Here is a 123631-nt window from a genome sequence, read left to right on the forward strand (position 1 = left end):
TTTTTGTCTCTCACCATGACCCACTCTTTCTCACACTCTCTCTCAACGTCTCCCTACCTTCTTCGCCAACCCCTTCCATGTCCGTGTCTCCTTTCCCGCAGCTCCACTTCTTGCCTCTACTTTTTCTTTTGTCTTCTGTATTTTTATATAGAGTAATATTTACTCTAGGTATTTAGAACTTTCTATGTCTTTTACTAATGTAGATTTTTACGAACACATATTTATTCCTATATCACATACACTCATATCTATTTTTCAATATATTGTTGTGTTGTTGAGAATGTATTCAAATGATGAACGTCCTATAAAATATTGGTTGTTTTGGGCTTTTCCATCACTTGTTCAAGGGAACATTACTCAAAATATTATTCGGCAACTTTGCCTTCTGTCTCTGTTTTCCAGGCTAAGCCTGATAGTTACTTATGTCAGACACTCCTAATGCTGGTAAATAAGCGGTTATTTATCAAAATAATAGTTGTATCATTATCTTAGAGTGACTATTTGATTAGTACATTGGTATTCAAGATTCAATAGTAAATACCAAAAGCAGCCACATGACTTTGTATTTGTTACAAAAAGATAAAGTAAGAACATTGTGTAACATTTCTATGAATGCCAATTTGAACGGTTTCATATGTTTCAAGAGCTACACTTTTAGAACGGACATCCCTCAGAAAATACTTTAAATGTCTATGTGTAATCTTAATGGGATTAGTCAAGAATATGTAAGAGGCTAGCTATGGTTAGGGTCTTTAAAGGCTGGTGTGTTGGACGTCCACAAAGAACTACAGAGTTCTTCTAGGTTTACCACAGAGAAAACCACAGACAAAGGACGGTGCATGAAACAAACTATTGTTTGAAATGGAAGGGAAATGTGGATTGATGGGGAACATCCCAAATGTTCTTTGACCACACCAGATGGACATGCAGAGTAAACTTTAAGTCAAAGTGACTTTGGGTGCCACCCTTTACCATTTCTCCGCATTACTGCTTGCTTATTATTTAGCAGTATTTGTTCTAGAATGCTCATTGCCAGAATTGGGGCATGGAATCCATAAAATGGCTGTTGTGTACCATAAAACCTCACTACACAAATCAAAGTTACAGTATTACATGATGGTTTTGCTATAAAGCAAATTTATCACCACTCAGATTTATTCCAGGTGAAAGTTTGGATCTCCGGACCCATAACTATTGTTTATAATTTCAAGAACATCTGTGTTTTCCACGTGGAATTCAAAAACAACAGACATGTCGCCTCTGCCATAACTCACGTCCAGCTGCTTGTATCTGATGGCCACAGCTGCTAATTAGGTCCATTCTAATAAATATTTGTCAACATTTATTGCACCAATCCTCAATATCTATATATTTTGAGGTTGGGTCTTTCTGTGTTCTTAATGTAATCTGGCTCATAAATTCTTAGTAGGTTCATCCCATGATGGCCTTTAATAGTCATAGATCTATGCAGAAACACAACCTCAGCTACATCTTGCTCTTTTCAGAATATGTTTACTAAATGTAAAAACGGGGATGTTTCGCCTTCAAAATGGATTAGCTGGCCCTGAAGTATGAATAGCTAAATTGGAGAGATATTGAATATGATGTCATCAATTAATTATTTAATAATATCAGTTGTTACGTTTGGGTAAATGAAACCTGGTATTCATCATGGATCATCAAGCTAATTGGCTGCTCAAACCGGAGACCTCGGTTAGAGTAACTTTTAAAAAAATAAATCACATTCCCTTATAAAAGTATGTTTTCCATGTTAAATGCAATGTAACATGTATACAGTATTAACACAGTATTAATACAGTTTAACAGCGTAATTTGTCCAAAACTTGAGCACCTACAAGTGATGCAGCCAAGGGTTAAGGACCTTGTAGAATTGCAGTCTCAGATATCCACTGACACAAATCTGTTCCAAGGATAATGAGACATATTCTGGGCTGCATTTAAAACATTAATTTTGTTTTGGGATTTGGAGAGAAATTCAGACAGATTGTAAATGAGAGTAAAAGATTCTACTAAATATACTAAATATAGTCATGTAGGGAAAAAACAGTATGCAATGTGCTTGGAAGTTGTATTGCTAAAATTCTTCATTACTCACTAATAAAACTCTTGCATAAATAAAGAAATATCAAGAACAAAAATATTCTGGTGGATTAAAAAAAAATAAACAGAACCCAAATAAAATGCTTGGTGCCTTGTGGGAATTGACAAATGGGCAAAAGACGATGTGACGGGCGAAAGCTAGAATAATAAAAATAGTTCCAAGGAACTTTTTTTGTGTGGTGAGGCCAAAATAAAAGGGGGGCAGGAGGTGATTTGGAGACCTAGGACCACTACCTAAAACCTCAATGTATATATATTTTTTTCTACTTTCACAAGAATTCTCAGGGTGTCTACACCAACAAGGGCTTTAGGCAACATTTACACAAAGACTGGATCCTCCCTGTGACTAGGTAGTGTGCGGTAACCGATGTGTCTGGTTAAAGTCCTTTAGGATGCTTAATTACTGGGATACTGGGTTACACCCCTCAGTTTGAGACATGTAGTTTGTTATATGCTGAATTTGAATATGTGAGCTGGGTCAACATGTAAGTGGAAAAGGCCAACAAAATAAATATACAATAACTAGGTTTTATAACATGTTTTAGCCCAGTCTTAAATGTTCTGCATTCATTTTCACTTAACTTTTTTAACTTCTCTGAGTTTCCAGGTAGTTATTAATCACGTTTCTGTATTCCTCTTTAGTAGAGATGAATGATACAGTAGTAACAATACGGTTAGGTCACAATTTAATTGCATTGAACTGTTTCTTATTTCCAAGTGTTTTATCCAGGTTACTGACAGATGCCTTTATCATTATTTAGAATCTTGCATATCTTCAGGAAGAATTGTGCCAAAAAACCCTTCACTTTATTGGATTCTGCCATGAGTTTTCAATATGTCAAAACCTTTATTGATACATAGGTCTATGATTAAGCCTGTATGGGCGAAACGTGTAAGACGAGGACTCTGTGCTTTGCTTTTATGGTATTTCAAGAGGATCAATAAAGTTTTTGGTTTTATATGCACGCTTGGATACACTTGTGTTATTTCCCTCCGGAGTGCACTGCAGATATCTGCTCACGTGGCCTTTGGCACACGTGGCACTCTGCCTCCTGAAATGCCTTATACCTCCCTATATGCCTTTTAACCCCCTAAATGCCAGAGTGGCATATAGGGGTATAAGGCATTTCTGGAGGCAGAGTGGCACAAAAGGGGCTCAAAAGGCATATCATGGGGCACAGTGGCATATAGAGGGTTAAAAGGCATATCATGGGGCACAGTGGCAGATAGGGGGTATAAGGCATTTCTGGGGCAGAGTGGCAAGCCTGGGGGCAGATGTGCATAACTGGGGGGGGCAGGTTGGCAAATAAAAGGAAATAAAAACAATAAAATATTTTTCTCAATCATGGCTTTTATTAAAAAAAAATAGTTTACATAGTTTACTTCAATTAACATTTACTGGTAAAACTTTTTTCCTATAGGGTCGTCTTATATTCAGGCTTTTTCTTTTTTTCCTAAATTAATATTCAGATTTTGGGGGGGTCGTCTTATAATACGGTATATATATATATCTATATATATATATATATCTATCTATATATATATCTATATATATATATATATATATATATATATATATATATATAGATATATATATAGATAGATATAGATATATATATAGATATATATATAGATATAGATATATATATATATATATATATATATATATATATATATATATGATAATTTCCATGCACAAAAACGTAGCTCATTAGTAAAGATCAAGAACCAAGCCTAGAATAAGTTAGATAACAGTGCTTGTTACTCACGCTCTTTCAATATTTCTCCTGAACTTCGACATGTGACAGGTCTAAGAATATTATTTTAGGGATAATACAGATGTATGTCAAATTTTCATTATAATGAATATTTTTAGGTTTTATTTATTTAACTATACTTAAGTGATCTCAAGAAATGTTATTTATACTGAATCCATGCCAAATAGTATACACAGACCACTCAGTCCATTATAAAATAACATCCACAGAACCTCACTATTTCCTGAAAATGTGATTAGTGATTTTTTGACACATATTAAAACCACACACAGTCATTTCATGTATTTATTCTTGGCTAATTATGTATCATTATTACCACTGCAAATGAGATGGTACCTTTATAAGGCTCATTAATTAAGCCATACTTATTACATGTATAATAAGTGTTATCTGTAACATGTGCTAACACACAAACACACTGACGCTCAGCAGTTCTGTAATCACATATCTGTAATGGGTCTTCAAGTACAACATCTTTCCTTCTTATCTCCAAAAATACATTTTCTGGTATGATTCTATGATGGCAGGAAAGTAATTCCGCCAGATGTTTTTATGCCACATATGATACTCGAATGAGAAGAGTTTAGCTGGATATAGGTAGAGGTAGCTTTTATCAGATTGAATATTCACATGGGGTTTACACATTTTGTTGGCTCTCTCTGATGATCATTTTGACTAAAAACTATTCGATCTTCAAGAATACATTTTAATTATAGTTTCAAAGTATGGTTATGGGGTCCAAAGTCCCAAAGACCCCAAAAATATGTAAATGTAGATTCGTCTAGGCTGTTCTATTAATTATAGTTTGCATCTGTACAATGGTTATCATTACTTTATTGAATTTCCAGGAATTGTTAGCTCATATGGCTGAAAGAATTTTCTGTTCATTTGGAATTTGATGGATGGACTGTGCATTTTCTTGACGTCAGCATGATGGTTTTAGCAGTTGACTTGACTTTTAACCTAGACAAAAAAACCTGAATGATTTCTTTCTGGGTGCAGACTTATTTTTGTATATTTATGTTTGGTGCTCCAGCACCTACCTCCACGGCCACCGTCTTTTCGGTTAAGTACTGCTTAGTAGGACGGGTAGCACAAGTTACAGAACACAATGGTTTTAGCAAGGCACAGTCCTCTTACGTGTAAATGGGATAGTTGAGGAGATCAGGGGTCCCATGGAGCAGCAGCAGACTCCCTGTTACTCCACTAAAATACTGACTTCCCCAACTGACACCTTAATTCTTAGAAGGACTGCGGTAAGGTAGCATATCCTTTTTATAATTTAGTTCTTGATTTATCTGATATGTGACATCCTATCCTGATACTCAGCAGTAAGGATGTTATACAGAGCGAGGGTGGCCGATGCCACTGAATTTAAGGCCAAAGACTGATTAAGGTCTGGGTCTTTACAAGGAAAATGGACAGACTAGATGGGCCAAATGGTTCTTATCTGCTGTCAAATTCCATCTTGCTATGTTTCTGTAAGAACATGAAGCATTCAGGCTTTCAGTTGATCAGACACATGGATGTCTGTTTTATTTGAGGTGACAGTATTTTAGGTTACAGATTTTTTTTTTATTACGATGATTATATATGAATTGGCATCCAGAAAGTCCACATACCATTAGAAATGCACATTTTAGGTAAAAGAATGTTTTGATTTTCCTTAGGGTCACACCAAGTTGACAACTCAGTTCCAGAAAGTATTAGTTGAAGGACATCATTTAAGTGTAAACCGTGTGGAATTAACATCAGTGGGAAAGCTAAGCCTACAGAGTAAAGAGTGATAGCCGAAAATTGGGTGACCTGGTACTTTAGGTTTTATAAAACCAGCCTTGATAGATTAGGTCAAATAACACAGTATGCTATAAGATATAAAGCGAATGGCAGTTGTTTAATAACCGTAGAATAAGGGTAAGTAACTGCAGTCATGATTTTCGTAAACATTATAAAAGATTATTGATTGTGTTGCGTGAATGATATAAGGAAAATATGGCACGTGTACTGGATAGAAACGTCTAAAGCTGTTAACATAATACAGCAAGCACAAATATGTATGATTTATCATAAGACTGTCAGGATAGAGGGGATGAGAACTTTCCTCATTTGGAAAACGTATAAAGAGTCTGGAAAGCCTCAGATCAGGATATACAAGAACAGTATAGGGCTGTAGGGAGGAGAGCAGTAAGATGAATGAGTTGCCTTGCTAGGAATGTTAACTTGGTTTGTCTTCTAGTTCATTTACAGCAATGTGTTTTTATTTCCAAAATATCCATCTTCATATATATATATATATATATATTTGTATTTATTAATATTTGTATTTTTGCTGCATTTTTAATGAATGTATGCACAACAACATTCACAAGGTCTGGCTGGGAGAAGTAAATATGAATTGGCATCAATAGAAACACTGCATTTGGCTGTTAACACTTATTAACCCTTTAAAGAATTTAATTTTGAAATGGAATTGGGTTTTGCTTAACATGCTTCATTAGCCTTAGACTAAATTTAACTTTAATCACAGCAAGATATTTTCAATGACAAGCAGATAACATTGTTCATTAGCTTAAAGACACAAAGTTATGACTACCTTGAGAGGAAACATTAAAATATAATAAAATTGTTAGCATATTTCACAAAGCTGTTGAGTGATACACGAATGCATGCTTTTATACTCACATCATAGTTGATGTACACCCAATAAATGGTTATATATGACTATTCTGATACTCTTTGAAAGGCTACCATTCTGAGTCTGCATTTGCTTAATCAAGGAGAGCAAATGCCAATAGTAGCTTAAAAACAATCCAGCTACAATGTTAGACCTGACAAAGCCAAGGAAATAACTTCTTTGATCACATGTGAAAGTTGTTTAAGGAACACTCTCTTACAAGTTATACATTCTTTCCTCAATCTGTTCACAGCGGACAAGACATTAAATTAAATACAGAGAACTCATTAATAACATAAAGCAGCAACACTTTTATTCAAAAGATGAAATAATAGCAGCACCAAATGTATTGCAACTATTTATTTTATTATTTGAATATAATATCATTTTTCATTTTTTTAACAGCTGGTTCTCATAATTCTTTTTGTTTTACTTAGTAATGTGGTAGGGCCTATGGGGAGTATATGGCCCTAGGCTAGTTGAGTAGAAACTTGTAATTGTGATAGAGTTGGGCAATTTATTGTTGAATTGTTGTTTTTCTATCAGGTTCACCAAGACTAGAGTAGTCACAATTCAAGATGGCTTAAACTGCTTCTCTAGTCTGTGTCCTTTTGTTAATTCCTAGAAGCTCATATGTCTACAAAAGTGGTTGGCTACTGGCTTGCTGCATACCTTTTATATTATTAATTCCCCAACTGCTCCCTCTTCAATCATCCAAATTATATGGAGGCTGGCAACCTTTACCCAAAGAGATAATACAAATATATTTCCAAGTACACACATTTGCATCACAACTCCACAATTTTCAATGTTTGCTCTTCACTTCTGTGTAGGTTGTACATACAAAATCTGAAAGCCCAGGTAGCACTTGCACCTACATATGAAATTACAGGAAATAAACAAAATTCAGTAGTCCATCAGCACAAGGACCAGCTGCTTTCTCACTCCTTTCCAAGCCGTATCTAAGCATAAACTTGAATGAATTGGTCAGATGACAACTGGATCCAACATGTACTCCTTTCAGAATGTAGCATATAACCTCCTTGGCACACAAGGAATTTACATCATCATTAACATCATTATCACCATTACATCCAGCATGTCAGCACACAAGAATTCACATTCAAAGGGTTCTAGTGAATTCCCTTGTTTGACCATCTGTTGTTGACCCTAGATACTGTATATAAAACATCAATTAGTTGTTCTTCCTTGTTACTGGGCACGTTTCAAGATAACAGATTCCAGCATAGCCTATGTGTTTCCTGATTTTATATGACCTTGCCATGACTTATTATCTACAGATGTATTGCTATAGCTATAGGTACTGAAGCGCCAGTGATGCTCCAAAATAATAGTAATGTTATTTTATCATTATGTCCAAGAAAATATGGTGGGAATACATTACTATGATTTTGACTTCCCAGTTTCTAGGAATTCTGTTAGGGAAAGAATGATAGATCATGTGGATTCTATAAGACCACATTTTTTATAGACAATGAGAAATGTAAAACCAAAGCTTAATGAATATAGAATAGTTTGGTGGAGGAAAGCAGGGATCCAGGCATTATAATTTCAGCATTTTGTTTTTCTATATGGACAGAAGGAAAACAAGGGTCACAAATCACGAATCATGTAAACACGTAGGTAAATAGTAATAGAAACTGCATTGCATCTCAGTCCTAATAGAATACAGTCCGACATGCCAATTTTATGCACCCTTCCTTTAATTTGCTATTTCAGTTTTAGAATTTATCACAGAAACCAGGTTACTGTTTACATCTGTTTTAATTTAAGTTGAAGTCTGAAAACTTTCTGGCACTTCTCCTATAAACAAAAGTCATTTTTACTGTTGGACTAAAATCAGACAATGTATTGACTATATTGCATGAAACAGAATCAATGCGAGTTTGGCTAATCGCACGTCGTTTGCCATTTCTTAACAGAATTCTTTTGAGAGATCTCTAAATGAAAAACGTTATTGAGGAACACAGTGTCCCATAAACAGAATTTAGTTTTTATTTGCCTAGTTAGGGGATATGGGGGCCAGGACAAAACATAAAACTCTTGAAGAAGTTTCTTAAAGCTAAAAAAAAAAAAATCTTAAAATGTAGCTAGAATACCAAAGTAGATGGAAATGAAGATGATCACTTGCATGTATGGGTATAAAAACCAACAAATGAAATAAACGGCTAGCAATTAGCCAGAGAGAAATGTCTCCCCCCCCCCAAAAGGAATAACGTCATGAGATACCATGGTAGTTTAGGTCACAGAGAGCTGAAAACTTTTTAATTAGTTCGGGAGAACAAACTTTGTTAGATTATATTATATGTCTGTCTAAGCATCACCTGCAGAGGGTGCTGAATTTATTTAAATACAGAAACATCTGGTTCACCAAACTGAAGTTGTAAGTGCTATGTGCCACATCATATCAAATATGGAAAAACCTAAATTAGAAAATATTAAACCATAGAATAAACAGAATAATCAAGTCACAGTATTTAAGGACATTATACAGATGAACACTAGTAGCTAGTTTTGTGGTTATGTGTTGCTGTTTTGAAGCAAATTTCTCTAGTATGTTCTAAAACTACCTATATAAAAACTTGTACTGGATATCATACCCGTGACCCGCTATAATGGTCATCCTTGGTGTGTGTTGGACATATCTGGTATTGAGACTTATCTCTATCCTGCACTATAGAGGACTTCCCAATGGCCACCAGAACTACGTCAAGGCATGTGGTGACAGGGTGCTGAGGAGATAGGGGTACTGAGCGGTTGCTACAAAAGATTTCAGTGACTGGGCAGCGTCCCTCTCACCCTGCTCTCTCTCTCTCTCCTCCGCTCCCTGCCGCCATGACATTAGGGCATGAGCTAGCAATGTATAGAGGAAGGCCTACTCCCCAGTAGACTTGAAGGGGGGTAAGATCTGGGCAGAGACCATGTTAAATTTGATCAAAGAGTGGACATGGTCAAACAGCACTGCATCCTAAATATAGACTTGGAGGGCTGGTACTTAGCTATAATTTCCAGAACCTTCTGGTATGGGCTGGAATATGAGAAGAAATCTCCCTCGACAGTTTTTAAAGAGCCCAACAATGTATGTTGTTTCTTCTGACTTTAACCAATTACATATGTTTTTTCTTGTAGATATTTAGCTTGTTCTAGGACAGTTATAAATATTGTCACAACACATACAACGATAAACACCATTAAGCACCTAGGAATTTGATGTAATAACATTAAAAGTGTATAAATATACCTGAGTTATAGTTATACTCAGCTAAGAGAAATTACATTCATAAATTATGTGCTTCATAATTACTAATATAATTCTCATTTCCTGTTTGTGCATTATTGGTTAATCCATCTACTTGCCTTAATTAACAAAACTAATAATGCAGGTGACTGTGAAAATACTGAAAAAAGAATAAGGATGCTTATATGTATTTAAATTAATACAATAAGGTTTTTTGTAAACATGCAGATGAAAAATACAATATAATTTACACATTATTTTATAGAACTATGATGGTAATTATTTATTACCAAATTGCATTCATAGTTAGGCTTTAAGGTAAATACAATGTAACTAGGGTCAAACTGGTGATGAGGGGGGAGCCCTAGCACTTTAAGGCCAAGGGCTGCCTGATAACGTTCATGCAGCCAGCATCTGGATATGCGTGGCTGCATGCTACGTTTTAATGGTTCCAGCAACAATTATGAACATGGCAGTCCCACTGATTCAGCTCTTTGGTAAGCAATATAGCCATTAAAAATATGATAGGACTCCTTAAACTTGGGGTACTTCGACGTAGTGGTCGGCAAACTAATATATGGCTATAGTGTATAGCGTGACAGAATCTTATTTTGTTTAACATTACACAGTTTGTCACTTTTTTAGAAACAAAACGTTACATTTTACTGTATTAATTATAACTACAATTATGGAAACAAGCGTTTTGTACATCTGTCAGTATGCATACTCTGGTAAATTGTTTTTTAGTTAACTCAAAATATTAAAATCTCCATCATTGTAACTAAAGTGCCAGTCATTGTGAAATGTGTGATCAAATGTCATCTCCCTGATGTTTATTATTGTCATTCCTCAACCAATTTCCTGTTGTAGTTGGGGGAGGGGCTTTGTAGCTGGTGCTAGGTTTATGACAACCTATGTAAACCTATCCAATCCTACAAACATTTTAGTAAGCAAGGTATTGATATTACACCCCAGACATAAGGGATGCCTTAAAATTTGGGTGTAAACATGGGTGACAACTATCTATGCATTCACAAACTTTAAATAGAAAATTTTAAACCCAACCGACTTTTTTGAATTTGATAGAGAAATATTTAAAATCCAACTGGGACAAAACGCAGATGTCAAATATCTAAAGCAAAAAAATAGAGGAAATCTGATGGAATTAAGAGTTTATGCCCAAATGAACAAAATATATTGAATGAAAGGTTACCAAAGTTGAAGAGAACATCTGGAGTTGCTTTCAATCATTTAACATTCAATTCTCTTCATATGGCCATAAATAACAATGACATATTGAATTTCAATCACACAGACAATGTTTCCATTGGCGTTGTCTGTTATGTAGTGTAATGCTGATTACAAGAACAAAAATATTCCTTTGTCAGGATTATCTAGTAAAGTGGATTAAACATTTGTATTTAGACAAAAATTGAAGAATTGTCCTCAATATGTGAAACTATGAAGAGGACAATGTTAATTGTGCCTTTCTGGAATGTAACAGGTAGGAGTACTTTAATTTACTCTTAGAAATATAAGACCAAATATAGTCTTACTATATTATCTACCATGGTAAAAGTCATTAAATAACTACATGAAATGTCTACATCTTTAAGTGCACTTTACCAACCTGTAGTAAACCTACCATAGCTCGGTACAAAACATATTTCAAGGGCAATCACTTTCATCTGTATATACATTGTTATCCAACGTATTCATGCTAGTATATTCATCCAAGGACAACTATGAGTATGACTTTTACTGTGATCATCTCAACTGTGATGTTCTCAATGACAATACACTGCGCCGTGACTAAATGTTAATTCAGAACAGATACATCTGATGTCTAATGACCATGGTGCCAAATATCACATCAAATATATGTGACCATGTATCATGGGGTTTACAAACTTATTGTTGATTTTGTTCTAATGCACAGCATTTGAAAAGCTCAATGCAATGAAGAGATAGACCATCTAAAAGTATTTTAAGTAAAGCATGCATTTGCAATATACTCTTTGGAGTATGATTTGAAATATGACTCTCCATTTCTTGGTATGGTACTGTATTTCTTTGCATGACGTTGTTGTTATGAGGCATATATGAGAATTGAATATTGTTACTAGAAGTTATCTTATTAACTCCACCTTGAAAAAGGAAAACCTTTACAAAAAACATGTTTTTGGACAGATGAGGTCTCCTCCCCATTTGACTTATGGAGAAATAGTATTTGAAGTATTCTTATAAGAAATGTATTACTGCAATATTAAGGAATACGGTCCTTTTCAACACAGTAATGAGCAGAAAAAAAATAAAATCATTAACAGAAAATAAAAAAACATACTTTTTTTTTTACACACATGGTGCTCATTGCAGTATAATTACCATATGGGTATCATTATAAAAATAAATTATTTTTGATTATCTTTAAATCATGCTTTAGTGTTGTTTTTTTCCTTTTTAGGTAAGATATCCAGAATTTCAAAACTGGAAAAACCTTATCTATTTCATTTTTGGCTTGTAGGATATTCCAACATGTGAGTAATGCATTTAAGAAACCACACTGAGATGTAATTTCCTCAGTTTGCTTTCAATGTTTTAAAACCATTTTCTACTATGAAATAAACTCCGGTTGTCAATAGCAATCAAGAAACCTAATTATATCCCTAGGTGCTGTTAACACTTTGATTAAGTGTCTTTCCTAAACTCGGGTCCCCCAGTTCCATGTACTTTACTGACACTTGACACAAACATTGCAGGTTTAAATTGTCCATTTGGGACAACACGCTTGACATTGTTAAAAAGATCATTAACTTTAAGTCTACTCATATATTTGTAAAATCACACCAATGTACAGATAACATTAAGTGAACCGAAAACGTATAACATTTTAAACAGATGGTTAACATCTGCATTGCATTAAACCAAAGGATAAATCATTTATTCTGCAAACAAATACAGTAAAGGGATTAAAAACATAATTTACATTTGTGATTATTATTAGTACACATTAATAAAACACCATTTTAATATATAAGACAATATCAAGGACTGAATCGGTTTTTTACAGCGGGAAAAACACAGGAATGGTTCTTATCTGGCCGTAAAAAAATATTTGGGATGTTGCACGCTCAGAATCAGATGGAGTTTTCAAAAATATTTCTTACTGCCGTTTTGCTGTTGACAACCAGGATTTGTTTTTCTGTCACATCTAATCTATCAGTTTTCTTTTTCTGTTTAATGAAATTTCAAACTACCGATCCCTGTTTTTTTTATTATAATACTTTAAGTTAAATCTTTTTTTCCTAATAAAACAAATAAATGTATGTTTTTTCTTCTTCATTTTTTTTAATGTAATTTACTTTTCAAACATGATTTCTTGTGTTTTAATGAATTCAATTAATTGAAATGAAAGGACCATTTAAATAAATTTGCAAACTTTCTTTGAAAGCAGATTTTTTAAATTTTGGTTGAACGTATTTTTTTAATCATATGGAGAAAAGGTGATACAAATCTAATATGCATTATTCTGATGTATAGCTAAATGTCAGTTGAATTAACTTTTAATTTGTAACTGGCTTACTGCAGAATAACTGGGCTATGTTAAAATAAGTTCAGATACAGTACATTACCAAGTAAAATTTAACACAGAATAAAGCATTTTGAGAAATACAGGATATTTTTCTAGTTGAAATTTCAAAAAAGATGAAAATTATTTTATGCCTGTTTAAAACTAGTGCATTCTTGTTATCTTAAAAAATAATCACAGCAATACTAAAATACTACTATGTGCATTTTAAAGAAAAAGGGTCAGTTATAAGTATAAAAGCACACTTACGCAATTATAATTGTTGAAATGAAGTATGGGAAAAAAAGGTTCTAGTCTTTTTTCATTAGAAATTAATCTTATTTTTAAACCTGTTTTTTTTTTTTTTTTTTTTTACATTTCCCAAAATTTTGTTACATTTGTAACTATATGCCACGAGAGATGATGAATAGATTGTTATATATATATTTGAGTTTTTTTATCATTATTATATTTGTTGTTTTAGAGGTAATGAGAACATTTTAATTGTCCCCGAGTAATTTCTTCATGCCTTTTTCTAACACAACATTTCTCTAAAGGGATATTCTGGGATAATGTAACTATTTTAGAGAATACCTTGTGGCCAGTAGTTATGTCCAGACTAGTTTTCGCCACATTCAAGGTAGAGTGCTATGCTTGGATCTTTTCATACTACATTAATTTTCCCTCTAATTTTGCCAGATTGTCAAACCCGTAAGTGGTATAAACAAAGATGCTGTTCCACTTGGAAAACATTAATTTCACTCTCTAATATGCCAAGAAAATAAGCCTTAGCAGATCTCTCGTTTAGATTATGTTTAGTCAGTTAACAATAGCACAGAGTTTTGAGAAGCCTATAGCAACAACCCACAGTTGCCTGTTTTTGTGTCACATGATAATTAAGTGTTCTCGACAAAAGTTCATATGATTAAATGATTTCTGTATTTAAATCATATTGGGTGTTCAACACTACTAGAAAGGATTTTTCTAATGCTACAGATAGTATTACAGAGTACAGAGTAGGTATAGCACCATTTTAAGAGATTAAGCCTACTATACAAAAATAATATACAGGGACCTTTTATCTTGTTTAGTGGAGTTATGTATACAGAAGGATTGTAAAAGTCAGAAGAAACATTCCACTGTTTAAATTAATGATTAGATATTTTGTACCCAGTTTTATAAGGGTTGTTCATAAAGAAAATTTACTCTTCTGACCTCAAATCATGGAAGGGAAAAGATGCAGGCATGTTAGGGTTTCAAAGTTTCAACATAAAAGCTTTCCTCAATTTAATAAAAAAAATTCAAACGTTTGATGTTGGGTCAATGTGATCAGATAAGATACAATGATGTATCACCTTTCATATTTCATTTTCACAGCGTGAAATCAAGATAAAAATCAAGACTCTCAGTTTACTTGAGTAAAGGGATGAATACCAGATTTACTTACAGCCATAATCACATTCTAACAAACTTTCAATTGGCTGTGGAGCAAGTTAGGTGTAAGAGCATAAAAATACACCACAAGATGCTACATATATTGCTTTATATAGCGCCATCATATTCTGCAGCTCTGGGCGATGGGTAAATAGGATATAAGAACTGGTGCATCAAAGAACAGTTTGGATGGAAACTAAAGGTGAGGAAGACTCTGCACAAATGAGCTTCCAAGCTAGAATTTAGTATTAAGATACAGCCACAAAAAAACTGTTACATTACACGTGTCTTTGTTTAAGTCACCAAATGCCACAAGGGTCTGCGAAGACCAATTTTTAAGCTGTATATACAAATGAAATGAATATTTATTAGGGGATTAGAATGTGCGAACTGAAAGAGATATTTAAAGACCAAACTGAAGTAAACTTTTGAGAATGTACCAGAAATAATGTAGTATTTCCAAGGGAGTTCTCAGAATGAAGCAAGCTGAAATATCAAAATTAAAAACATCTGTGCTTGATTATTACACTGAAACTAATACACATTAGACTTGTAAAACCAAAACTATTAAACCAACAGTAGTTTGTTTTATTACAATTTAGGTGTTTCTGAACCTAGGATTAATGTAAATGTGTCCACAGATATATGTCAGGAAGTAACAAAAAAAATAATAAAGTCCACAGCAGTCCATGTGAAAGTAAAGTTTTTAAAAATTTTGTATCAACTTGCCAAATAAGCATCTAATTCGCCTGGAAGAATCTGTTTGCACATTAACTTTGAGATTAAAAATATAAAGCCGTTTACAAGAACATCAGAATATGCGATGAAATGTTTATCAAATAGTCACATATGAAAAAAAGTAAAATACGAAATGGTTTAATAAAACATTTCATAGTCACACCTGAGAAATGGGATCTGATTACCAGGTGTCCAGGACGGTGTGGTCAGCTTCTTGACAAAGATGATCTTTTTACACTAGACAAGGGAGTTTTCAGCATTATTCCTATGGGGTTCATTCACTAAGGTTTGTAGAGGAGTTGCCGATTAAACTCTTTGAATTCAGTATGCATTATAAGGGGCAATCCTTGGCTAATTGACCTGTTAGGTTGAGCTGTCTCTGAATAATGTACGGTTTCATCATTAAACCAACTTTCAAGATTTAAGTATGCTTTATATAGAGCTATATATATTTATATAGTTGGCATTTCGTAATGTAAAGTGAAATTAGTAATTTTTTACGCTACCTATATATTTTTTTATCAGGAAAAGTTTTCTTTAAAAAATATATTTTCAAACCTAAAAAGTAGGTGAAAATGAAAAAAAAAACATTCTTCAGTTTACTCTTACAGATTATTAACAAGCTCAAGTATATTGATTTGCAGACACCTGATATGCCTGAAATTGTCATCCCTAATTGGCATTTACAAGCAAATACTACAGGGTTCTTATCAATTTCCCCCCCAAAATTTTTTTGGGTATGTTAGGACTAGAGACTTAATAGTACTCACACTGTTTAAAATCCACAAGTGTATATATTTAAAAATAAATAAATAAAAAGCAGGCAACCTAGGCTATTTGACAAAGGTAATTCTACCACACTGGCTTCCTGCCTTCTATAAGGAGCAGGAGATGGACAGCTCCAGAGGGCTACTACTAATGCTGGGGTGAGAATATGTCCTGCATTATCTTGGAACGTTGGATAAAGGTAATTATTATTATTGTTTACTGATTTATATCGCACCATCATATTTTGCAGTGCATTTCATAACATATATTGTATGATGTAAGGTATATTTGTGTGCATGTGTTACTGTACAGTGTTAATTTCAGGAGTGAGTGGTGTGAAGGAGAGGAGGAACATAGTGTGTGTATGTATGTGTAAGTGTATAGTGTTACAACCATAAGTTCATCCTTGATTTTCAGTTAGATTTCTATTTTTAGTATTACTGTGTATATGATGCACAAATCCATTACATACCCCATGCATATGAAGGCTTAAAAAAGGCGATTATATTCTTTCATATGTCTTATGTGTTTTTGTAAAATAACTATTTTTAAAAGTTGCCTTACTTAAATCAAGTGTTTCTGCACCAAGCGCTCACGGAGATAGAGCTTACAATCTTTGCAGGAGCTACATGTCAGGGGATCACGCTTAGTTACATATCATCAAAACACGGAACTCTCCAAGCTCTGCTTCTCATGTGAAATTAATCCACAATTATCCATACAGTGTTTTTGTCATCTTTAATCCGTCAAACTCTGACAAAGACCCAAGAAACAAATTTGCTCTCTGGAATCTTTAGTTGTTATTTTCATTATGTACCGTATTTCAGTATAGTATTCTAGATTATTTCCAGAGGGGGGAAACTATTTGAAATAGATCCTTGTTTCTTGGGTCAATCCCTAACAATGGTCACAAAAATACCAGTGAAATATAAAGAATTTTATAGAATTATCTGTCTTTGTAACATACATGTGAGATCTGGACTGGACTTCGCCATCTGGCACACAGGACAAACGGTCAGTGGGATGGATGCTTAGAGCGGAGGAGACAAATCTATACTGCTGCTCGAATTGGTCCGTCAGTCTGTGGCATACAAGCATAGCGTGTGCTGTTTCATGCTACGCAAATAAAGACTAAATGGAACCTTTTAAGCAACTTCTATGGCAGCAACCAACCAGTTCTGGGTTTTGTGTCACATGACAAGTGTTCTGGGCAAAATATTTAAATGAAACATTAATTTTAATCATGTATTATTTCTGGAAACTATCTGATTTTTAACTGTATCATGAATTACATTGTATTTAATTACAAAATATTACTTTTTATGTAACAAAGTACAGTAGGTGGAAGACCAACATTTACCAGCTCACCTGCGCACCCAGATAAAGTAGGTTGATTTATTAGTATGTAAATGCTTTCTAAAAACACAAGAAATGAATGCATAAACCATTCAACTTACAAATCAAACATTTATTGTCATTTAACAGAAAAGGTTATCAATGTATAACTTAATATATGCCTTTAGCTAAAGAAATGTAAACATTTAAATTTCATCTGTTATTGAAAAAAGTGTCTGTGTCTTCATATCAGTGCTAACATATGAACTGTTACCAACAGCAGGTAAGACTTCAGGGTCCTTACTACCAATGCAGTCAAACTGCCAAATTCATAGTCACATACACTATGATAAAATGCAGTATATACCACGGCTAAGAGTCTGCTTGCATATAGCTAGAAGAAAAAGAAAGAGAAAAGCGGAAAGAGAAAAGCAGAAAGTTAAGAACAGAGGGAAAGACAAAAAAGAGAGGGCTGATTTTGGCATTCAGTTTGATGTTCCAGTGCATGGCACCTGATATAAAGCCTCCGTATGCCTCAGCTGTGTTAGGAGAAAATGCATCCATCCAAGAACCCAGGTGCATGTATGCGATAAGTTAGGTTATGTGTTAAATAATAATGCGATGTTAAATAGTTACTGATAGATCATTTCAAATGTAGCGTTTCCTCGGTAGCTAACAGAGTTTACAGCATATTCCATATCACACTAATTTACTTAAAAGAGAAAAAAATATCAAGTTCATCACTTTAATAAGTGTTATTCCAGTTCATAACAAATGTCAGCTATACAGAAACTCAGTTGTCCATGCACACCATTACCTGTGCCGGGCAATGGGATTATGGCTACTGCCGTATGAACAATTTTAAAAGTTTAGTTTTCAAATTTTAATAGATGATTAGAATTATGCTCATAGACAACTGTATGCATTATTTGATCGAACAATTGATTCTTAATCTTCATGAAACTTATTTTTCATGTATGATTTCTTACATGCATCTATTATCCAGGAAAAATATTTTACTGATATATAAATTATTTAATAATGGCACTAAAAATCCAATACCTTTTTAAAGTATTTTTTTTTAAGTGTTTCATATCCATGAATGTACCTTATGAAAATGATTTTCATATAAAAGTGCCTGTATATTATATATTATCTAAAATGTATTTTTTCATTTTTATGTGCATTGTCACAAATATCAAGTATATAATATTAAAAAAAAGTAATAATTATATATTTTTAGAATCCCAGTGCATTGGTACTTGTTTGAAAAGCAAACAATTCTTCACTTAGCTAGTTCAACATAATTTGCTGGAAAAATACCCACGTTCCTTCTTAGCTTCCCCTCCCACCAATCATCTTTAGAGTCGGTTTTTGTTAATACTGTAATTTTGTCGCCAACTTGGAAAGACAGGTCACCTGGCTGCTGTCCCTCGAAAGGATAGACAGCAATTGCAATCAGGTATTCACTTCTTGAATTGCCTGGGGAAAAAAAAAGACAACAATTCTGTTATATAAAAGGTTCCTGCAACAAAACTGTCTTAGCTGCTTCTGCTGGAGAGAACTGTTTATATTATTCATTATATTTAAATGATATTATTATTAATTATATTAAAATGTATATTACATTATTTTATATTATTTTAGCCCTCTTCTATTATTAGTCACTACTCTTATACAGTGGCAGAGAATAGTTTGTCTATATCCATAGAATCGGCTTTGTTTTGTAATGTCAACAACAGTGAAATGACAAAGGTTGATAGAAAAAAAGGTCATAATCTAAAACTAGAGGGACAGAGGTTTAAATGTAATGTAAGGAAGTTCTACTTTACAGAGAAAGTAGTAGATAAATGGAGCAGCTTTCCATCAGAAGTGGTAGAGGCTAATACAGCGAGGGAATTTAAATATGTATGAGGTAGGCATTAAGCTATTAAGGTCTGGCAGATTAGATGAGCGAAGTGGTTCTTATCTGCTGTCAAATTCTATGTTTCTATGTACTGCTACATTTCAATTTGTTTAATTTATGGTCAAGAATGTTTTTCATCCTATTGGAAATTTGCAAAACAATACCAGATTTAACAGAAGAGTGTCATTTCACATACCAGTAAACCCAAACCCCAAGGATACGACACATTCTCTTTTTCAACGTTAACATTACAATATTTTTTTTTTCATCAGCTCTACACTGAATATGTAGGGGTCTCATGATCTCATCACGCCTCTACCAGTACTCAACCGAACTTAATAAAGCAAAATAAACAGCAAAAAATGATTATACAAGGAAATAATGTTGGAAACAATTTCAGACAAGCAGCCTGGACAGTACTAATTTTTGTCAGGAGTCAGATCATATTACATAAAAGATTTGCGGCCAAAAATGCATATTTTGATTGATGTGTATTCTTATGTTTACAGTCATAATTAGTTATCCAAATGCCAGCAGCCCAAGATAAGCTGGAATCAACGTATTGGATAAACATGTACTCTAAACGCCTGCTTTCCTAAACTAAGCAACTACTTTTACATAGTTCCAACATCAACAGTGACATAAAAATACATGGCGAACTACAGAAGCATATAGCATATTTTTCATTAGTCGGAGAGAAAGAGTGAACCAGTGTATGCGAGCACCAACAACAAAACTAAAAAAGTCTATTAAAAACAAACGTCTATTAATGTTTTTTTTAACGTCCTTCCAAAAAAAAGCGTAGAACAAAAACAAAAAAACACTTTGTTGCCTACAAGCCAAAAATAATTTTCAAAAATTAAAATAGTCTGTGTGTGTAAAGAGATTTTTTTTGTCCCTCTAAAGCATTAACCCCTAAAGGAGCAAGGCTGTTTTAAATAGGGCTGCAACTAACGATTATTTTAATAATCGATTAGTTGGCCGATTATTTTTTCGATTAATCGATTAATCGGATAAAAAAATGTAAATTTTTCATTTATTTAAAATAATTTACTAAACAAATGATGTTAAATACAAACAGCAGAATAAAAAAAACTTTGATAATACATTTCTTGTCTTTATTTCCCAACCAGCCCCCCAATATATGCACATTTGAGCCCAGGCTTGCTACGCTGCCTCCCAGACATGCCATGCTGCCCCCCACATATGCCACGCTGCCTACCACAGCACTCCACGCTGCCTCCCACATATACCACACCACGCTGCCTCCCACATATACCACACCACGCTGCCTCCCACATCTGCCACTCCACGCTGCCTCCCACATCTGCCACTCCACGCTGCCTCCCACATATGCCACACCACGCTGCCTCCCACATCTGCCACTCCACTCTACCCCCCACATGCCACTGTGCCTGATACGCCTTATATCCCCTGATACCCCACTCCATCCTCCCCAGACATGCCACCCTGCCCTCCCCACATATGCCACGCCATGCTGCCTCCCACATCTGCCACTCCACAATGCCTCCCACATATGCCACGCTGCCTCCCACATCTGCCACTCCACGCTGCCTCCCACATCTGCCACTCCACTCTACCCCCCACATGCCACTGTGCCTGATACGCCTTATATCTCCTGATACCCCACTCCATCTTCCCCAGACATGCCACCCTGCCTCCCAGACATGCCACTTCTCTACCCCCAGATATGCCACTCTACCCCCAGATATGCCTTATACACCCTGATACACCACTCCGTCCTCCCCAGACATGCCACACTGCCCTCCCCACATATGCCTTATATACTGTATATGCCTTATACCCCCAGATATGTCACTTCACTGCCCCCAGGATTTAGATTCCCCTAAATTAACCCTAAACTCCCTATTAACCATAACTGCCCCTAGATTAACCCTTAACACCCCCTTAACCACAGCATCCCCTAAATTAACCCTAAAGACCCCATCAACCACAGCATCCCCTAAATTAACCCTAAACACACCATTAACCACAACTGCCTCAAATTAACCCCAAACACCCCATTAACCATAGCTGCTCCTAAATTAACCCTAAACACCCTATTAACATAACTGCCCCTAAATTAACCCTAAACACCCAATTAACCATAACTGCCCCTAAATTAACCCTAAACACCCCACTAACCATAACTGCCCCTAAATTAACCCCCACCTCCCCTAACTTTCAGTAGCCCAAATATATATATATATTACATACATATATACATATATATATATATATATATACACACACACATTATATATATATATATATATATATATATATATATATATATATATATATATTTATATATATATATATAGACATATACTTACAGTTAGATGAGTGTCACAGCCATGTGGTTCTGGCCTGGAGAAGGAAGGGGCGGGGCCAGTTGTCACAGTGATTACAGGGAGGGGGAGTAAGTAGGAGCTGCTGCTGTGAGACAGTGAGTCAGACTAAACGGATTATATAATGAGGGGGATTTTTCAGAGCGTTTGCTCTGAAAAAACCCTAATTTTATAATCGATAATAATCGATTCAACTAATCGATAATGAAATTCGTTGCCAACGAATTTCATTATCGATTATTATCGATTTTATCGATTAGTTGCAGCCCTAGTTTTAAATAGCTTGAAGAATATTAAAGTACTTACAGTAAGCCTGGTATATCTGCATGTGACACTAAACTGTCCTTTAAGGGATACAGAATCAACTCAATTGCTTTTGGCAAAAAAAGGTACTCACATTAATTTGTAAAATGTATATATCGGCCAAATAAAACACGTCAATATGGGCTTGCCTAAAACATTTTGTAAAGCGCAAACTTTCCAATGCACCTTAAAAACTCTATAGGGAGAAATACAGACATGGACACAAGGTACGTCAACTTTTTACATTCTTGCCCTTTGCTACATTGATTTTCTCACTTGTATATTGACAGTTTGCAAAGCATTACCTATAGAATTAAATAATAATATAAACTCATTACAAAACAGCTTATGTACTTTTGCCATTGGGGTAATATTTGGAATAACTCAAGTGTGTTATTTTAATCTTCTTGCTGCTAATTATGTGGTCTTCACTTGCTTCATCTCTGTTAAAAGCACTTGATCACTTGATCATTATGCGGCTTTGCTGAATTCCACTGAAGTAAAAGGACCAATGGGGCTCTCACACACAATGCATCGCTAGGATTATACTTTTTGCACAGTCAGTGCATCGTTAGCACTAGATAATAATATATATATATATATATATATATATATATATATATATATATATATAGATATATATATATATAATTTTCTGCATACCATTGAATACCATCAAATAGCTGAGTTGATGACATTGGGAAATCTCACCAATAGCTAGACCGTGCTGGACAGAATTTAGGTAGGCAGGCTCCAAAACACAGGGTATCTCATTTTAAAGAAGAAGAAATGTTAGGAGAATGGACTAAGTCGGAAATTTGTAATTTGATGAGAGAGTGGTAGATTACAAGAAAATCCTTCCGGAAGTGATTGCTAGTGATTGATACAGTACAGGAATTGAAACATGCATGGGGTGGGTATAAGGCCATCATGAGTACTGGATAAGACCAAGGGCCAAATAAGGTTTGGGGTTATTTTGTAGGAGTTTGATGGCAGACTAGATAGACTTGTTCTTTTCTACTGCCAAATTCGATGTTTTTACACATTGTGAGAAGAAAAAAGTTAATGTGTCTCACAACAGTTATCTCTGCGTTGGCTGATATATGATTTGGCTGGTGTTTTCTTGGCTGAGATACTTCTAGTTATTCTTACTTTCATTGCTGAGTGGATTATGAGATCAAATACTTTGAAATTTCCCTTATCACATTTACTTTTTAAGCTCGCTCACAAGTGGGGCCCACATAAGCCTATTATTGTTGTGGGGAACTTTGTCTTAAAGTCCTATAAGGCTAGACGGCAAGCTCACAGGCAAGGTCTTCATCTCTTGTTGTATCTGTATGTGAAAAAGTATAGTTATGCATTTGTAAACAATCCATTAAATTCTACAGCACTGAGTAATATGTTAACTCTTAATAAAGGATAGTAATGATAATTATGCTTATGATGGTAACTGTATTAATATTATGTTTCAGTTAAAACAATTATAGTTGTTCTTAGAAAATCAGTCTCTTTGATAGGCTATTCCTTAAGAAACCATGAACATAATGGAAGCTTGATATAATATACACGTATACACTTAAATGTTTCAGATCACCAAATTAATTTTAATATCAGACAAAGATAACACCAAAACGCAAAATGCAGTTTTTCAATGATGATTTCATGTATAGGAGGAAAAAAGCTATCCAACCCTCCCTGGCCCTATATTAAAAAGTAATGTCCCCTTTAGTTACGAAATCAAACAAATTTAAGTGATAACTGGGTTTAATTTCCCTAGACTACTACCAGTCTTGTTGAATCTCAACATCAGATAGTAACGTGGGCTATTTGGTCTCAAAAAAAGCAGCACAACGCTATGACCGAAAGAAATTCAAGAACAGATGAGAAACAAAGTCGTTGACATCTTTAAAACTTGGAACAATGCTAAACCTTTCCAACATTGGCCGGCCTACCAAAATTCATCCAAAAGCACACTGAGGACTCATCCAGGAGGTCACAAAAGAACCCAGATAAACATGTAAAGAATTGCAGGCCTCACTTGCCTCAGTTAAGGTCAGTGTTCACAATCCTACAATAAGAGACTGTGCAAAAATGTGTCCATGGGAGTGTTGCAAGGTGAAAACCACTGCTGACCACAAAGGCTTATCACATTTGCCAAAAACATCTGGATGAAACCCAAGACTTTTGGGATAATATCCTGTGGACTGATGAGTCAAATGTATAATGTTTTGGAAGACATGGGTCCTGTTACATCTGGCATAAAGCTAACACAGCAAACACTGGTGGTGGCTTGATGGTCCTGGGCTTCTTTGCTGATTCAAGACTTAGGTGACTTGGAACCACAAATTCTGCTCTCTACCAGAAAGTTCTGAAGGAGAATGTCCTGCCATCAGTTTGTGACCTAAAGCTTAAGTGCAGTTGAGTTATGCAATAGGACAAGGATCTAGACACACAAATCCACCTCTGAATGGCTCAAAAGAAACAAAATTAAGGTTTTGGAGGGGCCTAGTCGCAGTCCTGACGTATCTGATTCAGATGCTGTGGTATGACCTTAAAAAGGGCAGTCCATGCTTGAAAACCCCCCAATGTGGCCAAATTGTCCTCCACAGCAATGTAAAGGACTAATTGCCAGTTATCGCAAACTTTTGTTTGCAGTTGTTGTCACCAAGGATGGCACAACAAGTAATTAGATTTATGAGGTCAATTACTTTTTCACATGGGTGATATAGGTTTTGATTAACTCTTTTCCTTCAATAAATGTATGATTGGATGGCCTGAAACATTTAAATATGACAAAGAAGCAAAGAAACCCGGGCTTAAGTGTTCATTTTTTTTTTTGCAGGGCTCTGTCAAGTGATTATTAACACAATTAATATGATAAAATAAAGCAGCCTTTTCTGTTAAAATAAGGTCAAAACCCACATTTTGCCAATAGTTTTACAAATATCGAGGAACGGCCAATTGACATTTTAAAAATTTGACTTTGTTAGTATAATAACAATGGAGTGAACTGTCACTTTTTTCATAAGCAAATCATTTTTGTGAAATTATTGATAAAGTGTAAAGTGCTCCCATGTGTTGTTATTTCATGTAAAAGCAATTACATTTTATACAGTCAAACAAATATAATTCCGGTAAAGGTTGAAAAGGTTAAAACATTAACTGCCATTTTTTCTATGCTTATATTTTCTCAAAAGTCCAGAGAGTGCCAGTTCTGTTTTGAGATACATACATATCCGTATATAGATATATTGAGAGAAACACACACACAAAAACACATAAACAGTCACATATACACACCCTTTCACAATAGAAAATGATAACCCTATCGGCTCACACAAGATGGTGCTAAAGTGCCACACTATTTGAATGCATCAATGGCCAGGTCGATAATATCTTTCGATATTGATCTTCGAAAGTTCAGCACCTGCACTCTGTTTTCATTGATGACAACTCTGAATTGTCTGTACTGTCATTTTTATTAATAATAAATGTTGGGAAAGCTTTTTTTATGAACACATCAGTTCTGCATTATCTGTATTATCCTCAGCGCAGAATATAATATTACAGCAAGGCTCGTCTTAATGCTGTGTATATTAAAGTATAATGCCAAAAAAAAAAGCTACAGATGCAACAATGTACTAGAAATAAATGGTAACTGCCTTTAGATGGGGCCCAAACTTCCCCTAGCAAAATGTTTAAATTGGACCTGTCACCAAATCTAAACTTTACCAGTGAACAAAGCATACGATGCTGCCCATGTTGTGTTAACATATTTACACATACAACCTAGCAATGTTAAATATAATACATAATGAAAGGTTTGCATTAACTGTCCGTCCTGCTGGGATATGGTATCTCAGCACGATATTCACGCTCCCTCCCCAATCCTGATTGGCTGCTCATTCAACAGATTTTTAAATCATTGTAATGTATTTTATAGCTGGCGTGACGGCATAAAAAAAGATAATTATGCCATGCATTCTATCCATTTTCAATCACTTTTTTACTAATTTATTTTTTAGATATGCTTTATACACATTCCAAACCTTCTTGAATTTGTTTGTTGTATCTGCCTGTATTTCTTCCGGTGGAAGTATATCCCAGATTTCTATTACCCTTTCTGTAAAGTAAAGTTTCTCACATTACCCTCTAATGTTAAGTCATGATGGAAATATTCACAGAATATGCAGTCTTCCAATAGCTGTTCTCATGTATTATCACAGTATTTTTAGATGTAAATCCCAATGCTATTGGCTTTTCAGCAGACTTAGACCTAGACGAGGGACTATGTTCTTATTTGACATTAAACAAATAAATACATCTAAAGCTGAGAAATCCTGGTGAATGAAATGCATTGGAATAGCATTAAAGTCTTGTCAAGGCTACAGTTTCTAGTTCCAAAATGTATCTGAACCTTGAAACCCCCAGTAAAAGAAGTTTCAGCAATTAAACAGGTTATAAAACAGTGAGCAGAAATTAAGAGACCCAGAGATCATAGGGAATGCTGGGTGGAAAGGAGATGTCCTCAAATAGACACAACACTTGGGATAGCACCACGGAGCAGAGGAGTGGAGATTATAGTTATCTGCGTACTGTCTCTCTGGGGTGCCTGGTGAAGCAACAGGATGCAATAAGTATTTCATGTGATAAAAAACATATTCCACTTTACATGCATCAGACTCAATGATAAGGCACGCAGCAGCTGCTGTTACACAGTCTTTTTCTTGAGTATTTACTACTGATGGAAGGATTCACATCCACACTGAAAACATTAACGCAGGCATTTGGCACATAAGCAACTTGCTGTATATGTTACATTTATATTGTGTATGACTTCTTAAACATAACAGAGTTTTAATCATTCCTATTTTATTTTTTGGTTAGTTTTAAATGATTCAATCTGGTTTATTAGTTTCCTTAATTTCTTGGCTTTAAAGTAATAAATCAACATCCCAAAGCAATGGAAACCTTCACGGATTGCTTTTAAACAAAAAACAACCACAACACGCAGATGAACAGTAACAAGAATGTTAAAAGTTGTCACCTGACAGCATGGCAGATCAACTCAATCGTCATTAATGATAGAAGAAATTTAGATGCTATGTATCAATTCTAAGTATATCTAGGAACTCTCTGGGTTCCGAGTCTATGGATCAGCTTCTGTTTTTATTCCGACAGGGGGAGGAGCTTGGCCATGCCCACTCCCGCCCACTTCCCTTCCACTCCACACCCATTATGGTTTTTTTTAGGCTAGCCCTGCCCTTACACAAAGACTCTCTTCCCCAAGTGGGAGAGCTCCAGGTAGCCTACCGTGGGACGTTCCCAAGCATTAAAAACTGCTGTGCCTTCAGTGATCAGGCATCCGAACCAATCTAGACAGATATTGGTGACATTACACATAACTTCAACAGGGTATTTATCATGGCTATTTCCAAGGGGCCAGGCAGCTCGAAAATAGTGCGGTCACCAAGACCATTTCAGCAATAGTAAAAGATTCTTCAACAGGGATTTTCCCCATAAATAAAACTTATTTTTATCCTCCAAAGTCAAAAGAAGTGGTTTTTAGATGTACTGCATTACAATGAGGTGCCTATGAAAAGCGTTCAATTGTTTTTTGTGAATGCAGATGTTTATACTGTGTAAAATAATTCCTGAACAGAAAAGTGACTCATTCCTCGGAAACTGGATTTTATTCTAAGTCTTTAATATAAAACAAAAGGAGAAGATGTCTTTATGGCTCAGAATGCGGAGAGCCATTATTTCCTCAAGTTGAACCGTTGTATTTAAAATATCAAACCATCCTTTTGTAGATTTCTATTTTAATGTAATCATTACCGGTAGTTATCTTTTACAATTATGAATAGAAACCAAGGGGGGAAAAAGGATCTCACAAGACACTGTATTCTCATTATTTTGAGAAATTTCTAAGATATATATTGTACATATGCATTAATAATAATCAAAAACATGACAATATCTTACAACAAGAAACTGAGAAAACAGAACAAAAATAACTAATGTCTGGATCCTTTTTTCATTCTGGATTCTAGATTACTCTTTTGTGCAGGGACCCTTAATGTGATACACTAAGGGCCCCTTTCTTCAGTTTGTGTCTTGGTATGCCCTATTAACTGTGTAAGGCTCAAGTTTCAGCACTATATACGGTGATATATATATGGTGATATATATACATTATACTACTACATTTTACTACTGATGTCCCCTTTACCTTTCCCCCTCTCTCCAGTCTCTTTGTTTAATGTTCATTAATATTAACAAAAACAATACCCATATTACCCAAATATGTATATTGAACAAGTCACAAGCACTGATAGGGCAGTAGGATAGTATCAATTTAAGAAAAGAATGTAAGTGTTGGTAACCCACTACATGATTATGGGACAGGCACTTGACTACTCCCTATGACCCTATGGAAGTTCTGGTACAGCTTTTCCAATGCAAGTCTTGAAATGTTATCAGGAATGAAGACATAAATGGAAATATAAGGCACTACATGTCTGTAAAAACACAAATTGGTTTCTTGAATTACAAGAAGATTGGTGTGCTCAGTAGAGCAAATATTACTTAACACATAAACAAGATGAATCTACGTCCTCTGATTTACAGAAACCATATATTGAACATTAACCTAATACATTTTCTTACATTTTTTTAAAAAAAAGATAAAATTCTGTTATACAATATTCTGGGAACATAGTAGTTTAGTTATACATATAAAAAGATCACTTCAGGTTATTTTGACTAGAATCATACAGACATACCCAGTGACATGATGAGGAATTACAATCTTATCTTGCTTGTAAACATTGTAATCATATCAGGTCCTCACACATTTTAAAAAAAATATATGATTGATGGACACCTTATTAAGCAGTAAAACAAGTTTTTAGTTCTCAGTGAACTAATTGTAGACAAAGTATTCATACTTCACATTAAACACATATGGATTGTGCTAGAATAAACTTGTATTGCTTAATTTTGCTGAAAGTATCTAGAAATGGGAACAATGCTAATTTCTTGATAGCAGCACAAATTTTAAGAAGTATAATATAAGCTAACCATGTTTGTTACTGGTTTTTAGTCCACTTTTGTATGCACGCTTAATATGCAGAAAACAGAACAAAATAATGACAAGTAAATTGTTTTTAAGTTGTACATCTGCTGTGTTATCATACTTTTTATTTTTTGTTTAACAAATTCTAAAGAAAGATGTCACACGGAAGTCTTCAGAGGATTTTTGTCCAAATACAAGTAGAGATTGTTTCCGCTACAACACCTGCTTGGAACGCAGGGGAGCTTACACTCAAGAGACAACTTGAACTCCAAGCTGGGAGAAAATCCAAATGAAAGGAGGGAGCAAAACACGGATTAATTGCATAATAATTTGGGTAGCAAAATGCTAAATAGTTAACAATGCATGGTTGTCATTGTTTAGTTAGTGGTCACAGTAATATTTCCATGATCCTTTACAAAGTAAATTGCAGGGAGGTATTATAGAAAGGATGTAACTGGACAGCCCTGCTATTCTTTTTAGATTAAGAAATTTAGATAAAGATCATACATCTAATTGGATAAACAAATTACCGTATTGGCTCGGATATAGGCCGCCCCCGTATATAGGCCGCACCCTAAATGTTTGGTGCTTTTTTAAAGAAAACTTTTTTTTCTTTAAAAAAGCTCCAAAAAAACATGCTGCCACTCTGTCCCCCCCCCCCGAGATATGCTGCCACTGCCCCCCCAAGATATGCTGCCACTGCTTTTGCTGCCACTGTCCCCCCCCCGAGATATGCTGCCACTCTGCCCCCCCCCCCCGACTTACCAGAGCAGACTCCCGGGTGTCTTGCGGGGTCGGCGGGGGACATCTACGCAATACGCGTATAAAACTTGTATAGTTGTATACGCGTATTGCGTAGATGTCCCCCGCCGGCCCCGCAAGACACCCGGGAGTCTGCTCTGGTAAGTCTTGGGGGCAGAGGTAAAACGCATCATGCGGACGGTCACCGGCAAGGGAGATTCCCGGCAAGGGAGATTGTTAAAGCACATCGTGCAGACGTGCCGGCAGCGGAGGCTGTTTACCCGCATCGCTGCAGCCGGTGACCGTCCGCACGATGCGCTTAGACAATCTCCCGTGCCGGCACACCCCCCCGTGGAAAGTGCCGGCAGGGGAGGCTGTCTGAGCGTATCAGAGAGTAGGATGCAGGTCCCCTGCACCGCTGCGGGGGATCTGTATCCTAACCTCGCTGCCTGCCCGGCGCCCGGGACTAGACCCCGAATATAGGCCGCACCCCCACTTTAAAGACTTAAAGTGGGGGAAAAAAGTGCGGCCTATATTCGAGCCAATACGGTATATAACATTGCAAGAGTTTGAGACTAGCACTCTTCTTCGGGTATATTATATTCCCTAAATTATTCCAACCATACAGTTGAAAAGAACACAAATGTTTGTATATACTATCATATTCTACTTTTGCTTTTGTATTAATGTTCATTAATAATATCCCTCCCCCCCACACTGTAAGCCATCTTCAGCTAACAACTGCATTTTAATTCAAAATGCTCTCAAACAAGTATAGTGGCATTAAAGGGGTTTCCCTCGCTAAAGATAAAGATAATCCAGAATAGCCTTTTAGAGTTGTATTTTGGTTCAGGAACAGGAAACAGACTGTCTATTCTATATATAAAACAAGGTTAATCCAGCTCAGTGCTAGATTTATTTTAACACAAATGTGACAATGTGTATAATAATGAAAAAAAGAGAGTTTCTATATATATGCTCAGGCTACTATTTTTACAAACACAATTTAAAGAGGTGATTTTCAGTACCATCATTAGGGACACTTTTGTAGATATAGTGGGGATACTGAATTTAGTATATATGTAAATTAACCTGTTCAACAGTACAGAAAGATAACCCTTTAACGAGTACCAGGTAGCCTGCCCTGGGCAAACATAAAACTGCATACAGCGTATACCATAGTTATAATGTCAAGAATATACTAGACATATAACATAAACATTCTAATTAACCACTGAAACCCGAACAAATTAACAAAGGCTGTATCTGAGGGGCAACCCTATGGGGACTAAAAAATGCAGACTGAGATAGAGCCAGAAAAAAAAGTTAACAAAAATAAAACTTCACTTTTATTAATTTACTGATAAAACTGAATAATATATGAGGGAAAAGGGCAAACAAGAAAAAAAATCAAGTTAAACAAAAGTAATAAGTGTTCAAGCTAAGGATCAGAATATGAGGTTTACCAAAGTCTCCTGAGCTACGTTGAAGGCTTCACATTTCACTTGGCAGAAGGTGATTCCTCCATACCCTGCAGGAAAGTTAATAGGTAGCTTGAGGGCTTGTTGGTCTTTTTCACACCCTCTTCATGCGCTTCCCTGGGGAAATTAATTGGCCCATGCTAATGGACAGATCCTGGACTCATAGTGAATATAAAACTGTAGCAAGGAAAGAGAGCACTAGAAAAAGCGTCCAAAAACGTATGAGTCTTCAACAGACAACCCAGTGAGTCCAAAAGGAACAGGAGGATGGACAAGGGAAACCACTAAGTTACTCACAGATTCTCACTGTTTACATAGGTGATGCACATATAACATTGTTTCCTTTTTACCACCCACAATGTGGAAAAAAGATCTTTAAGGTTCAGAATGCAGTGCCAGCAATTAACGTTTTTAATTGCTCCACCCAAGAAATGTACACCGCTGTGCCTTTCCTGTGGATTATGTCCTGCACTAGTGTAGCAGCAAATGGTTCTCTCTTTGGAAATTAAATGTTTCTGGTAGTTTATTTTGATCTTGTTACATTAATGTGTCAATTTCATCCTCCGTCTCTATATCCATTGTTCCCCAAAATCAAATTCCTCATTCTCAGCTGAGTCAGTTGGAAAATATTGACACATTAGACATCTGTAAAGGATCACAATCGGCCCACGTTATTGAAACATTAGTTGCTGATATATTAGCTAGTCATCTAGCCCACTAATCTATAGAGAATTGTACATTGCATAGTGGCTTATGCAAAATCACACAACTTGTTATGCACTGTGAAATGCACCATCTGAAATATGCATAGAAATTAGAATGTACTTGTTATATAAAATCCCATACACTAAGCTCAATTGGTTCCAGGGGAAAGAACATCTATATATGTCTGATGCTCAAGGGGTACATTAACAAGTAGGTAACAGTACAGGTGGAAGGGAAGTTTCTGAACACAATATGGCTTGTGGCAGAAACAAAGGTATCATAAATATAATTGAACAACTTTCTAATATTACCAAAAATAGTGGGACAGACATACATTTTAATGTTTGTCCTTAAAGGAAAAGTTTCACATTCCCCTATAGATAAACAAGTCAAGTTTTATACGAGGTAGCTTTTTCTTTGGATAGCATTGTAAATATTTTACTTATGTAGTCTCCAGAAGAAACAGTAATTAATAGAAGTATTGTGCAGAACTCTTCACTGTTGATTGTTCATGCATCACCTTTCTCTGATTATTACAGTTAATACTAATTTGTATCATTTGGTTCATTCCTGGACCCAGCCATTATAAAAGAATAAGAAGCCAGTAAAGAGCACTGCATGTAACAGTGCTAGTATGGAAAGACAAAAAAGAAGAACCCTGAATTCAAAACATGTCTCTAAGTGCTTTGTGCTACCTTTCAGTGGACCAGCATTCATAGGGTAAGAGGGACCTCTATCATCTTGAAAGCTCACGTTGCTGTACATCTTACACTATGAACGTTGGTCCAAATAAAAAGTATCACACATTTTTTGTGCTGTCTTCTCGGGAACCAATACAGCAACGGCCAGTTTTATGAAGCCAAAACCTGTAAAGATTCTAATCTAGGATTTATATTTTTCAGCATAAATATGCAAATATGGTGATTCTTCGTCCACTGTTGCAGGGGCTCTCATGTTTGCACATGCCCGAAACATGAATGTGTTCTAGAACTGTGAATGAAATAAACTTATTTTCTGCCAGCTGTGGATGATGCTTCTAATGAAGGAACATTTGTTATAAATGCATATTAAGGTTAAGGGTGTTGACACTGGAAAGCTTGTTTGACACTTTATTTTGTGTGACTGCAAATACTAACTTCTAGAAGGAACATGTAAAATTGTTATCAAAGTATGTCTTATTGAAAAATATCTCTAGAGTGTGTTTGCCTCGCTCTGCTCACTCAGAACTGGAAAAGCTTGAACACATATTAGATGTACAGGATAATCGCACTACAGGAATCCCTCATAAGCACCAAACCGGAAAATTATTGGTGTAGATTAACTGTCTATGATGTAACAGAAATACAGGAAAGACTGAAACGGATTATCATATTTGGTACATGTATATAAAATAAAATAAAAAAAAACAAACAGAAGCTTAGGTATAGAAACATCAGTCCGGAATTAAATCGTAAAAATATTTTAAGGGGATTCCTCTTAATGTCGACTAAATGTGTTGCTGGAGATTATAATGTCTGTACTTACATTATCTTTCTGTTTAGGATATCCCTTCAATAAAAAGCAGACATCAGCCTGAGAGGTGTGCTGCATGTGCAGTTTTTTAACAGCATCAAAATACAACACATCAAAATTATAGCAAAATTAACATGTATTTAAAGCAATAAAACCCTATAAGAACTATGGCAATAGCTGACAGTGTAAAATGGGGGTACATTTCTTAAATGTGAACTATACTTTTCTTGGTATACCTTTCCCTGCATGCCACCAGCCCTGACACTCTGGATGTATGACCTAGCTTGTTCCTGACCTTCCGAATTGTGCCTGCTCTAATCTCCCTGTATCTGAGGGCAAAAGCAAAGAAACAGGTCAACCAGCAATTGCCCCCCAGCCCACCCTGAATCTAAATTAAACAGCTGCGCAGCCGCCCACTGGAGGTGCACCAGGGCCATCCTTAATGTGGGGTGTCGATGTGGCAGAGCCTGTCCTGGTGTGTGTGTCTGGGTGTCGGTATGGTAGAGCCTGTCCTGGTGTGTGTGTTTGGGTGTCGGTGTGGCAGAGCCTGTCCTGGTGTGTGTGTTTGGTGTGTCGGTGTTGCAGAACCTGTCTTGTGTGTGTGTCTGGTGTGTCGGTGTTGCAGAGACCGTCCTGGTGTGTATTAGTTAATCTGTTTCCTGGCACTTTACTTACTGTAGAAATAAATAGAACTATGTAATTTTTATTTATCCAGAAATAAAACGCCCTCCTGAATTTGTAGTCACTTTAGAGGTCAAAACTTTCTAGGCCCAGAAATCAGTGAGAGGAAAAGTAAAGGTTTTGTGTTATTTACTCTATTTCTGTCTGCATACTTTATTAAAAAGGATTAGTGGTACTAAATTGTGGTTTCAGGCGTCTCGTGCATGATGATTTTATTTTTATTTTTTAAGTGTACTAATGTACTTCCTATCACATCACATTACATCAATATGCGTTAGAAAATTAGGAAAAGATGGGCATGGATGGCGGGCTGATTCCGTGGCGCAACCAGCCAGTTGATTAGACTTGCCCCCCAGGCTTAGGCTGCCAGCCCTCCCCTGTCAACAAGCAGTCAGTCCAAATCAAACAAGGGATAATCTAGGAATGCAAACAATGCCAGGGGCCAGTCAGAGCCATAGATCAATAAGGTCCATGCAAACAATCCAGGGGAATAATTTGAGAGCAAGGAGCAAAAGAAAGGCAGGTCAAACCAGCAGCAGCACAGGACACCTGAGTACTTTTTTGGTCTGTTGATGAGGTTTATATACTTGTGCCTGACACGCATTTATTTTCCTAATTGGTCACAGATAGGATGCAGTCACGCCAGGGTGATCAGTGTCAAGAGAGGACATATTTCAGCAACCACACCACCTCCTGGTGGAGACATGGGTAGGTGTGGTGTTCTTGTAAGTACAAGGTTACTGGATCAAAACCCGTCCCTGACATAGGGCTTATTGACTATTTTGCTCACATCATTTGATATTTTTTACTGCTTCTTAACAGTGATGTCCATGTTTAATTTTATTGTCTCAAATAAGTCTCTAAACCCAATCAAATGCCATGAAATAATGTATTACCTTCATTTCTGTATGCAGCCGGATGTGGACGTGGCCTGATTTGTTTTGAAGAATTTTGCACGCCCTTATGCATAAAAAAACATAACATTAACTTACAGATACACACACTTACTTACAAGATAGATATTTACAAGACAGGCAGACATTTGTAATTATTTTGTGTTATGTTGGGAGACTGGGGACAATATTAATTCTTGGCAGAAGAAGCACCAAAGTCTTTACATTGATTTCAATGGAAGCACTTTCCTGCCACTGATTGGCTGCTTATATTGTCAACCACTGACAGGGATACTGCCATTGATTTTATTGGAAGTACTCTACTGCCACTGATTGACAGCTTAAGCAGCCAATCAGCGGCAAGAAGTTTCAGGTCATGGAGCAAGAAAGATAATTTTGTAACATGATTGCAAAATCTGTGTTTTATTTGTTTCCCCCCCCCATTTTCAAAGACAATATATTAAGTACTCACATAGTGTTAGGGTTACTCACAGAGTACTTTAATATGCATTCTTCTTTGGTAGGGGTGTTAGATAGAAAGTGATCTTAATCAGCAAATTATTTCCAATTTTTTTTTGTAAAAAAAAGGAAAAAAATCAGAGCCTGCAGTACAATATTTATTCTAGCTGTTTGTTCTGGAGCTGCTCATGATACTAGGCGTCATCGAGATTTTTCCCATACGGACATCAAAGAAACTTTTCATTATCAAAGCTGTCCCCTCATAATCTTTAGATATAAGGTCAATAAATTCACTGTTTTGTAAGTGGGTGGCAGTATGTTCAAAACCATGTTAAAGTAGAAAATAAATTAATGAAATACACAACATAAAAACCACAGTCAAACATAAGTAAAATGTAATCTATATGTATTCAAGAAAGAAAAAATAAATCACATTAACTCAAACATGAATGCAGATATGCTTAAGAATTAGAATAGATGTGAATAGTTTTCTCATATGTTCAACAATATGCCTATTAATACATGAATAAATAATGTGTCTATCAACATCATTTAACTACTAATACTTTTTACTACTAATGCTTTTCACAGTCCTTTTACATGAATATCCTTTAATGGAGGGAATATATTTTAATACTACAAAAAGAAACTGATGTGCTTAATGGGAACACATCTTTGGGGTTATGTCGCTATCTATTAACACATTGGGGGAAGCAATTCTTTGCATCCCTAACTGCAGCAGTTTCTTCCTAGCCTTAAAAGTGTGGTGTTCAATGACAGCTCAAATAACACAAAAGTATATTATTCTAATGTGATATACGAGTATGTATGAGTGAGTTCTGTGGTTGAATATAATTTTTTTAGATGCCTAAATTAGTGTCAAAAATGTCATCGAACTATGTCATATTTTGCCCCATCTTTTCTTAGATAGCATTTCCTGCTGTTAGCTAAAAATCTTCGGTGACACAAAAAGGACAAATTCACTAAGTGCCAAGATAGACCAAAAAATACAACTGAGCTAAAAATGTAATCTTTAGGCATTCAATACAATTTTTAAAGGGTCCTGACAATTACCACCCAAGAAATGTCTGATTGAAGCGCATGGGAAGTTTCTCTCTCCTCTGCGGCGAGTCTCCCTGTTCGGTCTCGGTGCCGGCTTGTAATGCTGAGCGCCGGAAGATAACGTAATTTCCAGCGCTCAGCATTACAAGCCGGCACCGAGACCGAACAGGGAGACTCGCCGCAGGAGTGCTGAAAGGTAAGTACAAGGGTAGATAATAGGGAGGGAGGGAGAGGAAGGGTAGATAATGGGGGGGGCGGCAGGGACGGTGGGAGAGGAAGGGTAGATAATGGGGGGGGCATTTTAAACTTCGCCCCAGGCGGCATTTTGTCTTGGGCCGGCCCTGTGCCTGAATCATGAAAAAAATCAGTTTGGGGATATAGTATAGTATATGTTACAGTTGAACTGCTATAGGTTAGCAGTTTCATGTTAGGTAAGCTCCAGAGTTCAGTTTCCATTGACTGATCAACTTGGGAAGGCACAAGATTGCTGCAGGTAATTTACTTGAGCAGTTTATTCCTTAGAGACACATTTGCATTGTTTTCTTTACTTGTCCTTAACTTCATAAAACATACCTTCCTTTGCTCTCTGGCAACTTTTCTCATGTTAATCTTCTGTCCCTCATTCTCATATTGTTCTGTGAAAGAACCAAGGATTTCATAAAGCTCATCCGCTTGGGTAGGAGGGAAAACGTCACCAAACAAAATGTCATATGCGCGAATGTCCTCTTGACAATAAAACCTACGAGAACATACATACCAACTTACTTATTAAAATAAACATTATTACATTACTACATATTATTACATGGGATGGGATTTGGTCTAGAATCTACCGAGTCCCAGTTATGCAGGGTGGTGATTTGGCAGACTTTGGACAAGTGAGGAATTTATAGCTCCACTGAGAGGGGTTCTGGAAACCTTTGAAATACAACTTTAACCGTTGGCGGCGAAGAGGGTTAACATTCTCACACTCATGTGCAGAGAGTGTCTCTCTTGTTTTCTCTTATTTCTCTATTCGTTCACCTCACTTTTCTGTAATATCTGTTTCCCCTTCTCTCTCTCCTGTCCTTTCTCTTCTTTCGTCTTCTTCTCTTCTTTCTTTCTTGTCTCTCCTCTATTTTCGCTGTCACAGGTAAAGCCACACCCATGACCACACCTCTGGTCCTGAACCAGCCACACCCCCAAACACAAGCAGGAAACAGCTTACAAAAGGCAGCGTCACCACCTACAGTGCGTATGTAGGAAGGCCATTAAGGAAAGCCTTCAGTGGAGACGGATAGCATGTGGCGAAATTCATTGAAATCCATGCGAGATAGACTCCAGCATATGTGTTTATATCAAATATTAAAAGTGAGGTGGGCTTCTCACAGTACAAAGAACAAGTTTTTTTTTTTGTTTTTTTTTTTTTATTATCTTCGATATCCATAAAATCTATGAATACTCTGGATACAGTATATTATATAATGTCCCTTTGGTGCAAAGAACAACAATGTTTATACATTGTATGTATATTTTTTTCAGAAATACATAGCTTTCTTCATAAGAATTAAACACATTGTGAAATCGCAGCTAAGACAATTTGGCAATAAAATATTTTATTTTATCCTTTAATTGGCATACCATGTCATACTTCTGAACTCAACCTAAACCATTGTTCTCATGTTTCATTTAGCAAGGTGCCAAATTTGAAACGAGCTAAAACTTGGTGGAGCTCAGCTGTATTATTACTCAGAAGCACCTCTGACATTCCTTACATGCTCCTGTTGTGATGTCTCTTCAAGCTTAGTTGGACGTCATTTTCACCAAAATCTATATTTTGTAACTGAGCTTACTAAATAAACCCACCTTATGTATGTACACACTTTACGCAGCCATCTTAACTTCCTGTTCTTAGTATCTGCAAAATAATTCCTCCCCATTCATTAATTTCTCCATAATTGTTAGGTTGCTGATTGTTGTTTATTGGCCTGGAAGGCTGTATAAGAGTTGGGTGATGACAAGTAAAGATATTATCAGGGTAAAGAAACTGGTTAGATGTATCCTGAATGAAAAAAACTAAACAAGCTCTTAAAATTTAAATGAATTTAGATATGATAAAAGTTGCAATAGTTATCTTTAACTTACTTCCGATTAGTTTCTTTTCGTTCAATTAGACATGATCCTTCCAAAGATATTCCTGCAAACAGTCCACGAGACTTACAATAAGTGTATACTGCAGCCGAACTTCGGATTGCAACATCACCTTCCAAATTCCTATTCAGAAAAGCAAAACAGAAAAAAATATAGGAAATAGTAAAGCAAAAAAAAAGTGTACTTGGAGCCGGTAAAATACACCTAAAAACATACTTATACAGGCATTTACTCCGAACAGTGGTTTCAAGAAGACATAAAAATATGACCATTAAGTAATGTGTGCAGAAAAAAAAGTATATTATGATGTTACATCAAAAAGCCCTATTAACTGAAAAAGTTAATCTTTACAACCCAAGCACAGAGAGGTAGAGGTTAAAAATACAATATTAGTGCTCCATTTTTATCATACATTGAAAATATAGGTTGATTTAATCAGTCTTAAAATGTGTTAATATTTTCCTGTAAGCTCACATTACACTCAGGTATAACGGGTATAGGAATGCACACTTGATTTATTTGTAATCCAGCTTCTTCAATACCTTCCTGACTGCTCTGTCCAAAAAAAAAATAAAAATAAAAATCACCAGTTATGAGCTACTAAACTCTGTAAACTCAGGTAAGAGGTCTACAGAGATGGTCACTGCTTCCAAACATTCAGTCAGCCCTTCTCAAATAGTAATACTTTCCTGATAATCATCCACTTAAAGGTGACCTGCCACATTCCAACGTATCCCCAAAGCTATGCTTTATAGCTAATCGATCTGTTATTTTCTCCTGTGCTGTAAGGAACAGGTCCCATAATGTGGCTCTATCACAAATTAAACTGGTGCTTGCTTTGCCCTAATTTATTTTTGATAACCTACTGTAACGTTACATAAGAACTGCACCTTTGTAAACTCCTGTATCTTGAAGCTCATGTCTGGTCTGTTAAAACAATGCAGATACTGAGATTGTAAGCTCCTTTAGGCATGAACCTCCTTTCCTAATGTAACCCACATCTGTGTGAACACTACAGTAAATGAGGATAGTAGTAACCTTAATTCTCTATCTAAAATGGGATCAAGGAGTGATGGGTCGTAATTAACATGTTGCATATGGGTATAAAAATTGGCTTTGCGCATAAACTGGAACAGAATCTTTAAGTGGATGATTATCCGCCACGTTATTACTTCTATTTTATAAGGTCCTACTGTTGCAATGAACAGGCAAGTCATTTGTAAACCCGGATAAAACATCTCCATAGAAAGCAGAAATAATATGTAGACCCATCTGAACTTTCTTCAGAACGTCCATATCATTCTGGAGATTGGGTCTTGAGAGCTGTACATAATACTCTAGGTCCGACCAGAGATCTATGAAGTGGAATAACCAACTAATGCCTCTACCTATAGAAGCAGCACCCTGCTTGTTTTTCCAAAGCTTTGTTGCATTGCCTGCTTACCTTTAAGTCATCAGAACTAATTATTCCCAAGCCCGTTTCTACTGTTACTAACAAAACAGTGCCCCAATGCTATGTTTTGCCTTTGTATTTTTAGATCCCCAAATGCATTATTTTTTCAACATTAAACTGTACCAGACACACTAATTTATTTCCATTTGGCTTATTCCACCAGGAATCCCTACCCTGCTGTTGACCTTTGTAAAAGACATACCTCACCTTTGAGACCTTTTCTAATATCTCTCATAAAAAAGTATAGGTCCCAGTACTGACCTCTGAGGCACCCCACTAGTAACAAGTCAGTCCTTTTGAATATACATCATTAACTCAACCATTGCCTTATCCATTCAATATCGGATAGTTTTATATGAGGGGTAGTGTCAAATGCCTTACTGAAACCTGGATAGTCTATATCTGCATTTCCTACCTGGTCTATTTTGTTTCTTAGTCAAAAAAGAAATTAAGTTAGTTTGATAAGATCCTGATCTAGCAAAACATTTAACAATTATTCCGCATGGTTTCCATTATTTTCCAAAACTACTGACGTAAGACTGGTTTGCAGTTGGCAATCTTCCCTGCTACGTTTTTTTTTTAAAGTAGTGTTATAAATGCCAACTTCCAGTCTTCTGGAAATACTCAAGTCACTGGTTGAATAAGTCTGCCAATGACTTGCCAGAACTCTTAAGCTCCTTTAATAACATTGGGTGTATCCAATTGGGTCCCATTGATTTATCTGTATTTACTTTGGAGAGTTCAAGTAGACTGTCTCCCTCTGTAAACACACGTTTTACATGTCTTACTATTTTTTCTTCCTGCATCTACCTCTGTGAAATTATTTCAGCAGTCATCTAGATCTTTATCCTCATTTAGATAACTCCCTTAACTTATCTTAATTAGGTGGCCAAGACATGTTTCTTTGAACCGCTGGACCAAAACACTTTACATTTTCCCCTATTCTAGAACTCTATAGTGGGCAGCCACACAATCTTGGACCCTAGGTCACATGGTCTGTGGCCTCTAGGTTTTTACCACAGTAGCTTCACACCACGACCCTTGTCTTAAATTGTTCAACAGAAGTCTCTAGCTCTGCAATTGCATTCCCTATCTTCAATGTAACCCCTAATGACAAGACTACTTCACTGTTTTAGCACCCAGACACATTATATATTAGGGTTTTTTTTCCTTCAGGACAAGCAGGGCTTTTTTATAGATACTATTATTTTTTATCATATTATCCAATTAACTATAAAAAAAATATTTAAAACATGGTGCTTTTTTAAATTACTTTTTCTAACTTATATTTGAAAAGATATTACTCATCTGCAAAATCTATGGAAAAGCCTGTTAAATAGATTCTAATATTTAGAAATATTTAGAAAGTTTGTATGTTTTTTGTTTCAAATCTGGTCATCCTGGGCCCATGTCCTATTTGGGACATCTTTGAAGTCCGTCAAATAAATTTACCCCACCAAACTGTATATATTTGCACACACTTATTCTACCACCAGCCTTTGTCATTGTTGTGGTGTGAATTTACAGCTGCTAGTATGTGTCGCTTCAAAACAACACCTCAATATGTGTTCAGCAACATCTTGTAATTAAAGTGAGACTGCTTGTTTCGGGGCTAAAAGGCCACATACCAGAGGTGTGCATTTTTTTCTTTTGGAATCTTGACATCTGGTCAGCCTCTTCCATATCCAATTTGGGACATCTCTGACCATATATTTTTGAAAACTAGACACTCATTGATATTGCAAATGCTAGCATTTTAACGCTTTTCCATACTGCTATTTTTGGGAAGATACAGTACCAGTTTCAGGACTTGCTCAATAATTTTATTTATTTTACATACTTTGGACTTTTTTTACCATTTTGTTGGAACTGATGGTGACATCACTAGAAAATTATTTTTAAATGTTACTACAGTTGTATATTTTATTACACTTAGGAAGCGATGCTTTAAATCCAGAGAACCTTTGTAGGTGGTGACTTAATAGTGCCCATCATTTGTCATCAAATTTGTCATCATTTGTCATCAAAGTAAAAAAAGTTCAAAAGTCTTTAATATGTGAACGTCGTCCGCTAAACACTTCAATGCCACCTCACTCAAGCCATACAAAAACTTAGGCCTTGATCCTTCTACAGATTTGCTGAAGACAAGTCACTTGGTTGCACAGTGCGCCCCCTATCTTGCAACACTTTCTATTTTCAATCAACTACTGGTTTTTAACCGTTGCTAAGAACACATCCAAATTTTGCACACATTACCATTGCAAAATGCCAAAATTGCCAGATGCAAGATAATTGCACTATCCGCATGTACACAAAAATATACACATGACTATACCATCATATAACTCTATGTGCCACAAAGTAAGTTGAGGGTCAAAAAATTCAACCCACAACCACAAAACTCAACCAATCTCTACAGCTCTCTGGTGTGCACTAGTACCCAAAATGGCGGCACCCTGTGGAAAAAAAGTTCTTCTCTGAAAGTGATCATGCCAATGACTCGAAACTTGGTGTCACATTGTCTTGTTAGGCCAACTAAAGTTTGTTCAATACAAGTTGATCTGATTTTTCGTTTGGCTGCCATATTGGATTCATTAAAACCACCATACTATATTTTTCAGCATTCTCTATATGCACCAAAACTCTTCAAATCTGTACTAGTGCTACAACTCTGCATTAGGCCCCTACTTCTGTAGTCTCAAGCTTCATGACCTCACCTAAACTTTTTCACTGCCACAACAAAACTCTAGATATTCAGTAGGGCTCTGTGTGTCTCCAATATCTGCAGCTTGGCCACCTGCATTGTTGCTCGCAGCCCAGGGTCCTTGCGTTAATATGAACAATGTTTTTTCACTGAATTATACAGACATTATGTATATATGTATAGACATTATGCAGGGCCAACCCTGGCACGTTCTTCATACTACAAACTAGACTTGGGCGCCGGCCAACTCTTCGTGTTCGTCTTCGTGGGGGGAAAAAATTGTTGTGTTCCACGAACATTCGCCCGTTCCTGTGGCAGGGGCCTCCTCTGCCATCAACCAATGAAGTGCACCTGTACTTCATTGGTTGATGGCAGACGAGCCCCCTGCTGGCGACCAATAAAGTCGCTCGTACAGACTTTTAAAATCCTGGTGCCGCAACTTGCCCCGGAGAGACTACTGGTCTCCCTGCTCCAAGAGTTAAAGGTCCGTACGAACGACCAATAGAGTTGCTTGTACGGATCTTTAACTCTTGGAGCAAGGAGACCATGGTCTCCCCAGGCCAAGTTCCCTATCAGGAGTTAAAGGGCCGTGCGAGTGAGTCTATTGGTCGCCTGCAGGGACCTCCTCTTGCATCAACCAATTGGTTGATGCCAAAGGAGGCCCCTGCAGGCAATCAATAGAGTCATTTGCACAGCCCTTTAGCTCCTGACAAGGGGAACTCGGCCTGTCTCCCTGCTCCAAGAGCTAAAGGTCTTTAACTCCTGACGGCAAACCTACGGATTTCCGCTTTACGCAGCATCGCGTAGATAAGGTAGGTTAGATGGGGAAGGGGCTAGGGAGATTAGTAAACGAAGATGAACATGAAGATTCTTCGTGTTGTATGTCTTTGTCTTCGTATATGTTTTGCCGCAGCCATGTTCCGTATTCGTGTTCATGTTCGCCCAAATACGAATGCACAAGTCTACTACAAACATTTAGATCTAATTGCTATATTGGATAAAGCATATTTGTTTTACTGCATTACATAATCTACTCACCTTCCTAGGGGCCCAATTGCCACCGTAAAATTCCCTCCAAGTGTAAGGTTACCGCCTTTTGCAAAGGCTTCAACAGCTCTTTTATGATTCAGTATAATAACCAGATCAGAGACCTATAAATAAAGAAAAAAATTTGCATTAATAATTTAACTTGTTTTCCATACACTATTTTAGATGTTACCGTTAGCACATAAAGGACATACGTATACTTACCAAGCAGCACAAGATGATAAAGCTTTGAGTTTGCCTCTGACTATTTATTCACTTAAATAAGCCAAGAGCTGACAGTTGCATTTGACTTTTAATAGTCTTAATCATTTGGCATAGGCCCTTTCAGAACCCAATTCAGAGTAATTAAAGAGAAACTTTGACTACCAAGTCCTGGAGGAAAGATGAGCTCGTGGGAGCTCATGTGAGTTGAACTGCCATTGATTTCAATTGACGCACTGCTGGGTAATTTTTAAGTAGATAAAAGTTGATGTCCAGTGTTACTTGATTTTTTTTAATTTTATACTATTTTTTCTCTGACCTAATTTATTCAGTTATTTTATCGATGCATTTGTATATTTTTATAGTCATTTTTCTACAAAAGGTAAGTGCAATTTACTATTAAAAATGTGTTATGTGAAGGGTCTCAGATATAGTTATACACTTAGGGTTGTATCAGTAGACTCACACACAGTAAAAAAAAAACCAGTCAGATTCCTCTAAATCCAGCTTTCTTTAGGGATGATTAAGTAAATGGAGATACTATTACATGTCTTGAATTAATTAGTATCCGTGAAGTCGGAACACCTAACTAAACATGCAGACCCACCACTTTTTTGTGTTATTTTTGGATAAGCAATGAGGTTCCCAACGAAGTATCAGGACAAAGCCTCAACAATTGGGAGATAGATATGCGGGATATAAAGAATGCTCACAATTGCATGTTTTAAAACATTTTAACGTATATACATAACATAGTCCACATAGGAACCAATGTTATGTTTAATATAGACATGCTGCTACAAAAGGAATTCAATCAATCCAAATTATTTCTACTTTAGCCACCACAAAGGGACACAGAGTAATACCAACGCACTGGAGGTGTGGGTATCAGAAGTCAATTTACAAAATTAATTTTAAATTATTTTTTCATTTATTTTGTGTCATTGCATTTAATAAGTCACAAAAATATGTTACTCAGTATTCTGAAATCAGGCTGCACAACGTGTTGTCGAAACAGGGCAACAAATTTGTTGCATCACTTATTTAAAAATCACTTTTTGCTTAGATGAATTTAAAATATAACTACGGTAGATAATTAGTGGTATAATAATTGTGCCATAAATCCTTACCAATTTAGACCCAAAGGAGGACCATAGCAGTACACTGTGGATCCTCACCCTATATCTGCAAATAGCTTAGGCACAATACCTATTGGTATCTGAATCTGTCCCTATTCTTGTCCAAGGCCCTTACTGTTAATATTTCTATGGTCATGTAAAATAGCGCAAGCAGAGTTGACCAAGGCCAAAAATCTTGGGACGGCAAGTAAAATACACATGGGTAGTAGAGCATCAAAGTTTTATCAATACTCTGAGCCTGGTCACAGCAATTCTATTACGCCAGGGACTTAAACAGGAAACCGGTGAAGGAGTGTTTTTAAGGAAACAATTAAGGATAAAAATTAGCATGTGACCCAAGTCTGTAAATTTCCACATTCCACAAACAAGATGGCAGCCAAAATAGGTAGGCAAATAAAATAAAGAGGAGCTGATGTCATCATGCTTAGAAAGCACATGCCTTACAATTAATTATACACTATCGCATTGACACATTTAAAGAGACAGTGAATTCTTTGACTTAAGTTCAAATTAAAGTACATTAATTTAGTCCCATCTGTCAAATTGTTCAGTCAGTTATCATAAATTTGACAACTCCAAGATTTCAACATTGATTTCAAAATAGTTTTTTTCTTTCTTGGTCCTCTTTAATGAAAAAAAAAGCCAAGAAGTCCTATTACATTATTCTTCAGAAACCCGGCAGGAGATGCATTCAGCCAAACACATCGACTGGCACATTATATGTTTAACCGGCAGAAGCCCTAGTTCTGGCTCAGCGAATGCGGTGCTTGAGCATCTATGAATAAAAATGGGAGCACTTTCCTGCCCCTGATTGATCAAGCAGCCAATCAGTGGCAATAATCCTCATACCAAGGTAGGTAGCTTTATCTTTTTTTAATTATTATTTTTTCATTTTCAACAATGCATATGAAAGTACTTACATATACTTTGATATGCACTGTTTGTTGGCTCCCTGGTCACCGGAGTGTCCCTTTAAATACCTTACAAAGTACACCAATATGCATTCTTCATTGGCAGGGCTGTATGGGACTACTTTTTATTTTTTTCTTCTCAGTTTTGTTCATAAATTAATATTAAATACATTAGTTTAGTAATATAGATGCAAATCCAATATGCAAAAAAATACAGAAAAATGATGCAATAGAATGGAACTGTTGATACTGCTTATATGGCTATTTACATATTTCTATTAAAGTAATGTTCTGATATTAAAATAATTTGTATATTTTTAATTTGCTAAAACAGCTCTCAATCGACCTACTCCGTAATCTGCCACAGCCTTATCTGGCACACTAGAACATTTATGTAATAGAAGAATATCGCTGCAGGGAGACACTATGCATATTTTATTACAGTAAATACAACCAAGTTGTTTTTCTGCAAGTTTTCCGTCTAAACATTCCCTCTATAATATTTTCGAATTTAATGTTCTCATCCTGTGCCAGTATATACACTTCTGTCATGCCTCGTGTTTTGAATTATTATTTAATTGGATGTTATATTAATTATATTTTTGGGATATTATCATTGACATATTTTGACAGGGTGCTTGTGTGGGCTCAGTTTTAAAGTGAACAAAGGTTGTAAAATCAGCCTAACCCCATTATTTTAGACACATTCCACTGCCATTTTATTACAACTGATATGGGCTGTGCTCCAAAGAAGTATATATATATCATGTTAGAGACTTCATAGGTAATCATCAAGCCATCAATTTCTTTGACGTTTCCATGGGGCTATAATAAAAACATGCTGATTGCGTAAAATTTCCATTATAATAAGAGACAAACATATTTCATGAGAATGGGGCCTCTATTGAAATGCTCTTCTCCATTAGAAATTACAATATAATCAATGCCCTTATATCAATTAAATAAACTGTTCGACTTAAGTTTAATAGTAGTAGATGCCCACCCCCTAGCAGAATAAAACACTGCCTGTACCTGTCCAGCTTGATGGTATCTAGGTTGCTTTTACGAGGCCATCTCGCTTAAAGTCTCCCCCCCTTTAAAACCTCGAAGACTATTAGATAAACTATTCTTTTAAGGCTTATACTGTATCTATATAACACCTTAATGAAGACCTAATTTTGTCAGGGATCACTGTGAAAACATTTATTTCTGTTGATCATCGTATAATATGTTGACACACACCGATGTCTGCTGACCATAAAACTTCCATAATTTGTTTCGGAAAAAGCGGTCAGCATTAGTCTCATCATTCCCAGCAAAACTGCCCTTAGAGAAATCTGTCCTCAGCAATATTCTTGCCTGGTAGAACAGAGTTTTGCGGGGAACCTTAAACAGCTATATTAACAGATTAAACAGTTTAAATAAAACAAAAATGCATGGAGTCACTTGTGGATCCATCCATCAAACAACTTATTGTCAGAAAAAACAAGGGAATGATGTCGAGTTTCTGGAATATTTTATTTTAGGTTCCATGATTACCTTCAAATTAATAAACTGTAACTTATGAGGAGGAAGAAGAAAACCAATCATCATGTTTTCAAACTTCAACTTAATCTTCCTGTAATAGAGCTGGCGAACGAGAATCTGCAAAATCTAACCTCTTGGACATTCTGTTTAAAAAAGTACGTAACCCTCAAAGAGAAAGAAAGCTTATCATAAGTGAATTAATCCGATGCAACTTCAACAATGCCGACACTTTGAAGTGAAAGGAGTGATTATTTAAAGCAACCACCTAACAGTGACCTATTGGCTTTTTGGAAAGAAAAGAGCATTTGATCTTTCCCATTTCTGTGAAAATTTAAATGGATTTCTTGGTAAATCCGGGCTCAAATACTTCATCAGGAAGAGGAAAATTCTGTTAGGTTAATACCTAATTCCAAACCATAACGTTGAAACACTGACATGGGCAAAGAAGAATAAAGATACGCTCTTTTAAACCACTGTCTTGAACATCGGATTAATTCAAAGAAAAACATTTTAGTTTTCTTATTTTTACTTGGTAATTTTATTCCTTGGATTTCTTTTTGGGATATAATGCAAAATGGTCAACAAACTAATAATCCTTTAGGTGCAACACACGCACAATTATCTGATTGTTAGTTATTTATTTTTAGTAAGGACATCTCCAACAATTTTCTCTTTTAGTCATTTATGCCCTAACCCAAAATAAGCAAATTTGTGGGCCTATGGGCTTGATTCATAGATTCCTTAAAAACTTAAGTAGTTTTAAAGCAGGCGAATAAAGAATAGTTTTGGATTCAGAGACCTAAATCAGATGCACACTTTGCTATAAATGTATCTATGTAAAAGATATGAGGAGGTCCAGATCTACATGCGCCAAAGTGTGGATGATTAATTAGCATGTTACCTGAATGTGTGCCGTGGGCATTGAGTCACTGATTACTTTGTTACAATTTATTATCTCTTTTTTTTTTTACGGCAAAGGTGCAGGAATTCTTACGTACTTGTGCAGTATGTGCATTTTACCGTATTTGCTCGATTATAAGACAAGGTTTTTTTCAGAGTAAATGCTCTGAAAAATACCCCTCGTCTTATAATCGAGGTCGTCTTCTAATCAGACCTCAAAATGTCCGCTGGGGCCATGCTGCTTACCGGGCTTTGGTCGCGAGCAGCAGGAGAACAGGAAGCTAGGAGAGTGTCACATAACTCTGCCTCCCCCCTCCTTCCTCTGGGGACGGGGCCAGAGAAGTTGCTCGCACAGCCGGGCCCCTACAGAAGTCTTCGAGTGAGAGATCTGCAGTTCAGGTAAGGGGGTGGGGAAGGGTTTTTGAGCAAGTATGTGTGATTAATGGAATGAATGAGTATTTAAATGTTTGTGAATGAGTGTGTGTTAGTATGGATGTGTAAGGGGGGTGGTGGTGGTAGCATGGCATAGGGAGGCTGTACTCAGACTCCTATCATCCCCAGGTTCCAGCATGTACTGGCTGCCACTCTGGCATATAGGGGATTAAAAGGCACATCATGGGGCAGAGTGGCAAATAGGGGGTATAAGGCATTTCTGGGGGCAGAGTGGCAGCCCTGGGGGCAGATGTGCATAACTGGGGGGGCAGGTTGGCAAATAAAAGGAAATAAAAAATATATATTTTTCTCAATCATAGCTTTTATTAAATATGAAAATATTGTTTACATGAATTAATATTTACTAGTAAAACTTTTTTTCCTATAGGGTAGTCTTATATTCAGGCTTTTTGTTTTTTTCCTAAATTAATATTTAGATTTTGGGGGGTCGTCTTATAATCGAGCAAATACGGTATTTTGTTGTATTAAGTTTCATAAAAAATAGTTAATAACGTGTGTAGCAAAACACGCGCTGTTACATATCTGATGTGCAGTTCTGGAAGAAACTATTTCTGCATGATTAAGTTTGTGATTGTTCACTTTTTTGTTGACTGACTGGCATTTTGTATGCTTTAAATCATTTTTTTTTTTTTTTTACATTTTTCTTGTGTTGGGTCATCTTTAAACCTCCTTTCCTGATCAGCTGATTTGATCCATGGATTGATTTGATTGCCGCCCCACCGATTTAATTGATTTTGATTTAGGACCTTTAAAGCGTTAACCAAGTGATGTTTTTGAAGTCACAGTGTGTTTAACCTTTACATGAGATCATTTGCCAAAATATGACACTAAACCATTATATTTATCTCACTTCACTAAAAATATTAAAACATGTTGTAGCATAGATGTCAGCCTTTTTATCCTGAGGCATATTAGCAACATACCTTTTTCACAGTTCAAGTCTGCACCAGCTTATAAGATAGGCAGTGCCCATCAATGTAGAACATGACTTTAATGGTGGATATGTTTTAACAGCCACACTGCTATGCCACATTTATATAAAAAAAAGTACTAAATCATAAGTTCTTTAGCACACATATATCAAGCACTGTACAAAAAACGTGCCATCTAAAACAAATGAATGTGTGCTAAAGCTGTCATTGTCTTGCATGCATGCATACTGAATATATGAAGGTTGTCAGTTTCACTTGCACTGCACTTATAAGCCCTAATAAACTAAATTGAAACATGTATATAGGTGACATACAAATAAAAAAATGGCATACCTTGTGTCCTTATAGGCAAGTCTTACACACGTTCATATTGGCATAAGTGTATTTCCTTAGCTTAAAGTCACAATAACACCTTAACTAAGATATTGGGTTGTCCTGGATGCTTATCAGAATTTCTGTAATGTTTATATGAAGTCACACATACGTAGCTGGAAACGATGACCCTAGGATTTTCCCCCAATTGAAATACGTTACGCAATTTAAAGAAGCAAATTAGAATTTTTCATTTTGAAAGGTATACTGGTCGGTGTGCTTAGAAAGCTCACATGGCTTTATTCATTTAAGTGGTACTTTGCAGGTTAAGTGCAGTTTAATCTAAACAAACTTTAGTATTCGTTATGAAAGGCCAAACTCTGGTAGGAGTCTTCTGTAAGACAGCATAGTTAACAGAGTTTTCTAGAATGTTACCCCACCAATTGAACCATGAATTATGTAGGGTCATCTTAGTCCCTCTGACAGAAGAAACCTGCTAGGGTTGGCCTTTCAATAATAGTGAATAGACCCCACAGTATAAATGACATCTATTAGTAGGGTGGGGCCATAGGCATTTATTAATGCAGAGGACAGATACTTAGCTTCTCAAATCCAAAGACACCACCTGAAATCTAATGACAATAAGGCCTATTTACTAAAGAGGACATTGACATGACAACCCACAAGAGGGTTGTAGTTTCAACTCTTTGACTTCACCATACATAAAAAGAGCCAACCCAAGTGAGCTACTACTGCAGAAAGACATTGGCAGGCCGCATATAATTCCTCTCGCTAATTGAGATGCATTATGTAGAACTGGCTCAGTCGCTCTTGCTGTAGACACCTTTAAGTGTTGGCAATTCTTAATGGATAGTAAAGCGAGGTAGTTGAAACTACAACTCTCCCATACACGCTCTTCATAACTATCTATTCATTTTGTGAATAGATCTCAGTGGTCTGTTAATGGGTTATGAGGAAAATAAGTTTATGAATATCTGGCAGAAAATTTAACTAATAGCAACCACCATTATAACATATTTATTTCAACTGTACAAAGATGCAACCTGTACAGGTACAAAACACTTGTATCAATACTAGGTTAGTAGTCCTTTCTTGCTATTAAAAGAACAAAAAAGACACGTTTGGATGGCCCTCAAAATCAGGATAATCAGACTTGGTGAAGAAGAGTCCCACGTTACTATTAAAAGCAGTAATATAGGAAATTGAACAGAATGATAGAAAGGAGAGCAGCAAGTGAGGAAAGAACATAATTTATGGTGATGCTCATAAAACACATCCGGAAAGATAACAGAAAATTGCTGTTACGCTAAATAAGGTGGCAAGCGACAAATCTATTATTTTAAGCAACATTTCAAAATAGAAATGTTTTCTGTAGCAGTGGGTCATTCAGAAAGCAGAATGCGTTGATCTAGACAACTGGAACAGATGTTCTTAACACGTTACTCAGCTGGACAGCTGTCTAATGTTCCTCGAAAAAGATTTCCTCTAATCAGTCCCACTCGGCGTTTCATTACGCCATCACAGACTTGTGAGACAGGTATCAGAAAATCAGCTAGCATCATTACAGAGAGATTTGCATTGGGAGAAGCACATTTGTGTCTTGCATGTATACTCGTGTATTACAGGAGAGAGCCTGGCTATATGTAAATTTGAATTACATTCAAGAAACGGTTTAACATTTTCATAGTAACGTCAGAAATTTCACTTTCTTTGAAAGTTTGCGAATGTTGTTCTTATTAGCGTAAAATCGGAATGAGATAAGAATTGTCTTCAAAGTTCTTACACGGCCGCAGATATTTGTGCTCATCTATAAAAGCTACATTGTAGGTGCCCGGGATCAATACGCAGGGCCAAATTACTATTACACAACATCAAATTATATGTCTGTCTACATCAAAAGCCAGTAAAGTGCATAAGCCAACACATTCAAGTTACACAAGAACACAGCTTTTAATAGAGCAATTAGAAATAATTAAAGTTAAATGTATATTTTATTGGTAAAACAATGCGTCATAATAATCGACGGTTTTTCATTTGATTTGTTTAACCCCAGAACTGCCCTAAAAGACAATTTTTTACCGAGTAAAATGTAAAGAGGGTCCGCTGCAAGGAATAATATCGCCAACTTTTGAATTCATATAAACATGGTTAATCTTACAAATGTTAAATGCAGCTACGCTCTCTTTGTGGTATTGAGAATTATAAGCACAGCAATATCCCCATGCCAAATAATAATAATAATAATAATACTTTTTTCCTGTACAAGATTGCTAAAACATATCACCCCTGCTTGTATCTTTAAATCTACTTGTCAGCTTGGATCCTTCTAGGTTAGGGGTATCAGGCCCTCACCTGTTTTATCAACATTCATGTCAGATTGCCGTCATCACGCTTGCCTCCAGTTTGGTTTCCAATCTAAGCTTACGATCCCAACAGCATGCTTATATGGCAAGGTATTATGTGGTTGATAATTAAAATGAAGTGTACATACACACACTGTTAATTGCCATTTATAATGCCATTGTCACTTGTCAAACTAGTAAGATTCCTGAGTTCTGGGTATAATTTATTTGATTCTCCAGTTTTAGTGACTCCCCATAAATATGCAAACCCAGCTAGCTCAATCCGTAGAGCATGACACTCTTAATCTCACGGGTCGAACTCCATATTGGGGACACAGATAGTTTTTATGTCCACATAAAAATCACCTTGCACCATTTGTCGCAAATGGGGCGATATAATACAAATATATATTATTAGGAAATACCAAACAATATCAACACATGTGGTTTGGAAGAAAGGAAACAGGAGGGAGATGTGATATAAACATTTAAATACATAAAGGAGTATAAAAAAAAAACTACAGGAGAGACTTTTATTTTAAAGAAGGAGAAATGAAAAAAGAACTAGAAGTTTTAAAAGCTTTTACTTGACTGAGATGGTGGTAGATAAATGGAAAATCATTGCAACAGAAGTGGCTGATACACTAATCTAAATACGCACGGGATAGACATAAAGCAAAGTCTTTACATCAGGAAAATGAGTAGACTAGATGGGCCGAATAGCTCTGATCTGTCGTCTGTACCGACCTTTGACTGTCCTTAATTCGATTCGGTCCTTACTTACTTGGCAGCTTAGTACAACAGAGGAAAGCTGGAAGCCAAATAACTAAACTCCTCATTGACTGGAAACCAGAGACAATGGTAGGGAAAGACACCTGCCTCATTGCTTCCAGTCCACCTCAGCGTATGAATCAGTTGTAGCGCGTGGAGACATTTTCACAGCATTTGAAGGTAACAGTTATCAGCAATACTAATCAAATGTTACTGCACCCACACAGGCAAAATAATAAGCCATATCACTGTAATTGTTATTGCTCTTAGCAAGCACATTGAAAAATAATTATTTTGCGACATCTACACTAAGAACACCTTCCCCCCACAACACTTACTTCAATTCCGACTTCAAATCCACCACCTAGGCCGGCTATACCAATGGCAGAAGGAGCAGACCATTCTAAAAGGGAAAAAGAGAGTATACATGTCTCAAACTTATAATAAGATATTGCTGCATTTTCTCAACCTCAATATCAGATTCATATATCATGTATATATATATATATATATATATATATATATATATATATATATATACACACACACACACACACACACGCACACACACAGGTATATGATATATGGGGTTTTCAAGCTATTAAATGCGTATTCTAACAATCTCTTATTCACAAAGGATCTATAATTTGCCATAGAATATCATTACCACTAAGGTTGTTTGTCTATACAACCTTACTATTATTCTTTATTTCTAAAGCGCCGACAGATTCTGCAGCGCTGTACAAGGTGAAAAGGTTACAGATAATGACAGGTACAATACAACAATTGACATACAGGTACGAGAGGAATGAGAACTCTTATTTCAAATGTGTGCATTGTGGAAGGTAATATGGAGAAAAAAATGTTGCTAGCCATCAATTTATTTAACCTTTAGTTAAGTTGCCTGCAGTATGGACACGGTTTACAACTGACATTTGCCAACAACATATGCAAGTGATGTGCTAGCAATGACAGATTCTGCATTGCTTTGATCTGTGGGCGATGCTGATGTTTCACTTCGCACAGCATAAAAAATTGCATAGGCATTCAGGGTCCCCATCATGCAGTGATCACATACATACACGCTAATCCTTTATAGCACCAGCCATTTGTATATGAGAGTGATACACAGTTAATAAAATGCTCGGAGGTTTAACACACAGTAGACATGTAGAGTGTAGACAGTAGACATGTAGACAGTAGACATGTGCTTCCGCACCAGTAGATTTTATAACGATTTCTATGCTGGGAAACCCTTTTCTAGATGCATTAAATTGTATGCTGAATAGTTTCAAATGTAGTTTGGTTCATCAATTGTCTAGAAGACACAACAGCAACTGATCAAACAATCTGCATGTGAAAAGAGATTCTAATTTGACTGGATAATGTAGTGAAAAGGTGTGAATGACCTGCTCCAAGAGCATCACATATGGTATAAATGAATAATAGTACACATTAAATGCTTCAAAACATATTTACATTGTGTGTTCAAAGCTCTCCAGAAGCTTCAGAAGTCCAACTGGACTTCGAATTAAATGGAGATGCAACTATCCTGCCCTGACTTCAGAACGCCTGCGAGTGAAGCTGTGGATTGCTGAAAATAATGTGTATGGACATCATTTTTGGCATCAGCAAATAAAGTGTTCTGATCTCCAGGAGGCTTCTTGGTCAACATAATTGGATTGTGGGTAGGTGAGTAATCACGTGAAACATTTCAGTAAGCAAACATTTAATAATTATGGGAGTTCCAGCTCCAGAGTTCCAGTAAGTTCGCATTACTAGCACAAGGGCCAAGCTAAATTCCCAGACACCCCCTGTAAAGAGGAATTTATATTAAAGTTTTAAAAAAAGGAGTAGTGAATCTGATGAACACAAAACTTACGTCCAGTAGGGAGTCGAGCAAGAACTATACCACTTCCTCCTCGGGCAGTTACTAAAAAGCCAGCTTTTATCACAGATAAAACCGCAAGACCTTGTGCTTTTGCTATAACATGAGCTGTAGGAGGAAAAAACAAAGAAACATTACACTTTTGAGGATTAAAACATTTGTTTGTATTAAGGGTATCCACAGATATAGTTTTGTTTGCTTGATTTTTTGTTTAGGACAAGTAGGGTTTTCTTTTGGAATCCTATTTATGCAGCACGCAATGTTTACTAGGAAGAAACGGGCAAAAATGAGAACACATTGCTCATAGATTTACTCAGTACATACAGCTGAACCAAAAAGTGAAGATAATATAGAGACAGACATAGAAGCTCTGCCTCAGAATGCCATGGTTGTGGGTATCCTTGGTTCAAAATATATTTACCCCCCATAAGTCTATATTGATCCTTTCTGGTGAAGCTCTCTTGGCTACCTATAGCATTGTCGTTGTGCGAGGACTGTCCCTGTACTTGAGCTATACATACCCCATGAACATGTTGTATATCAACACATAAATTCATTTCGAAAAATTCAGAGAAAGATTTAAAAAAAAAAAAAAGATAGGTTGTAATTGTTTGGTTCATACTTCCCCAATAAAGAAAGTGCTTTCCCCGTATAAAACACATATCATTAGCTAAAGAAAGTTAATGTTTTTGAGTCATAGCGCTCAAGCTATTTCCAGTAAAACATTACACGGAAGCTTGTATGAGTTTCATAGAATGATCCCTAGAGACAAGAGTGATTTGGAAAACAGACAAGATACTTCTCATACAATTACAAATCTTCTACAATAAACCATATCTAAAATGTCAAGTAGTCCCAAACAAACAAAAACCTGATCATTATACAGATGATCAAATAGTTAAATTGAGCCGTTAGGAAAACAGGAACACCACAATATATTAACACATAATCTAATGGATATTTTGTGGCTCTGTCTCAAAACGTGCATTATCTGGTATAAAAAAAAAAGGTCCCCATACGTACCAGGAATAATTTTATCCGGTCCAGTGCGAGAACTTATTTCTGTAAATTCCCTCAAAATGTTTGCTGCTTTTTTAGCTTCGGATTTCAAGTTTGAAGGAATTGGATTATTCACTGTAAATAAATACAAGGTATAACACTTAATAAAAAGCGACAAATTCATCCATGTCATTTATTTTTGAATATACCGTATTTGCTCGATTATAAGACGAGGTTTTTTTCAGAGCAAATGCTCTGAAAAATACCCCTCGTCTTATAATCGGGGTCGTCTTCTAATCAGACCTCAAATAGAGGTCTGATTAGGAGACTAAGATCCAGATCCCCCGCACCGCTGCAGGGGACCTGGATCCTCCTGTCGTCGCCCCCCCCCCCCCCCACACACACTTACCGGTGCTTCCGGAGGTGAAGTTGGCAGCGGGGGTTTGTATGCGTCCGTCGCAAATACCTTCCCCGACTGTCAGAGATCAGAGTTCCAGAGTTCCTGATCTCTGACAGCCGGGGAAGGTATTTGCGACGGACGCATACAAACCCCCGCTGCCAACTCCACCTCCTTCCGGCTGCCGCGGAATGAGACGTCAACCCGCTGCCCCGGCAATACAGCAGGAAATTGGAAGCACCGGTAAGTGTGTGTGTGTGTGTGTGTAGGGCATTTCTGGAATGCCTTACACCCCTATATGCCACTCTGGCACTTAGGGGGTTAAAAGGCATATTATGGGGCAGAGTGGCATATAGGGAGGTATAAGGCATTTCAGGAGGCAGAGTGGCGTTAAGGGGGCATTTAATAGAGCACTCTGCCTCCTGAAATGCCTTATACCTCCCTATATGCCACTCTGCCCCATAATATGCCTTTTAACCCCCTAAGTGCCAGAGTGGCATATAGGGGTGTAAGGCATTTCTGGAGGCAGAGTGCTCTATATAATGCCTTTTAACTCCCTTAATGCCACTCTGCCTCCTGGAATGCCTTATACCTCCCTATATGCCACTCTGCCCCATAATATGCATTTTAACCCCCTAAATGCCAGAATGGGATATAGGGGTATAAGGCATTTCTGGAGGCAGAGTGGCACATAGGGGGTCAAAAGGCATACCATGGGGCACAGTGGCATATAGAGGGTTAAAAGGCATATCATGGGCCACAGTGCCATATTGGTGTGGCAAGCCTGGGGGCAGATGTGCGTAACTGGGGGACAGGTTGGAAAATACAAGAAATAAAAACCAAAAAAAAATATTTTTCTCAATCATAGCTTTTATTAAAAAAAATAGTTTACACGAATTAACATTTACTGGTAAAACTTTTTTCCTTTGGGGTCGTCTTATATTCAGGCTTTTTCTTTTTTTCCTAAGTTAATATTCAGATTATGATCAGGGTCGTCTTATAATCGAGCAAATACGGTACACTGACTTTTACTACTAATGGTGCTGTAGTAAGCTAGATTTAATATATACACGTTACAGTACAAAATCTTTAGGTGTAGCACAGAAGGCTGGAGCGGTCACAAAGGTAGTACTGCCATACTAGGCTTTCTCCATCAATCTCTCTTAATTAACACTTTCAATTATTAAAGGTTTGGACCACTACATGCAGGGCTGGTGCAAGGATTTTTGCCACCCCTGGCTCCACCCCCACAAGCCCCCCCCAACTGGCTGAACCGCCCTAGGCGGGCGCCTACTTTGCCTACAGGTGGCGCCGGCCCGGACTACATGATAAGTACATTTATACTATGTATATGTATATAGGTTCAATTGAATTTGTCTTTAAAGTTATTTGCAGAACCTAAAATCTATTCATGAACTTTAATGCTAAATATACCTTCAACAAGTGATTTATCATGTTGGGTGAAAGAACAGAGGCACATCCAGAGGTTACCTCTGGATAATCTTGTATAGAATGGAAAATATTTTGAGTCACGCATAATCTGGGATCGTTTCTTGTTTATTTCTAAGTGATCTGTGTAGGCTCTCTATCACATACTGCTAGGAAAGGCTGTTTAGGCGCTGAGGGGCCCTGCACTGCAGCGAGTTACAGTGCTAAAGCTGAGATTTCTTCACTTTCCTCCTATCTCTGTTAACGGGTTTGCAGACAGTCAGAGTATTACTGGTGCAGATTTAACTGAATTAAGGAAAGTGATGAAACTGATTTGTTTCAGTGTTTTACTTGCAGCAGCTGTCTGTAATTGTCCCCATTCTTATTATGCAAGGGACAGCAGTACTGTTAGGGCTTCTGATTCCCCCCTTTTGGAGGCATTAGATACAGTGGTGTGAAAAATAAAGTACACCCTCTTTGAATAGTATAGTTTTATCTATAAAAATATAATATTATGTGTTCCTTAGCAGGTCTAAAATTAATCAAATTTCCTTGATTAATTGACCATCAGCAAGTGTGACCGCCTCTATAAAAGCCAAACTTTTAGCATGCTGCCGGTCTGGAACATTCAGGTGTGCCAAGGAGGGACAATAGCAATTATTTTAGAGAAGTCATTGTTGCTGCCAATCAATCTAAGAAGGGTTATAAGGCCATCTCCACACCATTCCAAGCCAACATAAAGAACACTCCAGTGACCTGTCTGTTAACAGAAATGTAGAAATAACAAGAAGTCATCCTCTGAGACTGAAAGAGCAAAGATTTATTCACAAAGGAAGGGATTATTTACAGTAGGGGCAATAAAGGTATAGAATTCACTACCAAGAGAGGTGGTACTATCAAATAAAATGGATGCCTTTGAAAATGATATGGGTGCTTTTAGAAAAGCAGAACATGCAAGGCTGTAAACGATGGAATAAAATACATTTATATTCTAAAGCTTCTTGATCCAAGGAGAAATCTGATTGCCTTTTGAATTTACATAGTTACATAGTTATATAGGCTGAAAAAAGACATGCGTCCATCAAGTTCAGCCTTTCCTATATCTGTTAATTTGTTGCTGTTGATCCAAAAGAAGGCAAAAAAACCCCGGCTTCGCTCTTTCCAATTTTGCACTAACCAGGGAAAAAAATTCCTTCTTGACCCCAAAACGGCAGTCAGATTCCTCCTTGGATCAATAAGCTGTTTCCCCATAATTAAAGATTATATCCCGAATATTATGTTTTTCCAAGTATCCATCCAGTTGCAGTTTAAACGTCTGTGCAGACTCAGATAAAACTACCTCTGCAGGCAGAGAATTCCACATCCTTATTGTCCTTACTGTAAAAAACCCTTTCCTCTGCTTTAGTCTAAATCTCCTTTCTTCCAGTCTAAACGCATGACCACGTGTCCTATGCATAGTCCTGTTTATGAACAGATTTCCACACAATGGTAGTAGGATTTCCCTAGGTGGCAAAATTATAAGAAATAGATGAATTGTTTTTTTTTTTCTTTCGGATCAAAAGCAGGAAGGCTACATAGACGAGTTTAACTTGATGGATTTAGGTCTTTTTTCAACCTTAATTACTATGTTACGGTTTATATTGTTAGTTTTGAGTCCTTTTGTAAGTTCCTTTTCCTTTGGTGTACAAATAAAATTCTTTAATTTCTTCATTTTGGCAGCATACTCCAAAATCTTCCATCGACCTGTTATATTTTTACACATTATTCTTGTGCTATATTGTAATAAAATAGTAATGTTTTATAGGCAATTTTAACTTAATGTATTTTTAAATTTACATTAGATTTTGAGAATGTCTTCCAGGCAAAGTTAAACACAACATATATTATGCTTCATTGGTCAGTGTAAAGGCCTTTAAAAGTAACATGCCCTGCTCACTTATATGTGTGGCACAGATATCTCAAAAAACTCCTATGGAGTGAAGAGTACATGTTTTTAAAGTCTCTTTACAAATCATTGGACGTTAATAAATTTCACTCATTGTTTCTGTAGGTAACATCACTAGTTCTTATAAACGGGCAAATTGCAAAATGCTGTCTTTAGAATACGACCATTATTGTATTTTAAAAGATTTAGTATTGTAATACTAAATTTTCCTAACAAAAAAAAAATTAAGCATCTATATACACATGAAAAGATGGCACCCATTGTTTTATTATGGCTTTGTTGTTTGGTAAATCAAAGCATACTCACTACTCCAGGAGTTTAACATTGCAAATCTGTGATATCACTATGCATTATAAAAACACCCAAGTTACTGGACTCATCCTTCACTGTCCCTTGTAAGTCTTCTTATACAGATAAATACTGTGTTTCAGTGAAAATGTGGTATATGTTAAAAAAAAAGATGTCCCCGTTTCTACAAAACCAATTTTGACACTCTATATTTACATCATTTAGCCCGATATGTCCAATTCAAAGTTAAATAACTGTCCATGAAGAGTATACCTGGATCTCTGGAGCTATACTGTACTGCCGACAAATGTATGGTTGGTCTGTCACTTCAAACTTCAAATATGATATATTAAGTGTATGTAATTGTTTATTAAGTATTCAGTTGGTGCTCAGGAAAGATGAAATAATTTCTGTCAAGAGGATTTACAGAAATGATGGATTTCAAATGCAGTGATTAGTGACAGCTCTGCTGGGAACAGGTCTCATTTCCATTGTTGGTTGTTGATGAAAAGAGAAGGTATTGAGACTGTGTGAGTCAGCAAAGGAGGCTATCAGAGAAAAATTGACAAACTGTTTAATTTGTAAGTTTATAAGGCAAGTGCGTCAAACACAATGTAATTTGCATTATGACTAACAAAAAGGATCCCCATCGCTGGATTTTAGCCAAACTACACACTCACGATATTGCTTTCATTTCAACCAACAATTGCAATATGTCCTGTACAATAACTATTAAAACCAAATTAAAAGTTTTTATGTAAAGGGTATGCTTTGAAAATGAATGGAAGAAATGGGAAAAAAGTCATTATAACTATTGAAAGTATAAAAACAGAATCACAAAGTAACTCAAGATACATTTGATAAAGATAGTCAAAGCAATTATTGCCAGCAGCAAAAATGCAAAATGTCATAAGGGGGAGTAAGACTTTGTGAATTCATGATGTTGGAAGTAGATGGGGTATAATATAGATGTTACTAGGCATGACATTATAACACAATCATGCAATATAGGGGAGAAGTTATGCAACATCAAAGCTCTGTCTGCAGTTATCATTTCTTATGTTAGACTGATTTGGGGGCTCCCTTCATATTTAATATTTGAGTACAATATGTAATGTATTGCTTTTAATATGTGTGCAAATTGGCCTAATATAGTGGGGTTTTTTTATTTAACATATGAAGACCTACTTAGCTAGCCGTGTACTAGCTGGGTCAACAAATTTGGTTTGGATCTACGACTCAGCCAAAAGATTTAAGAGACAAATGTTTTTATTTTCATACAAGAATGTGTATTGTTTATTGGGGCAATACAACATAAAACTTTTGTTCAGTGCTGCACAACTTTGTACTGTACTGAAGTTAACCCCTTCATGACAAGGGGTGTTTTACACCATACAGACAAGCTTGTATCTTTAATCATTATTCTTACACACACACACACACACACTAACACCATACAGTAGCAGAAAAACACATGCTAATGTATTATGCTCACAAAACACTAACACCTTACAATAACACACACACACACTAACATTATACACACATGCTAACATCATACACTAATACACACAATACACGCTGACATATACACGCATGCTAATTCCATACTGTAACAACAAAACCATACACTCCAATGCTACTCTTATACACAAGCACACACTATCCAACAACATACAAACACCATTATATATATATATATATATATATATATATATATATACATACATATACACACACACTCTACTAAAACCATGCACACATACACACTCAATCTGGCACTACAACACAGTAGAAAAAAAGATGTAGAGATAAAAAATAGGATCATACGTGTGCAATCTGGGTGCTAAGCCATTCCTATTTGTGTAATCTGGGTGCTGAGCCAGTCCTATTTGTGCAGTCTGGGTGCAAGGGCTGGTCTTTGGGTTGTTTGAACTGTGACCTATGCCTCCAATTTAGGCTTTACGTGTATTATTTCATGCTGAGTTTGTTTGTTATTCTTTCGTTAATCTATATCTGCAAATGCAGGGTTTGTATGTCTTATTCAGTCTAGCTGTACCTTCAATGCTGTGTTTGCATGCTTTTATTTAATCTACCTGAACTGCAGGGAGAGGAAAAAGACGTGTAGAACAGCGAAGGGTGGGGACATTGTTTTGCCAATTTTTGCTTATACATTATTCGCACTAAATGTTAGGCTATAAAGATGTGATCAATAGAAGCCCTATCTTTAATACATATAAAAATATGATTTGCGTGGGTGTAACCATCATAAAGGGAAAAGATCTCCAGTCAGCTTATGCAATACATTTTATGGACAAAGGTATTAGGACACCTGACCATTACACCAACAGGGACTTTTACGACATTGTATTCTAAATACATAGACATTAATATGTTGTTGGTGCCCCCTTTGCAGCCATTCCTCTGGGGGAGCCTATAGCGCGTCCCTGTAGGAATTCTTGCCTGTTCATACAAAAAAAACCATTTTCTAAGGTCAAGTACTGATGTTGGACAAGGTGGCATGGGTCACAATCTCCATTCTTCTTCATCCCAAAGGTATTTATCGACCTTGCTTTGTGCACAGTCATGCTGGAGTAGAAAAGGGCCATCAACAAACTGTTCCCATGAAGTCGATAGCATTCAATTGTCGAAAATGTCTTGGCATGCAGAAGCATTAAGATCTTTCTTCACTGGAAGCAAGGGGCCTAGCTCAACCCCTGAAAAAACAATCTCATACCATTATCCCTCTTCCACCAAACTTTACAGTTGGTACAATGCAGTCAAGCAGGTAAAGGCCTCCTGCACTCTGCCAGACCTAGAGTTGCCCATCAGACTTCCAAACAGGGAAGCATGATTCAGCACTCCATAGAACACATTTCCACTGCTCCAGGGTCCATTGGTGGTGTTTTACACCACTTGATCTGAAGCTTGGCACTGTACTTAGTTACATGAGGCTTGCATGCAACTACTCAGACCATAAAAACCCATTCCAGTTTTGGGGCCGATTTTAATGCCAGTGGAAGTTTGGAACTCTTCAACTTGGCGACTTTTACACACTACGTGCCTCGGCACTCTGTGACCCCACATGGCTTCCACTTAGTGGCTGAGTTGTTGCTGTTCCTAAGCACTTCAACGTTCCAATAATACCACTTGCAGTTGACCGTGGAATATCTTGCAGGTATGAAAATTCACAACCTGACTTATTGCAAAGGGGGCAAAATATCACAGCATCATCCTTGAATTCACTGAGCTCTTCAGAACAACCCATTTTTCCACATGGCTTTTAAATGCAGACTGCATGCCTAGGCATTTATTTTATAGACATATGGGAACGGGTCCGAATTAAATAATTAAGAGCTCAAGAAAGCCGTGAAAGTGTTGTGGTCAGAAGAGACCAAAATCGAGCTATTTGGCATCAACTTGACTCGCTGTGTTTAGAGGAGAAATGCTGATTCCAAGAACACCATCCCCACCGTCAAACATGGAGGTGGAAACATTATGCCTTGGGGGCGTTTTTCTGCTCTGGGACTTTGGTACCTCAAGTCCCAGAGCAATTTTGCCATTTTTGCGCTATGTCGGTTCAGCAATTCTCTTTTCCTGTGAATAGTGTACCCATGTAAACAATATATTGTTTTTTTTCAAGGAGAGATAGAGCTTTCTTTTAATACCATAGTTGTAAAAACTAGCGAAAATTCGAAGAAAAAAAAACCACCTACTTTTTTTTTTTTATTTTCCCTCTGAATCCTCACAAAATTAGGTAAAGTGATGGAAAATCCCCTCCAAGTTTATCAATTCAGATGTACTGATTTCAGAAATACCCAATTTATATATATTTTCCATACTTTCCCAGCACCAGAGAACATACTATAAGGTGTACATTTTTTGTAGAATTTTTATGCGTATGGCTTAACGGGTTTGGGGGTTGTGAACAGGGGCAGGAGGGTTATACTGGGTAGATGTTATGCTAGGGCAATGGGATGTAAGGTTTTTTAATTTTTTATTATTTTTTTGTATTTTATATTAATCAAATAACAGATGATAAGCCCCCCCTCCCCTGCCACACAACATTGAATTCTATGTGTCGTTTTGCTCAGAAATGTTTACGACTTGAGAAAGGGAGAAGAGCTCGTCATTCCAAAATTCCGTTAGTCCAATAAAAAAAAAGTTATTATCACAAGATACTTATTCCATCTGTTATTTGATATTGACACCACTGGACTAATACGGCTACAACCTCTACTATATATATTTTTTTAAATGGTCCGCTTAGGGACCTCCTGAACATGTTATTAATGCCAGTAATGTCACAACGACATCACTTAGCTCACTATTATTTTTTTTTGATTATTATTTATATTAATTTTAATTATTTGAATAACCGTTTTTGGGTTTTTTTCAGGAGGGGAGGGGGGTGAGAGACATGGTTTCTCACTCCCCTCCCCCTGCAGGGGATATCCTGTCCACCGATGAACTTCCGGGTTATATCAGCAGCGATGCAACCCGGAAGGGAATGCGCGATCGGGCAGTTTAAAATGTAACAGCTTTCCCGCTTTCATGCCGGAAGCTGTTACATCAGATCAGACAGCAGAAAGCCAGCGATGCCGGCTTCTGCTGTCAGGGGGAGTCCAGGCTGTCAAACGACAGCCTGATCTCCCGTGCAGCAGCAGGGATGCGTCCCTGACTCTGCAAGAAGGGCTGGACGAACCGGTACGTCCACAGGGGATTGAAGGGGTTAAGGTCCTGGAGCGGCCTAGCCAGTCTCCTTGCTAGAGGGAGCTGAAGGTTCGAGTTGCCAAGCATTAGCCCCAAAACCTTAATGACTTGGAAAGGATCTGCGAAGATGAGTGGGACAAAATCCCTCCTGAGATGTGTGCAAATTTTTGCATTTGTGAGGTCAGGTATTTAGGCAAGAAGGCCTGGCTTGCATCAATGTATCCCAAAGGTAGCCAATGGTGTTAAGGTCAGGACTCTGTGTAGGTCACTTAAGTTCCTCCACACCAAGCGTACCAAACCATGTGTTTTTTACCTTGCTTTGTGCACAGTCATGCTGAAACAGCCAAGGGCATTCCCTAAACAGGTGTAACAAAGTTGGAAGCATACAATTGTCTAAAATGTTTGTGTATGTAGTTGCATTAAGAATACCGTTCACTGGAACTAAGGGGCCCAAACTTGGAAACAAGTCCCAGACCATTATTCCTCCTCCACCAAACTTTACAGTAGTTACTATGCATTCCAGTAGGTAGTATTATTTTGCCATCTACCAAACCCATATTTATTTATCAGACTTCCAGACTACCGCTGATCATGGTGTATAATTTCCATTTAGATTATAACAGACCGTACAAAATGAGCTCCTTATACTGTTTTTAAAAATAATGCAATCTATATACAATATATAAATTGTAACAAGGTGCGGGGTGTTGTTGTGGAAGGGGTATACATTCCCCCTCGATTTTGCAGGGTTTTATATGACATATAGGGCAGGCTGGTGCTCCGCCCCGCAGTTTACATGCACCTGGAGTGACACAGGATCCAGGCCAGGAGTTTAAGCCGACTCCAATGCACTGGTCAGCTGCAGGTAATTAGCTGCACTGGCTGCAATATAACCTGACCTGTTGGACAGAGGAAAGAGAAGAGAGAGTTTGTTTGGAAGCAGCAGGGCTTGCTTTGCACAATAGAGACCATCAAAAAGGTTGGTGGGATTACATTTTGTTTAGTTTTGGACCCTGAGTAGTGAGGGGAATTATATGTTAGTAAGCGCTCAGACGAGCTAGGCTTTTGTTTGTAGGGAATTTTGTGTGCTCTGAAATTCTGTATATAGCTGCATACGTGGACTGCAAATAAACCGTGATTGATTACCTAACTGAGATGTGGCGTTAATACCCTAGAGGACCGTGCTGTTAGGTACCCTGTGTGGGTGCAGGATCACAATATGTACTACACAATTGCGTGAAGAAGCACTGAACCAGCAAGAATACAGTATTTCATTGTGTGAGCCTTTGGGGCAAAATGTCAAAGGTCACCTCAAGTGCACACATTAAGGATGTGGTTGCATGACATTCTATTATAACAAACCAGCAGACCAAACATGTTTAGCCCTTTTTGCCTCTACAATTGACCGTAGTTTTATTATTTAAATTTCTGTAAATACTAAAATTAGTATTGTAATATTCTTTTCTACCCAAATTTTTTTTCCGTGTGCATCTAGCTACTATGCTCATTTTACGTTCAAAAAAGATTTTTCTTTCACATATGAATGGTGACAAAGTCCTTTCTTAGTGCTGTTTGAGCTGCAACGGTGACGTTTGCTCCACTATATTCTGCAGTGCTGTGCAATGGGTAAACAGGACATAAGTAGTATATAATATATCGATTAAAAGTAACAGGAAGGGGCCCCTGCTCTAACAAGCTTACAATCTGGTAGGGATTTTGCTGAATACCCGATAAAAGCCCAGTGCATACTTCATTGTAGTGGCATTAAGAAGATAACAGGCTTTAATTTGTGTGTGTATATATGTATATTGCATATACACACTTATAATTAAACTATTTATACAATACACCCAATTTCAGATTTTTTATTTTTATTTCTACTAACGTGATCTGCTACTATTTGATTTGGTTATCCCGCCAGCTCAGAATGCATCTGCTCACAGATTGCAAAAGTGCCTTTGTATGCAACACAACTGCATGTGATACTGTGTTTCAAAGCAATATATTTACCAGGTCATGTGATATTAACTTACCAGTCCATTTTATGCAGATGAGCGCATTATACATTGTACAGCACTGCAGAATACGGAGGCAAATCAATAAGTCGTAAAGTACACAAAGTTTGTCTCCACTTTTTAATTTGCTGCCCGTTTTCTAGCATCTCAAATTATTCCCATTCCTCCTTAGTCAGTACTGGGCAGCAGATGTCAAGAGCGGCGCTGGGGACATACGAGGCATCATAAAGCTCCTAAAATCTTACAGCTGGTATCAAAAACTTTTGTTAAGTTACATTAACTGCTATGGATATACAACCTGTCCCGGTTGCATAAAAGAAAACTTGCATACATGTGTTAACGCTGCAGTAAAAGGGATTTAGGATTAAAATAAAACATTGACATGTTTAGTACTCAACCATGAGAAGTATACTCTTACACCTGAAAGAGCGACCAAGGACAGAGAACTTCATTTACTGCAACTCCATATTGGCAAGCAGACTATTACAAGCGTGCGATCATCTCACAAAACATCACCCAGTCACCACCCTTCTTCTTCTGAAATATTCTGTCAGTTCTTCCACAAAATAATTACAACTTGATATATTAAGCCATAATCATACCATATAGAAACATGGAATTTTACAGCAGATAAGAACCAGTCGGCCCACCTAGTCTGCCCATTTCTTTCCTGGTGTAAGGGATTCAAACCTCATCAGTCCTTGATCTTGTCCCCAACCCATAGTTTTAGGTCTATCCCACACTTACATTTTGCTCACTGTATCAGTCTCCACCACCTGCTCCATTAATCTACCGCTCTTTCAGTAAAGAACTTCCTTACATTACCTGAGCCCTCTAGTTTTAGACTATGACCGCATGTTCTAACATTTCTTCTAACAAAATACTTTTCCTCCAAGCTATCCATAGGGAACATCCTTTAACCTTTTCTGATAATTTCTCCCCTGCAAACCATTTACCATTTTTGTAGCCCTGATCTCTCTCCAATGTGTCAATATCCTTCTGGAGATGGGGTCTCCAGAACTGTACACAATACTCTAGGTGAGGCCTGACCAGAGATCTGTAAAGTGGCAGAACCATCTTCCTCTTCCTGGTACTAATGCCTCTCGCTATACATCCCAGCATCCTGATAGTTTTCCGTAGCGCTTTATTGCATCAGAAATAACTAATCCTAAATCCCTCTCTACCGCTGTCACTGAAAGAACAGTGTCCTCTATGCTATATTCTGCCTTGGAGTTTTAAGTCCCAAGTGCATTATTTTACATTTACCAACATTAAACTGCAGCTGCCGCACTGTCAACCATTCTTCTAATTTACCGTATCTATCGGCATATAACACGCACTTTTTATGAAGCTGAAACCCTACCTGCATGTTATACGTCGATAAATCCTAGAGCTGCACAATCTTCCCCTGCACAGCTCTATCGCGCGCCCTCTCGGATGCCAGGACCCAGGTGATGACGTCACTCCGGCCCCGGCATCAGCAGAAAAAGTAAAACTCTGGAAGATAGAGGACCCATACCAGATCTCCCAAAAGGTAGGGAGTAATATATAAAATTAATGTGTGTGTGTGTCTGAGTTTTTATTATTTAAACTTTTTTACTCAAATTTCCTTGTTAAAATGAGGGTGCATGTTATAGACCAGTGCGTGTTATATGACGACAAATACAGTACTTAATTTATATAAGAAAGCAACACATTGGAAAATACCCACATCTCAAATTATTCCCATTCCTCCTCATTTAGGACTGGGCAGCGGATGTTAAGACCAGCGCTGAGTATATACGAGGCACCAAAAATCTCCTAAAATCACTTGGTACCAACCTTTTTTATGTTACTTTAACTCCTATGGGTGTATAATCTCTCCCGGTCGCTAACATAGAACCAGACAGCAGATAAGCATCCGGCCCCATCCAGTTTACCTATTTACCTGCTTCAAAGACTCTGTATAGTTGGCCATTGGTCTTAGGTTCAAGATAACCGGACGCCTATTACATACATTAAATTTCCTTACTGCGTTAACATCTACCACTTCAGCTGGGAGGCTGTTCCAATGATCTACCTTTCAGTAAAGCATTTGCTCTCCAGTACTAAACCCTATGTAGCGTTTTCCTACCCTAAATAGCCATCATGAGATCATAAGCTGTGCCAAGCCAAAGGAAACACAGTCTCTGTAACCCCAGTTAGGGGAGGGGATGAAGGACACACGAGAGGGGGCATAGAATTACCCCACATTAATGTGCAAGAAAATAAATGCCAATACAATCCAACCTCCCCGAGATCACAGTCCCGGCGCCCACAAGTGCTTCTAGAACATACCCCGCATCTATTAGCATCCTAAATAACCTCCACCCAGCGGCAGACGTTACAGCAGCGCTGGGGCAGGCAGCTACTCACTTGTGGAGCGCTCACAGCACCCGGCTCCGTCTCTCTAGTTAGTAGGGAGCGCTCTCCAAACCCTATAAAAGTCTACGTGACTGCCTCTTCCCCGCTTCCTCATCTTCACCACACCCAGCAAGCCCAGGTGAGAGAATGTTGTTCCACCTGTCTGTCTCTCCCCCCACCTCCCCTGTCACACGGGCGGACCGCCTGCTGGTCACACGGGCGCACGCCCCCCGCCCCCCCAAGCTTAAATGCCGTAAAGCGACGCACTTCCTGTGAAGGAGGGGCTTCCAGTCTGGGACCGGCGTTATTGGGCATACTGTCGCACACTCTGAAGAGAGCAGAGTAACGATGGCGGGGTCCGGGAACAAGTCTGTGCTCTTCGTGTGTCTGGGTAAGCGGACACTTGCCGGGAGGGGGGACTCTGGCCCTTCGAGTGTTTGGGGATTAGTGATTGAAACACGCGCTGGGACCGGGAATCCTGATTGGTCGAGCAGGAGCTATGCGGCCCTTTAGCTGTGGGCAGACTACAACTCCCATGACTCTCGGGGTTGTGTTGCCGCGGCCTTCTGTGCATGACCCCCGGCATGGCTTGCTTGGTTCCAGCTTCCAAAGGTCATAGTGCCGGCTATAGCAAGATGACAGGTTTTCCGTCATTGGTTTGCAAGTTAAGTGCATTTATATGAAAGTACAGCAGTGAAGTCTGTTCTAAAAGAAGGCGAAATGTACGGAGTCTAAAACCAGAGGCTTAGCTGTCATGTGAATAATTTTCAGTTTACAGACAAGCTGGTGGAGAAATTGAACCGTTACCCAGCAGAAGTGGTAGAAGCTAATACAGTGATTACATTTAAGCACACAAGAGATGCATATAGCTGTCCTGGATCTAAGTCAAAGCCAAGGACTGCGATCTGCGTCTTTACATCAGAAAAATGGCCGGGCCAGATGGGCCGAAAGGGTCTTATCTGTGTTACTTATTCTTGCATTTTAGGGGCTTTCTCTGTTTCATTTAGAATATTATAATAAAAAGATTATATAATATTATTATTATAGAATGTAAATATATCCCAGACGGAGACTGTATGTGTATATATATATATATATATATATATATATATATATATATATATATATATATATATATATATATATATATATATATATATATATATATATATATATATATATATATACTGCTGTGACAGTCAGATATGTGTATGCTTTAAAGGCAAACCGTGGTATCCAAAACTTTCTGCTAAAAGAAGTGCGGCTTGTTGCTGGTTCCCATCGTGATCCGCTATTACATCATATTCCTGGATGGAGTTTTTTCTGGCAGTTATCAGTATAATGGTCAATGCGTTGGATTCACTGGGAATGTCCAACCAAGAGCAATAATTACATTTCTCAGCGTTTCCCTTCCTTTAAGATTAGACGTTGGTAACCGGGTATAAAATAGCCCTGCGATATAATGCGATGACCCTCATTGTAGCTCGTGTGCAACAGAAGGTGGAACCCAGCGATCCGCTTTGCTGCCTGTACCCCGGCTTCATGCAATGATGCGTCTACCAAGGATGGAGACTCGAGCTGCATCAATGTACTGGCGAGCCCGATCTGCATTTTAACCCATTAGAGACTCTCAAGTAGTTTAAAGCATTCTATGGACACCATTAATGAGACGCCTGTGTGGCAGGAGGGGTCGCTCAACTCTAAAGTTTGTCCAGAACCTGCAAATATGCGCAACGCAAAAAAAATTACAAACTAGGGGACTGCACAGCCTAAAAGCATTGTAGGCATATACATTCACACCCTATTTTGTGTACATGTTTTATACTTGGGTCCTGACTGCCTTTGCTTAAGCCGGAAAGCGTTGCCGTGTACAGCTCTTGCACTTTTGTTGATGTCGTTGACGTTGCACACGGTCCCGTGTATGTTCGTGTTTAGTTAGTATACGTGTTATTGGCTCCGGTACGCGTTTATCGTGGAAATAGGGCTGTTTATTTAAGGTATTATGAGTTTACCTTCCAAACACGACCTGTGTTTCTGCGCGGAACGTGTTCTTTTCCAAAGGGGTAGTAGGCGTTGCTGTAAAATGTCACGTGAACACGGTGACCTGGTGTGTAAAACCAATTGGTGTTACTTCATGGTTAGATTGAAGATGTTTGATTAGTAGGACACGAGTTGGATCTTGCGGCGTGCACGTGGATTACACGGCCGTCATGTTTTCTTGCTGTATATCCTGTTAATTATATTTAGTGATACGCAGATGTTTGCCCGGTCGTGCCAATTCCCATAGCGGCTGAAGAAGTCTTCATTCTCGTTTATAGTATGTCTTCCTTTGCGGCTAGCGCATTCCACATCTTTAATGTTCTTATTGTAAGGAACCCTTTTTTTGCTGCTTTAACTTTAAATTTCTTTCTTCAAGTCTCTTGTTCTTGGCACAGTCCTATTAAAAGTCATCTGAGGTTGGCTAGCATGGCCCCCCGTGTGTATTTGTCTAATGACATTGTATCTTATATTGTATTTTTATTGTTCTTTAGGGCTTTTTATCAATATGAAACATTTTTAAATATTTTGCTTTCTTTTAGGAAACATTTGTCGATCTCCAATCGCTGAAGCAGTCTTTCGGAAGTTGGTGACCGATGAAGGCCTCTCGCATCAGGTAAAAGGCTTCCTTTAACAAGCAGCGTTCTATTTTCAGTTAATTAAACTTTTTTTTTTCTTTTCTGATGTAGCCAAGGCTTGTCACTTTTGGGTCCCGATATGTCTTATCCTGCCGCTTGAAAACTGATATCGCAAAGGTCGGGACTCGGAAAAGAGAGAAGCTTCTTTGGGTCCATTTAGTTTTGTTTTGTTTTTTAAGTAAAGTATTAGCGTTTAATACCATGCCATGAATTTATCCAGGCATGGTGTCCATGTTGGGACACAATGAGTGCTTGTGACAAAAATCATCACTCACAATGGAGTCTATTCAATAAAGGGAACATTGTCAGGAGAGTTTTTTTTAACTATTGTTTTTGAAGTGCCAACACTAGTAAGTTTTGCATAATTTGGTGTGTAAGGAGAAATCTCATTCATTTAACTATACAGTCTACAGGGCCAGCCAAACTATAATGAAGTGAAGGAGCACAACACAAACACAACTCTCCTTAGTAAATAAGCACCTATGTCTTTGCCGTTGGTCAGCATGCATGTATAAGTAGCCCAGGCTAGTGTGTAAGCGAGGGAAAAGGACTGGCCACGGCACAAGTATCCTTTAAGAACAAAGTCGATTTTGTGATCTGTAAAAGACATCGTGGAAAAAACACATTGTTGGGATTTTGGGATGTCTGGAATAAGCCATTCACACTTTACCGTATTTGCCCGATTATTGGCCGCACCCTTTCAGTTTGGTGCTATTTTAAAGAAAAAAAAAATATTTTTAAAGAAAAACACATGAGTGAAATGGTTAAACAGTATTTTATCTAATATCCAGGAATACATGTGTTGTAACATTTTTAGTATCTATTATGCAGTTAGCATATGTTATATACAAACAGAAACTTGGAAAGCCAATAGCCATTTAATTCATAATGCACCTTACTTATTCATATGCATTCTGCCCCCTGACTTACCGATGCATTCCTAGAGGTCTCCCTCGTGCTTCGGGCTCCCTGGTGTCTAGTGGGGGCAGCTGGTGGACTTCTGTGCGATGCGCGTAGACAACCTCCGCTGCTGTCCACCACTTCTGCCAGACAAAAGTGTCGAGTAGCAGCACAGGTTGTCTACGAGCATCGCACAGACCTCCACCATCTGCCAGAGAGGAGGATCCAGGTCTCCTGCAGTGCTGCGGGGATCTGGATCCTAACGCTGCTGCTTAGCCTGGAACTGCATGTATCGCTAATCAGGTGACACGAATTGTGCATCCCTGCACTAAACCCTGATTATAGTCCGCGCCCCCACTTTAAAGACTTAAATTAGGGGGGGAAGAGTGCAGCCTATAATTGGGGCCAATACGGTAATTCCCTGCTGTACCATTCAGCAAAATCTAAAGTGATATATAAAGATTAATTTTACAAAAATCAGAAGTAATGGAAGAAATTCCTGAAATCGCTTCTCAACATTCTTATGCCTGCTATGGAGTTACATCTGCTGCTAGTTTTCTAAGTGGAAATATATTGCTTTTAGGTTTTGCTATTATCATAGATGCCTCTTCCATGAAAATCTGATTTAAAAAGACCCACCAACCACAACAAACATAACATACTTGCTAGTGATTTGGTGTATTTATAAATGTATTTCTTACCATTAACATACATTGTCATCAACGCATTTGCAGATGAAAGAAGAGATTTATAGAGTTGTATAAAGGCCTACAAAAAAAGCAAAACAGGATTTAATGAATGAGAGACTGTCTGGGACTGACTCACTTTTTTTTTTGTTTTGATTATTGTGATTTCTTTTGCAACTGTTTTTCCCAGGATTTATAGTTTTAAGCATTAACTGTTTGGTCATGATATGTCAAACTATTTTGTTTTATATATAGGGATAGACTTTTTTGACTTTTGTTTTTGGGGGTTATGCACTGGTACAAAAGTGGACAACCAAGATGTAGTTGCAGTCGGGCTTTGCGAACACACAGGTCCTAGCAGGCTGGCACCCCTATGAACCCTAACAAGTGGGAGAGAGCAGGATATCTGCTTCTGATTAAATTAGTCTTACTTGTTTGTTTCATGGTAAGAGGTCATCACTATGGTATGATGTCATATATCGGTTACCTCAGATTTTGAAGGGGCCACAATAGGAAAGGGGACGGATCATCTCTAAGCTATTATCAGTAGCTGCTCTCCCATGGGAATGTTATTGGAGCTTGCAGGGTCACGAATACATTCAAGCTCTGTTAACCTCATTCTTGCACCACCACCACCGACGAGAGCAGTATGGTGACAATGCCCACATTTCCTCTTTATAATGTGTTTTAGGACGTTGCCAATGTCCCCTATCATTTTACCTATTTGTGTGAATTCAGACCGTCTTAGATTGTGCTGTCCCTTTAATTAATATTTGCATGGTAGGGTCCCCTTAAATCTCCCTCCTGTATGATATGTTTTATTTTTCCCCTATTATATTCATGCTCCATTTTCTTCATGTACTTCTGCTTCTCACTTGTGTGTTCAGACCACCAGACTGCAAACATAGTTATGTCGTTGATGTTCAAAAAAAAATATATTTTTTAGTGCTCCATGTCTTATAAATGACGCTTTGATCCGTTTTAAATGAAGAGCGTTTAGGCTAATTGGGAAAATGTTTTGTTCTAGTGGAACATAGACAGCGCAGCGACATCTACTTACGAAATCGGAAACCCTCCCGATTACCGAGGCCAAAACTGCATGAGGAAGCACGGCATACCGATGAACCACACTGCGAGGCAGGTACGGTACCGCCACTTCATTCTCCATTGAAGCATGTCAATTGTTTTGTGTTGCAGTGGTCCGTAGACAGCGCTGCTACTTCCGACTGGAACGTGGGTTGCTCCCCAGATTCAAGGGCCCTAAACTGCTTAAAAACTCATGGTACCGAAACGACTCATAGAGCAAGACAGGTATAGGACGGCACGTTTTATTTTAAATTATATCATACTGGATTAATTTCCTCTGCCATGCTGGGTTTTGGTGTATACATATGGACGTATGGCAATTCACTTAATGAAGTGTGTTACCTGAATGTGTGTTCACTGAGTGATGCTTTAGTAAAGATAACACTTACGAACAGTCTAATGTCCCTGACATCCCCTCCAAAGAAGAATGCATGTTCAGAGTACTTTAATTTGCACAGAAAAGACTGCCTCCTCTTATTATTATTTGTTTTATAAAGCGCCATCAAATTCCGTAGCGCTGTACAATGGGTGGATAGGACATAAGTATGTAACATAACAAACTTATTTAGACAACAGGTGAAGAGGGCCCTGCTCAGAAGAGTTTACAATCTAGAGGTATAACAATGTACTATTTTATTCTGTAACTCATGAAAATGAAATCAACATACTCCTCTATGCTTCCACTATTCTCACCACTGATTGGCTGCTTGAAGCAGTTAGTCGGCGACAGGAAAGTGCTCTCATTCATAGCGCTTTCAACATATGTCTGTGGTGGTCTGGACAGACCCCTGCCCACAGCCCCCCAGCCAGCTCTGGAAGAGAGGAGATGTTTGGCGGAACACACCTCTTGCTGGGAAGGGGGGGGGGTCGCAAATACAATTTTGTTTGATTCTGCATTCTGTGCATTTGCCAAATGGACAACATGACAATTTAAAGGGACCACACAGCTACTGTGTGCTTTAAAGTTCATGTGATGGCAGTGTCCCATTAACAAACTTAAAGGGATGCTCAAACCATAGTTTATAACATTAAAGTACTTTTCTTTTCTTTTTTTTCTTTCTTCATAATCTGTTTTTCTATATATGTGTGTTTATCGGTTATATTGGCTCAGTCTACTGCCTCGTGGTAAATTAAATAATGTCCTGTGTCTGAGATGCCTTATGACTGATTAGTCATAAGTATTTCATTTTAATTTATAGTTTTTGTTTCCATACGTTTCTTTTGCAAATCAATTATATATCGAATCGATTTCATGTTTTGTGTTCTTTTGTTTGTTTCCCCCCCCCCACTACAGATTACAAGAGATGACTTCCTCTCTTATGACTATATACTCTGTATGGATGAAAGTAATTTAAGGTCGGTATTCAAATATTAACCCCCTTTTGTTTTAAAACCATGTGCCTAAATTATATTAAAATGTTTTGCAACGCTGCTTAATTCATGTACCTCCATAGTGCTGTCATCACAAGAATTAGAATTCGCTAAGAATAATTTACCCGATGTAGAGATCCTGACCTTAATTAGTGTTCTCTGAAATAAATGTCCCTCCTATACTTTGTTAAATGCTTTTATTTAAATGTCCATATCATATCTTTCATCCCTTTCCCATTTTCTCCAAGCTATACTTATTATAAAAAATATTATGTCAATAAAACATTTTTGCTCCTAAATTACCCACTTGTACAACTTTCTGTGTACTTTGTTTTTTAGAGACCTGAAAAAGAAGTGCAGTCAAGTGCAGAACTGTAAAGCTAAAATTGAGCTGCTTGGCAGCTATGACCCTCAAAAACGACTTATCATTGAAGATCCTTATTATGTAAGTTTTTCATATATATACCGTATTGGCTCGAATATAGGCCGCACTTTTTTCCCCCACTTTAAGTTTTTAAAGTGGGGGTGCGGCCTATATTCGGGCTCTAGCGCCCGACGCCCGGGACATGCAGTCCCGGGCGCCGGGCAGGCAGCGGGGTTAAGATACAGATCCCCCGCAGCGGTGCAGGGGACCTGCATCCTTCTCCCCGATACGCTCAGACAGCCTCCCCTGCCAGCACTTCCCACGGGGGGGGGGTGCCGGCACGGGAGGTTATCTAAGCGTTTTACCTCTGCCCACCCCCGACTTACCGGAGCAGACTCCCGGGTGTCTTGCGGGGCCGGCGGGAGACATTTACGCAATACGCGCATGCAACTTCCGGTACCGGAAGTTGCATACGCGTATTGCGTAGATGTCCCTCGCCGGCCCCGCAAGACACCCGGGAGTCTGCTCCGGTAAGTCGAGGAGGGGGGGGCAGAGGAGGACAGCGACAGCGGCAGCGTATCGCGGGGAGGGAGGACAGCGGCAGCGTATCGCGGGGAGGGAGGACAGCGGCAGCGGATCTCGGGGAGGGAGGACAGCGGCAGCGGATCTCGGGGAGGGAGGACAGCGGCAGCGTATCGCGGGGAGGGAGGACAGCGGCAGCGTATCGCGGGGAGGGAGGACAGCGGCAGCGTATCTCGGGGAGGGAGGACAGTGGCAGCGTATCTCGGGGAGGGAGGACAGTGGCAGCATATCTCGGGGGGGGGGGGACAGAATGGCAGCATGTTTTTTTTGGTGCTTTTTTAAAGAAAAAAAACTTTTTCTTTAAAAAAGCACCAAACTTTGAGGGTGCGGCCTATATACGGGGGCGGCCTATATCCGAGCCAATACGGTATATATTAAAAAAAAAAAAAAAAAAAAAAAAAAAATAAAAGACCAAGCATGAATGTTTTGCTTTTGTCAACCTCCCCTTATTACTTCTATGTAGAAAACTTCCACGGGAGCCTAAACTTCACCCCAGTTTTATTTCTGTACAAAGCCATTAAAGTAAATTCAATATTTTAAGGGCGGCTTTGATTTTATATAATATATATATTTTTTTTTTATTATTATTTCAGGGTCGTGATGAAGACTTTGAGACTGTCTACCAGCAGTGTGTTAGATGCTGTAAATCGTTTTTGGACAAATGCTCCTAGTGTTCATCGAATGTAACTCAAGATCAAATGCTGTTTACTGATACGCAATTTGCTGTTATTACAGTATATTAATCTTTTAATGTCCTATTACACCATGGAATAAGGCCTGCAGTGTACTTTTATATAATTATGTTCACAAAGTTTGTGTTGTGCTATTCAGCTCTACAGGATGTTAAACAATGCACACTTATTGTTTTCCTCAGGCAATGAACTCCATGTCTTGAAGTAAAATAAAGACATTTTAATTTATCGGGTTAATTTTTATTATTGATGTCATATATTTTACACAATTGTCTGTCACTACGGGTACTGTTATGGCTGAATTCCGTATGGCATTTTAGAACTGCCATCAATAACCAAGTCCTTAAATAACCAATAACCTTAAAACTTCTGACTTTCCATGGCATCGTTAAGTGTCCCAAAAAACTATCCTAACAGAATGGAAATTCATGTAGAAAGTAGTGTTGTGCACACAGCTACCTCACATTTCCTGATACAGGGGACTGCCTGTAAGGTAACCGAAAACACTGTCTGACCCCTGCTCAGATATTATGCAGCGTGCCTATGTTGTGTGCCCTGTAGAAAAAATATACAAAAACCTATGCATGTGGGGTATTTCTGTAATCTGGAGATACAGCTGAATACAGTTGCATGTAATCTCTGCAATCCTAAAGTTTGAAAAAAGCAATGAGAATGAACGTTACTACCCCCTTTACCAGGGATTGGTGACTAATGGAAATATATTTTTCCAGTTGATGTATTGTAATCAACTGAACTGACCATTTTCACAGTAAAAAAAAAAAAACACCTACTCAAGGAAGCATGCAATCTGTCCTCCTCATACCCACAAGCTAGATTTTGAAGGAAACCATCTATTCTCCCCTTGAGATATCCATGACACTGACTACCAACATGACACTACGACGAAATTCTCTTCAACCCAAGCAGCCCCTCAATCTCTGTCTCGTTCTCCCTCAACTTCCTAATATATTGTACGCTTGCAAGGGCTGGACCCTCTTCTTTCTGTACCACAATGTCTTAACAGACATTGTCTGTTATTGTCAATTATAATGCTGCTGTGTTATCTGCTTGTGCAAATCTAATACTTATAATAGCTTCTCAGTGTGAGAATTGTTCACACTGTGCGGGGCTTAAAATAACGACAAAGGAGAGGGAAAGGTGAGTGTGAGTGTGTGTGTGTGTGTGTGTGTGTATATATAGATGGATGGGGAGTGTGTAAATGTACGTAAGAGGGATGTGAGAGGAATTTAAGAGGGAAAAGAGAGGGAGCGAGAAGAAAAGAATGTCATTTTAAAAAAGGCATACATGCTAGTTATCAGTAAAACTTAACACCCTTCTGTATCCATCATGCCATGTATGGTTTGGTGTAAAAAAAATATTGTATTGTAAATAGTAATCTTGAAGACGGGTAACTTGTGGTTTCAAAGTTGTTTAACTACAATAATTGAATAATTGTCTGTTACACAACAGAGTAGGCTCTGTCAAAAATAACCGACAGTCTGAGATCATGGATGATCCTTAGTAGCCTTCCATACTGAGTGTTGTGTGTCTAGCTGCTAGCAAACGGTCAAATCTGCAATGTTCAACTGCGCCAATTTTGTGACCTACATTATTGATAGGAAAAAGGTGCAGTTTATCTATGGCTTACACTCACTAGAACCAATATTTTACCGTATTTTACTTGCATATGTATTGCATGGTAACATGTCACTCCAAGCACCAACAGTAAGAAAATAGCTTTGTCTATCCAGGTAGGGTGGGACTAATGCTATAAATCACTGGAACGCCCCTCCATACACACCATTGCTTATCCCTGCCCTCCACCAGGTAGATGAATAGGATATATATGTGGTTTGTTCTCAAGGTTCTGCCGTGGTCTGGTGTGGATTTGCCTCAATACCTTTTCCTGGTGGGGTGGAGGTCACTACATTACACTGGGATAATAGAGGAAGGGAGTTTTTACCTGGCTGTCCTTGGTGGGGCTTGTATGTTGTGGTGCTTTTCTTCCAAACAGATACAGGCTATCCACTCTTAGCCTGCAGACAGCAAAAAGTGAGGACATTTTTTGCCCTTTCCCAGGAACAGGATCTGGTTATTCCCTTAACTATGCATTCCCTTACGTATGGCCTATGTTTTCCATCCATTGCCCTTAATCACATGGGTAATCAAGAACACCAAGTTTTGATACTTTTTGTGTGTCTAGTCTGCCCTTAGCAGCTTTGATACCAAAAGCATGTGTTTTGGTTGCTGGTGGATCACATTTATGCTTTAGACCTTAATGACCCTGAGACGCTTAGTTTGGCTCCTGAAAGGGAGATCCTGTTGAAGAGAAGGCAGTCCTGGGAGGTGGTGGATGCTATACCCCAAAGCAGGAACAACATTTGGGAGATTTGGTGGGCATTCCTTATCTGGTGTTTGATGGACCAGCTTGGGCTATCTCTGTTAATCAGATCTTGGGCTTCTCGGAAAGGCTTATGCTTAGCTACCCTAAAAGTTCACTGGTAGATCTACCTACAGTCATTAAATACTATCTTGTGGAAGTAGACTTTATCCCACAAATCAATGGCAGATTACCCGTTAGACAAAGCAACGTTTGGGACATTAAACTGGCAGAGAATCTGTTTTTTTTTATTACTGCCACCTGCAGACTTTCTACAAGAAAGAGATCCCTGTCTCTTTCATCAAGGAGTCCCTATCTAATCTGTGATTTATTTATTTTTTTACTTGTCGTTGTAAAGTAGCGCCTTTAGCCACCCAATAAATCTACACCATTGTATATATGTAGCTCAATAATATCCAGGGTTTACTCATTACATTAAATGGAGTACCAGAAGGAGAGCTTGCAGCAGAGGTGTAATTTTAACTCCTCAAAATTATGCATTATCCTTCCAACTTTTCCTTTAGTAAATAGCCCCTTTTAGGTGGATCACTACTCGGCATCCAAGAAGTTACATGTTTTTTTTCTTCTTACAATGGACAGGTCAGTTTTCTAAATAATGAACAATAATGAAAAAATGGCCAAGGTCTGGTCAGTTTTTGTTAGACATGTGCTACAATGTATGATGGCTGTAGCTCATGTAATTGTAACATAGTAGTCACATAACTCTCCTCTCTGGTTAGGAATGAGTTATGCTTAACACCTTACTCCCGCAATACGTGATTAGACTAGCACCTGCATGTTGCAAAGGAAGATGAATGATAACTTGTGAAGGTTCGGGAAGAGTGATCTATTCTCTGGTGGGGGCCTGAAGCAATGAACACCCTCATGATCTGCTTCCAATTCTCTCAATTTGGAATAAGAATAACATATTGTACCTCAAAGTGCTGCTCAGTTACTATCGGTCATATCACACCCTGTCTGCTTAACTGAACAATTAGTTTCACAGTGTACGTGCCAATGCTGTTAACTGTATGACTGCCAAAGGTATAAAAAATGCATTTTTCATTTTTACTTGGCACACAAATCCTGTCTTTTAAAGTACATTAGTAGCACATTCAATGACACACTACTCTTTCCTTATAGTCTTTATTAAATAAGATAAGCTGTTTCCACAATGGATGAGCCCATTATTCTTGGTGGTTTCATTTTTCCAGCTTTTCTCCAGAAATCCAACGATGATTAGATAATGCTAGACTCTCAGCCATTAACAAGTCTCTGGAACTGCTGTTTTAGAGCAAAACCAGTAAGGTATAGACCAATGGTTTTCAAATCCAGTCATCAGTTTAGTTCTTCATTGTGTCCACATATCACTAAAAGTCATTCACTGAGTCACTGGCAGATCTACCCATAGTAATTAAATACTATCCTTTGCAAAAGGGCCAATAGACTTTTTCCTGGAAATCAGTGGCAGATTATCCATGCCACACATCCATTATCATACTAGGCACATGTCTAGTGGCCATCAACCTGTCGGCAGTACCCATTGCTCTAATGGATAATCTGCCCCCCACACCAGCCAAATGACAGTAGCTGCACTGCCCAGGCTTCTGTAGCCAGCAGTTGCTTTTTTTGGTAGCATGACCACACACTGCATACATGGCAGCTTCCACATGTATGCATGAGAAGAGCCACATGTTGCAGAGGTAAAGGGTTTTGGGTGCATGTGTGTGCACATCTAGGGAGGGTTGGGGCATGAGGGAGCTAGCCAGGTACTGCCAGAAATGTTAGGGGAACTTGAGGCCTGGGGTTAGTTACAGAAAATAGAATGCTACTCAGGGTAAATACCGTAATATAATCATAGTTCGTAATTACTGTGCATTTGTCTTGAATACATATATTAACTCAAAAGTGAGATTTGAAAATGAGCCAAGAGAGATTCATTCTAGTTAAGCGCCAATGACTATTATCTACCGTAATGATGTCCTCAAAGGACTCCTATAGGTTTACTGTATAGCCTATATCCTTGGGTTTTCCCAGTTGTTTTCCAATTGTTACATGGATAACAGCAGAACCATTGATTTTTATTTTACATTATTTAGGTAAGGTTGATGACGGGTAGTGACTGAATATGTAATGTGACTAGGGTGGGATGATGGACAAATACGGAACATATGAAGTGTGTGCCTACAGAGAATGGGTTGGTTGTCAAAGTCATATTGACTTTATATAGAAATGACAGAATATTCAGTTGGGATGAGTGATCAAGATATTAAAAGGGACTGGTATGTTAGTTTAGAATAATGATAGTATGACGATAAAAGATACTGGGATGGTGTTGATGGTTTGTGACAATGTGTATAGCATATGAGAAAGGGATTTCTTGTAGTAGACAAGGTCACAGATTGTGAGGTATAAGTAATGCATTTGGTATGGTAGTGAAACATACAGTCAGACAGGGGCTGCTATTCAAATGCCTTTGATTAATTAATCATCAGCAAGTGTGACCACCTCTATAAAAGCCATAGTTTTAGCAGCTTGCTGGTCTGTGGCATTTAGGTGTGTTTTAACACAATGTCAAGGAGGAGGACAATGTCGGCAATGATCTAAGAGAAGCCTCTAAGAGGAAAACCTCTTTCCTCTAAAAAGAACATGGCGGCATGGCTTAGGTTTGCAAAATTGCATTTGAACAAACCACAAGACTTCTGGAACAATGTCCGTTGGACAGACAAGACCAAAGTGGAAATGTTTGGCCATAATGCATAGCGCCATGTGTGGCGAAAACCAAACGCAGCATATCAGCACAAACACCTCATACCAACTGTAAAGCACGGTAGTGAAGGGGTGATGATTTTTGGCTTGTTTTGCAACCACAGGACCTGGGAACCTTGCAGTCATTGAGTCAACCGTATACTACTCTGTATACCAAAGTATTCTAGATTCAAATATGAGGCCATCTGTCCGACGGCTGCTAAAGGTGGTTTTACAAGCTATTTTATATTTAAGCCATTTTGGCTTTATTTATGTTGAATACATCATGACATGGTGAAATATAGCATGTGTTGTTGTTCATCTGAGGTTGTATTTACTTAATTTGTAGACCTGCTAAGGAACAGATGATTGTTAATATGCCCTGATAACCAGAGAATTCAAAGCAGGTGTACTTTCTTTTTTACACAACTGTAAATGGAGTCACAAATGTCATCCGATTATGAAATTTAAGTAAATGGGATATTGGGGGTAATGAGGAAGGACAATGACACTATATGGTATATGAACAGAAGAGAACAACAGATAAATACTGGATAGCAATAGACACAGTTAATACCAGAGTACAGTATATTACCATGGATACTATGAATGGTATGGACAGAAAATGAAATTTAAGTAAAAACAAAAATAAATCAACAAAAAGTATTTAAGATATATATATACTAAACACTTTATTATGTATGTTCTATTTACAGTAATTTACATATTGCACATGTGGGTTGGAATGTTTTATACATGTAATGTTCATAAAACGAATGGCATCAGCCTGTATATGTCTGTACAAACCTGCATTTTCAATATATTTCATCACAAATGTCTCTAACATACTTTACATAAAGTGAACTATATGCAGCATGTTTTTCATATAATGGCCTCTGCATAAAAATACATTGTCTTGCGCAGACAATGAACAAGGCAATAATCATGCAATTATGAAATTAGATACCAAGAATACTCTTATATTGAATTTTGGATAAGAAAATAAAATGTTTAAACCAAGTGCTGCTTTTTGTTGCCAATGCACAACATTTTTAGACTAGTACCAGTGTTGAAAATACACAAAAATTAGTCAATATAAATCTTTGATATTTCTAGATCCCACGAGGGTATTTTGGCAGCGTACGGTATCAGACCCGAAGGTGGATATTAGTTACATACATGGTACTTACACAGAATATCCATTTGCAGACAACATAGAAAATGCATGTTAAATTATGGAAGTACAGTATTCTGTCAATGTTTAAAAATAAATCTTTTTGTTCACAATGGAATATACTAGAAACACATATTATTAAGTATTTCCCTGTTGGCTTCCAAGGCACTTTTCTTGGTTCTTGGGATCTTATTTTCTGTTCTGCTTCCGCATCTAGTAAAGAAAACAAACAAAAACATCAAAACTGAGTGTGTGTGATCTTAGGAAATAATTGATAATTTATAATTTGAGAATATACCAATATTTGGGTTAGTTTTAATTAACATTAGGCTGTTCTCGAGTTCATTCTTCTTGACACGATATATACTAACTACAATTGAAAGAACTTCCTTTTGTCCCACCTTAAAAATTACTATTGCTTCAATTTATGGATTATGTTGGTTTGTAACACTGATTGATGTTGTAATGCACATTGCTACTGTTATTTCAAATAACGCTTTCTCGATTAATAAAGAAATAATAATAAAATACTATTGCAATATATTCATATTTTTTAGAGGTGAGTGGTCCAAGCTCACCTGGTACTCACTTTGGAGGCAATAGGTTTTTACTAACAGACTGGACCCTTAAACCGTGACTCTGAAATATTGTAGCTATGAAAAGTATAGAAATAAACGTTTTGAACTTGATTAATCAGATCCAGATTATACTTAAACCCATCTAAACAAGAAAAGTTGTTATAACTAGACTTGTGCATTTGTCTTCGGGCGAACATGAAAACGAACACGAAGAGTGCGTTTTCGTGTTCGTTCCGAAGACACGCCGAAGAGAAGACAGCGGCGGTAAAACGTAGGCGTAGGCGAAGACGAAGACTCACACCACGAAGATCTTCGTGATCGTCTTCGTCTTCGTCTACCAGTCTCCCCCCCTTCTAACTTACCTTGGCATCGCGGCAGTTCACGGAAGTGGAAATCTGCAGGTTCGCCGTCACGGGTTACAGGGCAGTGCGAATGAGCCTATTGGTCGCCTACAGGGACCTCCTCTGGCATCAACCAATTGGTTGATGCCAGAGGAAGACCCTGCAGGTGACCAATAGGCTCACTCGCACGGCCTTTGTAACCCCTGACAGCGAACCTATGGATTTCCGCTTCTGTGAACTGCCGCGATGCCAAGGTAAGTTAGAAGGGGGGGAGACTGGTAGACGAAGACGAAGGTTAAAGGGCCATGCAAGAGACCAATAGGCAAACTCGCACGGCCCCTTAACCCCTGTACGAGTCGCCTATTGGTCGCCAGCAGGGGGCTCGTCTGCCATCAACCATTGGCAGACGAGCCCCCTGCTGACGACCAATAGAGTTGCTCATACGGACATTTAAACTCCTGGCGCCAGAGCTGCTGCGGTACGCGTTAACCCCGTATTAACCCCTTAACCGGAAAAAACAAAGAAAAAACGAACACGAAGAATGTCCATGAATATTCGCCCGAAGAGAAGACAGGAACAGGCGAATATTTGCGGAATACGAATATTTTTTTTTTCCCGAAGACGAGCAGGAAGACGAACACGAAGAACCCCCTGCTGCCCAAGTCTAGTTATAACATTTTTGTGAGAACCCTTATTGTTATTAAAAAAATACTTATATTTGTTACGGGAGAGACAAAATATAATTCCTCTATGCATGTATTTATAAATAGTTATTAGACTGATGCACTCTCAAAAGATTATTAAATGGCCACAGTAAAAATCATAAACCAGAGTTTCCGATAGGACTGATCTTTACCAAAAAGCTTGTAAAACAACATGACCATGGTACAAATAACATTGTGGGTGTTTCAGGCGCACCACTGATACCCTTGAAATACTTGATTTTAAAATGTATCTTATTAGAATGACACTTATTGTCCGTTTAGTATGTTAGCCATCTTGAGGGAATATTGTGATGGAAGCATATGGAGTTGCTGTACTTTATATCGCCATGATTTAATGATCAGTGTTACTGAGAAATCCCAATGCAAACCTGTGGAGTTGATGTAAGGTAATATAAAGCAAAATATTGATATTAAAACTAATCAATACTGGCACTTTTATTTAAATATAATTTAGAGTTTATTGTCAGCTTAAACATTTGCTTTGACAAAATATATATTAAATCTCTTTAATATATCAAAAATATTTTGACAGTGAATTTTCAGTAAATCAGTAAAATGTGCTGTGCATTATATTAAAACCATATTTAGTTATTTTTTTAAACCGTTTCAAAACTACATGATTAAATTATGTTTGGACGTTTTGTAAAGGTTTTTTGGGGTTAAACTACTGGAATAGGATACATCTTGTTTATTTTTCAGTCTGTGTGTTTAAAAGAAGCCATTGTGACCTACGTTAAGTAGTTTGGTCAATGGCAGCTAACCTTTTTGCCCTATGGTGAACTTTCAAAAGAGAAACAAGGAGAGGCCTGGCAACATTAATCCAGCCTGTGGGCAGTAATAAAAACAGTCTGAAAAGCATTTAACAGCCAATACACTCATTGATCTCTATCTGGTACTGCTCAAAACATTTTCCCCATAAAATAATTCCTTAAAAATACATAAAAGAAATGCATACAGTATCAAGATATCATCTAATTGCTGCCTAAAGCCCTTGTTATTCTTGACTCCCTGGTGGCTGCATGTGGAATTGCAATTAAAACTTGTGTTCCAATTGTGTTCCAATCATCTATTGGGCATAGCTTTGAGGAAAGAGAGGAGGTAGGGTAGAAACATTTGGTGGATACCCTGAACACCACTTGACATAATGTTGGAGGGATTCTATCACGGTTGGCTTTAGGAATCTCGAGGTGCAAAAAGATTAATTTTCTCCCCAAAAATGCATTTACAGCAGATTTAAAATGTAGTTAGAATTGTTCACCTGATAAGTGCAACATACCATATTATCTATGATTACATGTTAAAAAATGAGTTCATAACAAGAAGTTCATGATCTTGGGATATAATACCTCAATATTTTTATACCCATCTGAAGACCTGCTCAGTTGGGGGTACCTGAGGACTAGTTTAGGCAAACTACATTATGAATAGGCTGAACCACACATTATGTAATTCACGTTACTTGTGCCTGGTCGTAAGCACTGGGCAGTAGAGACCACTATAAAGCTGATAACATGGTGCCTTATCATTTCCCTAGTGCAACAGTACAAATGTATTCATGAAATACAATTTAAATTATACTGTGCGACCTAAGGTTAAGTTTAAATATTATAATAGCTGTAGAGAATCTATGTATTATAGTCACCGTGCACTCATAAATGTCACTTAGGTAGCCTTCCTTATCTTGTTCAAATATTTCCAATAAGTAACAGGATTTAAAATTTTCATTAAATTACCCTTAGTCATTGCATTTAATAAAATAAATGTGTTTAATATTAAGAACCGGCGTACATATTTGATGTCAGCACATTCAATAATTTAACACCAATGAATAATGTAGCCTGAAAATATGTTTTCAACTGATTTAGTGACATGGGACTAGAAACGCTTGGTGTACGATATACGGGAGCCCTCTAATGAACCAAAGGGGTTAAGATAACCTAGGTATTTTATATCAATATTTTAATAGCTTTCAGTGCAGATTAGCAGAAGGTGTGGGGTTGCCTAGCAACATACTTAGGAAGTCCATTAAACAGGTAATCACTTCCACTTCACAACATTCCTGAATGAAACAGAACTGAAGAGCCTATACCCAGAATTAGACAAAGTGTGGTCATGAGGAGCCTGTAACCACTATATAACAGCACTAAGTCTAAACCTATATTTAAGCGTACAACATTCCTTCCCATTACTCCCAACCATCATCATAATCAAGCCATCAACAGCTTCAACACATCATTGGAACCAGATCAACTCAACCCCATCCAAGCAGTCCTCTCCTATTGTCTCACTTCCCCCTCAACCACCAACTAGATTGTAAGCAACAGCCCTTGGGCATTCAGATTCGGACGAATTTCAATTTTAACTTACAATGTCCTAAAATGAAGAGTGACCTCCAACAAAACTAACGAAAGCTAATCTCATGGACCAGAGACTAAACAAAAAATTAATCAGAAAATTTGCATTTTGCAAAACACTAAGGTTTGAGGTCTACATGGGGCAGAAAACGGCCAGGATAGATGGACCAAATGGTTCTTATTTGTTGTCAACTTCTGTTTCAGTATCATGATCCACTGTTTCCACTCCAATTGATCATTATCTGTACCTCTCCCAATATAGCTGCAACAAAAAATAATAATTCCCAGGATTCTATTGAACCTTCTACCAAAATTAATGTATCTCCAGTGTCAGAGTATTTTCTTCAGATATTACACATGGCATACCAAATGACCTGGTATATAGGATCAGTTGTATTGTGCATACTTTGAATATGCCAATTGCACATTTATCCTGTTATATATTATTAAAGCCATTTGTAAGAACCCTATTCCAAGCACTGCGTTACGTATAAGTCCTATTTATGCAGCAATCTCTTTTTTTCCAAAAATCCCATACTTGATAAAATAACTTGTTTACCTATGAATCTCTCTGAGCTATATCAAACAAATGTATACAATCCCATGGATGGAATGAAAAATAAAGTGCACCTTAATGTACAAATGCACAGTTTCCTGGCGTTATCTCATCTATTGCATTATCTGATTTTATACAATGAATCATACAATCCATAATATGACGAATCATTCCCTGTTCTATATTAAATCTTTGGTGAGGTCACAACGCCGATGCTTCATTATGAGGGGGCTCGTAAAAATATTCCCGGTGAGTTACTTCAGTCCATTTGTATAACTGTTATTTCTTATGTGGTCTGTATTGACAAATAACGCATTGACAACTATCGAGCCAGCTGTGTATCTCCCAGCACTGCTGATCACAGATAGAGTAAGCATCAATCAGGGCACTAGCATACACTATTTACCGCTGTTAATGGCATATAGTTAAGAGCGTAGGTGTTCCGAAAACATACATTGCATAACGCTTTTCATTTCTTGGATGACATTAGATGATTCAGTTACATCGATTTATTGGGTTTGCTTAAGGAAGCCGTATGTTAGATTGGAAAAGATCATCAGCTGGATGCACATTACTATTTATTTCAAAGCACAACATAAGCAAGGATCACGGAAGGCTTGCAAAATTGAATATCAAAGGTTAAATCTAGTGTCTTTATTGACATATAACTATACAGAAACATCTGATGGAAAAGAATGCATTTGGATGGAATGTGTGATTCTATATAACACAAAACATAAGAATTATTGCAATATTGTTACACATTTCCATTTTTTATATATGTCCGTGCTGATATAAACTAAGAGAGAAATAGTAGTCTTCTCTGTCTTATTTTATATTTTTGGAGCATAGCAGTTAGTAGTGTGATCATGAAAAAGTATGACCATTAAAATGCTCCTACCACCATAAATATTGTATAAGTATTAGTGTGATGCAACCTCTCTAATTATTTCAGGACAATTTCTAGACCCAACTGGCACAAAACTTTATTAAAAAATTTAAAGAATTTAAATAATTCTTTATTAAGATTGAAAATATTAGTTGACATACAATCAAGCCCTCTTACACAAGTATAATAATAATAATCATAATAAAGACTTACCATACTGTGTTATCCGTCCATGCATGAGGGGCTGATTGCCAATCTGTTAAGGAGTCTGGCACATCTTTTGTAATCTGATATGAGAAAAACAGGATCACAGTGATCAGAGTGGAAATTAAACTTGAGGCTTGGGGAAGCACGAGAAATACCAATAACGAAAGTTATGGCGGGTAAAGGTGATGGAAAACCCTTCCACTTAAAATTAAGGGGGTAGTAGAAGCATTATTAAACACTCATCTACAGACACCAGACAAGCCAAAAGGCTTGTTGTTCCCTCAGAAATCTCATGGTGCTGCCAGAACCACAAGGGATTCTGGGTAGGCGCATGCAAACAAGGTCAGCAATTATCACCTTTGCCTCTATATCCACTTTATACATGGATCCCTTGAAAGTAATTGCCCGCTGTACAAGACAGCCTTTAGATAAAACTCGGGAAGAGGTGCAATAGCCAGATCACCGCTCATGGACAGCTGTTTCATCCTTCATGGGACTTGTCAGCATGAGGTTGTGATACTGGCTTAATACTTGAGGCTTGGAGTAGCACGAGAAATACCAATAACCAAAGTTATGGTGGGTAAAGATGATGGAAAATCATTCCACTTAAAATAAAGGGGGTAGTAGAAGCATTATTACACACTCATCTACAGACAATTTTTCCTCAGAAAATAAAACTTGAAAGCAGAACTGTCACTGTCACAGCTTTTAGCATAAATAAATTCACTTATTGAAACTACCTAAAGTGTGTGCTTTTTAGTAATCAACATAATATACCGTATTGGCTCGGATATAGGCCGCCCCCGTATATAGGCCGCACCCTAAAAGTTTGGTGCTTTTTTAAAGAAAAAGTTTTTTTCTTTAAAAAAGCACCAAAAAACACGCTGCCACTCTGTCCTCTCCCCCCCGAGATATGCTGCCACTCTGTCCTCTCCCCCCCGAGATATGCTGCCACTCTGTCCTCTCCCCCCCGAGATATGCTGCCACTCTGACCCCCCCCCCGAGATATGCTGCCACTCTGTCCTCCCCCCCGACTTACCAGAGTAGACTCCCGGGTGTCTTACGGGGCCGGAGGGGAACATCTATGCACATCGTGTATACAACTCCCGGTGCCGGCACTCAGCGGAAGTACCGGCACTGGAAGTTGTATACGCGTATTGCGTAGGTGTCTTCCGCCGGCCCTGCAAGACACCCGGGAGTCTGCCCTGGTAAGTCGGGGGGGTTAAAATGCATCGTGCGGATGTTCACCGGCAACGGCGCATCGCCGCTGCCGGTGAACGTCCGTGCGATGCGCTTAGACAACCTCCCGTGCCGGTACTCCCCCCGTGGAAAGTGCCGGCAGGGGAGGCTGTCTGTGCGTATCAGACAGTAGGATGCAGGTCCCCCTGCACCGCTGCGGGGGATCTGTATCCTAACCCCGCTGCCTGCCCGGCGCCCGGGACTGCATGTCCCGGGCGTCGGGCGCTAGACCCCGAATATAGGCCGCACCCCCACTTTAAAGTCTTAAAGTGGGGGAAAAAAGTGCGGCCTATATCCGGGCCAATACGGTTGCTTCCTCGGGGAAGCTGAGATTGGCAGCAATCTATGGCCCAGCCACCATTATGTCCTGAAGATGTTATCGTTCTCCTTAGGAACTTATCAATAGGGCAGAGATAACTTGATGTACAGAAATAAAACATGATGAGACAATGAAGATACATTTTCCATCATATACATATAAGATGTATTTTAATAAGTATATATATTATTTATTTTACTTTGTAAGCCTATTATATGAGTTTATTAAATGTAGGGAACAGTAAAATGTGGTATTCGGCAAAAGTGAAGGATCCACTAACATTATTTCATTCACCACTGATAAGCAAAAGGCTCATTGTAAAACTGCTGAGTATCTGCTTACACACCTTAGCGCATGTCAGTCAGTACAGTTTCCATGTTCTTGAAATCTGGGCATTTGTGCAGGGCTCAGACCAGTTTATCTGAGCATTTACCGCCAGGAGGTACAGCTACCTACTATACCCTAATGACAATTATGTCATTCATTTCTTTATGAAACATGGGTTTTGGCAAGCGTTTCTGTTCTTTACATGTCATGCCAGCAATAATGAACATTAAAATACTGATGACTTTAATGATAAAGAATAACAAATAGTAAATAAACAAACCACTAAGTGAATGACGTGACTACACAAATGATTTGTTAAAGATTCCTTTGTATCTTTGCTATTATTATTATTATTATTATATAGTGTTTGTGACCTCATCATCCCTACAGAAGTAGGTGTTTGATATTCCACATATGAGAAAAGGGTGTTATTCTTGATCTCTAGTGCTGAAAGTCTAGAAACGGTCCTGACTTGCCTAATGGCTGATAGCCAAGCGTGTCACACTAGGACTGTAATACTCTGTCTGCTCTGCACTACTCGGTGTGCAGAATATTAATCTCTAAATTAAATTTTAAGTGGTAATACAAAGCGCAGAATGGAAATATATACTTTAAGAAGAAGAAAGGTACAGTAATAGTTCAGTTACTCAATATAGAAAGCATGGTATATGTGACATTATTGGGGTACTTCTCTCGTGTTCCTCATAGCATAGATCTCACACCTATCTCATTGATCAATATTGAAAGCAGGTGCATTCCCCAGTGGCAGGCTTACCCTAGCCCCTCGGGGTGGGTGTTAATACACCCTGGGTATTTTTTTATTAGAATAATCATTCTCTGTTCATTGGTTGTCTTGTATGAATATTTGTTGTCCATTAGTTAGTTTTTCTTAATGCCCAATCTGAATCCTTATCTGTTTGTTTGATTGTTCCCTTTGATGTGTACCTATGTGCTTTCCCAAATAAAGAGTTCCTATCCCCATGCATGACTAAGCCTGGCCCTCCACAGAAGGGGGCTCCAGCTAGCTTACCCTACCCTGGGAAGTTTCCAGGTATGAGTGTTTATTTAACATAAAATAAGGTTATTTCAATAGTATCTTCTATATGTTGGGTATTGTAATTAGCACACATCGTCACATTGATACACTTCCAAGACATAAGTTGTATTATAGCAAATGTCAGACAGATCTGTTGTAGGTTAATAAGCAGTTGCAAAGTGTCCAACTTTAAAGTGGTTTTGGAGCCTCACTGATGTATGCTACCTAATAGATTGGTTTGGTACGGGATTGGTGTTGCACAGAATTGGTGTCACCATGGCCAGAGTTTGCTATCAGCTGAAGCACAAATTATTAAAGTCTATACGATTGTTAACAACTATGGAATCCTGAGATGCATAAATCAAAAAACAGGCTCTTTTTTCCCTCAACCACTACATGACCCTTAATAAAATGTAACTTATTTTATGTAATTTAATAATACCAGAATAGTAGAATTCTCTGAGGTGCTCTATAGTGTTAATCTCTACTTTAACATTTTAAGCAATAAATGCTACATAATATCACTACAGTGATAAATTAAAGCCCGAACTTTGATGATTTCATTCCATAGATGGCAAATTACTGGATCACATAAGCTAGTGTTAATGACAACGTTCCTTTTACCCCAATAATTGAAAACCAAAGAAAAATAAATATTCACTTGAAAATTTACCAGTTTCTATATAAGATAAATACAGTTTGATTTTCCTTTAATGAAAAACTTTACTTTTTCCTTTAATTAAAAGCTTTTAGTTTAGTATTCTTTTTTAACTAGGCCAACTTTGTCAGATGTTAGATCCTACATGATCTTTAATTGACGTTTACACTCAAATACTCAACTGCATTACTAATGTATAATTGTTGTAAACAAGTAACTTCCTATCATTAGATGCGGTGTTCTGAAAACAAAAATGACTTCAGTTTCATCTCTTAGTTAAAATTCCAGGCTAACTGTGTTATTCAGATCAATGCAACAAACATCTTCCTAAAACTTTAATTGTGTCCGGAGGTAAATATTATCAGAGTGTATAATTTCCTGGATGACGGTTTCAATTAAAAGGCTTTTCATTGGCATTTTTTTTCTCCTTAAATAGAATACCAGAATTATCAGTGCTTACTTTCTCAGTTAGTTCTTTTTATTACAGTTTAATGAATAAAATAATGTTTGTTCTTCCTTTTACTGCATCATAAAGTGGTGGAGGTCTTGAGTGGTGGAGATATAGACAGAAAGAACATTTTTGTATGGTGATTCTCCCATTAGGGACCACCCAAAGTGGATAGGTGAGTCAAGATGTGGACCTCCTTGCTCTCTTGTGCATATCCACCAGACCCCAATGGCGAGGCCCATAAAGGCCAAAACCTGCATCTGGGATCGTTGGTTTCCTTGTGGAGAGGAAATCTGCCTCACATTTCAGTTTTGTGGAAGAATGTGGCAGAATGTTTTGAGATGTTCCCAAGTGACGATGCACAGTAGGACAGGCCATTGAGCAACTGTTCGTTATCAGTAAATTAATATCAAATCTTTTTTTTTTGTAAGGTACTAATGTGGACATTGAAACAGCTGATCTGAATACAGCAACCCAACTAGAAATGTTTGAGAAGAGGTTGCAGAGCTGCTGCTAAGTTTAGCCAAACTTGGTGGGGAAGGGCCCTTATCAAGTTAGAGAAAAGAACTTACCAAGTTCTGCAAAAAAGTGTAAGACTCTATACTTGGAAGAGCCCAGTTGAGTACGTATTATTCATTAGTATATCTACTAAATCATCATGTCCTTTTGGCCAAGGTAGCAACCAACTAACTAAAACTCATAACACGGTCAATAAAGCCATTATTAGTGATGCATCATTCATGTCTTGGAAGGTAGAAATCATTATCTACATTTAGATTCCATGTTTATATTCCAAAATTATCAGATAAAAAGAGCTAACACAAAATATCATGCCAAAAGTGTCAGATACTTGTAACATAAAATGAAATGAAACTACTTGAGGCTGGTTTAAATATTTGTTCCGCTAAACAAGATGTCAACAATAGCTTCAATTGTACATTGTTTTGCTTTCCATCTGCAAATAATTAATGTAAGCATACATACGTGTAGGGGTGGTGCAGTCTCTGGTTGTGTTGTAAACTCTACGGAAGAGTTTATTACAGTTGGGGCTGGTGAAGGAAAGACGACCTGAACCAAACAAACACATTTGATATCATTTTATAATAATGGAAGATGACCAACTAACTTTAAAGGAATTAAAAATGAAATAAAAAAAACATACAGTATTACCTGTTAAATGTTTTAAAAACTTTTCTTTCATCCGAAGGTCTCTTGGAACTATTTCTGTATGGAAAAAGCACACAAATTAAGTGCATGGTTTGCAAATGTCTAGAAAGTGTTGAAAGCACAAGTGAAGACGTGAACCTTTTGATTGACAATCCATAGTGCAATGTTAAAGCTTTTCTGCCAAAGTACACAATAAAGGGAAATACAGGCATCCAAACTGTTAAGCTCAGCTTGTGCTATCACGATTTATATAAATACACCCTATTCTCTATATGTTTACAGCACTCACACATGCCTGCAAGTAGGATGAATAGAACTGGTACCATGCCTGGATTAAAAAAAGAATTTAAATGTGTTTATTTTAGAAAAACACACACCATCTCTGTTTGGAATATATACAGAGGGTCTGGCTTGGAAAAAAAGAAGCTATAAGATGATTTTGGTACAACACAAAAGATATAAGCCCATGCGTCGACATTGTTGATGGATACATTTTACTACCAAGTGCCTTATAATGGCAGCCAGGACAGGTTGAGCCACATAGGTAGCTAAGAAGCTGGTAGGGCACGTGGTAAGGTGGGGTGACTGTGACAATACTGTATCATTGATTTATTTTCCCTATATTAGCTGTAGTGTGAGAGATATTGGATACTGTTCGTGATACATAGGGACTTAGAAGGCACAGTCCCCAACATGATGTCACCCCCCATGTGATAAGCCACCAAATAAAAATAAGTAGTGGCTAGAGCTGTATTAATAGCGCAGCTATGTGTTGAATGTAATTCTGAAGTAGGTGTTAGTAACAAATACACACCAAACTGAAACCCAGTCGCATATGCTTAGAGACCCTTTTTCACTTTAATACTTTCACTGTTTCCGATTGCTGTTTTGTGGCAGCAAGGGCAAAAAAAGACAACCCTATTTCACATATAAAGACAGACTAAATATGTGTTTTGGTGGGCAAGCTGATGCATGGTTGAGTCAGTGGGACAGGTGTGGTTGGGAACTGGCTGAACCATGAAGATCATGTGCAATCCTTATAAAAATGACACTCAGAATTCAGTGGACATGGGAACATGAAGCAGGCATACCTCAATCACAACTAAAGAGTGGCAAGGCAGCTTTCTATTGGCTTCCAGCCTTCGCCGGGTCATATTATGAGCAAATCGCAGGATGGGAAGTCTATATAAACCCTGCCTTCCTGGCACAAAGCTCAGTGCAGCTTGCCTAGGGTTCATCTCACATGGACTCCCACTCTGTTATTTGCCACAGCAAATTTAAGGTCTGAGTTTTATTGAGGAGTGGGAGGTTACATAGTTACATAGTTATCTAGGCTGAAAAAAAGACATGCGTCCATCAAGTTCAGCCTGTCCTATGTCTGCTAATTTTTTGCTGTTGATCCAAAAGAAGGCAAAGAAACCCCAGTTTGGCTCGTTCCAATTTTGCACTAACCAGGGAAAAAAAATCCTTCTTGACCCCAAAATGGCAGTCAGATTTCCCCTTGGATCAATAAACTGTTTCCCCATAATTACAATTATTTGACTACAACTAACTATCTTTTTCATTAAATTATCACTTTTTTGCTTAGATACATAAAATCATAGAGCTGCCCCTAACTCTAAAATAAACATATATATCACCTATAACCCTGAACCTTGACATTGTGTGAAATATGTCTGTCTCATAATATATCAACAAGATTTTACTTGATTTTACTATGCTGCAAATAGTAATTAATTCTCAAGGCGTACCTCAGCTGGAATGCTATGTCATAGTTCTAAGTCTAGTGTTTCTGGATATTAATATTGGGTCTACCACATTTCCGCTTTAGAACATGGCATCTCATAATTCAAAGAAAACCCTTCTCTTTGTTCATAAAATGACTTCGCACAGACTTTCCTAGGAATAAGATCCACAGTCTGCCCTACACATTTCACATAGTGGCATAAGTCATGTGTGTTGTCGGTCTTTGTTAAATCCATAATGTGTTCTAGGAAAATTAATTGAAACTAAGTTGTATCAGAAAGGCTTTGGCTGCTCTGGGCATGGTAGTTAACATCCATGCTCTCCAGAATGAAAGCACATCTGTCAACAGAAACAGTAAAGCTATAGCAATGAAACTAGACTCAATCTCACACACACTATTCAGTTCCAAAATAACTACTTACTTTTTGTACTGTAGTTCCTACAGTATTATGTGTACCTGAAGATACTAAAGTGTTGGGAAGTGTAACCTGTATCAAAGGCGAGCTGATTGAGGTCTGAGACTTTACATCAGGAAAAATGGGCAGACTAGATGGGCCAAACGGGTCAAATATCTGCTGTGGAATTCTGTGTTTCTAACCATTTCTCCAACACAAATTGAATAATTGTACTGGAAGGTGGTACTTCACATTAGCAACAGCTCCTAAACATAAAAATTGTACTAATAAGTTATGGCATCAATAATTATCTTTTAGGTTGCCGAGGAATGAGGAAAAGTTCACTATTCATCCAAGTGGCCCTCAAAGTGTTAACTATGATAATAAATTGCTTCTACAGCTTTACCTGTGTCGACTATATTCTATACAGTCCACAGTAACCAGGATCTTAGAAACATAGTATTCCTGCCTTATACCTGTGATTTAACAATACTTTCTTTATTGGAGAAGAGATAACATACAAAAAGATGTTCCTCACACGCAGGATTCAGCATGTAATCACAATAACCTGTCCAGAAATACACAGCCCCCAGCACCAGCTTACACAATACTTAAGTGTGTCACTGCACCTCCCTCATTGAAATATGACTGTATAACCCATATATAATATTAGAAGGCATATTGTAGTGTTTTATAATCACCATAACAACCTACATTCATACATATTTAAATGTGGGAATATGGGGAGGTTCCCTTGCTTCAGAATGTATATTTTTGGAAAACATTAAGATTAATGCTTATTTTATCTGAATGTGCATGACCCTGATATTATTGCCCTTGCTGGTGCCAACAGTAAAATAACACTTCTAGGCTACATTAAGAAGAATACCATAGGGAAGCTAAAATTGGAAATTTCTAAAAAGAGTGCATAGAGTACCCCCCTCCTCAATCATGTGTAATTTCAACATTTTAGCAAGGAGTGATCTGCAAACTTTAAGTCAGGTGTCAATCTCAGACTATTTCCCTTGGAGAATTTGAGTAATCTCTGGTCTGATCACTCTTTTGGAAAAGAGAAACACGACTACATCCCCATTTAACTCCTTTTTAACAATTAAAGATTTGATGTATTCTGTACCATCTAATCAGTCTATCTGCATTCTAGTGAATGTATCAATGCTTTATAAGTCACAGCAAGGTAATGCTTTGTGCTCCCCCTAGTACTGAATGGGTTAAACCCAGATCGCCGTCACACATATCATCTGGTTTAGTAACAATACCATGAGTAGATCCCTTGTAATATGCCTAAAACAGAGTGAGCTGACCATGCAAAAACTAAAAAAAGTAATTAACATTCTAGAAAAAAGCTCTTTCAACATCTTAAAAGATCTTACCTACATTCAGGTGTAATTATATATAGAATTTAATTTATCTGCAGGGGACAATCCCATCCACACAGCCAAGACAGTATCACTCCATACAGGACCTTTATAATTTACATACATTTTAATAAGGAAATAACTAAAGTAAAATAACTAAAAGTAAATTTGAACAACTCACCAACTCTCTGCTCCTGGTAAAATCCATAGTCTGGATCGTCTTTGTAATCAATGCTATAATCTTCTTCCTTAGGCATGTGCTGCACTCCATTCTCCTCCTCCACATTATGCTTTTTTAAGTCTTTAATGATTTTCATGATGAAATTCAGAAGGGTTTTGTCACTGAGGGTGCTGGACTCAGTCCTCTCTTTGCAGTATCCAGAAGACAGCATCAAAAGTGCCAAAGCCAGCAGAGCAGGGAACCTGAGATCTCTCATATCTGTTGGAAGCAGGTTAGCTGTGTCTATCCAGTTTTGAGCTGTATTTCTTGAGATGAGGAATTAAAAGAGATACAAAGTATATGTGTATTAGAATTCCGATAGCTGCCTCTATGGACAGGCATGCTTTCAGGACTAGGGTGAGCCGTCTGCTTCTCCAGACTGAACTTGGTAAGCATGATCAGCCTCCTTTACAGCATGCCTTTCAAGAAGTATGTGGGCACTCACAGCTTTACACACTTCTCCAGCAGCCACACACATTTCATTCTGTAGGAACCTGAGTAAACTTTCACATACATAGAACATGCATTTCATTCTATTCAAAGTCACACAAGTGACAAAGGACACCTGTAGTCTACTAAACTAGGAAGGGCACAACTTGCATGCACCAAGCATACTGCTCACTCATGTTACCTTGTTTGTGGAGTTCCTGAAGGTTATGAGGTCCCTTTTCTTTGTATCCTTTGGTGTATTAAGGTCCTAATTAAAGTGTCCACTTCTTGCAGAGAGCTGGAGACTAGTTAGCAAGTGTCCTGCAGCTCTCCCAGCCAGTATAAACCATACCAGCCCCAGCTATGCCTCTTATATATAGTTTAGGATGTCCATGAGGTGGCTAGATGTGGTAATATTGAATTCAGTGTGGGTGGAAACAAAGAAAGTGAACTAGTTAGTGGGAGAGTGTGGTGGTGCTGAAGCCCGTGAGATGTTGAAGCAGGTTTCCAGCGCAGTCACGTCTTTGTGTCCTCCTGCAGTAGACGTGAGATCTCTCCCTTGTGGCTTCACGATCTTTAATTAGCGATCCACAGCAAAGGTCCATTGCCTTTTCTTTCCCGACCACCCTATCCCATCTACAGGAAAACCTTATTAATCACTTCCCCTTTCCCTCTTCCATTAGTATTGTTATTCTCTGTGGCTTTACCAGGAATTTAGCTTTCTGATCGTCTTAAACCGGAATATTGTAGGTTTCCATTAATTCGTATTAACCCTTCAAGCGCCAGAGAGGAAAGCAACGCCCGTTGCACACTTCATGGCATTAAAAGGGTTTTTTTTTTCTCTGATAAAGGACCTTTCCTGGTCTTCCTAAAGACCACCCTTCCAAAAATCTACGAAAATGTAATTATGTTAGCCTGACTACTAGCCACTTGCTGCTAATGATTAGCTTGTTCAAGAATGCTTCTTGCTCAGAGACCTTGTCACTTTGGCGGATGGTTGAAATAGTGATTTCCACAAGTCGGTGGCATTAGAGTGATGCAGAAATCTGAGATTGTTTGAATTTTGCTGTTTGCTTAAACTGTGTTTACCACCACTCCCTGCCCAAAGCAAACATTCGCCCGGATCGCAGTTTGTCTGGATTTTAAAACAATAAATTATAAGAAATGGGGAGCAAACAGTGATAATACTCGAAAGGGGACCCATTATAGCCATAATCACACGCAGACCAAAGCTTAATGTTAAGGATCAAAGATCATGTCACCAATGCTATAAATGAGCTTTCACTCGCCTTTAGCGACCTGTAGTGGCGACATGTGGTATTACACCTATTCCTATTATTTGTCCTCTTCCTTGCTGAGTTAATATGATATATGACAGATGTGCATGTAACTTGGGAAACAGACCACATTTTAATTTTTGTTCTTTTGTCTAGGTAGAAAAAAAATATTTACTCTTTATCCACGACTAACCACCTGTTAATTACACTCAACATAAAAAGATGGACAAATAACAACGCAGAAAGTGCAAAACATCTAGTACTTTATGTGCGGCTGCTGGCTGGATATGGATGGCCACATACTAAATTTTTATGCTAACATAGCGTGCTGCATATCCAGCTATTGGCCACCCACTACAGCATCCACTTTCTAAAACGACAGTTGTGATCACTCTCTCATCCCTCAACCAAGACTGCTCAACCAACCCACTTTGCTGCAGAAACTTTTCTTTGCTTGATCGTTATTACTGATAACAGGATACATGGTTGGCTTCTGGGGCCCAGTGTGGCAACCGCATATCCCACTTGTGGCTGACACCTAAATGGTTAATCCAAATATTAAGAAACAATTATGGTAATTGACACGCAAAAATGACACAGTATCGGTAGTTATAAAAATGATTTTAGGCATACTGCTTCCAATGTTTCATTTTCCTTTTTTTATTAACTACTTGCTGTGTACTTATTAGCCAGCCCCATGGGGCTGTAGGGCTGATTCTTTCTATTTAATTAGAGGACCTAAAGGTATTATCAGCTGGGTCTCTTATGGTAAAGCCAGAATTTCCCTATATAACAACTGGTTATCATTCCCAGGAAGAAATCCATACATACACTTTTCTACGAAGACACACAGGGAACTTGTATTATTAGATATATATACTTTAAAACAAATGTCTATGTATAGTGCATAGAGTCTCAATGAGAAGGACCCTTCAGAATATAGATCATACTGACAGCTCTCATATGTCAGGGTTTAAGGGTATGTACTTATTACCTGTCATTTTCAGTTCACACGGTGAAGAGCGATGTAAAAGATTAAAGCTAGCAGTGTCCATCACTACATTCTCTCCGACAATTGCTTCTATATGACCATTTTCTGTTATATGTATGCTTGGCTTATCCCGACAGTCATTTTTTCATTCTAATACATCTGCTGATCTACATTTGTTTCCAAATGGCAAGATATTTTGGGATATATTTGTCAGCATTTCAGTGGTGACTACTCTACCTACTTGATTGTAGAGGTGCGTGTAGAAGCATCTTTCTTGACGTGTGCGCTAAAGATGGGATCATTTGCAAGCACAGCCTCAAACACTATTAAATTCTGGTTGAAAAACCTTTACATTGTTTACATTGTTGCGTGTGATTAGCAAACCTAAACAAGGCTTCATATGAAGCTTTGATTTTGAACTGTTGTACCCACATTGACAAATCATACCTATTTTACCCTTATAACTTCAAACACTAGTATTTCCACCTGCTCAAGAATATAGTTTTTGTACTTTGGAAGTAACACTTGGCTTTTTGCAGGGAGAAATAAAAAATATTTACATGTATTGTATACTTTTGTGAATGCAAACAAATGCTACCAATTTACTTTTTGGTGGACATTTGTTTATAGTGGAATATATCCTATATAGAGCTATTATATGATTTCCCTTTTTAATAAACCTATGTTATTTTATTACAATTAATAAACATAATAAATATATATATATATTTGTTGTTTGTGATGTTTACATCATTCTTTTCTTGAGTCATATTATTTTGCATTCCTGAACCATTTCCTCTGTTAAAGTCACAAGACCTTTTAGTATTATTGTACTTAAAGGAACTCGTGTATATAAATGAGTCTACAATTTGCGGTGCAACTTGTGGCATGCAAGACCATAAAATATAAGTCATATCAACTGAATTACTACTTAACTCAACTTTTTATTGAACAGACCCCATGGTCATTATAAAGGTGCACATGATGTTAATGGCTACATCATCCATTGTATGCAGTGAACTGGTAGTGTATGTTAGCCACCACAGAACTCCCTAAAAAAGTTATACAGTGAAGAATATATAAAGGAAAAACTCAATATATCAAGTTAGTGATAAAATAAATTCACAAAGAAATCAACAAAAATGTCTCTTAGTTTGGCTCCTTGCAACAGACAAGCAGTATTTCAACCTATCTCAGTCTTTATGTGGACTTTACATTTATTATGGCATTGTGAAACCAATGAGGAACCAATTAAAGATAGTATTTGGTGAAAGATATGAGTGCGCCACCATTCATACAGTATATACTGAGAGTTGCCATAAAACACTAATTCAACTTGGCAATTCCCAAGGTTGATATCTGTAAATGCACTTTATTTCAAAGGAAATCACATTTTTAATTTTCCGTGAAGTAGGTTTACTTCTTCTATACTGACTCAAGGAATCACAATGGACATCTCTGTTGTTTAGCATCCATAACCACACTCACCCTCTTTAATCGGGTTCTTTTATTTTACAAATTCACAGTACATTTTTAAGCTACAACTATACATCAGTAGTCTACTGCTCCGTAACAAAGATCCTTCTATCACAACTTCTGTGCCAGTCTGTGACTTGGACAGGCCCAGTCTAGCCATTGGGTACGTTAGACAAATGGCCTGCGACATCAAGTGCTGCAGTGTGTCTGCATATGCCCGACTGCACGCTATGTGAGCATAAAAACTTAATGTACGGCCTTAAATTGCAAGAGTCGCCTCGTTATCCCCAGTCTGGCCCTTGAAAAGGGTGTGGGCATGTAAAGGTTAACACTATCCAGCACCCTCTCATAGGACAAACAGCAACCACACCAAACCCAGGCCATGATCCCAATACCATCATCAAGCTAGAAATAATGCTTCAGTAATCCTCTGCACTATACATTATTAATGGTAAAAGTAAAAAATGGTGGCAAGTACCACAAAATAGGGTAAAAAAAAGCCATCCAAAAATATAAGTAGAAAACTGTTAAAACACAAATTACTGTTGTAGCCAAACAAAGTCTGTGGGAATTTCCAGCTCTTAAAATCCTTTTCAAAACTTTAAAATTCCCTCTTTGATTCACACCCTGTGTAGAACTGGGAATGCTTTGGGTTTAACGTGAGTCTCCAGGTGACGTACTCTCTCTTTGGGTCTCTGGGCCACTTTCCTCGTTGTCTGGGCTGGAGATCAGTGTTTGGCCACCCCCACTAGCCACTTCCCCTACTACTCCACACCTACATAGGACTGTCTAGGGCTAACGCCCACCCCATACCTACAGAATATTTTTGGCATAACTATGATGTGCTGTGTCCCCTGTGGGCACAATGGGGTCTGGTCGGGTTTCCAAAGAGATTTACATTAGTATCTGTGATTTGTAAGGACTATTTTAAGACCACGGAGATGTACTGCTGAAAACAAGACTGCACTCTACAAACTAATTGCTAAAAGCTTCTGTTATTCTATACATTGTGTAGATTTTTTTTTTAAACATGTGAATACCTACATTGTCATACTACTTGGTTATACATCATCAGGTGCCACACATATCAACACATGTACCCACAATGCACATCATAATGTACACGAACACATGAGAGCATAAAGATACATAAATATACATAAAACATAAACATACTAAAAAATAGTGGTCAACGTTTTGGCTGATCCATATAAGCCGGCAAGTGAAAGGTCATAGGTGACATGAAAGAACATGACGAGTACATGGTATGCATCCATGTTTCTGCGCGAACACAAAATTAAAAACACTGCATAAATTGTTAGCTTTACATAAATAAAAGATAATAATTATAATAATAATTAAAGTAACTAATATTTTAAAGTACTTACTACAAACCGTGATATTGTAGGAAATAGCAAAATATGTAATAGCAATGAATACCTTGTTTTTGCTCTTAAAAATATATAATAAGAATATATTCTTTCTACTTGAACAGGAGTTTAATCTGCAGCCCTTTTTATGTGGCCAGACACAGCAAGGAGAGTTTGGAGGATAATGAGTTTCCACTCAATGGAAAAAATCAAAAACCTCTGAAAGGGATACACATAAATTTACTGCTATTTAACAAATGATCTGCCTATTTAAAAAAATTATTATATATATATATATATGTATATATATATATATATATATATATATATATATATATATATACACACAAACACACTACACTGTATAGCAACACGGAAAATGTTGTCTATTAAAATAACATCAAATTGATCAGGAACACAGTGCAGATGTTGTCATCAGAAATCAGTCGCTGATATGTTTTGAAAGAAATATTAAAATTAGTTTTGAAGGGCAGTAACTTAAGAGCTATATGAAAGGCTGTTTATTTGTAGAATTATCTGCCTTTATTAGTACGTTCTTGCCCCCAGCCGTGACCTCGCTAAGCTGTTGAATTGTGTTTTTTCCTGAGTTTTTATTTTTGAAATAAGCCATATGTGCTCCATCTTTATATTTTATTCTGAATTGCAACACCAAGGCATTTATCAAACATGATTAGGATCCCAAGCTTTAAACATTAAGCATCTTAAATGAATTACAAGAAAGCTAATTTCATTTCTTCCACTTTTAAAATTATTTTTTTTGAAAAACAAATCGGTTAGGTAAAATTTTATATTATCCAACAAACGCACACGTAATCTTGATTTATTATTCTTTATTGTACCCTGTATTATTATTATTTAATGTTTTATATAGCGCAATCAGATTTCAAAATAGAATATAGCTTGAACACACAGGGCCATAGTTTTGTATCCAGTGTCAATAACTGATTCAGTTCAGTTTATGATTTGGTTCCATATAAATTAATGTTCTAAAATCCCATTTAAAGACATGTAAAAACTGCAAATTAAAAACTAAATATTTTGAAACATTGTGAGTATTTTCCTCACAAACGGTGTTACCAGAACTTTACTAAAAGAGGTGAAAGCAAAATCATTTTTATTCAGAGCAGTTCAGCTGGTGGGAGCTGGATTCTCTATTCCTGGACATTCAGTAATACCTGATTTTACACAACGTCCCTGCTGAAATGAGTCAAACCCATCACTGTCAAATTACCAGATGGGACCATCGTTCAAGCCAAGAGATAGCTGCCCTTGGGCAGTTCTTGTCCTAACGTCCCTTTAATCACTCACATCCAATCAAACCATCAAGCCCTGCCCCGTCACCTTAAAAATATAGCTCATGTTTGTCCTTTTCGAACTCACACTTAAAATGAAATAATAATAGTCTGATACCTGACTTACAGACACAATGGGAAAAAAATCACAAAAGCAAATATGTGCACATATTTAATCTACTCATTAGTTACTGTATTCTTCTCTTAATGACGGTTTCTCAAAATCCTATAGAAAGACATAGGGGGTTGCCCTTCTCCCTTACTCCATCATAGACTCTCCTAGTCTGTGACTTCTAAGTGTTCCTTTTGAATACCAACTGGATTGGCAAAATGTTTAAGTCATATGAATAAATATATATATATATATATATATATATATATATATATATATATATATATATATATATATATATACTATATTTGCTTGATTACAAGATGACCCCCCCAAGATTTGAATATTAATTAGAAAAAAGAGAAAAAGACTATATAGAATATAAGAATATAAGACTACCCTATAAGAAAATTTTTTTATTAGTAAATATTAATTCACATGTAAACTATTTTTTCATCCACCCATGTGTTTATGGACTTTCACTGGCATAACTACAGGGGTAGTAGGGCGACCCCTTGTTCCTGTCTCCTCATACCGGTTCGAAATTGTTTAGAAAGGGCCTTTATGACCCGGACTACCGCTCCCCCGCAGTGAAACAGAGGCTGTTTGCATGTATGTATGCGAGTATGGATGTGTTTTTGTGTGTGTGAGCATGGATGTGCATCTGTGCATTTGTGCATTTGTGTGGGTGTGTGAGCATGCCTGTGTACTTGTCTGTGAGCATGCCTGTGTACTTCAGAGGAGAGCTACAAAAATGGTAAGTGGTTTGCATGACATAATCAGGGAAGGGAGTACTTTGGAACAGTCTGCCAGCAGCAGTGGTGGAGGCTAATACAGTGAGGGAATTTAAACAAACCTGGGATAGACATACAGCTTTCCTCACTGTAGGACCTGAAGAAGGACTGATAGGGGTTTAAAACCCTTACATAAGGAAAAATAAGCAGACTAGATGAGCCGAATGGTTCTTACCTGTCGTCGAATTCTATGTTTCTATGTATATATTTGTCAGCTTACATATTTGGCCTTATAAATATTGTCACGCATTGTGCATGTTTACCAATTAATGGGGCAGTAGACAAAGGTTTGTTTCCCCAAGGCATCAATTTTTGTTTCACCAATGTCCTTCTTTACATGATACCAGTATTTAATTTAGAAAGTTGCTGTTGTCCAGCATTTGGCAGCATTTCTCCCAAGACTGAATGCAGCTGCCACCTACCTGGTACATTAACAGCGTAAGTGAGGACATTTCAGAGCTGGCTGGCCAGAGTACCCCCTTTTTGCTTTACATAGGAGGCAGGAAAGGGTATGACTGAGATAAAGAGTAGAGCTTGGTCTAAGCAGACTTGAAACACATTGACCCACAGGCCAAATTATCATCTATGATTTCCAGGCCGTCTCGATGAAATTCATAGACCTCCTAGGTATGATTTCTAATTATGCTAATTAATACCTGGGCACTTTCCAGGGTAAAATATATGAAGACTCAGCTCTCTGGTAATAATAATGAAGTGTTTTAATATACGATAAAGAGGCAATAATCATATACTACATCAGGGAAAAAAATGGATGACGCTTACTCCAAAAATATATTTTAAAAATAGGGCAGGCCCAAAATTTAGGTTGCTTGTTTACTCTCTGAATAATAATAATAAAAAAACAATACTAAAGTCTACTGGTGTTGCTTGTATGCAGGGATGGAATTTTTTTTTATAAACCTAGATGTTTTATCATTATCCATTTTAAATTGAGCAAATCTGCAAAAATACACACTCCATTTTTTCCCCCTTTAATGGGTATAGTAACATTTTGGCACTATTGTGCCTTGGTATGTTTGCTTTTTTACACTCTGTGTTTAGCAAAGAACTGGAAAAGAATCGAAGATTAGTGTTGTTTGGTTATTTACAATTGTCGTTTTAGGTGTTCACGTGGCAAGTATGCAGCCACAAAGAAAACAATACTAGGAAAAAACACATCCAATGTGTTCTCACGACTGTGAGTTCATTCTGTGTTTTGAGTTGGCCCTATGACTTGATTCTGCACTCTTCCTTAGGAGAATTTGGGAGTTGAATGAAAGTATTAATTATTTTTTTAAACTATAATAGGAAAATCATATTCCAAAAAGCTAGGTATAAATTGGAATATACCGCTACCCGACTATACTCCCTATAATTCGAAATCATACCAAATTGGTTTAAATGTGTATCTTCAGCATAATGAATTCTGTGTGTGATGTCACATATTGATGATGAAACATATTACTAAAGTCACCATTACAACAGCTGAATAATTCTAACACACAAAGATATTTGGGGTTTTTGTTGATTAATGACGAGGCCATATTATTATCTTACCGAAGAAAACGTTTCATATCTACATACGGCTAATACAAAAGGATAATTGTTTTCAGGCAGTACAAACTGCTATTGGCACAGTAATAGTACAAATATGACCTAGGAGAACTTTGTCAGGAGGCAATTTGAAAGTGCTGAAAAAAATATCTTATAATTTGTAGACTCAGAGGAAATGAAGTGTATCCTCATCCTAGAACAGGGACGGAAGTGAATAATAAAGCAAACAGCTAAGACTAATAGTGTCTCGATCTTTCCACTCAGCCGACCTATATACATTTTACATCTGTGTAAACGCATGTACAGAACAGGTACGATCAAACAAGAAAAAATACAAGGTAATTGGTTGTTGTCTGTAGTGATATGCATGATAGAAGTGTAGTGTAGTGATATCTATGCTTATCAACATTAAACATGTGTACGTGCTTTTATGTGTATGTATATATATATGTCTCAGAATAGCATCCCAGAAGGTGTCTGTGCCATTTCTAAATTTGTGCTATGGAAACATTGGCCAACTAGAAGGCATTATGATACAAACTACCAAAGATGGGGTTACAGTATAAGAACCAGTTTGGTTAGTATAATAAGATTGGCATTTATGATTCCACTAACTAAAGTTTAATTTCTTATGAAGGTTGAAACTGTTATTAATTCAATTAACTAAACAGAACTGTTATGGCAGCCTATTCTGTGAATGATAGAACTTGGTTATCTCAGCATCAGCATCATGAACTATGAAACTAGTAAACCATCTGTGATACGTTTCAATGTCAGGTTAAGTAATGCCCAGTGCACTGGCCTGCTCTCCCAAATACCTGGGATCTGAGAGGTCCTGTTTCAGCTCGAGTGCTACAAGGTAACCTCAGCAGATACTTCCTGTTGCCCTGTGGTCCAGCAAAAGATCAATGTAATAGGATAATGACAGTCTGCAAGAACCAAGTGTATCCAGAACAATTGGATTAACTGTATTTGATCAACACAAAGTCTTTTACTTTATTAAGCTTTCATGAAATCAGATGTCTCTTTTTCCAACATTCCATCTGAGGTTGCGAAAACATATGTAACCCATTGCATTTTCACTTACTGTTATTGCTTCTACTGATGTGTTGCCACCCCAGGGCTTAAAAAGGATGAGTCGACTGTTCTTCCCATTCACTTCTGCAAATGGAACATGTGAGCATCAACAACAATTGGATGACAGCTAGGTTTTTCCAGGCTTGTGAGGGAGAGTGTGGATGTTTAGAGGGGGAGCTTTAAGGAAGGATCTCTCAGGTGACAGAGCTAGGCCCAAAGCTAGCCCTGACACTCTTGGAAAAACTGGAGCTTCTTCTGCAGTAGAGTAGAGCCAATAAAAACCATTGCAGCATCACAGTTTTTATACACCTCCTGAGTATCCTGTGGCTGCAGAGTGAGTCTGGAATGTTCGAATGTATCAATGTATTAATGTATCAATGTATAAATGTATCAAGAGCAGGGATGGCTCCTGATGTCTGGTCAAAAAAGGAATGGCCCCTGAGGTGTTTAACAGAGAAGAGCCCTGTGAGTGGAAGACACAGAGCTTGTAGGTTACACTCACACACCCCTGTCCTACACAGTATGCAGACACCAAACAGTACCTATGTTTTGTTTCACTTTTAAAGGACTACCTAAATCTATATTAAAGAGACCCATCTCCACCACCATTACCCTTGAACGGAGGTTGTTTGAGTGGGGTATTGAGGGTCTTGGTAGCCAGAGACTGTGTAATTCTGATAATGTGCGTATTATTTCTCTTAATGTTATACCCATATAACTGATGATAATAGTATGTATGGGCATCTCATACCTTTTCAGTTTAATCTGGCTGTCATGAATATTGTAAAGGTCCATGTTGTGGAATACAACTTATTTTCTAGGTTCCTTGCCAAGTGAAAGCATTGCCATATGTTAAGAACTCGATACATCTTTTATATCTTTTAAGGCATCATCTTTAATAACTTTTAAGGTATCAAATTTGACTGAACAGTCTTATTTCCAAAGAAAATGAGGAACACAGTTTACACCGTTATCATTATATTGGTATTAGAAACAAAAATAACTCTTAAGACAAGATGCAGAATACTTAAACAAAAGGGTATAGATGCTCATAGAATTTCCCTTATGCAACCATAAAATAACATGGATGTAGCATTTGCTAAAAAATGATCAGTATTTAAGTAATGCGCATGTATCATGATGCACCACAGCTTTAACCACATGTATGTGCATTCTCCGTTTACCTTCACGCATGAATCTGAATACTTTCACTTGTGGGTTTGTATTTTTAAGATTCAGTCAAACACCAATATTTTAAGCTCAGTTTCCTTAATGAAATTACCTTATAACTGAACTTTACCTAAATATAATTCTGCAACCATGAACCTTGTGTTTTGCATCGCATATAATCATTTAAAATACTGAGATAATTACAATGTGAATTTCAGTACCACAGGGTATATACATATCCATTTAGCATTTGACCTTCTATGTAATTATTGGGGGTGGGGCAGTATTAGCACCTGATTAAAAAGTGGTTATTGAGGGACCACTGTTTTTTGCTAGAGTGTGAAAGGGGAATGTAGAATGAATATACAACGATGCAAGTTTGATCACAAAAAGTTGTCAGGGGCTGTTGGAGGACAGAGGTAGGGTAATATCACATCAGTTGTCTATGATGATTGACTTTCAGCTACTGAATACAGTTAGCTGTAAAATATGGGGACAGCATCAATAGGCAAACATTATTTGTGTTGAGGTAAATTAACCAAACATATACAGTAATTGAAATGTGAAACTCTGCTACCCCCACCCCTTCACTAGACCACCAAGAACACATTAGCAAACAGAGGGATGTAATGGAAGTGACAAACATGAATACTCGTTTGAGAGCATTTAATAAATCTGTCTATTGGAGGCAGAAGGATATAAAATGGATTAAAGGCTTGAATGTGTTTTACCCCTTATTCAAATATAGTAGACCTAATGGTGGAAGGTGAGTGAATCCCCTGAAGGGTATCGCCGAGGAGCTAGGTGAAAGGGTGTAGTGCAGAGAGAATTGTGACACAAAAGGTTAGTGGTGTAAGGGTAAATAAATATGTTTTTTCAGTTATTCTCTGCATAAAAGTTTTACAGGAACTTTACATGAAAATGATCTGATGTAGAATGTTGTAGTGCAGCTTCTTCAATGGCACCCTCTATGAGAGTTTCTGGAAAGAGTCCATGCAAAACCCAGTCTTTTGGCTCATTTCTCAGGGATCTCACCAAAACCTGTATAAAATGATACTGCCAGATGTATTAACTTTCTTCTGCCATGATGTACTGTGTGCAGTGTCTGAACCTGCACAGCCCCTAAGCATGTAGAAAAACCCGTAGGGGGAGGCCTCCCATTATTGTCATCTATGTCATGTCTGCTCAATGGCACATTGAATCAGGGAATCTGTTCCAATTATGTCCTTGGCTCTGATGAGCTTATAGATTACCCTAGTGGAGTACAAGTCCAGTTTAACTCACATCATTTGGAGTTTACTCACAAACTTCAAACATCCAGGTAAAACCAGGGTATATGTTGTATGTCTCGTTTCAGGCTCTTCCAGAGGGGAGGACGTAAAAGCGAAACGTGGAGTTCCTGACAGATCCATTTGCGCAGAGTCTTATACACAGCAGCCCATATAAAAACAGAATAGGGTATACTAACGTATATGTCTATGTATATCCATGTCATTCAAATGGTGTACCTAAAAGCATTATTACTTTTTAAACATCTTTCTCCCTGTTTCTACCTCAGTCTCCCATCTCTATCCAGGATACAACATAATAAGAAACTGGGATTTTTTAAACATTTTTAATATACAGTATTTTCTTTTATGCGGGTAAATGGCTTATATAATTATTAATCTGTTATTATTTAATCACATTATTCTTCTTTTAGACAAACTAGCTTAACCGGATGTGAATGTTAGATTCCTTTACAGTGCAAGAATTCTAAAACATGCTGGGTTGGGTGAAGGTGCTGAAAGAACAGCTTTGGATAAAGAGGCACAATCCGGGGCTCTCCATAGTACCTGTCTATTACTATGTGCATGAAGCTTAACCGCAGTCTTTTAAAAATCAGTGACTGTAAAATGCTGTAAAAACTACCCTTAATTTCCTCAAACTAATCTTGAAAAAAAAAAACATATATTTTTTTTTACATTTTATTTATTTGATTTTCATTTGAATTATCTGTCAATATTAGAAAGCTAGGTGAAGATACTGATAACTTTGTTTTATTCATGTTTTATTCATATTTAACTTTGTTTTATTCATAAATAAAATATTCTCTTTACCGCAAATTGTTAAATTCAATATAACTGCCATCCTTAGTGCACTGAAAAAAACTGTAAAGGTGGTGATTTTTTCTCTCTCTTTATATGTTTTAAAAATATGTGGATGGTGTTTAATAGCCCTTTCTCTGCTCTTATATGGTATTAGGTGTTTAGATTTTACTCTTTGTTTTTAATATACCCTTAGTTTATATATGCGCATTGGGCTGGATTCAACACCAGCAATAACGCTATCATAACTATTTGAACACCAAGCCTCCAATATACTGCAAGAATAACATAAAAGAAGTGATATGTTTTATTTTAGTGAATCAATCTGGGCCAAATATATTCATGTTTTTCCTGTTTGTGATCTATGAGAGGATTGCTATTGAATTTCTTTTTATCAACTTATCTCCTGTTTTGAACCCAGTCTTTTGGAAGGCAAAGTGAATAGTGTTATACACTGCATCATTGTTGGGGTAACTATTTTGAAATAGTTTTGATGGAACTGAGAAATCTAAAGTTTTTTTTTGTGTGGAATAATCTGGATATTGGCTGACTGAATTCTCATATGTACCATTTTCATTAAATGGCCATGTAGGATGCTATATTTATTTTAATTATTTATGTCATAGTGACACTCACTCACATGTCTTATTACAGTTTCATAGCATATGTTGACTCTATGATATTACTTATACTAGAGAATTGTTAGCCAAGAGGTAACTTGACTTCAGGGCTATTTTTTTATGCAAAAGGTGCCGGGTTGCTGGGTTCGACTTGTCACCTAGTATACCATAAGCTAGGCTTGTTAACTAATGTTTGATTCATGCTGGTAGAGCACACATGAACCTTGCTCATTCTTATAAAATAAACTAATATGTTTAAACAAGAGTTAGTTTGTCTCTACAAGATCCACTTAAGATGAAAATTGGTCCTTCATAATGTCTAACTGAATGTCTTTAGAGAATATTTTGTTATTATATGACATTATCATACTAGTTATTATGATAATGAAGATGCCATTCTAGCAGACTATAGTTGAGGATCACTTTTTGGTAACAATTTACAAAGAGTTAATACAAATGTAAATTAAAAAAATGAAATAGTGGGTATTGGTGATGCTTCTCTGATCAATCAAAATTACTACCCTGATAAATTAACTGGGGAACTCCCAACTACTAAAAGCAATCATTGTCTAAGGCAAATTCGTCCATCATTAACAGCTTCTCATTCTTTAGTGGAGCATCTGAAACCCTTGATGGTCATGAAAACGACAAAATGAAATGTTATTTGTAGAAATGGTCTTGAAGATTTAGAGCTTGTTGATATTCAATATGTGGGTGAGATTGCCACATAATCCCAACTGAGCATTGTTTGTAGCATTTGAACCTTGATTAAGTCTACTGTATTTCATATATATATTGCTTTATTTTACTTTATTGAAGTAAAGACTTACTGCTAGAACATTGGATTTGAGTTAGCAATAAAATAACTATTATTTCCTTTTTTTACAGTTTCTAAAAGCATGACAGGACGTGGATACTGGCAATATATTTTGTACTATAAAAATAAAACAGATAAGATCTAAGATTTATTAGCATAAAAAGTTGACCTTTTTTCTACTAATTTAGGTACATATACACATACCTGGGAAGTCTCTGAGTTTGACCCGGAGTCTCCAGGTGAAGCCCTGCTTCCTCAGGTCTCTAAACTGGTATTTGGCCATGCCTACTCCCTGCCACTTCCCTCCCACTCTCCACACCCTAAAGGCAGGTCTGGGTGAAGCCCAATCAATATACTTTCTATAATGTTTTAACTCCTAGGTAATTTTCATACAATTTGTGTAATAGTTGAAAACCATGAATTACTGTCACTGGAAAATAGGTATTCCAGTCAAGCTTTAATTTACCATTTTATTTCTCATTAACCCATTTGCTGATGCTGCTGTTACAGTCAACTAACTGTTTTTTTTTTGCACATTTAAGAAGACAATTACCCTATTTGATTCTAATATTACTTTCTCTATGAAATTACACAAAACACCTGATGAGAAGGTGTATAATCTCCAAAGGTAATGTTTGGGAACTCACTGGGTTTCGCCCAGAGACACCGAATGAAGCACTGGTTCTCCGGGTCACTATAGGGGAACTCCGGGTCATGGGAGCAGCATTGTGGTACCCCCACTCCCCACTTCTTTAAAACAGCGGGTGTTGTACTGCCCGCAACGTCAGCGGGACCTCCTACTCGTGTCCTGCAAGGGCAGGCTTTGGGTAACTGGAGCCAGACATTTCCCAGGTATGGGCGTATTGAATAGTGGGTAAGAATCTAGACAACATTCAAAGGCTACTTCTTTAGGCTACTATGGCTGCTTGCTACCATGGTAACCAACATTTAAAAAATAAAGGTGCCAGCATGCAAACAGCTGATATATTGGGAGATCAGCCAGATGGCATGTAGGTTAAAAAGTCTGATTTCTGTAAAGTTACAGGTACTCCCTGAATTATATTGTGTACAGCATGATACATGGCCTGTATGTAATAAAAATGTATATACAACTACTATTGGATCAATTTATTATTTTGATGGGTACATTTTAGTCACCTAAGCATTATTTTAGCAAAACTACAAAAATGTGCCTTGTTCCCCAAAGAGCGAAAGGTTTTTCACTATATGATAAACTGTGATGAAGAATTGTGTGAATAATAATTTATGAAGAATGGAGGAACACTCACTGGGGTTTTTCCTTTTATAATGAATCGTAATGTTTTCAATTCACATATCTGGCAAGCTCAGCGTATATTCAGAATATCACCAGGTAATATTTTTGTTGTCCTATTCTGCCACTGTTGCTTTAAAACTTTTTCACATAGCATACTGGAGAAAATATCCGTGAACCGTTGCTATGGCAACCGAAAATATAAAAAGCTTTTGCGTTTGTTGGCTATAACACCAGAAGATAGGCCTAGCTGTGATCTGATGAACCATAAGTAATCTACCAGATGAAAGTATACCAGCAATTCTCACAATTCCACTGCTCTCTGTTTTATAATATTGCCAGGCTTTCTAAGTCAATAACTATTGGGGCAAGATTATTTTAATACCAGTTTCATTCAATGAAAGAGCACTCACAGAAGATATCCAGGAGCACTTATGAAGAAGTAGTGTCACCAGAGTGCTTGGTTAACTTCATCATCAGTACGTCATCAGATACCTTACAGATGAAGGTAAAATGAGTCACAGGAAATTTTGAACATTTTTTGTAGACTTGATATAAGTTTTGAGGTCCTGTTTACCGTAACTCAATCTGAATATTTAAGAACTACCAAGATAGTTGTAACAATGAAAATGTAAGTACAGAATAACTGTGAATGGCATATTGGAAAGGTTAAAGCAAAGGTCGCTCTAATAGTACCATAAAAACAGAAGAATAAAGCGCTGTTTGTGAAGAGATTGGGTTGAGTAAGCCTATATATGGCTATTTGATATATTTATATCTCTAGATCTTCTTTTGATCTCTTCACCTTTGACTCTCAGTTGTCTGCTATGTTTTTCTATTTCTTAATGTTACTTTAAATATTTTATACATGACGAACTTGCATACTTTATGTTTGATTTCTTCTTCTCGTTAGTTTTAAAGATAGTGAAACACATTCAATTTGGAGTATTTTTTTATTTCATGTCATTTCAGGGTTTTTCTTTTAGAAAATCTGTAATACTGGGTATTGGACATCTTTTAGTGTCATAATAAAAAGTTTCAAAAGAGAGAAGCAAAATATCCCGATTTTTTTGTTTTCTGTGTTATTTTTTATAACGTTAGTATTTCAAATTACATTTTAGACAAAGTTTAGCAGCCACTCAATCTTGATGTGCTGTATGCATCTAGGTATTTAACTGAACGTTTAATTAGTGGCTTGGAAAGTCAGTTTGTCATCAACTATCATTATCAATTAAACCATTATTTCTTAAAAAAATCCAGTCACAGCTGTTCTTTGGACCAACAAACTATTGCTGAAATTATCATCTTTTTTGTTAGGTTGTTCATTTTATGATGATCCTTTCCATGGAGAGGGAGCGACATTCCCTAACATGGCTGATTGTGGAAAGTTTGTGGAAGGTGACCATAATATGCCAACTTTTATAAAAAATCTCGTGCAAAAGCACACATTTTATACTAATACATATTCTCAAAAAAGTGATTTATGATAATGTTACATTGAAAATTGAAAGCATTTAAGTTAGTCTTTGTACAAACAATTAGGGCACAGGGAAAACTATATAGTATAGTCAGGTTGGAATAATTATGCTTTTCTAACAACATCCAAGGAGAGTTTATTAATTATGTGTTAATTATGTGTTCTATATTCATCACAAACATACCTTTTCTCATAATTTTCTTTCATATATGTATATGGTATTAAATACAAACCGTGATAGCATCCCTTTAAAGTTGCTTATACATATATCACAAAGATGATGCCAATCCCACAAAATAAAAACTGAACCATTGGAACTTTAGGTAGAATCAAAGCAAAAATAAAAATATAATGTTTAATGTTTTATAATCTGTCATTTCTAGGAATATTAATTGTTGTATTTGTGTTTTGAAAAGCTTTTTATACGCATTGCTCATTTTTCCAAAGAAATCTCCAACACTATATGAGAAACAATATGAGAATTGGTGTTCTGGTGGATTTGCTGGCTTCTGGAAACTTAATTCTGGGCAGATTCTGCTGAGTTTTAGAAACGCTGCCTTAACTAGGTGTCAGTAAATTGATAGCTGACTTCTGTGAAAGAATACAATAGATTTGCAGACTGTGAGATCATCAATCACAAAGGAAATCATTGCGCCCCCTGCTTTCATTTCCCCTTATTGATAGGAGGAGTTGCAGGACTGCGTCAGCTTCAAACTCTTGGCATGTTTTATTTATTTACGTGTTAGGACCATATATTAGAGTATACCTCTAACATCATAGCAAAAATAGACTGACAAGAGAATATGTCAGCTGCAAGAACTTGGCTACTTAATATAGAGCGTCAAGATATGTCACCTGCAAGAACTTGGGTAATTAATATAGAGCATCAAGGTGTTTTTAGTACTTTGTGTTAACTCTTCTTTAGAATTGTTAAGTGTTTTTTATTTTTGTGTGTTTTTTATTTTTCTTAATAAAAGATTCCTGCATTTTTTTTTTTTAAGATTAATGTCAGGGTTAGCATCCATAAAAAGGCACTCGCAGTAGGGGCTGCCACTGAGTCCTATATGAGGTTGTGTTTGTAAATACTTTACACTGAACTTCTGAGTCTTCAGTAATTGGTAGAAGAGCCAACAAGGAAGGAGGCTGTGCTAGATTTAGTATTTACAAATGAAGACTTGATTTTGAATGTAACTGTAGGGGATTGTGAGAATAAACAAATCCATGAGACATTATAGGACACACCCAAAGTTATTAAATTCTTCAAAATATCCTAGCAAAACCAATGACACCATTGACAGAAGTAGTTCCAGAGGATGGGAAGTTGGCAATTGTGGTACCACATCACATAAAGGTAACATGGAAGCCAATTATAGACCAGTAAGTCAGTAGCGTGAAAATTGTTAAATATCTGGATGTAAATGTATTTCAAGATCAGAAACATCATGGGTTTGCTGAAAGGAGATCTTGTCTAATTTACTATGTACTGGAATAATAGACCACAGCATGGATGTATGGGAGGGACAAGAGGGGGCACTTGCTCCCCCTCCCTGGAAATTCAAAGAGGCTCACTGGAGAAGCAGCAGGGGAGGAAGAAACAGTATGCTGTTTGGAGTAGGTTAACTAGACATAGTGGCAGACAAAACACCTGGCAATCCGGGGAGTGCAGCAAAAAAGGTTTTTTGAATTCTACACACCCCTCCACTGTCAGAGTGGTTTGGTCTGCTCTCTCTCCCTCTAGGTGATCTCTTCTTCATTCCTGCAGCTGCTCCTTCCTGGGCACAGAGCCCTCGCCTGGGCAGAGAAACAGTTTGATGCAAGGTAGTTTATTTAAAACATATTGCAGCTAGGGTTAGTTATGGGATTACATTTCCCATGACTCTCAGCCAGTCTGGTTTGTTAAGCATCATGAGAGTACTTAACAACTAAAGTGACAAAGTTTAGCTTTTTATATCATTATGGATTGGTACTGCAGCTTCTATGAAATGTACATCTCATGATTTACATGTTAGTAAATGTTAGTCACAACTGCTGCAAATCTACTGTCGTATTTTGGTTCCAAGCCTCCATGTCCATTTGTATACTACCCTCTAGCTACCCTCTTTTAGAATACCTGAGAATGCTTGCTGCAAACTATAGAACTACACTAGAGAACATTATCGTTTCTTGATGGCAACTCCCATGATGTTGAGCAAGCAACATTGCTAGTTCATTATTATGGGAAAAGTGGCTAATAGACTTGTGCATTGAGAGTCATAAGAATAGCAAATTTACAGAATTTTGATAAATTAAGTGATTCATAAGAAGCCCTAAAAAAACGAGGCCAGACCTCACGAATTGGACGAAAATGAAGCTAAAAGCTCAGAATTTTCATCCGAAATTAGTGGGTCCACATTCACTCACACCCACACTTGCATTCTCATTCACTGTCACTCTCTCACGCTCTTCGAATCTTTCTCTACCTCCTCTGCCGACCACTTCTGCCTCTGCCATGCCATGCAATTTTCTTCATCTTCTATTTTCTCCCATGTCTTCTCTATTCTATCTTCCAACCTTAATTTGCATTCTTCATCTGCATCTCCACGGGCATTATGGCAGTGTTTGCGGTGATGTCCTCTACCGATCCTCTAATTGGGGGAGGGGACGTCACTGCAAGCGCCCCCATAGTTTAGATGAGGGTCAGAGGCTTAGATTTTAGAGTTGTGTATTCGTATTTTTACAAATTGCAAATTCACAGAATTTTGGTAAATTCAGTGATTCATATGAATCCATGAAAAGTGAGGACTAGATGGTTTTTACCTGCCATCAAATACCTGCTGTCAAATTCATAAAAAACTAATTATTTAGTCATACATGTAAACTACTTTTCACAAAACTTTATTATTGCATAATAACCCACAGATAATCTAGCGCATTATCACTCATAAGTGAAATATTTAAGAAATATGTAATCTACATATCGGTACAAGTAAGACTAAATATCTGAGATTCCTGAACAATAAAAGAAACCATATTCAAAGGGAAATTATAGTTTTGGGAAGTATTGCAATGGATGACATCTCTGCCAGGGTGCAATTTGTATCAAGCAAGTAATCCCTATTTTTCCTGTACCAACACGCCAGCTTGTGGAATAACTTGACATGTCCAATGTAAATATTCCAAGCCATCTAGATGTTTAGTAATACATTAAATAATAGTATATTTAATTTGCATGTTAACATATTTTTTTGTCAATTTCCATAGTCAGTAATGGATAGCTACCATTAAATAAGATCTGTCACTTTTCCTTTATCTACTTTTTATTTTATAGTTCTATGTACAAAATGAACATATGCAATGGTAATAACAATCCGAAATAAGCTCTAAAATCTTCCTTACATGCCATGGGAAAAGGTAGCTTCACTTTCTGTTCTCATGATCTGCAGGATTATGCCTCTCCATTAAGTTATCCCCCTTTTTTTAAGTATTTTCAAAATAAACACACAGATTTAACAATAAAAAGACAAAAATATCGAAATATACAATAACTGACTTTAATGTCACATTAAGAGTTCTATTATATATGTAAATATAATAGACCTTCAGTACTTCTACTTGAATTGCTATGGTTTAGAGCAGATAAGCATTGGATATGTTTATTTCCATAATATGATATCTACCTGTTGCGTGATTGGCTGAAAAACCACAGAGAACACCTATGTCAATAACCTTTTCTTCTTTCTTTTTCGGACATTGTCATTACCTGCTTTTGGAAAATGCATGGTTCGTTGCAGTTATAAAATGAAGACCGGTTATGTCTCATTGAGGTTATCGGCCCATTAACACCTAAGAACATTTCCACTTATTTACATGATACGTAAAACGGAGACACATTCTTTGAACACTGGAAACTTACTCTACTAATGATGTTCCATCAATTACATGTTTTTGTCTTGTGAGCTTAATAGAGGAAATGAAACACCGCTTTTAATGATGTGTTTACACTTGAACAGTTACAGTAAGCTATTATTACTATTTTATAGCCCTACCACTTCCCATTTGAAAATTAACCACAAGCAACGTGTCATAATATTGAAAAGAGTGTAACATAAGCAAAAAATTAAGTTTATCATAGTCATCCTTTCTGCTTATACCATTACGCTATATTCTCAAGATTTGCGAGTGTTACTGGTATTTATGGTCAATAAGAGAAAGCAATAAATTACTTTTGTAATCATGATTCACTTTAGAACCTCTGAACATGGTAAGTAGAATCTTGCTTTTATTAATAGTAAGCTAGGCACAATTGGGTATACAATTATTTGCACATTATTCTCACTTTAAAAATCACTACGACAACAGTTCACGGATGGATAATCCTCAATTTTTTTTCTAATGAAGTTACCTGTATTGACTAACTTAAGTGTAAAATACTGCAAGCTTTCAAGGTCATCTTGGTCTGTTCTTCAAGCATATTGAAGAAGACACCTAGATAGACTTGAAAGCTTGGAATTTATTAAACTGTAGCCAGCCAGCAAAAGTATCATATTTTTTTAGAAGATTGTTATTCATCCTTTATGTGTATTGCCAAGATAAAGTGGTACAACTAGTCCTGCATAGGGGTGGAGCTAGTCCAAAATAGACTTTAAAGGGGTAGAGAGTGGGCCCTTGTGTGGTGTTTAAAACCAAATATAAAAATATATCTCACAAAGGTTCGTCTACTTTAACAGATATTTAATAAGAGACAAAAACACAGTAACATACAATAAATGAGTGACAGCCCAACATACAATGCAACACTTTCCAAGACTAACCTGCAACCTAAAGGTCCAACATAACCCAGCACACCACCGGTAGCCCCATCCAAGCAGGATGGTGGTCAGAGAGAAAACTGAACTAAGATTTTGCATTCAACAGGCATATTGAATCACTGTAGGTGTGCCCTCGTTAACATATCAAAAGACATGTAATACAGGAAGAGTTCAACTGGCTAAAACATTGACCACAATACTTATGTCACCACACCTTGGAGAGAAGTTGATACTTCCCTTACCAGAGATTGGTAATCAGCTCAGATTGAAATCTGGAGAGTTCTTACATACTTACATATCCCTAGTGCTCCTCAAGGGGGAACTTAAGAGAAGCTCTGCTATGTTCAAGTCTTGGCATCCCCTAAAGAAGTGGCACTCCAGAATGCATAGGTTCAGGGGCGTACCTAGAGTATTTGGCACCTGGGGTGGATCCTGTTCTTGGCACCCCCCCCACACTTTAAAATTATAAAACTGGTCCTAAAGATTGGTAATAAAACCAGGGTTCAAGAATTAGCTTCCTCTCTGTAACCACCACCAAGTGTTGCCTAGCAACACTTAACCTCAAAATAGCAACGTGGTGGGGCAAAGGGTGTCCGGGGCGACGCTGTTCCAATTGTCGGTGGGCATCGCCGCAGTTCCTAGCTGCCGCATAGTTCCATGAATTTGCAGCTAGGTCCCGGGCAGGCGCATCGAGCGTTTCCTGGCTTGTAGAGCCCCCCATAACTGGCTAGTTCATGGGAGTCTGGTTCTGGCAGACCAGGAGGGGGTTTTCCCCCAATGAGCACAGGGTTACTTAGACAGAAGAAGGCACTGGGCAGGCAGATAAAAGGTCTCCCCAGAAAATCCACCAGTGCCCCCCTCCCAAACTCAAACATACCCCCATAAATCCTCAGCCTTAAAGGGTTGCCATGACAGAGACATTCAGAAAGAGCGTGAGAAAGCGAGTAAGAGCGTGAGAGAGCATTAGTAAGAACACTGGCTTAACTACAGGGGTCGCACTGGGCCTGTATGTATGGATGTGTGTGTATGTATGGATGTGTACTTCTGTGTATGTTTGAGCATGCATGTGTACTTCTATGTGTGTATGTGAGTATGCATGTGTACTTCTATGTGTGTGTGTGAGCATGCATGTGTACTTCTATGTGTGTGTGTGAGTATGCATGTGTACTTCTATGTGTGTGTGAGCATGGATGTGTACTTCTGTGTGAGCATGGTTGTGTACTTGTGTGTATTTGAGCATTAATGTATACTTGTGTGTGTGAGCATGGATGTGTACTTGTGTGTGTGTATGAGCATGGATGTGTTATTTTGTAAGTGGGGTAAGATGGAGTGTGTAAGTGTGCTTACATTTGTTGTATATTGGAGAGGGGGCAAGGGGCAAAGAAGGCATAGACCAGCTGTTGAAGTTTGGGGGCCCGGGACAATTGTTGCACAGCAGGGCCCCGTGATTTCTAATTACGCCCCTCAGTAAGAGTGTGAGACAGCATGGGAGAGTGAGAGAGAGAGAGTGTGTGAGAGAGCATGAGTAAGAGTGAAAAAGCAATGAAACGCAAACTTATTTTCTTAAAAAATACTATTCTCACCATAAGACACAATTTGACAAAATCAACATAGCCCAAGAAATATGGGTACATCTTATTTTATGAGTTTGAATGCATAAAAACTTGTGCAGTAAACCATAACCTCTGGAACATTTTATAGCATAAGGGTCAAATTACTTTATTAAAAATAAATTAGCAATGTCTTATAAATCAATACCAGGCTTTAGTTATTTGTAAATATAAAAAAGTAATATCCTACAGCAATATTTATGCTGTTTTTTTAATGTTTATATCCAATGGACAATTAAAATGAGGTTACCTGTATAGATAAATTGAGTACTTCTACATATCCTTTACAATAACTGATTAAGTGGCTGTCTGACATTTAACAGGGTGTGATAAGACTGGTCCCTGGAGAACGAACTACATTTAAATGTTTTCTGCCAGCTTTTTGATAGGAT

General features: G+C 37.4%; 3 protein-coding genes across 4 annotated transcripts; 1 reads left to right on the forward strand and 2 right to left on the reverse strand.

The window, feature by feature from the left end:
- Positions 1-18406: 18406 nt before the first annotated feature.
- Positions 18407-69926, reverse strand: SH3YL1 (SH3 and SYLF domain containing 1). The gene is made up of 9 exons (XM_053461020.1): positions 69779-69926; positions 56623-56733; positions 55594-55707; positions 54050-54114; positions 44194-44306; positions 38993-39121; positions 37442-37607; positions 35351-35414; positions 18407-19157 (listed from the first exon to the last, which is right to left on the reverse strand). Coding segments are annotated over exons 1-9 (960 nt in total). The 5' UTR covers positions 69780-69926; the 3' UTR covers positions 18407-18960.
- Positions 69927-70028: 102 nt separating this feature from the next.
- On the forward strand, positions 70029-78350 carry ACP1 (acid phosphatase 1). Of its 2 annotated transcripts, none has more exons than XM_053459746.1 (6): positions 70029-70157; positions 72346-72419; positions 75055-75168; positions 76408-76469; positions 76824-76929; positions 78024-78350. In XM_053459746.1, the coding sequence occupies exons 1-6, from the start codon at positions 70115-70117 to the stop codon at positions 78099-78101; spliced, it is 477 nt and encodes a 158-aa protein (XP_053315721.1). In that variant the 5' UTR covers positions 70029-70114; the 3' UTR covers positions 78102-78350. The 2 variants fall into 2 exon arrangements, with proteins under 2 accessions (XP_053315721.1, XP_053315722.1); XM_053459747.1 differs by lacking the exon at positions 75055-75168 and adding an exon at positions 75225-75338.
- Positions 78351-84452: 6102 nt separating this feature from the next.
- Positions 84453-100289, reverse strand: ALKAL2 (ALK and LTK ligand 2). Its single transcript, XM_053459794.1, has 6 exons — positions 99637-100289; positions 98967-99271; positions 95272-95325; positions 95086-95169; positions 90081-90154; positions 84453-84637 (listed from the first exon to the last, which is right to left on the reverse strand). Exons 2-5 carry the CDS (start codon positions 99220-99222, stop codon positions 90090-90092), a joined length of 459 nt encoding a protein of 152 aa, XP_053315769.1. The 5' UTR covers positions 99223-99271; positions 99637-100289; the 3' UTR covers positions 84453-84637; positions 90081-90089.
- Between the last annotated feature and the right edge of the window lie 23342 nt (positions 100290-123631).

Source organism: Spea bombifrons, chromosome 3, assembly GCF_027358695.1.
Source record: "Spea bombifrons isolate aSpeBom1 chromosome 3, aSpeBom1.2.pri, whole genome shotgun sequence".
Taxonomy (NCBI): Eukaryota; Metazoa; Chordata; class Amphibia; order Anura; family Pelobatidae; genus Spea; species Spea bombifrons.

Excerpts from the sequence above, each read along its gene's own strand:
- SH3YL1 (XM_053461020.1), bottom strand. Across the intron at positions 55,708-56,622 it reads ACCGGATAAAATTATTCCTG|CTCATGTTATAGCAAAAGCA; the intron begins GTACGTATGGGG and ends TTCCTCCTACAG. Across the intron at positions 44,307-54,049 it reads GATTTGAAGTCGGAATTGAA|GTCTCTGATCTGGTTATTAT; the intron begins GTAAGTGTTGTG and ends CTTTATTTATAG.
- ACP1 (XM_053459746.1), top strand. The coding sequence starts at position 70,115 with ATGGCGGGGTCCGGGAACAAGTCTGTGCTCTTCGTGTGTCTGG. Across the intron at positions 72,420-75,054 it reads ATGAAGGCCTCTCGCATCAG|TGGAACATAGACAGCGCAGC; the intron begins GTAAAAGGCTTC and ends GTTTTGTTCTAG. Across the intron at positions 76,470-76,823 it reads ATGGATGAAAGTAATTTAAG|AGACCTGAAAAAGAAGTGCA; the intron begins GTCGGTATTCAA and ends TTTGTTTTTTAG.
- ALKAL2 (XM_053459794.1), bottom strand. The coding sequence starts at position 99,222 with ATGAGAGATCTCAGGTTCCCTGCTCTGCTGGCTTTGGCACTTTTGATG. Across the intron at positions 95,326-98,966 it reads TTACCAGGAGCAGAGAGTTG|AAATAGTTCCAAGAGACCTT; the intron begins GTGAGTTGTTCA and ends TTTTCCATACAG. Across the intron at positions 90,155-95,085 it reads AGACTGCACCACCCCTACAC|ATTACAAAAGATGTGCCAGA; the intron begins GTATGTATGCTT and ends TTCTCATATCAG.